We start from the raw sequence: 144,179 nt of genomic DNA, 5'->3' as shown, positions 1-144,179 counted from the left end.
GAATCCGAGAATAGTTCTTAGATTCAAAAGGAAGGTCACTAGAATACCCAATCCCAATGTTGACTCATACAAGAGAAGGTCAAAAGCCATTTGCAAGCAATCGTATAAAATTCTCTTTGGAAGAGTAATGAATGCTAGCATAACCATTAAGACAAACTAAGGAAGAAATTCCTACAAAAGTCATAAATGGAGAGGTACGAGACCTCCAAGGCAATCTGAAAATCATCCTAAGGGAAGACAACAGAATACATCTATCACCCAATTCAATATCGATTGAACAAAGATTGATAAAGACCTTAGATGAGTCACTCAGGTTGTTACAAACAAACTGAGCAGAACATACGGGAATATCCAGTCTAAGAAAGGTTCTTAAGATTTGGTACAAAGAATCTAAGAAAGAGATCTTGAGATTCAAAAGGGCAAAAGGATCAGTCAAGTGAGACAAACATTTGATCAAAGAAAAGCAGTTGCCGAGTACATGATCAAGAGTATTCCTCATTACTGTGAATGTTTCTAAAACAATGGCTAGACCATTTAAAAGGAAACTACCTTTAGCACCTGGAGGACAAAAGGAATGGAATTATGAATTCCGGTTCCGTATCCTTGCTAACAAAGTTAAAAACAAGTATCATAAAATTCCTTCATCAGGTATTTAAGACCAGATGAGCGGCTCAGTGGGAGCTTAAGGGAATTACATACTTGACTAAAAGAAGTAAAGATCCAAGAGGGAGCAGAAGCAGTAATGTTAGGGATGCTGAAAGGGATCAAAGTCTTCTTTTAGACACTGATCTAGCTTAGAACTTAATAGTGATTATTTTGTTCTTCTAGAAACATATGATGTTTTAAATCAGTGGTAAAATTAACTGAAGGTTAACATTGATAATGGCTAAAATCAAGAGATTCAAACTCATTAAAACTTCAGCATTGTCAATTGGGTCTTAAGGACTAATTGACAAAGTCACCCTTTTCAAAAGGCATAGAGACTGGTAATCTATTAGGACTCATACAGTGTTATGCAAACCTATAAGTTTACTTGCAGAAGCTAACGAGAGAAACTTCAAATACGTACTCTGACAACTTCATGAAGTATGGAAACGTACAAATCATAAAGTATAAGTCAGAATGTTTGAAAGGTTCAAACAAAGTACAAACCGAAGTAAAAGAATCATTTTGACAAGAGAGTTTAAGTCATCCGATTAGATTGGAGTGATAAAAACTTGAGTCAAATACTAAATAACCATCAAAGGAGTTGAGAAAACGTTTCCCAACTCGCTCCATGGAACACATCTGAGGGATGGTGGATTCAGTGGGAGTAATCGAACATTGCTATGCATAATTCGATCAAAGATGGGTTTAAGCCAGTCTTCCGAATATTTTGGGACATATTCTATAAACGATTGTTTTCACACTTACCAAAGTCCGTCTAACAGCTAAGCTTGTAAAAGCATTACAAAATTAGCTAAAGTCTGACGCAATTTCTTTAGAAGAAATTTGGGCTTTTTCCACAAGCAATCAAGAGAACAAAGTGTTTGTTGCTCATGATAGTATTCTCCTAATAATTAGCACACCTAGTAGTCTGGGAGAAAAGCACTAATTATTACAAGAATAAGTGGGAGAAAAGTACAAGTCGATTTAATTCGATCATGAGAAAAATCATGAAGAGTCATGAAGAACAATCATGAAAACTTGTACAAGACGATTAAATTCGACCAAGAGCAACAAACTGTGGCTCCTCGGAAAAGGAAAGGTTAAAGATATGATCTTGTAAACCCACCGCACAAAAGCGAATGTCATTCGCAGGAGAACTCTCAAAGCGAGTGAAAGTGTCTCTAAAAGAATATCTCAAAGTAGTTGAGATAACTCCAAGTTGTTGTTCAATAGCCCTAGAAAGGTCAAAATAAAATCTTAAAGACTCAGAAAATAAAGGTTATTTCTGAAGAGATAAAAGACCTGCGCAGAAACGGAAACTGACTCTAGATTTTGGCTAAGAAGCCAAAATCATCGTGGAATCCATATCTCGTCAAGACATGAAGCTTGATAATTTAAGTCAACAGAAGACCTAAATTGGTTTTCCAAAATAGAAAACTGAGAAGGATGGAAACATTCATGTTTCCCGAAACTAGACAAGAAGAATAAGATTCTTCCAATCAAGTTATGTCCATAAGCATGCTTCAGAAATCTGTCGACGGATTAAAAACACGCAAGAGTTAGAATCTTCGATTCAAAAAGGAAATCAAAGAAGTTTGATTCCTGAGGAATGAAGAAAATCTTGAATCACAAGTTTCAAGAAGGTAAGTGGGAGAAACAAACCTTCCGGGTCCGTATGCTGAGTACATACAAAAGATTGAGTACGACATAAGATGTTGTATAACAGTAACGAACTGACTCAATAAAGGACCACACACAAAAGGATAAAATGTCATTTTGGGCATCTGAAGATCTATAAGCATAGATCAAAAGGATGATAGGATTAGAGAGACTCAGTACGCTGAGATGCTTGAGATCCGAAACAGAAAATCTAAGACTCGGAAAGTCTAAAAGATTTCGACCCAAAAATTCATGACAGAGGGCGTTGCAAAACTCGGAGTCTGAAAAGACACCGATGAGCTAGCACGCATGAGAGAGACATTTATGTTCGAAAACATAAAGTCAATCATGTTGGACATGATTAGCATTTAAACATCCGAATTCGGATTTGAAAATCGAAACACTACTTAGAAACATCCTAGAAGGCTAAAGGATGTAGTACAAAAGTTGAACATGTCATCGTAGCAAACTTTCAGACATGGAAGGAAAGTAGGCTAAAAGTGTTTTAAGCCGGGAACTGTTGCAAATACTACATAAAGAATTAAAAGCCTTAACTCTAGTAAAAGTTACTAGAAATTATCAAGGTTGAAGTAAGCAATCTTCAAATTAATTGATAATTAGCAAAGTTTAAAACGGACTACATACGTAGTCAAACTAAACTGTCACCTAAGACATAGTATGAGACTCATACACAGTCTAAGGCATGAGGTAAATTTGGAATAAACCTCGACGAGTAAAACTGAGTGGGTAAAAAGAGTTTTACGGAAGAGGCTCAGATTTACAACTCTCGTTATCAGAAATAATAGAATTATTTCACAAGTCGTCTAAATTTGGTTTAGTATTTAAACGACAGTCCATCGATAATAAAACGTTCCGAATAGGTTTGTCAGATACGTGATCTGATGAATGAAACCCTATTAAGTGAACTTGGAATATTTATTATCAAAAACCCTGGTCCAGGTCATTTCATGGACAACAATGACTCACGAAGACTAGCACGGGAGTCGATGGGATAGCGCAGTTTCATGGGCTATAGGAATAGTATATTCTACTCGACTACGTGGGTGTGTAAAAGGTTTATACACTGGATAACCCTCAAATGAGAAGTACATCACTCGTGATGAACGTCAATACTTCTCATAAAGACAATTGGAGAGATTCCTCAAAACATGAGTGCTCCACTCATCTTATGTAAGGAATGCCCGACTTTGGTTCCGTTAAACGCCGCGCCGTAAAAGGAGGTTATAAAGACGGATACTAGGAAGGACAGGATAGACATGAAGTTAAGTGGGAGCGCAATAATATAATGTGAGTTGTCATTAACATTAACTACTTCCATGTGAATGATATTATAGTCCGAATAAATCACCTTAAGGTTAATACTGTGTTTCCAATAAATGGCTAATCCTCCTCCTTTTCTAATAAGTTCTACAAAATGATTATTGTAATGTTTTGAAAGTTTAATGTATTTGTTTATATTTATTGATTTAGTTTTAGCCTCGGCTAGGAAAACGATATCTGGGTTCAATTTGGTAATCATATGCATTAAATGTTTCCGGGTACTTAAGGAGGATATACCCCTCACGTTCCAACTAAGAATGGATGGACTATTATTCTCCAAAGCCATTTAAAAGAGGAGAGGAAGAGGGTGTCTAAAGCACTTACAGGAATTAGCCACCTATAAAGGTAAGGGCCCTACGGCAAGGGGAAAATCTAAAGTCCAAGAAAACCTCTAAGGTGCCTCTAAAACAAAGCTATTGGTAAGCTTCTAAAGGCGACCTCCCTTAACCTAAAGCAGTCCTCTAACCTATCCTAGGTGCCAGAACCCTCTATTGAGACTACAGGCACCTCAAGAAAAGCTCGCTCCTTTCACCTTAGAGGAGAACAGAGAGGGAGGCCAGAGAAGATGAAGAGTAGGATATGAAGACAGAAAGTATATACCACCAACAAAGTCACTATTAATAAAAATTAAATAAGCTATAAGATTAGAATAGTGAGAATTAAAACCTGAAATAAACTTAAGAGTCCATTAAGCTAAGTACTTATCATAACCAAATTACTACTAATTAATAACAAAACATCAAGATTACTTATATCTAATAAACAGCTAATCAAAACACCACATTAAACAGTACCAAAAGACTATAGGATCATCATATAATCTAGACTAACAACCATGCAACTTATAATAACAAGATCTTGATTGAACCGAGAACAGGCTACCCATTGCTTCCTTCAACTTTCTCCTCTGATTGTAAGCCAGGAGATTCAAGGAGTGAATCAGCAAATAGATGTCTACGTCGCTCCTCCAAACTTTCAATCGATTCAGGGGGAGGCGTATACCAGCTCGAAGGACCGTAATGAAGGAGTTGAAGGAGATGTCCTTCGACCAAGATGGCAATGCGAACAATATGTCGGATAGGATAATTGATGTGGAAGATCATCAAGTCCGATTGATTTAGGGATCGTAGAGTTGTAGCTAGAGACCAACTACGATCGTCGAATTACGAAGTAATTCGCGGCTAACTTCGATCGGATCCTACAACGGGTTACACATAAGAGTGTCAAATTGATCTAGGATATGACTAGTGGGAGTGAGATATAATCATGGGAGTGTCCCATAAACATATCTCATAGGCCTAAAAAGGAATTAGGCAAAGATAGTACAAAAAGGCCAAAAACAGGGTTTTTGGGCCTTAGCCGATTCGGGCACTTTTAGGGCTCGGATTGGGCTCATTTTTGGGGGGACGTTTCCTTATGTTATGAACATTAAATCTGCCAATTTTGGCTGGGTTTGGACGTCATATCCTTAGGCAATTGAGAAAATACCAATAGTTGCTATTTTCGACTATTTCCCTAAATCTTATTCTAAAGGGTGTTTTGGGAAACCTAAAAGGAGGTGGATTCTTATTAGGGTTCTATATAAACACTCTTAGGGCAGAGAATAAGGTGTGGAATTTCTCTCTAAGCTTTCTTACTCTACCACATCAAGTAGAGAGGAGAAAGTGAGCTAATTCCCATTAACTATCAATCTAGTCAAAGAAGAAGGTGTTCTTATATCCAACCACCATTGGTGTGCTAGCTATACAACAAGGTGGGAGATCAAATTGATTGCTCGTGTCCCAAGTAGAGGAGCTACACTTGAAGCTCTTGGTCTTCTTCAATCAATTCAACTAGTTCGAGGGAAAAGCGATTAAGGTAATTTACTATCTCCGTTAGTTTAATTACTAGTTTTGCATGTGATCCTGGGATTACTAGTGTAGACATTAGATGTCTTATTTCCGCTATAAACACTAGTAGAAGGGTGTAAATCCCTACACGTAACCTGTGATGGAAGAGGACCTCGAAGAACTACCAGAGAAACCACAGTGGTGACTACCCAAGAAAGGAGAAATATGGCCCATCCTATGGTCCTTCGACCTCTTGCTCATCATTTGATTTTGATAGTCTTCTTCAATCTTAACCTTAACTAACATTTCCAAATCTTTCCTTTTACCTTTCTGTTGGAATAACTCATGAGGAGGGATAGTATGAGAATGAGCTTTAGAGGGAGGGACCACAGTAAGGGCCCAATTGTCAGCAGGGCCATGAGCCACAAAGTTAACCTCCATGGGAACACTATCTAGGTGGGGATGAACTTGCATGCAGGGAGTGATGGGGTGCTCAACAATTCTACATTTGTGACAGATAGCTTTAGGGAATTTAAAGTAGCTAAAATTAACAGGTTTCCCACCATCTGTAAATATAGAATGAAGAGTAGCTAAGAGTGGAGTGCGAACATCATACATGAATTGGACCCGAATATTAGAATTGGTCACCATACTAAAATTTTTGGGTTGGATCTGAATGATGAAGCCCATGCATGAGAAGATGATTTTTAGGTCGTGACGATTTTGAATCGAAGAGGGTAAACTTGAAAAGCTACACCACATAGGTTCCTGCATGAGAGCAGGAACCTCTCCATGCAATGGGAGGTCAACCTCTTGCAAGACCACTAAAAACCCTCTTATGATCCAAGGACGGCCAAGATTAATCTCATTCATGGCAATTAAATTTCTAGGCTTGATCAGGAAATGGTTAGGGCCAGTGGCAGAAGGAGTAATACGACTCTCTCTAAAAAACCTAGACTGGGCTGAGAGATGCTTGTGAATAAAACCTATGTCGTAGTCGTAATGACAACAGAGACGACCTAAGTAACCTGAAGAGATTACCTGCATCTCTTTGTTCTCAGAAGGCTTAGGGTAGTTGATAGTGAGCTTGCCGTAATCTGACATTGTTAACTGGATCGACATGAGTTGAGCTAGTTCTTCAATGTTGTCTTTAGGGTTGGTCGACATGGGAGAAGGAGGAGAGTGAAGGAAGGAGAAGATCACAGAAAGAACCCTAATAATGATACCCTTATATATACTGGTTAGCAGAGACTTAAACTTGACTAGGCACAGAGGGAAGTCCCTCCTCCCCTCCATGAAAACTAATCTAGCCTATCACCACGTGGGAATCAAAAATCCTCGGTTATCTAGAATTCTCTAGGGACTACCTCTGTCATTATCCAAGTGTAAAAAACCAAAACCAGCTGATAGTGGGGGAAGCCGAGCGTCACTAAATCCATAGAATCCGGCGCATGCGTGAAGGGGAATGAGTAGCCTCTCTCGGTTCTCAACTTATTTTCGCCACATGTTCAATAAACTAAAGAAATCAAAACAGATGTAATTAATTAGATGAGGGTCAAGATTACCTAACCTGATTTTGCTCTCTTTCTATCCTCTTGATCTTCCCGAGATCCTCTCTCTGATCTTGTTATGCCTGCTTGCCTTTCCAAAGACGAAAAGCAACGATTTGTCTTTATTCTTCTTTATTGTTGTTAAATCATCCCCAAAAGATCAACTAAGCAACCAATCTAGTTTCTCCTTGCAGATTCGTATCCGTTTTTCTCTTTGCATGCGTAGTTTAAGACTGTAGTTATGATGGGGGTGTTAGTTGGTAGAGCTCCTTAGGGTTTCTGAGTGGAAAGGGGAGGGAAGATGAATCGCCCTGCTGACGTCAGGCGACTCCTTCTCTCTCCTCAAAAAACTCCAAGTCTAGTCCCCCTCTCGACCATGCTTTGAAGAGTGTTGTTCGTGTATTTTTCTTCATTGATATATTGGTTGGCTTTTATAATGTCTTAGTAGCTAAAAATTTGGAAACAATTAAAAACAATAGGAAAACATTGAATTTAGGAAACATGTCTAATTCCGGAAACAACACCACTGCCTATGCAATTCATGCTGACGTCATGCTGACGTCATCGTCACTTTTAATTTAATTCTCACGTGGCCAGCAATGCCATTTCTACTTAATTCAAATTTCAGTTCCTCGAAATCCAGAATTGGCCCCTATAATCTGACTGACTGCAAAATCCCCCTATTCAACTTTGAACTATTCCTTCAATCTTCCATACAATCCAAGACACAATTATATATTCTTGCCAACTTCGTCCAATTAATAGCTTCCTTGTATTTTTGAGAATTCCTGCAAGAACCATGTAACTTTAAATATTTACCAAAATTTATACGTAAAGACTATAAAATAAAACCCCAAAAATAGAGTACTTTACATACTCATCACTAATTACTATAAGAATACTATCACGAGCAACAAACATTTTGTTCTCTTGATTGCTTGTGGAAAAAGCCAAAATTTCTTTTAAAGAAATTGCGTCAAATTTCAGTTAATTTTTGTATCCTCGTAAAACGCTTTTACACAAGGTTTAGCCTTTAGACGGATTTTTGGTAAGTGTGAAAAACAATCGTTTCTAGAATATATCCCAAAGTATTCGGAAGACTGACTTAAACCCATCATTGATCGAATCATGCATAGTAGTGTTCGATTACTCCCACTGAATCCACCATCCCTCAGATGTGTTCTATGGAGCGAGTTGGGAAATGGTTTCTCAACTCCTTTGATGGTTATCAAGTGTTTGACTCAAATTTTCACCACCCCAATCGGATGGCTTAAACTCTCTTGTCAAAGTGATTCTTTTCTTCGGTTTGTACTTTGTTTGAACTTTTCAAACATTCCAACTTACACTTTATGATTTGTATGTTTCCATACTTCATGAAGTTGTCAGATTACGTATTGAAGTTTCTCTCATTAGCTTCTGCAAGTAAACTTATAGCAGGTCTGCATAACACCGTATGAGTCCTAATAGATTACTAGTCTCTATGTCCATTTGTCAATTAGTCCTTAAGACCCAATTGACAATGCTGAAGTTAATGAGTTTGAATCTCTTGATATCAACCGTTATCAAAGTTAACCTTCAGTTAATTTTACCACTGGTTTCTAGAAGAACAAAATAACTATTATTAAGTTCTAAGCTAGATTAGTGTTTAAAAGAAGACTTCGATCCCTTTCAGCATCCCTAGCATTACTGCTTCTGCTCCCTCTTGGATGTTTACTTCTTTTAGTCAAGTATGTGATTCCCTTGAGCTTTACCGAGTCGCACATCTGGTCTCAAATACCTGATGAAGGGATTCTACGATACTTGTTTAACTTTGTTAACAAGGATACGGAACCGGAATTCATAATTCCATTCCTTTTGTCCTCCAGGTGCTAAAGGTAGTTTCCTTTTAAATGGTCTAGCCATTGTTTGGAAACATTTACAGTATTGAGGACTACTATTGATCATGTACTCGGCAATTGCTTGTTTTTTCTTTGATCAAATGTTTTTCTCACTTGACTGACCCTTTGCCCCTTTGAATATCAAGAAACACTTTCTTAGATTCGATATTCCCGTGTGTACTGCTCAATTGTTTGTAACAATCTGAGTGACTCATCTAAGGTCTTATCTATCTTTGTTCAATCGACATTGAATTGGGTGATAGATGAATTATGTCGTCTTCCATTAGGATGACTTTCAGATTGCCTTGGAGGTCTCGTACCTCTCCATTTATGACTTCTGTAGGAACCTCTTCCTCAGTTTGTCTTGATGGTTTAGCTAGCATCCATTACTTTCTCAAAGAGAATGTTATATGATTGCTTGCAAAAGGCTTTTGACCTTCTCCGGTATAAGTCTACATTGGGATTGGGTATTCTAGTACGCTTTCCTTTTGAATATGAGAATTATTCTCGGATTCATTCTTCCATTCTAGGAAGTTGATCAGCACCTCCCTTAGGTGTGATTCAATGTTGAACTCATTTTGTGCCATCTAAAACTACATAAAGAATAGCAAAGTTTTAAAACTCGTTATCGTTTTTGAAAAACATTAGTTTTCCCACATTATTCAATAAAATTGTCCCCGATTGAATAAGTGATTCCAAGATCCCAGTTCTTCGGAGTAAAGCAAACGAAGGCCCTACCCTTTTCCTCCGTCGTTCCGGGTGAGCGAACTACTTCACTGATCATACCTTATGACTTTTGGTTGATAGCTTTCATTGATGAATGACTAATCTATCCTTTTGCCTCGAGTATCCAAGAGTCTCTTGCTGATCTCGTTGAGTAGAACCATTTAGACATGTAGGCCTCTTCTATAGGCCTACCCACATTGTCCCAAGGTAGAGGAGGTACTCTGCGAAGGTCGACCCACCTTCCTCGAACAAGGGCGCAACGAGTGTCTTAATCTAGATAGGCAATTACTCAAGATTACGTTTGGGGACTTTTACGCTAGTCTGGCGTTTGTTATAGTGAATTATTTAGCCTAACTAACATCCACGACATAAAGCCTAAATAAGTAAGTAAATGCGCGCGAGAAAGTAAATCAAGAAGACATGGATCCTAGTATGGCCCCTAACCTAGAAGATCTAATCTCCTTTGGTTTTCTTCTTGTTTCGCCTTTTGGTTCGTCTTAGATCGCCATCTTTGCACCTCCATTGATTTCTCTCACTCGCCTTTGGACTCCTTCCATGAGCTTCTTCAATGGACTTATAGACCCAAAACTCTAATTGCAAGACTCTAACGATTCGCAGATCGTATGAACTTGAAATTAAAATTAATTACAAAGCATGCACCCATCCGTGCTTAAAACAAGAATAAGAAATAAATCTATGGCCATACTAAGTTTCCCGCATTCACATCACATGCATTCATATAATATATCAAGGCTAAGAATTATATATGCATGATGATCTTGGGAGATACTTTTGTCGACATCCCATGTCACATTACGAACCTTAAGTCTAAGTTCGAAGAATTGGACTAATGGTGCGTTCTAGTTTTATCTTTTATGATCGTAGAATCAATTTTAAGAAAAACTCCGTTTTGGGTTTTGAAAGCCCGGGTCAAGTTCGGAAAAAACTTTGGTTTGATTCTTAATGATTTCATAAATCAATTTTAAGAGAAAAACCCATCTTGGCATTTCGGATGGCCCGGGTTTATTTTGGAAATATTTGGTTGGAATCGGAAGAAATTGGATAAAACTCCCACTCGAATGATGGTCCCTTTTGATGGTCCGAAAAGCCTTGAAAAAGCCCGGGACAAGTCCAAGACAAGTCCCGGCCCAAGCCCACAAAAGGCTCGGACAAAGGCCCGGACATGACACGGCCCAAAGGGCCGGCATGTCCTGGCCGGAGCCAAGACGTTAGTCCATGCTCCAGACGCGTCCTAGACGCGGCTGGTGCTGGACCGGACCAGCATGTGGTGTCTCGGACCTAGTCCGAGACACCCAGAACCTCAGACGCGTCTCCAAGAGGTGCCTTGTGGATAGCTACTGGACGCGTCTGGTCGCGTCTCAAGGAAGACGCGTCCACCTTTAGCTGGGATGCGTCTGGTCAGACGCTCCACAGCTGCTACTGGTCCGGCCAGGAATCTTCCTGGCTAGATTTCATGAGTTTCTAAAAAACTCATGTTTCCAAAAAAAATAATTTCTTTTGCAACTCTAAGTTGCTATTTTCCAATTTTAAAACACTTCTAAAATTCTTCCAAATCCTTTTAGAACACTTCTAAAATTCCAAATTTTTGTTTTTCAAAAGTTTCCAAAACTTAAAAACAACTCTTAACCAAACAAATTTTAGATCAAAATCTAGGTTTTTGAAACACTTTCAAGAACAAATTTTGAAAACAATTTGACTAATTATTGAATCCTATTCTAAATCAATCAAAATTTTATGTTTAAAATACTTTTAAACACTACTATCAATCTAAACAAACATAGATTGGATCAAAATCTAGGTTTTTGAAACACTTTCAATCATAAATTTTGATTTTCAATTTGAAAACTCATTGAATCCTATTCATTGTAATCAAATTGTGAGTTTAAAATACTTTTAAAACACTTTCAAAGCACTTTAAAAAACTCAATTAATCAAACTATCAAGCATATCAAATATGAACTAGTTCGATTCTTAGCAAAAACTTGTTAATTGCAAGAGGCTCTAATGCCACTGCTGGGTTATGGCGGTGTCTACTAATGTCGTATAAGCGGAATCTCAGACATCTAATGTCTTGACATTAGTATTTGTCCCATGATCATCATGCATAACTAGCAATTAAACTAATGGAGATAGTAGATTACCTTGACCTCTATTTCCCTCGAACTAGTAGAATAGATTAAAGAAGACCAAGATCTCCAATCGTCGCTTCTCTACTTGGGACACCGAATAGTTTATTTAATCTCCCTCCTTGAAAGTTTTCTAGCACTCCAATGGTGGTTTGATAATAAGAAGACCTTCTTCTTGCTTGACTAGAAGATAGCTTGGGAATTAGCTCACTTTCTCCTCTCTACCTGATGTGGTAGAGTAAGAAAGCTTAAGGAGAAATTCCACACCTTATTCTCTTCCCTAAGAGTGTTCACATAGAACCTTAATAAGAATCCACCTCCTTTTAGGTTTCCTAAAACACCCTTTAGAATAAGATTTAGGGAAATTATCGAAAATAGCAACTAGTTGATATTTTCTCAATTGCCTAAGGATATGACGTCCAAACCCAGCCAAAATTTGCAGATTTAATGTTCATAATATAAGGAAACGTCCCTCCAAAATTCAGCCCAATCCGAGCCCTAAAAGTGCCCGAATTGGTTTAGGCCCAAAACCCCGTTTTTGGGCTTTTTGTACTATCTTTGCCCAAATTCTATTTAAGCCTGTGAGATATGTTTATGGGACATTCCCGATGTTATATCACACTCTCACTAGTCATATCATCCGATTAAATACCCATTCTTTTGTGTAACCCGATGTAGGATCCGATCGAAGTTAGCCGCGAATTACTTTGTAATTCGACGATCGTAGTTGGTTCCTAGCATAAACTCTACGACCCCTAAATCAATCGGACTTGATGATCTTCTTCATCAATTGTCCTAGCTGACAAATTGCTCGCATTGCAATCTTGGTCGAAGGACATCTCCTTCAACTCCTTCACTTTGTCCTTAAGATAATTACACCATGTATATTAGTATCAACAGTAATGGTGTATGTCTCCCAAGATAAAACTGATTACCTTTTAAGTTAAAGATGGTATCTCTTAAGTTTAAGAATCTGTCGAACTTCGTAACAAATACGAACTTCTGAACAATGATTTTTAAACTTAAGTGCTTGAAATGAATACTCAGAAAATGCTACCAATTGATGTAAAATGTTTGTTGAATTCCCATGGTATTTATACGGGTATTGGAAACACTTCATACAGGTGCATATAGAATGTCCCAACAGTCACACTTGGTTGTTGAGGTTTCTGGGTGTAATCTTAACCGTCATATCTCAACGGATCTATCTAGATCCAACGCCTCGAACGCCTACGGTTAGATCCTTAACTGATCTATCCTAGGAGGCGCCCATCATCTTATATTTGGATCGCCCATATCCATTGGTTATATCAACACCATCGGATTAGATCTCTAATGTCAAACAACGAATGACTTTTATCGCTTCGCGACAATACGTACGTGCAAAGTGTGAAGTGTGTGAGTGCCTCTATAGCGTCTTAAATGCCCATGCGGCCAAGGCCACGCGCGCATACGCGATTTGCGCGGTGCAGACCACATAAAGTACTTTATCGTTTCAAGGAATCTAATATTAGTATATCAAAAGGTCTATAAAAGGAAGTAAAATATTTCCTTTTTCAATGTGGTACTAACAATAAAACTACACTTGGTAGTTATACTTTCATTATGCCCCAAGATCAATGATAACTTATTCATACGAAATCGGGCCTTCACAAACTTTATGTATATTTTTAAGAGCTCGACGAGACGAACACAATGGCCCATCTAGCTCCTGATTTGGACCACATTTACTTGTCCAAATTGATCAAACACATACCCAGTTTCAACACTATACAGGTTATTTGACAAGGTACCAAAATGATGATTCTTAAGATAAAGATTCCACCCCGTAATACCAAGAATACTCTTTTCGGAAACCAACTAGATCGCCAAATTCACTTTAAATCCTTTTTATAAAAGGGAAGAACTACCCATCCTTCAATCCACTTGTGCACGATTTATTTCTTGGAGTAAGATTCCGGAACATAAGCATTTACTCCCTACTATTCACTTTGATACTCTCACATAGCGGAATAACGGTCTTGGATAACATAAACAAAATCAATACTATTATAGAGGCGGGCGTCTCCTCTGCAGACATTTAAAAGAAATAATTGACCACCTTTACCCCAGAGCCATACCCATATTTGTCGATCAACAAATTCGACTTGAATCTAAAGTACAGAGCATGGTTACTTGATTCATCACTTCTTTTCTCAAGGCAGACCATGATCCCTATGAGCTTTAAAGATACATATGTTTAATGTTGAACATCTAAAAGGAACGGAGCCAGGTTTAATTTCAAAACTTGTCATTCTTAGTGGAGACTATCATTGTTTGCACCATGGCGAGTTTTTCGGCAATCATTTCTACGAGTCTATCATATCTACACCGCTTTCACCATGGATCTGAATTTCCACTTGGAGCCTCCCACCTAATGGCTATATCAAAATAAATTTTAATTGTGCTTGCATTTTGATAAAGGGTTCATGTGCGGTTGTAGCACGAGGTACACGACCTTTCTCAGTTGTTGACTTGCCCAAAGCTTCAATCTTTAAAGGTCTTGTTAAAACAGCGGTAAGGAGTCTACAAGGTCCAAGACATGCAGGGGCCAGCCCAAGTAGTTTGGAGGCCTAAAGCGAAGTAAAATTTGGGGGCATTTAGACAAAAGTTATGAAACAATTAAATTTTTTGCAGTAAAAATTTAAATGAGTAAGAAAAGCATAACTAAAGAACATAAACATGAACTATATAGTTTATAAGAAGTGCATCCAATTTACATATAGGAATTAGCTAAATATTCTTCACGCCTTTTCAGGGGCAAAATTACTAATTAAGTGTTCATAGTCCAATTCTTCTGGCATATCATGTTCAATTGATAACATTGCTCCTACGACATGGTGGAGCGAAGGTAAGACTTGATCAACTATAGCTTAGAAAACTTTGGTCGACAGAGGCTATAGTAACTGGTATAGCTAATATAATCTTGTAAAAGATCCAAATATTTCGAACATTTGATTCTCTAGAATTTGAACTAATAAATCCACCACTTCAATCATTTTCTTATTTCACTTAGTGAACTCATTTTTAAAACTTTGAGTTTCACAAACAGGTGAACTCCATCAATATCAGACTGCATGTCGTGCTTATATATCATATAGATACAAAAATTATAGCGTAACAGTGAAAATGATTATTCTACATATGTGTCGCATAAAAAAGTAACATTCAAATATCTAAATAAGATGTATATACCTTGGAGGCTACAGCTATAGAGGTAATTATATAATATAGTCAATAGATGGTACAGTGTACAAACATGTTTTAATAATAAATAAAACTTTAGATTAACTCCCACAAAAGAGAATTCAATAGGACAAAGAAACTAAAAAGTGGGATTGAAGGAAAGAATAAGACAAAAGGATTGAACCTCAAAGAGAAGAAACAAACATGATGCGAGAGAAATAGAGAATTCACCCAAATGGATAAATTAGTCTTCAACAAAAAAAAAAAAAGTAGTGAAATTTGATGAAATAAAAAACTATGTTTTAGCTTTTTTTGTTGAACAAAAGAGAGAGAATTTGGCTTTATAAGTTTTAGATGGAATAAAATAAAAAACTAAATCCCTAGGTTGTAGGTCAGTAGCTAGGTTTCTATTTATTTGATGAAATTGTAGGTAGGTTTTTTTCTTATAGAAACAGTAGGTAGTTTAGTAAGGTTAGTAGACGAGTTTCTCTTTATTAAGTGATCACGTGAAGGGCATTCTCTTTATTAAGTGATCCTTGGTAAAATTTTCTTAACTAGGTCAATATAAACAAATATAGATTTGGGGTCCTTCTCCAAATGGGGCCCAAAACAGCTGCTTTGGCTGCTTTGGGCCTGGGCCCCCTCTGAAGACTTCTCATTCTAATATCACGTAGTTGAGCATGAGAATTTTGATTAACTGAGACAGATAGATGATGTAATGTTTTCTTATTCTTCTCAACCGTATAATGAGGTTGCACATGAGCTAGCCCAGTTTAACATTGCAAATGATGTAACTTGATTTTGGTTTATGTCAAAACCTGCGCGATTGTATTGCATCATATTTATGGTTTAATCTATAAGTAATTTTTTTTTTAGAAAAAAAAAACACATTTCGCATTTACATTCCAACCAACTAATCTTGCATTAACGTTTGTTTCACTCAAGGTGATATCTGTCTTAATCTTGATAAGGGTAAAGAAACAAAATATTATAAGTGAAGTAAGAGACTCTTCCATAACAAGGTGATAGGTTATAAATTTCATTCCAAATCTACCATGGGAGTAAAAAATACAATGTATTTCCCCGTAATCCTTCAAATCATTTAAAATTATATTTATTTTTTCACTCAGAGACATGAAAATTTAGTTTAGTATGTAATAACCTCTCTCATTTTAGCAATCTACGTTTTTTTTAAACGAAAAAGTAGTTTTCTAAAAGAACATAAATTCGTATGACGTTGAGTTAAATTTCGCTCTTTACTATGAGGAGGCATGCTACCAATCTACTAAGCGAATTTCAATGTTGCCGTCAGTCTTTACATATTTTAGGTGGCCAATCACATTTTTCCACTAACTTTTCTTCTTCAATCTTCTTGTCAATTAACTTTGGAAAATGTCATGTATTTGTATTAAGTTGGAACTAGAAATTTCACTTAATTGATTACCACATGTCCAAATAATTGAGATCTATCATGTACAATTGTACCATAAACAATGAGATATAAATAACTAGATACTCTAGTACCCTAAGTAAGATTTTCGAGATACACATAGTATCTTTCCTTTAGTACTACTATGAATTACAATTTCGAACTACTATTGGCTCTTTGAGCATAGGTATAACTAAAATATAAGTAATTTCCATGTCGGATGAACATTGTTTCTATGACAGAAATCAAGTAATCCAAGAAAAGCAATAGAAAATAAAGAACAATCACATAGAACATAGGAGATTTACGTAGTTCGGTTGGTGAGACCTACTCCACGGCAACAACTGCGCGATGAGAACTCAACACAGATATTCGTGAGAACTCAACACAAGAGATTCGTGAGAACTCAACACAGATATCTCCTGGAGTTTTAGTTTATATAGCCACTAAAACCCTAAACCCACCGCCTCACCGACTATCTCTTTCTAAATCCGAAATACACATGGACATGTTAACACTAATAACCGCCATAAGCTCTGCTCCGCATTCTAACTCGGCTTCGGAGATCAGTTCTGCCTCAGACTGATAGGCCTAAAATAGGTCTATTCCCGCAAGTATACGGGGTCAAGTTATAGTAAGTTAGTAAATTCGTGAATCGTCCCAAGGAATAGGTAGGTAACTTCGGATATTGAATGCGAGTTTAACCCAATAATCAAGATGTCAATAGCTAACTTAGACTAAAACACACACGCACCCCCACTCATAAATTTGATAAGTGATTTGCAAGAAATAAAAAAACAAATAAAACTAACTAAACTATCTAAGTGAGAGGTAAGAGGATATCTAAGGTTATAAAATCACCCGCATAATTTCACTTTATAAAACAAGCACTTGATTACTTAAATCTCTTTTGTATATACTCTGGATCCAATATAATAAACTATTTGGATTCCGGATGATGTTCTAGATAAAAAAATTTTATAATTACTAATTCTAATTGTCTTTCTTGTAGAGATTCGGGTCGCTTAACTATTATCCATCATCTAAAAAGCATACTCCATCTAACAACTTAACGAAAGTATGAAATATCTAATTATGAGGCATGAGTAATGGAAAGAAAATCCAATCCATATAGATAAACAATCAATAGACATTAAAGCACATCAAGGGATTTAATTAATCAAGAACAAGTATTACAAAGATCCAAAATGGGTTCATCTAAAAACCTTAGATGGCTAAGTTAACTATACATGGAATCTAGAGTAACATACATTGGTATTGTAAAATAAATGAAAATACTAAGAAATTAATGGAAAGAAATCACCAAGGATCTTCAAAATCCATATACTCATGTATCTCTATTTTGTCCAAGATTTGCTCCATTTGTCCTCAAGAATTTTACTCCAAGAATTCCAAGTAATAGCTATTTTATTGCCACCCAAATAAGAAAAAGAAATTAGATGTAGAAAGAAATTGGAAAAAAGAGATGAAGGGGGGTAGAGATGATAGATGAATATGGAAGGAAGAAGGAGAAGACTATTAATGGAAGAAAGAATAGTGGTAGAGAAGAAGTAGTAGTAGTATTAGTAAGAAGAGGAAGGAGTAGTAAGAAAAAGACTAGCTACTACTACTAATACTAATGAGAAGGAAGAAGAAGGTATGGGAAAGACATAGAAAAGAGTAGAGAAAGATAGATGGTATGGGATTAGAAATGAGAAGGTTGTTGGAGAAAGAAATAGGTAAGAGGGGATTGAGAGGGTTTTCAAGTCTACCAAATAATGTGAGGAAGAGGTTTATTTATATTGGTGGTGGCTAGGGTTTTAGATGATAAGGTTGAAAAGGGTAAAAATGGAAAGGTTTGGTTACTTTATCTCCAAGAAATAGATAAGCATTGGTTAAGGAATCAACTAGTACAATTGGGGGCAAATATGGAATTTCTGGTGAGAGTTATGGTGAAAAGATGGCCACTTGTCAATTAGTTATAAGCTGAAATTTGAGTGGGACAAAAAGAAGGGGCTAAATGGTAAATTTGGAGGGCTTAAAAGTAGAAAACCCTAAATGGTTACTCAGCAACCGTCAGATCTTCATAACGCGGCAGGGAACGGATGAGATTAAAACGTGGGATCTGGGTGCACGGAGTTAAGACGCGTCCGAAACACGGAATCATGCTCTAAGGGTCCATTTCGATGGATACGCCGGCATCCACAGCGCGCCACGTGTCTTCTTGTATACAGCGCGCCAGAACCATGCCCGAAGGTGTCCCACCAGTCAACATTGTTGACTCCATCTTTGACTTTGCCTAGTTTGTTCATCCGGACTTCGAATTGACTTCCGTTTTCTCCTACGGGCTCGTCTCGGACTCTACCTTTTACCCATGCACTGATATTGGTCAAATTTACCAGAATACCCTTGTGTCCAAAAGACCAAAATGCCCTTCAAGTAACTTCCTCCCGTTTTTAATCGATTTTCACACATAACTCTACAAAAGACACCTAATCAAGAAAACCAACCATTTTATTATAATAAAGACTCGAAACGGACTAACTCGGCTAAATTAAACGACTCCGACGGGACATTTTCAGGACCCATCACAGACCCTGCTTCGCATACCAGGCTTGTCTTAGTAATCAACTCCGTTAACGGGTCCAAAATTCCTGTCGAAACCTGTCGGGTTGGCGGGTCGAAACCGGGTTAGATATTAAACCCATATTCAAGACACTTTCAACAAGTACTTAGTTTTGGCTTTTGAGTATGATCGGTTATGTAGCCTTCTTGCAGTTAAGGTGTTAGAAGCAATGTATGATTCAAATTTCCTAGATTAGTTTTTTTCTTGAAATATATAATCACTTCATCTCAGTTTGTATTTGGAAACATCGGTTTGTCTTCGCGACTATTTTTATTTTGAAATCCAGGATGTGGAATTGCTTCTCCTAACGAGAGCTATTGTGAAAATTTGAACTCCAGGATTAGTACCAAAATTAAATAAGCGGATATTGGTCTTTCAGAAGAGCTTGATGTAAGTGTTCAAAGAAACCCAATTGTTCGACTTTTTTAATGTGATATTAGCATGAAATAATCCAGTTGAGTCTTTTGAAAACTTGGGAAAATGCAAATACCAAATCGAGCTTAGGTATGATTGAATGTTTTTACACACACACACATTCCTCTCTCTCTCTCTCTCTCTCTCTCTCTCTCTCTCTCTCTCTCTCTCTCCCCCCCCTCTCGCTCGCTCGCGCTCTATCTTTGTTGTTCGAATTGCATCATTGTTGTTATTGGCAATTGATAAGTTTTGCTGCTTATGAGTTTCACAAATCAGTTATATATGATAATGCTAAGTCTTTCCATTTCTTCAGGTTCCCAAGGTTGCTTCCACCAGTCTTCGTTTTCTAAATCCATTGTTTGATTTCCTGCCATCAATTATCCTTTTCACTGCAATTAATTTGATTGCAAATAACTAATTTATAAGGAGTGAATTTTAAATTATATTGTTAGTCCTTGATTTCTTATTGTTAAGACCCATGTATTAAACCACACTTTTGTAATTTTTGAAGACTTTACTTCTAATAACAACACCACTGTGGCAACAGATAACATGATGCCAACTATCCTACCAAACATAATTCAGGCATTGGTTTAATGTTATTCATCGCTAGAGCTAAGTTATACCTTTTAATGGTTTAATGTTACTCATCGCTAGAGTTAAGTTATACCTTTTAATGATTTGGTTTATGATATGTTGTATGTACTCATTATTATATCACAAACTCAAGTTGTTGTTTTTGTTAATTTACAGTTTCTTCCAACTTCGGACGATCTTCATTATTATATCACAAACTCAAGTTATACCTTTTAATGTTTTGGCTTAGTATTATTGCAGATAATAGTGTTTCAGGCGTCTGAAGAGTATTTTATTTTGTCCTAGATCCAAAATCTTTTGTGTCTATAGTTTTTAAGTTGGGTTTGCTTCCTAGGTAATCAATTTGATTTCAAATCGAATTTATAACTCTACTTCTTCTTTGGTTTTGAAGGGTAATCTTGATGTCAAACTGTTTCTCTAGTTATCATCTTTATAATTATGTATTTGTATGCACGAAAGTGACTTTGTTGTATTTCTTTTGTTTTTATCTCTCTAACTGTTTCTATTTTTCATAATTTTTTCAGATGTAAGATCGTAGTTGAAGCTCATAACAGTTTTTCAAGGAATAAATTATTTCTTTATTTTTGTTTCAATTTTGTTTTTGATTGGGAAACCCCGAACATCTTTCTATCAAAATCAATGTGTGTATGCTCTCTGTCTTCTTCAATCTCTTTATCTTTCTCCCTCTTCTAACTATGAAGCTAAAGGTTCATCTTCATCTAACACTTTCTGCATTTTTAAAGTTCCTTAACTTTATAGTTCTTCTAATCTTTGTTTGGTTTCTTATGTTTGCATGTGTGTTCATTTATCTTTCTTTTATTTTTCGTTTTTCCCTTCTTCTGTAAATTCATCTCTGTTAGCTCAATATGTTTATAACTTCAAGAAACACCACTCTTGCTAAATATATGTTTATAACTTCTGTAAATTCATCTTTTGTTTGACATAGATCTTTCAGTTGGCCTTTACTGTTGTGAGCATTACTACAGTTTTCGTTGTAGTTGGCAATAACAATAATTGCTTACTGTTATTAACTGCAAATGTCCAGGTGTTGTCTGACTAAACCTATTTTAGTGTACGGTTATTTCCCAAATAGCCCCTAACTTTGTGACCAGCTTCCTGCCTAGCACCTAACTTTATCAAAAATTCTCAGATGGCCCCTTTTTTCAGTTACCGTTAGAGCACCGTTAACCAGTCATCAACTCTCTCCTACATCTCATCACCTCTCTCTGACACCTCATCTTCTCGCCACCTCATTGTCTTCTCCGGCGAAGGTCGCCGGCCGGCCAATTTTCCGGCCGACGACCTTCAAATAATAAAAATATATATATATATATTTTTTCTCTCTCCTCTCTCTCTCTCTCTAAATACTCCGGTGAAGGGGTTTCCCTTCGCCGGAGCTAGGTGTGTCGCTGAACAGACCTTGCAAGGTCTGTTCGTGAGCAAAACAGACCTAGCTCCGGCGAAGGAAAACCCCTTTGTCGGAGTATTTAGAGAGGGGAGATAAAATATATTATTTTTTTTAGAGAGAGAGAGAGGAGAGAGAAAATAAAATAATAACTTATTTTTTTTAATATTTGAAGGTCGTCGGCCGCAAAATTGATTTGTTGGCGACCTTCGCTGGAGAAGACGATGAGGTGGCGACAAGATGAGGTGGCAGAGAGAGGTGATGAGATGTAGGAGAGAGAGTTGATGACTGGTTAACAGTGCTCTAACAGTAACTGAAAAAAGGGATCATCTGGGAATTTTGGATAAGGCAGGAAGCTGGTCACAAAGTTAGGCGTTATTTGGGAAATAACCCTTTAGTGTATAGGTTTGGTCGACTGTCAGTCAAGTCTGGTTGAAGATTTTTGTACGACCAAGTTGATTAAAACTGTATGAAATTTGGAACTAATTTTGAACCAACCAAACAATGTTAATTTTAAAGAATAACCCAAAAATATGTTATTGTTTAGTGATGTCACTCTTTTTAACTTTAAGTTGTTTTGCTATGTTACATGTCACTCTTTTTTTTGTTACTCCAAGATGCTTTTTGTTTCTACTTGAAGTTTAGAGATAACTGACCAGAAAGCAAAGACTCCGTTTGATTACACAATTAAACCAAGGAGAAAAAGTATATGCCTCAGTTTATTAGTCTAACTCACTTAACACTCTGTATCTTTACAAAAATCCAATAACTTCACCAATACTAAAATTCCCTTTCAACCAAAAAAAGACTGCCAAAATTTCTATAATAAACTCACAAATCTTCACAACAATCCACTAGGCAACTCCCAAAATTTCCATAACAAACTGGCAAGTCTTCAAAATACTCTTGCCCATGTTGGAATTTTGTGACCCACACTTCTATTATGTAACTTTGTCCTTAGATCTATAGTTTACTCAAAATCATAACGGGCTCGAGTCAAATTTTAAAAGGCCACGGTTTTGGAGCATAAAGAAAAATCTCCGGGGAATAAAGAATTTGGTCAACTATATTTGACTTTGGGGGCATATTTATTTTCAGCCCAAAAAATGAGTTTTTCGATTTTTGCCCCGTAATCTTCATCTCTCTCTCTCCTCAACCTCTCTCTCTCTCTCTCTCTCTTGCTGATTCTAATACCCATGTTTGATTCTTCTCCGAAATAATAAAACCAGCGGTGTTTGATTTTTTGTCGGAAGTATCAGTGATTTCGGATCTTCTTCTATAACACCTATAATTGGAATTTGTCGAGTTCGATAAAAGAAGAAAACTAAGACCCTGTAAGGCTATAACAAATTAAAAACCTAATGATTGAAGATCATGACTTTCATTGCCACTTGCTTAATGGACGTTGGGTTTATTTTAGGATTGAAAATGCATAATTGAAGATAGAAAATTGTTCCCACACGGCCATACCAAAACAAGTGGGTTATAAAGAGAACTAGGGTTTGAGGATGCTGGTGCCATTAAATTTTGTTGATTTAAGATGATTTAAATTTTGTTGTGGAGGTGTTAGTAGGGTTGAGATTATGAAACTTATCAGAGTAAGTTAATGGAAGAATGATGTTTTTTTTATGATGATGATGTTTTCCTTTTTCTACATCCACCATCAATATTTATTAGGGTTCTGCCAATGCCTACATGATTTGTAGAAATACCTAGGTTGACAAATAGTGAAAGAGAGAGACTGAGAAATGGAAATAATTAAAGACCGAGGAAGAGAAAGAGAGAAACAACTAGAGAGAAAGAGGGAGAGAGAGTCAGGAAGATGTTAATAGGTTCTACCTTCTAGTAATCACCGTAGATATGTTCATATGGTTTTTAATAACTTCAGTACTGATTAGGATTTTTGGGTTGTCATTGATGAGTAACCTTAACAAAAATTATCGGAAGAGGTGACAATGATGGTCGAAATGGTGGTGATAGGAAGTTGTGGTGGTGAATGTGATAAAGAAGATGAAGATTAAGGGTCAATGTTTAATCAAGTGAATTTTTGGACTAAAATAAAATATTCTCCGAGAATGTAAAAAATAACATAGATTCCCTAGAGAATGTATTTCCCGGAAATTAATTTTTATTCCCCAAAACCGCGGCCTTTTAAAAATAAGTTTTATGTTTCTGGATCTAGTGTCTGACTTAGACTAATTTAAATCAATAGGAGTCAAAAGATTCAAATTCTAATAAACCACATCCACAAAATGAATTAATAAAGCCGAACCAGGTTGATATTTTTTGTAATCTTCATTCTCACTTAGCAGCTCAATCAATTGATGGCTAAATATATTGTCCCACCAAAATTTCTCAAATATTATATGGGGCCAGAATCTTTGAGATATTCCTGACTGGATCAATGGATCATTCGACATGTCTCGTCAAAAACATTTATTATTATAGACATTTTCACTATGGTCACTGTTTTGGGAAACAAAAAAAATTTTGGAGTACAAAATTTCGGGTGAAAGATGTTTCACCGATAATTTTTTATTTTCTCCAAGACTCCACTGACATTTTTCCTCCATGTAAGCGAAGGTAGGCAAAGTGACCTTTATTATCGGTGATTGGTAAGGGGAGATAAGTATTTTTTGTTAGGGACCTACAGTGGTTGGGGACCCATAAAAAAATTTTGGAGTACAAACAATCATTGTAAGTGACCTTTATTATCGGTGATTGGTAAGGGGAGATAAGTATTTTTGTTAGGAACCTACAGTGGTTGGGGACCCATAAACATTAGAAAAGAGATAAAACTTTTGATTTATTAATTAACTAGGCATGACCCGTGCCTCCGGCACTTACTATTTCATATATAAGTCGTAGAGGAAGAGAATAATTTATGATTTTGACATGTTAACTTTATAATTTATTGTTATTCTAAAGAGGCTCATAACCATTACAAAATATTTGTTAGCCCAAAAGATAACTTAAACACCTAATTGCTGTTACTGTTCGCATGGTTAGATGTTGAATTACCTTAGTTGTTGTTGTCTGATAATTTCATTTTTAAGTAAATGGGACGAAACATAAAATAAAAAATGCATCAGACTGTAATTAGAAATAATTTTACCTTTGTTAGACTGGGTCGATTAGTTCAAAATATTACCATCAATTTTCTTATAATATCGTCCACCACAAATGTAAATATACAACTTTCTCTACGACGTTACTTACATTTGTTTGAATGAATTTCAAGCTGAAAACCCCAATGCTAGAATGACATTGTCGAAAGATGGGTTTACAAAAAGTGAAAAAAATCAAACTCAATAATATTTACAACAAAAATAGAAACTGATCACCAATAAAACTAACTTATTGGTGTAGAAACGACCTCGGGTTTTCAGAATACACTCTTACTCGGACCTTCAGAATCTGGAAGGTCCTTTGTAACTGGAAAATTTTCTCTGCAGCTGTTGTTGATAGTATTATTGGAAGTTGTCACCCACGAAATTTGCAAATTGTGGCCCTGGCCGCATTTACCATTTAAAAACGCCCTCTCAGCTGATCGACGAGTTGTAAAAGCAATACGAGCAGAATGGTTTTCAGATGGCTCTGAACTACTTGTACCGGTAGTAGCATCTGCATCTTCTAGCTCAACAGTAGAGAGATCACCGAATGACAAAAAATGATTCTTCAACACAACCTAGATACACCAGCATCCATGTTTTTACACATTGATCAAAAGATTTTTAAATATATATGTATCTAATGTTTTCGTATTTCCTCCTACTATAGCAGCAACCAGGAGTAGTTCGATAATATCTATGTCTAAATATAAAAAAGAAAAAAAAGAAGAGAAATTACATTTGCAAGATGAGTAGGTAACGGAGGAAGAATCTGAAATGTAGTAGGACGATTGTCCAACTTGAACCTATTCATTAAAAACGGTGTTCCAACTGATGCTAACTGATAACCTGATGGAATTAAACTCCTCCGTGCAATTGATTTAGTTTTAGGAGATGAAAGATTTTCCACAGGGGTGCTCTTATCCTGCTTCTTCTCAGTTACTGGATTAGCTGTATTTTTTACAGGACTGATGGGCTTGGGCGTCACAGATGTTGCACCATCTGTTACCTTCTCTACTTTCTGTTTCTTAACAACTTGTGTGGCACTTACTTCACCCTTCACAATGACAACGTGGATAAAGTGTAAAGTTTTAGGATTGTCAACCAAAACTACGCAGAAATTTTTATGTTATAATGACTTAACTTATTGCATAACAATTCCTTACGAGCTTCGATTGAGTGATGTGTGGTATTTAATAATTATAAGAAACTTATATGCATCAATGACTCTGTAGACTCTATATCTCCATATGGGAACTTAAATTTCCGGCGAAAGAAATTAAGGTTTTACAAGTAACTAATAAATAACGAAATTTAAGCAAAATGTCGAAGAAATAAAACGTGGATAAAAGGTACTACCTTTTCTCAAGCACATCCAATTGACAATGGAAGTCATTCCGTTTCTGTTCTAGCATTTGCTGCTTTAAACGAATTTCTTCCTTCAAAAGCTCCAAATTATCCAACTTCTTTTGCGAAGGTGGTTCTTTGGGAACATTTGTCACCAGATGCCTTACGTTGACCGCTCCAGGGATAGAAGTGTCCGGATCAGGGATTTCACTATTCTTTGGTGCTAAAGAAGGAAGATTTCCTGTTCCATTTTTATACCATTTGAGGGAATACTATCTCGGTTAGCCCACCATAGCTTAATGAAACGGTTACCCATTACAACATCCGGTGAATTTAAGGCAGATTGTGCTTCTTCTTGTGTGGAAAACTGGACAAAGGTTCGCTCACTGTTAAGTGGTACATAAATATCAATTACCTTCCCAAATTTCTTGTAATGTGAAAGAAGAGCCTCCTTCCGGTTACTTTGTGTGGGAATACCATTGACGAAAAGAGTATATTGCGCTTTCTGAGATGTGCGTCTTGAATCATTTTGTGGTCCCGAGGTATCAACGGATATTTTAGTCTTTGGACCCACAATCCTTTCTCTGTATCAGATTTCAACCTTTGGAGTAGAAACGAACAAAGGACCTACAAAGTCCATATATGAACTATCCCATGTGATGTTGTTGAGCAACCTTTTGGTGCTTGTTTTCACGAGACATTTGAAACCATTCATCAAATGTTTAAGCAGAACTAAATATCTCTAGAAGAAGAAAATTAAGGAGCGACCAGAGATCACGTAGATTGTTCTGCACAAATATGATATCAACTACATTGGGTTCCAATAGAAAAATTTCTGACAAATTGATGTAAACCATCACAAAACTATTGTTAGTTTATAACCACTTAAAGAAACCTAAAAACTCGTCTCGCATAAAAAAACCAACGGTTCCACACCTAAAATCAGAGAAGGATTATATTCTTACTTGAACCAAGAAGGCACAGACAGGAGGGAAGAAGACATTGTCGAAAGGAAAGAAGGTTTTATATGATTTAAACTAAGGTCAGACTTTCATGAAAATCCGAAAGGGGAAATGGAGAAACAAATTGCTTTTTCTTAAAAGAGTACAGTACCAACATGTACTGACATAGGACGATTGTCTTCCGAATAATCAGAATTTTGCGTCTTTTGCATATGTCCACCATGACCTAAACAATCACGCGCTATTGCCGACACGGGTTATGCATTTAAGTAACAAATATTTTGAAGTATAAACCGTATCGTGTAGTTTTTAAAGAGATTTACATGAAGATATAGTAGGAAAGGTTTTACAACATAAAATATACAAGAACAAACTTTATAGAAAGTTACATAACCGTAGAAGCTATTGCTCAACTTTTCCATAACTTAGTCTAGACTACTGCTAGACTTTGCCATAAATTAGACTTTACAGAAAAACTATGCAATTTTCAGTATAATCTCAATAAACTAAACCATCAGCTAATTATAATCCTTTAAGGATGTAGCCATAGGAAGAATCCTCATTCAATTTCTTTCTGCAAAAGACTTTCTTTGAGGACTTTATGTTGGGATTGAATAAGCAACTATCCTAGATTGTCACCTTCGGGGTCAACTATAATAATTTGAGAATATACACCACACATTTAACTTTTAAGATATAGATTCTTTGTATTTTTCTTTATGAAGTTGAATAACACATAACAAATTAGTGTATGAATGTTAAATAATGATGCTACAAATTTATACAGAGAGAGAGAGGGAGAATGTACATTACCCTTCAAGAGGAGGATGAAAGATGTAACTGATCCCAATTTGAAAGAGAAAGATGAAATTAACAAAGAAACGGGCATACCCTAATTATGGAGATTATTCTTATAATGGTATTTTTAGGGAAAAATGTAATGATCAGTTGATTTCCAAACTCTGAAAAAGAACATAAATTAAGTCACCAACAGGAACGCATGATAGGGTTTCCACATCTCATAAAGCTAGACGGGCTTGAGAAAGGAAGAGTTGAAGCGAAGTTTTGAAGAGACAGGGGCAGAGAGATTACTTGATTGAACTGATCAACTGAAATTGATGATGTTGTATCAGTCTATCAGATGTTGGATACACAAGTGAGTTTCTGAGATAGAGAAGTAGAAGAAAAAGAAATGGTTGTGGGAGATCAACTGATCGTGAATGAAAAGAAGAATCGAGTGGGGAAGAAGAAGAGTTTTGGGTGTCTCATTAATTTTGAAATAAAATCCAGATTAAAAGAAGACGGTTGTCAAAGAGGTTGCCCAAGTCACCGTCCAACTCAGCAATAAGACCATTAATTTTGTCCCAGTCAGCTTGTCCTAGTCACAACTTTTCTGTTTTGTTATATAGATATGCTTTAAGTATAGTAATTTTTAAATTTGAAACTCAAGATGTTGAAGGAGTTTAAGTATAGTAATTTTACCCCCTTTTTCTCTCTCTAGAAAAAACTTCAGATCTGTGAATTCTCCCGTGTAAATCATTGATTTTTCCCCGGTGAAAGGATCCTTTCGCCGGAATCCCTCTTTCCCTCTTAGTAATAGTTAGTTGTTACAGGAAAAAGATGAGATCAAAAGAAGGTATACTAGGAAAAACCAAAAAGAAAAGATGTAAACGAAGAAGAAGAAGCAGAAAAAGTACCAGAGAAAGAAAAGATGAAAAGAAAGAAGAAGAAGAAGAATCAGAATCAGAGTAAGAAGATATAAAGGAAGAAGAAGTAGAAGAAGAAGAAAAACCAGAGAAAGAAAAGATGAAAAGGACAAAAGAAGAAGAAGAATCAGAGAAAGAAGATTAAAAGGAAGAAGAAGAAGATGAACATGACGAACAAGAAGAAGAATCAGAGAAGGAATTATTTTTGGTTTTTATTATTTTATTTTTGTCGGATCTTTAGGATCCTTTTGTCAGATCTTTAGGGTCTATTTTCTCGGATCTTTAGGATCCCAATAGTGTCTGTGTCTAGTCCAATTTCTCCCTCTTTAGGAGGCATTTGCATTTACAGATTTGTAAATAGCATGACGCATCCGACAGAGAGAAATAATTATTATTATCCTTGTATCATTGTGATTTTATCACTATTAATGGATATGTTTCCCTTGGATTCAAAAAAAAAAAAAAAAAAAAAAAAAAAAAAGTGCAATAAATCAAACTAAACAAAAATAAGAAAAAGAAAATGTCTCTTCTGCATTCGGTTTCTTCCCACATCTCCCCTACTCAATCTCCTTCATTAACTAACACATTTTGACGATCATTTGTATGGAGCATTTTCTTCATCAATGAAGAAGACATCAAAAAACATAATTGACAAGAAATCCGATATTGAAGTAGTTGTGAAGTCTAGCTTAATTATAATATATACAATCTTGTTGATCTGTATAGCTAGGAGTTTTATTAATAAGATGAACTATATCACTCTTTTCCCTAATTCTGAATGGAAAATATTGTGGGAAATTTTTAAACGACAATGAAAGTTTTTGCTTCTTTTTGACGAAATTTTGTAAGTTGAAGAGAGAAAGAGAAACAAAATTTGACCTAAGATATTTGTCTTGGAAATTCCATACATCTTGAGAGAAATCGTCATCTGTAATTTCACTCTTTGATCGAATTAGTCGTTGTTGGTTCGATCGAAAATATCTTCTTCCTCTATTAAAACAACATCATAAATATCTTGAGGCATAATAAATGTATTGAATAAGTATCCCATAGAAGAAGATAATGGGAATAAATTAACTTTTTTGTTATTTATTGGTAATGGTTATTGTGGAACTTAATTGTGCACAAGGAAAGAGAAGTATTATTGCTAGAATGTCCTTTCTAATCCTTCTATAAATCATTATTTAATTTCAAATCAAAAAAAAATAGTTCCTAATATCAGTTTGGTATAGGGAACCATAGTACAAAAAACTGATTTTGTACTATGAGTCTCCAACAACAATACTCAAACTCCTCATACAAATCTTTCAACAAAAAAAAACTCCTCTTACAAAGGCCTTAATATTTTTTCTTCGGATATTTTTCACTCCCCCCTCTGACCACCACCATATATCATCTCTTTATCTCCTCCCTTTCTTCTTTTTCTCTCTTTTCCGCCCTTACCGTCCCATTCCGTTGCCCTCTTGAGGGTCTTCTTCGTCGGAACACCGATCTGATTTTAGGAGATTGTCCACCTCCTAAACCGGTTTGGTTACTAGATTTGAGGGGAAATCTCCCCAAACCAGTAGTCGGAATTTCGGAGAAACTTTTTCCTATGCCAGAACAAATAGAGAGAGTGAGAGAGAAACGATGGTGGTGGCTGAAATTGGTGGTCGAGATGGGGAGAGACTATGAAGAAAATGAAATTTTGTTGAGAAATTGTCATAGCATACTATTTCTCTTTAAAAATTTTGTATCTTGAAAATTTTCTTGTTTCCCAAAAGCGGGGTCTTTCACTATATTTGTACACTAACCAACCAAAACTCAAATGTTACATGATAGCTTTTGAGAAATTGCTTGTTCTGATTGGTAATAAAAAACGGACAGACTTTGTGTGAGCATGGATATATATACTGTATACATATATATATAGTTGTCAAACTACATATTCTTCCAGCTAAAAAAAATTAACCACTTACAATAATTTTAGATTTTTCACTAGATCTTTTTTCCATTACCGTCAAGCCATGACTTTTTCGAGTTTTTTTAGCACACGTTAGTTTATAAATGTGAGTTTTTTTTTGTAATTATAAATGTGGTTAACAACTCCTTGGTCATGCACCTACTGCGAAATGGTCTTTCACTCCTGTATATGATGGTCTTAAGTATCTTTCTATAGTATATAGGACCCAAGATGTCTTCAATGATGGTAGTTATCAGGTTCATTCAGTTCAAGCATTTATTCATGATGTATTTATACCATATTGAGCGGCCGCAACTTTAGGGAATAAAGGAAAATCTCTAAGGAATAAAGACTTAGTCAATCATGATTGACTTAGCGGACATATTTATTTTTTGGCCCAAAAATTAACTAATTTGTCTCTTGCCCCCAAATATTCATCTTCCTCAAACCTCATCCCACCACAAATTCCGGTCACCAACCATTTTGGTCACCACAGATTCCGGCCACCACCTTCATCTCTTATTTCTTGAAGAAGATGATGAAGGGAAAACCCCTTCATCTCTTATTTCTAGTTCCAAAGTTGTTTGAAGATGAAGAAAATGAAGAGTAACAATATGACGATGATGGTAATAGAGATGGTAAACCTCCTCCATGATGATTTGATTTGGGGATTTATCTTTCTCCATTAAAAAGACAATAAATTTCTTCCTATAAACCCTCCAATCAGACGTTCAGATACAAAACCCTAGATAATCGAATAGATCAAAACTCATTGGAAATGCACACACCTTGAATAAAACACCAAATTCGCAAACATTTGGAGAATCAACAAAGATCCGAACTCTTCCCGCGTACAAATTTTTTGAAAGGTAAGCAGAATTGATTTAGGACGAGTGTCAAACCCTTGATACATTCCCAGTTTCTCTCTCTAGAAAAATATTTCAGAGAGAAGATTTAAAGCAAGAGAATGAAGCTTCTCTGAGTTGTCCAAGGAAGAATAATGTTGTTGTGAGGCTCAGGATAACATCAACAATCTACTCTTAGAGATTAGTTACACAAATGTCGAGACTCTTCATTGGTGAATATCAAGTAGAATATATGATCCTTACGTGAATTCTTTTAGGCCCTGACTCTGGGGAATACAAAAATCTTATTCAGGAAATAAGAGAGAGAAAGAAAGGGAAAGGATGAGAGAGAGAGACAGAGACAGAGAGGAGGTGAGAGATGGAATTGGTGGCCAGAATTGTTGGTGGCATGAGGTTTGAGGAAGATGAAGATTAGGAGGCAAGAGACAAGTTAATTAATTTTTGGGCCAAAAAATAACTATGCCTCCCCCAAAACAAGAAAAGAAGTAAATGCGAAAATGTTGATTTAGCCATATGACTTCAAGGGACTTTGGTCCCTTTTTTTTTTTTTTTTGTCTCCCTCAAATTTATATGAGGTATCTTACTCTTTTTTTCTTGTTGAACTATATGAGGTATCTTACTCAAGATGTACAAACTCCCTCCAATTACATTTCAAACCATCCTTGTTTTAGGACATTCTGAATATTCTCCCAAGCATGAATATTTTGGTTAACTAAAATTGTTTTGTGTCCTGAAACAACTTGTTTGTTTTCATCCATTATCTTCAACTTCACCTTTGACTTTGGAGGTGGGGATTTTTGAGGTAGGGTGGTGGTTGTTGTCGGAAATGAGGGTGTAGATGAAGATTACAGATACAAAAGCTATTTAATTTTTAGACCCAACACAAGACTACTCCCCTAAATCCCCTAAATCATTTCAGATTGATTGAAATCTTTTTGAAAATATTTTAGATGCCCAGAGCAGTTGCCTTTCAAAATACTTTTTTGTTTTACATCAACAAAGAAAATGAAAAGAATGTCTAGACCAACCTCAGGTAACTACTTTACTCAGGGGGTATTGTTAAAGTAACCCGATCTGATATAAGCGAGCGGCCTACTGGCTTTAAGTAAGGGCAATTAATATTGATCCAAACACTTGACAATCAACAAGAATTCTTCCCGACCAATTTCAAGTTACGGAAAAGTCTCTAATGAAGTTTTTAAAATTGCCTAAGACATCATTTTATGTCTGAATGTGTCATTTACAAAAATCAAGTAATGCTTCCTATTTCAACAAAAAAAAAAGTAATGCTTCTTAGAAAAATTGAATATTTACAGATTTTGTTTTAAATAGCCGATGCTAATAGAGCCGATGCTAATAGAGCCGCCGGCTAACAGAAAAAAAAAGGTCCCAGTATCTATAGTGGCACCCTTACTCCTGCTAAAACAGAACAGACTATCAGACTATCAAATAAGACATGATCAAAATCTAACAAGAATCAGACAAGTCACTCTAAACATGAAAAAATGATAACAAAATTGCAGACTTATAAAGAAATGTGTAATCATAATAAAAGCACAGTTAATATTTCAGTGAGAATCAAATCAGTTCGAGAAAGAATAAAATAAAAGTTACAACTTCTGCTCCAACTCCTTACGGTCTCTACGCCCCAAAATACAAGTTCTCTGAAAAATTAGGTTAAAAACTGGTATGTTCATAAGATACTTGAAAGCAACTAATCCAATAGGAGGGGTTGATGAATTAAAAATCCTAATCAATTAAACACAGGAATTGTATATTTCTTTTTCTTTCTCTGGGTGTTTTTCTAAAATCCCAAATGGATTCAAAATTTTGAGTTAAGAGAAGAACCTCATGACTTTCTAGGCCTCCCCCTCTTTCCACCAGTAGCTTTGCCACGTTGCGAGGTTTTCTTCTCTTCGGCAGGAGGTCGACCTCGCCCTCTTCCCGTCCCTTTCTTGCCTCGCCCTCTACTAGACTCCTTCTTCTTTTCTTCTACATGACCATTTTCCTCGTCTGATTCTTCTTCATCATCATTATCACTCTCGTTCTCATTCTCTTCCTCTTCAGACTCTGATGAATCTTTCGAGTTCTTCCTTTTCTTGGAATTGGAAGAACCTTTGACAGAAGCCTTTCTTGTGGGTCTTTTAGCAGATGTTGTTTTAGACTTGGGTTCCACAGTTCCTGTGGCAAGAGAATTAAACTCCATGAAAAACTAAGACAGTCTCAATCATTATCTTAGATTATTGGAAATTTCTGACTAAGCCCAGAAATATTGAGGCTTTACTGGATGGTGGTTACCTTCCTCAGATGCTTTGCCGTCGTAAACATCGAGCTGCCATGATAAACATCAAGGTGCAAATCAGTAAATAATGCCTTCATTCAGAACAAAAAAGAAACTATTTCCCAATCACTTTCATATCTCAATAATATGCCTGTGTGCAGAATTAGAAACGAAGAAATGAAACGGAAGCTAAAGATTATGCAAGTTTATATATTATTAACAAATAATACATTTTTATAAGAGATGGTGTATTCAGGACGGATTAAATTTTAAGATAAATATTAATGTTGAATATGCTTACTTGATCCAGCTTGTCACCAGCTTTTGTTCTATCAACAACAACCATGGAATATGCCGAACCACAAGCAACACTGTAAAAGGAATTAAATGTGTGAATTCAGCCTTAATAAACTGAAAGGAAGCACAGAGAGATTCAAAAGTCAACACCTTACCTCATTACATGCATTCCTTCAAGGATATCGACTTTCTTGGGATTTGCAGAAGATCTGTGGTGCGACAAGCACAAAGTAAATTATGTAGAACCAGAAAATCAGAAAACTATAATTTATAGCTGTGCAGATAGATCATATAGATTTGGATACATAACACAGCATCACGTACTTTGGACCTGTTGGGCCGTAACCAAGCTCTCCAAATTGAGAATGACCCCAACTTATACATGATTCATCGGCACCGCAGAAATGGTGCATAGAACCTGAATCCATGCAGCGTATATTCCAGCCACTAAAACAAAAAGTCAAAAGATTCAAATAATTCATCTAAAAGAAAAAAGAATTTGAACAATAATGCTAGTAGGGATGCAAACGTGGGCTGGGCTAGGTCTGCCTCTCCCATCCCCACTATTCGGTTTGGTTGAAGTATGGCAGGAAATACATAGCTCATACACGTTATAGTTTACATTTACTTATTTTATTTATATTAGTGATGTACAAGATAGTGTGACCATTAATGCAGAAAGGAATGATAGTTGTGGGACCACGAAGCTATGAGAGGCATCCTAATATTCTAAAAACTAATTGCCTTATCGATCACAGTTTTTTGTTATTTTTCTATTTCTTTATAAGGTTTTACAATCTTAAAAACAAATTAAATACAGCAAAAATATTTAACGGAATTCATGGCAACACGAGCAATCCTTATTCTTACGCTTTGGAAAAATTTTAATTTTATTCAGGTTGGCCAATTTTTATCCAAATCTGAAGTCTCTAATTGGGCATTGGAAATCCTAGTCAGTGTTTGAAAGGAGCCATTACGACATCTCTCATAGCCCACAGGGTCCCACTTGCAATTTGCGTTTTTGACCTTTTCCACTTCCTACCAAATACCTCTTTGTGTCATTGTTACATAGTTCAAAGTATAGCACGCTGAAGCTTCAATCTCAGATGTTATGCTCAACGAAACCCCTCACTCAAAGACAGTATGTGTCAAAGGTATACCACAAAAAAATAAAAACAATAGGAATACAGACAGACAAGCAAACGCACAAAACATATGAGAAGCTTGAAAAATTAAACCAAATTATTAAAAAGAAAATAAACGCATAACACAACTATAATTAGTCCTCAAAACTACACGCAATTTAATAGAGCAATTTATGCTACTCCTAAGGAGGAAAGACAAAGCATAGGACAAACCTTAAATCCATAAGAGGCTTGGGATACATCCAATCATCACCTGTGCTCTTTATTTTACCCCACATGTATAATTGCCCTCCACCTAAAAAATGTATTGCCCATTAAACAAGTCTATCATGAAAAATTATGTATACCATCTTCATGTAAATCAACGCATAGTTACCAGAAACGGGATACGCTCCGGTACGAAAACGGGGTACGGATACGGGGTACGCTAATTAGACGTTTTCGATTCGCTAGGGGGTATAATTATTCGCAAAATTAAACGTTTAACCCATGAAATATAGATCTCAATCTCTAATAACTCAAACAATAACTAAATTATCTTTCCTGAACAACGATTTTCTTAAATTAAATAATGTTTCCTAGATCCACTATCCCCAAATTCAGTAACAACTGCAGAACCTAAAGTTAAAGCAATATTCACACTTAGTAAACCCTAAATATCATGTTTTCATCTTTTTTTCTTCTTGCAAATGGGTTCGCCAAATTTAGCGATCTGATTCGCGTACCCACCCTAAAAGGGTACGATCGAACCAGATCGGAGTTCGCTCTCCAAATGACCGTTTCCGGTAACTATGAATCAACGCCATAACTAAGTGAAGAAAACATATGAACTAATCAGAAGCATTTCTCAGCAAAAATGTACACCAGGAAAATTATCCAACATTTCTTGATTTTGTTTCATTGAGCTGACACACTCTAAAAGGGATCCCAAGTATCTCTATTTTATGCCATTAGAATATCCATAAATGTTTTCATTAACGCTGTCATCCCAACCTTGTGAGATTCTTGAGAATGGTATATGAAGACTCAGCTGCGACAAAGTCCGACAATTCTCCCATCAGCCTTCAGCACAAGACACAGGAACAAGGACTCTCAGTTAGAACAAGAAAGGTTCTTAACCAATCGGAGTTGCTCATATGTTCAATAATCTACATAGTATCGCAATAAGAAACACCATCCAGGAGTTTCGGACTCAAAGACTGGATAGAGAATTTGAGACCATAAGGACGAATCCTTAAACTAGAAAAAGATCTGGAAACTAGTGATTCATAGCTGACACATAATAATATAAACATAAAAAAAATATTTCTAGATAAAGCTCAACAGTAATTTGCAAATAAAATAAAATGATTAGTATATCCAGAGACATTTTGTGCTAAAAATAACTTATAACAATCCAATACCAGCGGTGCATGCAGAGTTAACAGAACCAGCCGAGACGATAGCATTAGGAGGTAGAACATTCTGTCTTCGGAAGACTTCAACCATACGGGGAGTCCATTCATCTTTCTGTTCTCTATGTCCAAGCCTGAAATCACCAATTCAAACATTATATGGAACAAAATCACAAAAACTAGATGCTAGAAAGAGATCCATCTTTCATACATCACTGTAAGTGAAATATCTAACGATGTCGTTATGTAGATTTCATTCAAATTCTAACCTTCCATAGCCACCATAACCCCACCTGAATAAATAGCAGGAATATAATGAGAAACATGAAACTCAGAATAAAATACAGAAGCTGCATGCCTAATCCAAAACCAAATGAAATGAAGTAATACTTACGTATAGACAAAACCATCTGAATCTACGGCAACTGGAAGCACAAAAAAATAAATCAGTGAGACTACTGGAAGTTGAAAAACTTTATGAAGGGTTGTGTACTTGCATGCAAGTAGAAAAGAAAACCTGTATGGTTTGTTCCACATGCAACTTTCACGACAGTTTTCTCCGCAAAAGCAGCGATTGCTTTTGGACGAGGCTGGCCTTCATAAGCAAGTTTAACGGAACTATCTTTAGTATTGTACTGCATGGAAAGCAAACATTCTCTCATTAATTTCAGAAGAAAGAAAAGATAGGGTCGTATAATGAAGTGACAAAATGTTTCTTGGCCTTGCCTCATTGTCCGTCCCATGGCCAAGTTGACCGTATTGTGGAAGACCTGCCGTACTGGAAAAGTGAAAACAATTATGCAATTTAGCCACAGAGAGGAAAAGATGTGATACATCTTTATGTCAAGAATGGCAGAAAGCGTCTAAATAGTAATTGTGGCTGTTCCAGAAGACCAAAACAAGGTAAATACAATGAAACCTACATTATAGATGATCCTTCCACAGATGATAGCCACACAGTAAAATCACCCCCACAAACAGCATTTGTTGCTTCCGAAACTTGACAGATGACTGGAGATAGCTCGAACTCTACCGAAATTGGAAGAGGATTCTGTTAGTTGAACATCTAAACTGTTTTCTGGAGATCTCGAAGGAATAGATAACAACTTTTGACCTACATATGGTTCTATACAATACTTATGTAGAACCACCAGGGGGTAGTCAACTAAAACTTTGGAACCAAATACAAGAAAGCCCAAGCTAGCACAATAACATGCACTTAAGCTTTTATCATGCCTTTTGACGAATATTCACCAATAATAAGAAGTTATATCCATTATAATCCTGTTGATGATACACTAGTGGTTATAAGTACAACAACCACTAGTCACATGAAGGTCTAATCACCATTAAACTCGTAGAACGATAGTACGCAAGGGACATGAGCAATCATCTTAGAAACAGTATATGTAATTTCCCATAAACTCCCACCATAATTTCTGTCACCATTTTCTGAAAAAATAAGAACCTATAGAACTAAGCTTCACCACAGCTCCAGTGATACTGCAAGAACTGGTGTTTTTACCATGTTTAGTATGCAGTAACTAGGTGTATACGTCTCTAGCTCGAACCTTAGGTCAGGTACATTCTAGACTATTTTCTAGACAATATGTAGTTCCTATGATGCATATACAGAGAACACTTGCTTCAAACATTCAAATAGTCAATACCCATATTCTTATCTCATTAACTAAAAAACTTGTAGTTTACTAATCAACTAGTTAATCCTATAAATATTTAAGAACAAAATTAATGGATTGTTCAAGGCTGCAGATTTAGGTACCCCAAATATAGAGTTTTTTACCATGACTACGAAGAATACATAGGAAATCATTTTCAACACAATTAGGAAATCACTGATATTGATTTCCAACACAGTTAGGAAATCACTTTACAAAATTAGCCGCCCAAGAATACATTATCACATAGCAGCTCAATATGAATTGTATCTATCAAATCTAGAATCAAAATTTGAACTTACCATTCCTCATAGAACCTGACCCTAGCTGTCCATGCTTGTTCCAGCCAAAGGCAAAAGATTTTCCATCCTCAGTTACCACCACTGTGTGGCTTCTCCCCGCTGCTGCTTTGATGATTTTGTGTCTGAAACCACCATAACGTTGATTTAGGTTATGCCAAAACAAGGAGTAGAAGTGTCGGTTAATTCCCTAGTCAATTGTGATGTCAAAAAAGTGCAATTAAGCGTTCTCCAACATTTTCTTACTTCCTTCTCTAAAACGCACCAGATATGTTTAACAAAATGTGAAGATCAAATAGACCCAAGTACAAACAAAAAATCTAACATATATAAGCCAAGGCACATTAACGTGGTTTGATATCTCAAAACTCACCAAATAGGTATTCACAACTTAATTACCAATGCTTTATCACAATAATAGACAAATAAAAGAACTCGTAAGATGCATAGGATTTGTAATGGTGGTCACTGCATCTATTTTGCTCGTTATTGTGGCAAGGTGTGCAAATTGGACTTTTACTAGGTAAAATCTGAAGATGCTACACTTTACAATGGCCAAATCATACATAAGCATATATAAACAGCTGCCAGTCTATATGTACCAAATGTAAAAGGCCAAATCATTATAAGCATCTCCGTAAAATACAAAACTAGGTAGCAGTCTACTCTTATATACTTCAAGATGCTACACTTTGCAATGGCACGTCAACTTCTGAGCACCAAAATATTCACATGCATTAACTTACAACCAAAGTCATGTACTTCCCTATTACCGCAGGCACCACTCAAGCCCATAATTCATACCGTACTTCCAACTCAGCTTGTAAATACACCCAAATCAAATATTTACTTCAAAGTTCTCATATTACACTATAACCAACAAATTCGATACCATCATTCCAAATTCGACACAGAAAATTGAAACACGGGAAAGTAGCATCGACTATGATTTACAACACAAGGGCTTACTTCGATAGCCCAGAAACAACTGTTGGTCTATCACGCTGAATCGTATCTCCATGTCCCAATTGCCCCTTCTACACAACCAAAACCCATGAGTAAATAACAAAAGCAATAAGTATGAAAAACAAAATTACAAGCTTTTAACTTCAAATTGCGTACATCATTACGCCCCCAAGTATAGCAGCGACCTTCAGCATCCAAAGCAACACAGTGGCTAGATACTACATGAACATTACAATGCTCATCAAATTAATCCCAATGGTAAATACAAATAAGCAACTTAGCGACTAATCGGTTAAAAAACACTTGTTTTCAGCAGAAAAAACACTAAAAATTTATCAAAATCAAACAAGTTTAGTAAAATAATTGTGTTAGAAGCAAAAAAGAAACTTCTTTTTCTAGTTTGGTGAAAGAAAAAAAACTTACCACAACCAGAAGCAACGGACCGAACATCTACACCAATAAGAGGTCGTAACCTAGTAGGAGAAATCAAATTTCCATCAGTTGGACAACCTTTCCGGCCAAGGGTATCCCAATTTGTTCCACCACAAAACAGTAACTCCCCACTTCTCTCAACCGTCTCTTCCACCTTCTTCTCTACTTCGGCGACCGACATTTTCCCAATAAAAACACTCGGAACTAAAACCCTAGAATGGATGAGAAAAAAGCAGAGGAAAGGGGAGAGTAACGGCTAGTAAAACGGAGTTCGATTGGTATTCGGACGATCAAAAAAGGCGGGAAAATGGATTTTAACGGCTAGTAGGATGAAAACGAGAGGAAATGGTCTTCCAACCTAGATCTGGTGAAGAAGAAATAAGAACCCTAAAACAACAAATAAAGATAAAAAGAAGAAGAAAGCGTGAGATTTGGGGTTTGGGTCTTTGCTTTTTTTCTTTAATGTGGGAATGTTTTTTAGTGAGAGAAAATGGATTATTTATAGAGGCAGATAGATTGTATTGCTTTTCCGTTTCTTTTTCTTTTCATTTTCTTTTCTTAAGATTTTGATTTCCCGCTGTGGGATTTTAATCTACTCAAAGTACTAAATTGTGGCTTAATGCCAGAAGGACTCAAAAAGAGAACCCCACACGGGCTCAAAAAGAACCTCATGGGTAACTCGGGGAAACAAGAATTTTGGCGAATGGTAAGGGGAGCTAAGGATTGTTGTTGGGGAACTATTATGGTTGGGGAGCTGCCAAGATTAGTAAAGGGAGATGCAAGTTTTGAGTTATTATTTTAAAGACCTTCTAAGATTCACAATTTAAGGGACTCAAGTGTAATACATGGAAATATACCAGAATTAAAGAAAAGAAAAAAAACGATGCCTTCTTCTTCCACTCGATCTCTCTTCAAATTGTCTCTCCTAATCTCTGTCCGACTTCTCTTCAATCTTTTCCGGTCATCAACTACGAAATTCCGGCTAATTCTACCCTAGTATTTTCTCTAATGAAGAAGACATCAACTAAAATCTTGTGAGTTTTTCTCCCCCTTTTAATTTCTAGGGTTTTTCTAAGTTTTATATCTAGGGTTTTAGTGAGTTTTACATCTAGGGTTTTGCTGAGAATTTGTCATAAGTTGCTTATTTGTTTTTCCCCTTTTGTTATACTTAAGATTGTTGTGTTAGCTTCAAAACTTGTTATTACAATATGTTCTTTGATTTAGCTCTGGTACTTAGGCGTTTGGTAAGCTAAATCTTTTATCAACTACTGTAAACAAATGTAGACTACTACAACATGTTATGCACTTAGAATATTAATGTTTGTTTTTGCAGAACAAGCGAATTGATAAAGTTTTAGATAATAGGAAAGCTTGTGGTGGCGAAGACACAAACAAACCGATAAGTCCGAAATCGAGGAAGAAAATGCAAGACACCCTCGAAAGCATATATTAAGATTCTGCTGAAAAGGGAAATCAAGTCTCAGACGAAAAAGATGAGGGTGATTCAATCGATGGCGGCGATTCAAACGATGGGGATAAACATTACGAGTAAAATTAGCAATAGTATAATTTGATGAATCTCTTTGTGACTATTTTGTAAAGAGAATTGATATGTTATATCTCTAATATAATCATACTATTCACCAAATTTCAGAAATGGGAAGAAACTTTAGTAATGTACCTAGTTTTTTTTTCATTTTTTGAGGTTCTGTTATTACAATGACGAAATCATGGATATGTGGTTCCCTAGGCTATTTTCACCTTTTTTGTCTAATTTCCCTCAACTGGGGGGGAAATTTGTTAAAGAAAATATCATGAATTTGTGGTTCCCTAGGGAAAACTTATTGTTTTCACCTTTGTTTGCCTAATTTCCCTTAGCTGGGGGGAAATGTTTCAAAAATTTCCCCAGGAAAATATCTAAACGAACCGAATGGTTCTGCCTCTTTTTGGGAAATTTTTTAAAATTGAAGGAAGAAAGAAAAATAAAATTTAACCGAAAATATTTGTCTTGGAAGTTTCTTACATCTTGAGATAGATCTTCATCTATAATAACATTGTTTGATTGAGTTGGTGGTTGTTGGCTCAATTGAAAAATATGTTCTTCCTCCATTAAAGAAGCAACATCATAGATATTGTGAGACATAATAAACGTTAGTATCCAATAGAGAAGAGAGTGGACTAGTTGCTTATCAGTAATGGTTCTTGTATAACTTGATTGTGGAGAAGAAAGAGAGTTATATTGTTATTGAAATATTTAGGGTTTAAGGAAGAATAGAAAAGAAAAATTACTATCAAAATTTTTAAAATTTTAAATTATATAGTTTTTTCTAATCCATCTATATTTCATTATTTAGTTTCAGATCCAAAAAAATAGCTCCTAATACCAAATTGGTATAGGGAGCTGTAGTACAAAAAATTGATTTTGTACTACAGCTCCCCAACAATAATGTCCAGCTCCCCTTACCAATCGCCAGGATTTTCCGAGAAAATTATTTAGATCACAAAATCTTGTTGTTCTTCAAAAGTCTTCTCTTTGCGTCGGTTAACAACATTTTTCTTCAAATCTTCTTTTCTTCCTCTACGCCTCTCACCACCACCACTGGTTGCCACCACTACCACCTACGAGAGATAGAGAAAGTGTGAGAGAGAGGGAGAGTGGTGGGTGGAGGGAACGATCAATTGTCCCCCAGCCAATCAAGAGAGCAAAATAATGACACACCTCTAATCATTCTCCTCCATTTTCAACCCACTTTTCCACATACTATCATTTTTATGCATGATACATATCTTAAGTGCTATTTGTTGTACATTCTTTTAAGTTGACTGGAAAGAGATTTTCTAATGTATTGTCATTATATCACCTTAAGCTTAGATAGTCAAGTACAGTTTTAAACTCAAGATCCATTTTCTTACAAAATTTATCTAATATGTACACATTGGTTTGCAAAATCGCATGATATAAAATAAGAGTAGTATACTTCGCTTAATATTGTATATCCTACGGTAATTATGCTTATAAATCTAGAAAATTTACTAAGTAGGATCTTCGTACCATTGAGTCGAAAACTGAATTATGTGTTACATTCTAATCCACAACTTAATTTTCCACAACACTATAGGAAGTTTGAGGATAAGTAACTCAACAATCAGATTGAGCAACCTGAAGTTGAAGTTGCACCATTAAAGCAAGGATCCAAAAGTACACAAGAGTCACAGGGAAACTATGAAGGTTCTGAGGAAGAGTTGTTCACTTCAAGCCCACCCAGTCAACCTCTCCCAACTACTCGAAACCTAGGGTTTTATTATTCATGTAAGTTAGTAGCTTAGTACAATACTACAATTAATGTTATCTTGATTCAACTACCCTGAAAGAAAGATATAATATAGGAAATCTGATTATACAAATGAAGAATTGAAGATGATCGAGAAATTTAAATTGCAATAAGAAAATGCAAAAAGAAAAAAAAAACAAAAATGTCAGAAGTGGGATTTGAACCCACGCCCTCTCACGAAGACCAGAACTTGAGTCTGGCGCCTTAGACCACTCGGCCATCCTGACATTGTTGTCAACAAAAGTTCATAAAAATTGGTTCTTTGATAGAACATTCACGTTGTTTAACCCTTCCATCGTTTTAGAAACAGTTTTTTTTTTTAAGGTGGTCAACATATAGACAATCAACTACCTTAATATCTTACATGGCCACTAATTTTCGGGTTCCATGTAAGTAAATTATGACTTAGATTAATAGGGGGACAAAACTATAAAGCCTTAACTATAAATTGTTTTTTTTTTTTTGTTAAGGATAAATATATTAAGAACTAAGCCCTTCGAGCCCATTTAGCGAGTTTGTCCGCATGAGAATTTGCATTTCTATTTGTGTGACTAAATTTAACCTGTTGGATATCACGCTTGATGTTTCTTATACTGCGAATATGCGCCAAAGATTCCCTTAACTACAAATTGTTAACTCTTTGGTTCTCAAAAGTAGAAAACACATGAAAACTTAAACTCTGAAAGCAAATCTTTCCCCATGCTAGCTAATCTTCCTTGGGTTTCCGCATAAGCTTTCCTCACTACCCAATCCTCATTACAAAAACACAGAATTAAACAGGGAATCAAATTCACTAAAACATTATGATTTGAAGCTCCACCACCACCAAAAATACTGCTAATTAAGTTTAACAATGAGAGCGTCACCTTAAAACCATCATTTTTCAATACCTTCATCAATCTCGGCAAAATTCTCTCTAACTGATTCAATTCTAGATAAGGAGAAACATCAATTGTTGAAGCAAGACAAAGAGATAAACTTGATTGTGAATTTTGATCTTGTTCGGAAAATAAGGATTTTAAGAAAACTGAAAAAAGAGGGTTTCAAGATCTGGGAAGCTATTATAGTAATGGAATCAATACAAGGTGGTTATGAAACGGTAGGAACGATTCGTGACTCAGATTTCAAGCGATTACTTATAATTGAGCGGGCGGCGATTGTGAAACTAACTCGGTCTAAGAGTTGGTTCAAACAAGTTATGATCGTTGTTTTAGATCCCCAATTAACTCGGCTTGACTCGGTGAAGATCATTTTTGGAAACACATTGATGACGATGCTACCTGAGAAGGATAGTTGATTGTGGAAGAGAGTAAGAAGAACGATTTGCATCAAAAGTGGCGGCGAAACTAGTTAGTTCAGTGACATCACTGCCTTGTTGCGGTGGTTTTGTCGGACACCTCTACAAGAGTAACTTTAGGAGTCTTGTAGAGTTGGGTCGTGCCATGATCAACCTTCTCTCCACAAGTTATCTCTCTACAAATTTAGTTGTTGATGAAGAAGAAGAAGGTGCCTAGGGTTGGTGAAGAAGAAGAAGGTGACTAGGGTTTATGGAAGAAAAAAAGGTGTATGACTTAAAATAAAAACTCTAATTTAGAGAGCATAAGTGAAATATGTTTCTTCATCAAAAAAAAAAAAAGTGAAATATGTTAGAGTAATGTCCCCCTAAAAATAGTTGTCTATATAAAATTTCTATTTTTTTTCATTTGTCCACGTAAAATTGTTGTCCATATAAGATATTTGATTGTCCATATATCTTATTCCCCCCACAAATCAACCCAACTTTTTTTTGTTGAAAGGAAATATCAATTAATAGCGAAGAGTACGAATACAATACAACTTCGAAAGAAAATTAGGAATGTATTCCTAGAACCTATTGCCCTGCTTCTTCACGACCAATTTTGCTACATTTTTTCTGATGTGTTATTTTGTGATCTATTGATGTAAGAGAACTTGATTTTATTGAACTACGAAATGACATTTTTGACTTGTTGAATATGATTGTCGACTGTCGTCGTATCATTTTTTTGGGATTAGTGCAAGTGGTGGATCAGACTTTGATTATCACTTTCTATAAAAATATGTTTTTAGTCATTTGACGCCGCCTATCAGACGCAGAATAAATAGCTTTTGTTTCACCTTCTTCACTACTTGGAGCTCCGAGTATTGTTGTTTTGGCTTCTATGGATTGAGTTTGATGGTTACAGATGATAAAACTAATCCCAATACAACTCTTAATGTCAATGAATGATGCATCTGTATTTATTTTAAGATATGGATAGTTAGGTGGTGTCCATTTGGTCACCCGTAACTGTTTGGTTATCATACTGAGGCTATCTGGAATGTGTGGGAAAGCAAATATCTGGTTAATCACCTATGAAGGAAGATTAGTGTTTTGAAAGCAATGATCACATCGAGCTTTCCAGATGAACCATAAGATAGTAACAAAATGTATATCATTAGTAGTGCATGAGATATTATCTAAATACTTTCTATGAAGTAATCCATTCTGATATAGAGATAATATTAGTAAAAACAACATTAAAATAAATTAAACAATACAACGCTGGCAAAGTGACAATGAAGCAGCGCACGCCCAGGAGTTTCAGCGGCATCACAACTTGGGCAATTACTCTGATTACCTATGTATTTTCTAATACGCTGGCGTACAGGGAGAGTTCCTGTGTAAAATTCATAAGAAAAGATAAATACGAGGATTGCTTTAATACTCCAATTCAATTTCCATTCAATTTTGTTCTAAGGATGGAGAGGTTGTGTTGAAACTAAATGATGATACATTGACCCAGTAGTAAATTTACCTGATTGATTAAGATTCCATCTAATTTCATCTTGCCTTTCCAACTACAGATAAGTCTAACTTACTGCTTAGAACACTTTCAACCATTGAAAAATCCTCAACTGATTTTAACCAATAACTCAAATCAAAACCACAATAATCACCCAATTTGTTTTGTTTGAATGAGTTTGGAGAAAAAAAAGATAGGATACAAATATCATTCAAGTTCAAAAACTTTAAATTATCGCATAGATAATCAAATAAGAAAGAAATACGGTTTGAGATTGTATGTTTTAGACAACAGAAAAATGAAAAAGAAATTGGTTCTGCTAAAAAAAACTAAAAGTCAACTTTTAGCTTATTTCAAGCGCTTATTGGCAACTTTACGCGTTTGGTTAAAAAAAGTTGCGGCTTATTTAGGAAAGTCCATTTTTTCCAAAAAGCAAGCCACAAAATTAGCTGATTTTCAAAAGCTAGTTATGAAAATAAAATAAATATTTATCTTTTTTGTCACCATCAATAAACATCCACCATCACAACCACTTCAACACCTCCGCCACCACAATCACTCCACCACCTCCGACCATCACCCCACCACCTCTGACCATCACCCCACCACCTCTGACCATCACCCCACCACCTCTGCCACCTTTCTACCACCATCACCATCATTTCACCACTTCCATACCACCTCCAACGCAACTCCATCACCACCACTTAACCACTTCGCCGCAACTCCCCCACCACCATAACTATTCTACAACAATAAATTTTTTTATAACCACTCCACCACCTTCGCCACCACTCTACCACCAACAGTTCACCACCTCCCCCGCAACTTCACCTTCGGTGTAACCCCATCACCACCACTCCAGTTTCGCCCAACCACCACCACCAGAACCACTTCACCACCTAGGCCGGTCCTGACATTTTGGGGGCTCGAAGCGAGATCCGAAAATGAGGCCCCTATACTATACGCAAATCATAATTATAAAAACAAATACACAAGTACTTCAAAATTTTCATTATATCTATATTTCAAAAGGATAATAATGATTATATTCATTGAAGTTCTGTTCTTCGTACATTTTGAAGGATACGATGCCTAAAGTCTGAAGGAATGGTATCCTTCCGAAGGAGTGTCCATCGACCAAGGATGCAATGCGTGCAATTTGGCTATTAGGATCTTAATGACCTTATTCGGAAGATCATTAGTCCGGTCCAATTAGGGGTCGTAATGCTTAGCTAGAAGCCAACTACGATCGTCGAATCAAGAGTTGATTCGAGGCTAACATAGACCGGATCCTACAAGGGTTACACAACAGAATAATGATTTGAACGGAGAGAATTGACTAGATGGGTAATGGCAAATAAGTGGATTGGATCCGTTATTGGTAAGTCCAGAAAGATTCGGAGAAGTCCGAAAGAGATAAACATGTCCGGGCCCAAAAGGGAGGTCCGGAATGGCTTTAGGGAAGCCGGCCATGTGATGGCCGGCCAAGGCAATAGGGCCGGCCATGTGATGGCCGGCTAGGCCCTAAGTGGGCCGGCCAAGGAAGCCCATAAAGGGCTATGTTGGCCGGCCACACTAAAGAGACCCAATGGAGGGTATTTTGGGTGTTGCCTAATAATTAGGTTTATGGAATCCTAGTTTGGGTCTAAAACCTCTTCTAGGGATTTCTATATATACCTAATTATACAACCTAAAGAGAGAGATTGAATTCTCAACAACTGAGAGGGTTAACTGAAAGAGTTTCAGAATATACATCTCAGAGAGAGAGAAAAGGAGTTTTCTCAAGTATCTAGTCAAGAAGGAGTTCTTCATCTCAACCTTCAAGAAGGTCCTAGCTGACTGAAAGGAGGGAGTTCAAGTCATTATTCGGTGTCTCAAGTAGAGGAGCTACACTTGGAGCTCTTATCTTCCGAATACTGATCGGAATTTAGTTCGTGGGAAAGCGATTAAGAGGTAATCTTCTTTCCAATCTAGTTCATTGGTATGTTCATGTATAGATCCTGGATATAGTGTTTAAACATATGATGTTTGAGATTCCGCTACCAACACTATTCAATTAGGTGTATGAGATACACTAGGTTATTCCCCTACAGTGGCATCACGAGCCGTTTGCATGAACTATCTTTGACTAGATGAATTAGATTCATACTTGAACAACTAGATATTAGTGTTTTAATGTTTGAATAGAGATTTAAACATAAGTTTGATGAGATCAAATTAGGGTTTTGGATGAGATTCATGACCTAGAAACACTAGAAACAAAGTTTTATGAAAAGAGTTTTCATAAACAAGTGTTAGGGTTTTGGAATTTTGATAAAAATCATCAAAACCATGAAGATTGGTTGATGAATTGATCAAAAACAGTACCTAACAGCAGCTGGAACAAAGAAAAAGAAAAGAAAAATTAGTTGGAACGGCAGGATTTCCAAAAAGTTTGGAAACCCTAATGGCCGGACCGGCCAGGACGCGTCCGGGCCGGACCAGCACGTCTCGGACAGACAGTCCGAGACAGACAGGGACACGGACTGGAAATCCCAGTCCGTGAAGGACCGGGAATCCTAGTCCGAGCTGGACTAGGAGTCCGAGACTCTCGGGTCTCGGACATCCCAGAGCGTCTCGGACGCGTCTGGGAATCCCAGTCCAACACGGACTAGGAGTCCGAGACTCTCGGGTCTTGGACGTCCCAGCGCGTGGGACGCGTCTGGGACATCCCAGTCCGAGACGGAATAGGATTCTGAGACAGGAGCGTCTCGGATATCCCTGACGCGTCTGGGACACGCTCGAGGGAACCTATTTAGCGTCTCGGTCTAGGACCGAGACACTGGACGGGCGTCCGGATGCATCCAGGATGCGTCTGGAGCAACCAGAAGCATCTCGGATGCGACTGGAAGCTTCCGGACGCAACTCGGATGCGACCGGAGCATCCAGAAGCGTCTAGGACGCGTCTGGACGCGTCCAGAAGGCATCCCAGATAGGATGGCCTCTCCGTCTGTGCACAGAAGCGTCTGGGACGCGACTGTGAAGCACGGGTGCATCTCGGACCGAACATCCGAGATGGCACATGTGCTGTCCCGAGACCAGACACGTCTGGGACGCGTCTGGGAGTTCCAACAGCTCTCGGATTGAGCATCCGAGAGGCATATAAAGCGACCGGATGGTCTGGACACGTCTGGGACGCGACCAGGACGCATCCTAGACATCTCACCCGAGATGTCTATGGTCTGTCCTAGGACAGAAGCGTCTAGCTGGGCTAGGACGCGTCTGCCCGAGAGACATAGCACGGCAGGAAGGTGCTGTCCCGAGGACCGGACCTTGACCAGGCTGAGTCAAGAGTTGATCAGAGACCAGTCAAGGGACTTTGACCAGGGTTGACTCAGATCTTTTTGAGTGAGACTCAAGGGCTTTTTGGGCCATGATCTGAAAGGGAGTTTTTCAGACTTTTCTCCCGGTTCCGAGCATAATTATTTTCGGACTTAGACCCGGGTTAGAGGAGTACCCGAACGGAGTTTTTCCTTATTTTGATTTTGGAAACAATTAAGGAAGAAACACAATGTTCTAGTTTGAGTATTGAGAATACGAAACTTTAGAAACATTAGACATAGAGATGTCACAAATTCCCACGAATAACTATGCGATAGCAAAACCTAGAAACGAATCTAGGATACATACTTTATTTATTATGATTGTCATATTTTTGTATGTATGGATATATGTGATTGCGTAGAATAGTATACCTTTAGATAGGATTATCGTTTCTTGTTCTAAGCGCAAGGAGTTGTGCCCGAATAATACTTAGAGTATAGGGTCTTAGAATCTATTGACGAACTGAATGATGAGATCATGGTTCAAGTGGGAGTAGTCAATAGAGGTTCTTGGATAAGAATCCAATCGAACCATAGGCGAACAAGAAATAAACTTAAAAGATGGGATCTTTTAAGGGGTGATACTAAGATTTAACAAATCATTACGCAAACCCACATAAACTTTTACGTAATAAATCATGAATGGTTATGCGAGAGTTCACAGTAACGCAACTTGATAAATTACGTAATAAGTCCCAAAAAGAATTTTGAGTAAAGCCTACCCAGATTAAGACACCTGTTGAGCCCTTGTTCATCGATGGTGGGTCATGCCAAAGCAAGGTGCCATCTTTTACCTCGGGACAATACGGGTAGATCTATGAAGAGGTCTACATGTCTAAATGGTTATTCTCAAACGAGTCAGCAAAAGGGTTTTGGACTTCGAGGCTAAAGGACGATTTAATGTTTAAATCGTTAACCAAGAGTCATATGAGATATGATCAGTTAGGAGTTACTCACCCAGGAGGGTGAAGTTAAGGGCAGTGCCAAAGTACGCTTAGCTTCACAGGAATGGGATCTTGGAATTATATTATTCTAAGGGGACGACAAAAGTAGAATAATATAGGCAAATTAAGAAAATTGCCAGGATAACAAGTTTAATCACTTTCGCATTTCTTACATGTAGTTTAATTATGACAACAAACATCTTCAACCTCTACACCATACTTGAGAAATTGAACGATACCAACTTCGTTCAATGGGAGAGGAACCTGAGAAAGGTTCTAGGAAAAAGCGCAGAAATATTGGACATTCCGATCCCCGTGCTTTCAGAAACTTTTTCTGATGAAGAACCTAAGCAAGTAGATGATATTCGAAGGAAGTCGGCGCCAGTAACCGGTTTAATGCTAATGGCCATGGAAAGAAAATATATAGATATGTTCATTGAGATGGAGGCATACACCATTATTCGACGGCTAAGAGAAGTGTTTGGAACACAATGTCGAATAGAAAGATTTAGAATCACAATGGTGATACTGGGAATGCGACTGGAGAAAGGGAAACCCGTTCGTTATCATGTTTTGGAGATGATTGATCACTTCAAAGACATGGAATGGATGGGGTCTCCTATGCCAGTCGAACTGGCGGTTGACATCATCCTGAATTCATTGGATGAAAGGTTTAAGGATGTAGTAGCAAACTTTGAAGATAAGTTTGGACGGGTATCCTTCGAAAGTCTACTGGCGATTCTGGAAGTTGCTGAAAGTAGTTTCAGCACCCCTGAAACTCTAGAAGAGATTCTAGGAATTCAGGAGACTGTAAATACGGGAACGGAAGACGTTAGGAGAAGGAAGCCGTCTGGCAGGAGAATGGGCAAGAAAGCACCAAGACCCAGAACTATCCTTCCTAACAAAAGATGTCTTGTGTGCGGTAGTACATCTCATATTCGATTAAGAGATTGCCCGCGATTCTTGGAAGAACAAAACGACGGAGCTGGGAGTTCCGGTCAAGGTAAAAATTATTAAAAGTTATTCAATTAAATACACATTCCTCAAGGTATGCGATACCTAAAAGACTCTTATCATTGTGAATGACAGGAGCAAGAGGGAACTGAGTATTTATTGAAGAGGAGATGAACCTGTCGAAAGCTGAGAAGGCAAGAGTTGCTGGAAAAGCTCAAGAAGGATCATAGACTCGATAGGCGATACTTTAAAGTAGTTTTAGTATTTCTTTTTCTTTTTAGAACATTGACTCTGTAATGAGATTATGGGAGTGAATAAAATATGAGATATTTTATGATGTTCTCAAAAGAGCCTATCTAACTTTTAAGTAATTTTAACGAACGATCCGACTTAGTCATTCTAAATCTTGTAAGAGTACAAGAGTTCAGTTAATCGTAGAAAACAATGTTGGACATGAAAGTCTGCGATTAGTGTGATTAGAATGGACGTAAGACTTGATTGTGGAGAAGTTTTAGAAACAAATCCAGAATCGAGAAGTGGGTCTGGATGACTAAAGAATATGATGAGATCATGAGTTCGATAGTCATCGGTCTTCCAAAACACAAAGTCTAATACGTATCTGCCAAACCACTAAAAACCTAAAAGCTATAGTGAATAATTGAGTCCATCTGGATATGGATATTATTTTAGAAGGAGTTCTAAAATTATCAATTATTCTAATGTCTAAAGCGTGTTAGACATAAGTTCTTCAAGAAGAAGAACGGGGTTTTCTCGCCAAACATCGGAACACAATGGGATTGTTGCTCTCGATGGTGTCTTCATTAAAAGGAGGGTCCTTCTAAGAAGACAAGTGGGAGGAAAAATCGAATGGGATTCGATAAAGAGCAACAAGAGGAAGTAAGGAGTTACTTGCCTTAAAACAAAAGAGAGTAAGAGTTACTCGGCTTTAAAACGAAAGAGAGTAAGAGTTACTCGGCTTACGTGGAAAAAGGGATGTCGACTTGAATGGTTCAAAGAGACGATCGCCTGGAAACTTCTTAAGGAGTTAAGAAGGTTGCTCAAAAACCCCAAAGAATCTTTAGAAGATTCAAAAGAACTATAGCAGAAACCACTCTGAAATTGGATCGGAAATCCAAAGAGATAAGAGTAAGAATGGTTAAATCTTGTGAGACAAGAAGGTAAGTGGGAGTGAAACAAGAGTTGTTTCAGGTCCTGTATGTAGGAGACATACAAGAAAGGACAAGAAGACGAGGGTGAATTAACCATGGGAATCAAAAGTCTATGGAGATAGACCGGAGGATGATAAAGACTCGTTCAAAAGGAGTTTTGAAGATATCTGAACAAGAAGTTCTCTTGGAGAGAAATTCTACCCAACTCCCGTGATAAACACAGGAGAGACACTTATGTTAGAAAACATAAGAACGATCATGAGATGATTGTTGTTTACCCGTACATCTAAAAAGTACTTGGAGTACGAAAAGATGTCGTCGCCCATACAAGTCAGAAGATTGAAGAAAGTCATAAAAGTAATCTTCCGAAAATAAAAATAGGAATCTTTTAGGAAGGGCTAACAGATGGGAAAGAGTTTTCCATGCTGGGAGTCGTTGCTTAACTCTACTAGATAAGAAAGTAAAATTAGAACTTGGGAAGCGCTAATTTCAGTGGGAGAAAACTGATATTATCATAACAGCTTACGAAGAGTTCGAAAGCAAGATAATAACAAAGCGAAGTGAAAAGGAAACTAAACTGTCACCTTAGAACGATCATGAGATGCTCGGGTCTAAGGAATTAGGATCCGGGAGAAGAATCCTAAGAAGACTTGTAAAATTGAGAACGTGAAGGAGTTCACGCGGGTGCTCAAGTTTTGCAAACTCTTGTTATCCGAAATAAACTGGGTTTAATTCGTCATCTAAATTGTGGTTTAGAATTTAGACGACAGTCCAAAAGGATGGAGTGTTCCAGGTAGGTTTATTAGATACGTGATCTAATGAAAGAAACCCTACTAAGTGAACATGGAAGCACATCATCCTACTATCCCTAGTCCAGGTCATTAGTTGGACAATAATGACTTATGAAGACTAGCATGAGTGATTGACAAGATAGCGCTGTTTCTTGGGCTATGGGAATAGGAGTATTCAAAGGTCAACTTCATGGGTGTATAGTTGATACACTGGAAACCCGCCGAATGAGAGTACTTCAAGAGTTGAAGTTATAAGATGTCATAACTCTCATTTAAGCAAATTGGAGAGATTCCTCAAAACATGAGTACTCACTCAGTTTATGGAAGGAATGTCGAACTTTGGTACCGTCAAACGCCATCCGTAAAAAGTGGTTATAAAAGCGGCATACTGGGGGAGACAGGATAGACATGAAATTGAGTGGGAGTACAAGAATGGATTATGTTTTCCTGAGTAAAATCAGGATAAAGTATCTCCGGGCCACTTGATGAGAAACAACTGAAAAATGCATGGCCGTGCTCAAACGGATTAAGAGTTAATCGTTTGGATTGGAAGTTGTTCTCGGGATCAAGAGAGTCTGATAAATATGACATATCAGATGAGATACGAAAAAACATGGGAATCGAGCATTGCACTTGTTCTAAGTACAAGTGGGAGACTGAAGGATACAATGCCTAAAGTCTGAAGGAATGGTATCCTTCCGAAGGAGTGTCCTTCGACCAAGGATGCAATGCGTGCAATTTGGCTATTAGGATCTTAATGACCTTATTCGGAAGATCATTAGTCCGGTCCAATTAGGGGTCGTAATGCTTAGCTAGAAGCCAACTACGATCGTCGAATCAAGAGTTGATTCGAGGCTAACATAGACCGGATCCTACAAGGGTTACACAACAGAATAATGATTTGAACGAAGAGAATTGACTAGATGGGTAATGGCAAATAAGTGGATTGGATCCGTTATTGGTAAGTCCAGAAAGATTCGGAGAAGTCCGAAAGAGATAAACATGTCCGGGCCCAAAAGGGAGGTCCGGAATGGCTTTAGGGAAGCCGGCCATGTGATGGCCGGCCAAGGCAATAGGGCCGGCCATGTGATGGCCGGCTAGGCCCTAAGTGGGCCGGCCAAGGAAGCCCATAAAGGGCTATGTTGGCCGGCCACACTAAAGAGACCCAATGGAGGGTATTTTGGGTGTTGCCTAATAATTAGGTTTATGGAATCCTAGTTTGGGTCTAAAACCTCTTCTAGGGATTTCTATATATACCTAATTATACAACCTAAAGAGAGAGATTGAATTCTCAACAACTGAGAGGGTTAACTGAAAGAGTTTCAGAATATACATCTCAGAGAGAGAGAAAAGGAGTTTTCTCAAGTATCTAGTCAAGAAGAAGGAGTTCTTCATCTCAACCTTCAAGAAGGTCCTAGCTGACTGAAAGGAGGGAGTTCAAGTCATTATTCGGTGTCTCAAGTAGAGGAGCTACACTTAGAGCTCTTATCTTCCGAATACTGATCGGAATTTAGTTCGTGGGAAAGCGATTAAGAGGTAATCTTCTTTCCAATCTAGTTCATTGGTATGTTCATGTATAGATCCTGGATATAGTGTTTAAACATATGATGTTTGAGATTCCGCTACCAACACTATTCAATTAGGTGTATGAGATACACTAGGTTATTCCCCTACACATTTTTAGATGCAAAATCACTAATAATTGTCGAGTAGTCAAGATTTTCAGTCATTTCTTTCTCAATCGACAAGATAGCTAACCTATTTAAACTTTCTTGTGACATAGTAGATCGAATATAAGACTTGATCAACTTCAACTTTGAGAAACTTCTTTCGGCAGATGCAACGGTGACAGGTATAGCTAACAAAATTCTGTATGTGATCCACGCATTTGGATAGAATCCTTCTATTTCTTTCAAAAAATTTAACGCTTCAATTGGTGGTTTGACCTCTCTTGGTACAAGATGTTTCAACACTTTCAACTCTGAGAACAAATCAAGTCCGTCTATATCATATGACTCGTTAAACTTTAGAAAAGTTTCAAGGGAGGCACATGAATCTCTTAAACCATCATCATCTATAGAGTTTAACTTATTCAAATCGAACAAAAAACCAAATATTCTTTTGTACTCTTGAAATTGTTCAAATCGACTCTTAAATGAAGAAATGGCATGATCCAATATGTATAGGAAGTAATTTATTCTAAAGGATTCTTCAGCTGATAGTGATGTATCTTCATTTACATTCCCGTCGAACTGTTTTCTTCTACGAACGATAAGTCTTTCTCGAAATATAGCTTCGAACCCCATTGTAGTTGCAATCTCTTTAGCTTCAATCATGCCTTCTTCAAATCCCACTTCTCTATAACTTTGAAGATAACGAATGAGTCCTTCCAATTTATCTAATGCAACATTAATATCTATATCTTCGGTTTGAAGTGCTTTGCTAACAGAATTTACCACAAACAAAATATTATACCAAATAACCATGCTAAGCAAGAACTCAAAATTCCCAAAATCTTGCGTTATTATATTTTCAGCATCATGAACCGTTTTTGAATCATCATTTGTTTCCACCAATTTATGCAAAGCTTCTCGTATTTGTGGAGCTTGATATATACCGTATTGCTTTAACACTTTCAACTCGACTTTCCCATTGAGTTTGTGAAAGAGATTTTAGTGTGATACCATCAAAACCATGTACTTTCTCTTTCAAGATTTGCCAACGCTTTGGTGAAGATGAAAATAATACATAAATACTTTGCACCGCTCCAAAGAAAGAAATCCCTCTAGGACACGAGTTAGCCATATCACAAAGTAAAAGATTAAGACTATGACAACCACAAGGCGTGTAGAATGCTCTTGGATTTATGTCAAGCAATCTTTTTTGCACACCTTTCATATTAGATCCGTTATCATATCCTTGTCCTCTAACATTATTGATATTCAAATGGAGATTATCTAATTCATTCTTAAGGACATTAAAAAGACCTTGTCCGGATGTATCTTCCACTTTTAAGAACCCAAGAAAAAATTCTTCCACTTTTATGGGAGTTGTTGCAACATTGACACATCTTATTACTAACGACATTTGTTCCTCATGAATTGCATCAGGAGTGCAATCAAGTATAACTGAGTAGTACTTAGCATCCTGAATTCTCTTAACAATCATGTTCTTAGTCTCAGAAGCTAACATCAATATCAATTCATTTTGGATCTTATGACTAAGATAATGATAATGAATTTCTTCACTTTTAATGCGTTGAAGGTGCAATTTTAATACTTCATCAAACTCCGCAACCCATTCAATAATGCCCAAAAAGTTCCCGTTATTTTCTTCACCAATCTTCTCACTAGTCCCACGAAAGGCTAAACCTCTCCTAGCAAGAGTTCTCACAAGACCAACTATCCTCTTCAAAACTTTTTTCCAATGTTCCTTCTCTTTGTTAAGTTGTTCTTGAATATGTTTGTCAATAGTTTCGGCTCTTCGCAATCTAACGTCTAATTCATGCCATTTAGTCGAAGCTTCATAATGATCTTTACTACATTCATGACTTTTAAGTCTTCTCGTAAGATTTCTCCAATCTTGAAATCCTTCAAATGCTAGTTGACTAGTATTTCCACAAGCGAACAACTTACAACAAAAACAATATACTTTATTTTTCGAAATTGAATATACAAGCCACATCCTATCATACTTATCACCATTTATAGTAGTACGAGTATAATATGTCGGAGAGAAACGTCTACCATGTTCATCCATAGGAAAATCAAAATTAGTAATTCTTGTCGGACCTTTTTGTACCAAAAAGTCCCTTAAAGTTTGATCAATGATGTCCCAATTTCCCGGATCAAAGATATTTTTAGGTCTGTGTTCTTCATTGATGAGTTCTTCGTTAATGAGATCTTCATTTGTATTGTCACATAAGGGTTGACTTGTATTCTCTCTCTCAATATCATCTACAATGTCCTAATTCATGTTATTATCATTTGTTGTAACGTCTCCCGCACTTTCAATGTTAATGTCTCTATTGTGTCTAATAAATCGATCAAGGGCACCAACTTGGAATTGAATTAGGTCTTCTTCTCTTTTCTTTTTTTTTTTCCTTTTTTCGGACCCGGATACATACTTTCGTACTCTATTTGGAAGCATAGCTAAATCTTCAAAAGTCAATGAGAAAAACTATATCACATGATAATAACAAAAATAATAACTTAATAGGAACAATAATTAGCTAGGTTTTGTCAAATATTAAATTAACTAGTGACAATTGAAACATCTAATAATATATAGACTACGAGGGTGTAACCCGTGCTCGTGGGGCACAGACAGTTCTATAATTGCATTAAAGAGCGAAATTTACAATCTCAAATATTTATGGACATAAGCATGAGCTAAACATTCAAAACCAATTTAAGGAATCAAGCGCCAAAAAATAGTCAAAATCAATTCATTAGCCTTCTTATTGCAAGGCACATTGGACCCTCTTGGAACCAACATGCATATCTTCATCCTCTTCATATACCTATTCAGCCCGAGTTTGAGCTTGAGCTTGGTACAAAAGGACCATTTGTTCCTTGTCGTTCATCACACATTATTGTTTCCTTTCATTGGCCCAACTCCTGTTTGTCATTTGAATAATTGTCTTAGCCGGAACACAGTCTCTGGTGCCTAGCACTGCTCCGGAGATAAAGTGTCGGGAAACTCCACAGTGAAATGCTTGTATATCTTTCCTCTCACGAATGGCCTTTGGTAGATAGGCATTCCTCATCATTTATCGCCTCCAATGAATCTGCACGTTCATATTGTTACTAATTTTAATAGTACAACCACAAAATATCTTGATCGAAGTAAATTTGAAGTAACTATTTGGTGCTTCATTTTTTGAATATGGCCATAACCATGAGCTATAGGATGAACCATGAGTTATAGGATGAAAATTGGAAGTGTCTAAAATTTGCTCTATCATATGTTACATATGAGGTCCATTTTCCATTATCTCAATATCATTAAAAGCATAAAAGAAACTTAGCCTTCAATAGAAACTAATGTAAAAAAAAATTAATAAGCCTACCATATAAATAACAACATCAGGAAAGTATGCATGAACACTGCAAGCAACATAACAAAATGGCAAACTGAATAAGCCAAATAAGATCAAATTTGACATCATTTCATAAAATCAAATTAAAACCATCCCATAATACATAGAGAAACATAAATGTAAAAAAAAGGACTATTCATTAGTTGAATGTGTAGCATAGCAGCAAATCGAAATATATAGAAAGCATAGCAAACAGGTGCTCTATGATGCGTCTAAACTACTTGTCCATGTAAGCAGTGAACTTGTCGAGATAACCCGACTCAGCTTGAGTTATGTTTTCTTTGTAGTATGATGTAAGCTACAATAGATTCACGTCCATTTCAATCACAACTTCTTTTTACTTTCTTAAAAGAAAACCTACATAGTATAGATTGTAACAGTGTAAAATAAAGAATCAATAGTTACAACACTCCTTTAGTCCTTCTAATCACAAATTAAACTAATGCGATGGAATACTCATGAAAATGTTGTGTTTCCACCGTGGAGATTGAATGAGATAATGCTAGAAATAAAACCATCAACATTAAAATTCTAACAATGTAGCGTACCAAATATCTCAGCAAATATTTTTGGAAACATAAAAAGTAATACCGGACACCAATATATTTTTGTATTCGGATTGCACAACAGGAAGGACGTTAACTGAATGAAGGTGGACCTTATTTACCGAAGAAGTTATGTGTGAAGACGTTAGATTTTCAGAAATTGTCATTTCAGAACTCTGTGCAAAGTTAAGAACCCTAAATCAAGTTTAAACCAAGTAGACTTACAATCATTTTCACATTTGCACATGTTAACCTTCTCTACCGGCAAGAAAGCTCCGCTAGAGTTTGTAATACGGAAGAATATTCTCGAACATGGTCATTGGTTCATCAGAGCTTTATTTGCCTACAATAGAAAGTGCATTAACCATCTAGTTCATGTGTTGCATAATGATTCAAAGATGCAATTGTTCACAATTATAAACACATGATACCCTCAATAACATTGTCATCATGTGAATGAGATTTAGCTCACAAAATAAGAATAAGAGGCAACCATGATTTTGAGAGGATCTATAATTTCAATAGGTATTTTCAACAATAAGAATAAGAGGCAAGCATGATTTAGAGAGAGTAATATGCCCAACATATATGCAACAAAACTGGCTCATCATTTTTTAGTATAGTAGGTGTCTAACTAATAAAGCTAAAGGGAGAGTCTTTAGAAAATGAAATCATTGGAAAACATATTTTTAAGTTACATAATGTGAGTGAGTTCAAGTTCCTAGTCCCATTTCTTAAAGCGACAAAGATTTTTCGACGACATAGACGTGAATAAGTTACAATATATGTGATACTTCAAACATGGCTCTGTACACATTAATACTAAAAATAAGTTACAAAATCGAAAATGATAAAAGTAAAAGTGAGAATAGTAACCTTTTATTCAAACCTCTAATCGGAAGCCTAAACCAATTTGTTACAAAATGAGTTAGGGAAAGAAGCGTACCTGCCAGCAACGGTTTGGTTTTGGAGTCCTAAATGGATAAGTTATTCTAACATTGTGAAATACCTGAAAAATGAACTAATTACACAATGAAACAAAACAAAAAACTTATTAGTACCTCTTTGATATAAACCCTATTTAAAAAATCAGATCACCCAAAATGAGTTTGAACAATGTGGGTACTGATGTTACAAATCAAACCCTAAATTTCAGTAAAAATAAATTAAGTATGCTTAGTACAAATCAAAACCCTAAGCACTATATTTGGGTACTGTTGTTACAAATCCATGTAATGAGAGAGAAGGAAAATAAGCACACCCGGGAAAAAATTACTTTGTACAAATAAAAACCCTAAGCCCTAAATTTGGGTATTGCTGTTACAAATCCATGGGAAACCCCATATCAAAACCCTTATCAATTTCAGTTGAGGAGGAAACAATCAATCAAACAAATTAATCAAAGCCCTAACTTCATTTCAGTTGTGTGACTTTGCAGAGAGAGAGAGAGGGAGTGAGAGAGAGAGAGTGAGACAGAGAAAAAGAGAGAAAGAGATCGAGACAAGAAGAGGTACCTGCTTGAAAAGGAGAGTGAGAGCTGGAGAGGGAGAGAGACAGCAAAGGTCGGAGTGAGATGGGGAGGGAGAGGTAACTTGAAAGAAGTATATTCTAAAAGATGCATTTTCTCTTAATCTAAACGGTTTGGATAGTTGTTCTTCAAATCCCAACCTTTAAATTTTGAGATAATAAATCTCAACCGTCTTTTATATGGGCATGAGGATAAATCTGGACCATTAGGAGGAGGGGAAAAGATACGTTCCTCCCTTATTATATAGATAAACAACACATTAGTTACACATATTTCATATTTAGTAAGATGAGAGACTAGAAAGAGAGTGAAAGAGGAAACTCAAAACCTAGGTCTTGAACAAATCAAATTATAATAATAGTTGAACAATATCATTATATAATAGTAGATTACTAAGAGGTGTATTAGAGAAAGTGAACAAAAATTACCTCTTAGTGATGATTTGTGTTGACTTGATGTTGTGATAGTGGAGTGGAAAAAATAATGGTAGCCTTGAATGGAGAACTCGGTTCAGGTGGGTTTGACATTTCACGTTTGGCAATTGGGAATTGGGGGTTTCTAAAGTGTGGGAAGGAAGGATAATGGGAAGGAAAAAAGTAAAGGGGGAAGCATTTATAGGGTTACTTTATTGAGTTGGTGGGCCCACAGAAATGTAAAACAATTGACTGGGTAATAAAAATGTGGCCCAATCTTTAAGTTATTAATTGAGGGCCTTTAAAATTCATAATAAAAATAGATTTATATTGAAAATTTGTGGAGTTTGGGGGACCCTAAAATGTGGGGGCCCAAAGCAAGGCTTTGCCTGCTTTGGGCCCAGGGCCGGGCCTGTCACCACCATCACCACAAATCGACCACTCCACCACCACACTATACCACCTTCACCAACACCATATCACCACCGTCGTTGCAACTTTACCCCCTAACCACCAACACCCCCTTCATTCTACCACCAACATCACCACCACAACTCCGCCACCATTATGCACCACCACAACCGCCACAACACGTTCACCACCATTATGCACCACCACAACTGCTACAACACGTTCACCACCATTAAGCACCGCCACTACCTCCTCATTACCAACACAACGTAATTCTTAAATATATTACTATCACCATCATACTAAAACCGGCATCACCATTACATAAGGTTCAAATTTCTCAGATTTTGATATTTATGTGTTTATGAAAATTTAAAAAATTTATAGTATTATTTTATTACAGTGTTTAATATTTATATATATATATTTTTTATTGATATAATTATATAAGTATATTATTTTAATAATTTCAATATGAAGATTATATTTTTTAACCAAATGTCAGAGCATCTCCAATGCAAGACTCAATCTTAACATCTTAAGTGCCACACTGCCACCTAGGAGTTTAGAGTTTTTCTTTTAAAAAAACCTCTCAAATGCAAAACTCTATTGAGATCTTAAGATGATGTGGCAACTTAAGTTTTAAGAAAACCAAATAATTTTTTTTTTTTAAAGATTTCTTTTGAGACATCTCTATTGTCCACCTAAGCATTTTAAAAAAAAAACTTGTTTTCCGAGTAAATACCAAACTCCCATTTTTTCTCTTTATTTAAAAACCTAACTGACCGACTTCTTCATCCTCCCTTCAACTCCTCCCATTTTTTCTTCAACAACCATCTTCATCTCTTCCCTTTTCTCTTTCATTACTACAGAAGACATTTTGATCATTTCTACCTTTTCTCTTTCATTAAAAATTTATTCTTTCATAAAAAGGTATTATTTCTATTCTCTTCAACTGACATCTTCAACTCTTCTCTTGTTTCTTTCATTATAAATTTACAATACACATCTTCATTAATCTCTTCTCTTTTTTAGTTCGTTAAAAATTTAATTTTTCATAAAATGTATGAATTCTATTTATGTGAATCAATTTTCTAACTTCACATGTGCTGGTGGGTTTTCTAACTTTAGCTTTTGGACTTTATAACATGCATTACTTTATTGAATATTCAGAGAGGTATGCCAAAACTATCTTGTAACTTGTATACGCTTGATTCATGTTCATATTTTGCCAAGATCATATTGAAGGATTTATCCGTTCGGTCTGAAGGAGATGTCCTTCCGAAGGAGTGTCCTTCGACCAAGGTGGCAATGCGATCAATTTGTCAGTTAGGATAACGATGACCACACGTAAAGATCATCCAGTCCGGTCCAATTAGGGGTCGTAATGCTTTGCTAGAAGCCAACTACGATCGTCGGATCAAGGAGTTGATTCGCAGCTAACATAGACCGGATCCTACAACGGGTTACACATAAGAGTGGTAACTTGATCGGAGAGATTTGACTAGACGGGAACTGGCTAAAGTTGGATGGGATTCAACCGGAAAGGCCGAAAGGGTCCGAATGGAGATTCGGGACAAGATAGAAGGAAGGCTCTTTGGGCCGGCCATGAGATGGCCGACCAGAGTAAGTGGGCCGGCCATATAAGGCCCATGGTGGGCTGCCCTGGCCGGCCACACTTAAGGGGATTATCAAAATACCCCAAAAAGGGTATTTTGGTAATTATCTTTTCTGTGACCCAGAAAATAGAAAACCTAATCTGAATGAGATTCTAATTGGGGTTTGTCTATATATTGGGTCAGTTGAGAACAGAAAAGGTGTGGATTTTTCTCTAAGGAAAAATATACAACTCTCTCTATCTGAATATACAGCTGTTGGAGATAGAGGAATATAGAGAAAAAGTTCTCATTCTATCAATCTAGTCAAGAAGAAGAGTTCTTCTCAACCTTCTAGTAAGTCCTAGCAGTCTGAAAGGAAGGGAGATCAAGTCTATTCACTCGGTGTCTCAAGTAGAGGAGCTACAGTTGGAGCTCTCGATCTTTGCATGCGATTGGAATGGTTCGAGGGAAAAACGCGTTAAGGTATTTATCCCTCTCTAGTTCATTGATTAGTTTATGCATGTCGATCCTGGGCAATCTAGTGTTAAACATGAGATGTTTGAGATTCCGCTTACAACACTAGTTAGTGTATAGGATACACAAAACCCTACAGTGGCATCACGAGCCGGTTGCATGAAACTATCTCTGACTAGTCGAATTAGATTCGAGCTTGATTGATTAGATGATTTTATGTTTAAATAGGGATTTAGACATGAAATTGATTAGTTTAAATTAGATTTAGACTTAATCGGATAGAAAATTGAAAGAGTTTCAATGGGAAGACTTTAAAATTTGGTGTTTTTGAAAAGAGTTTTCAAAATAAAATTTTAAAGATGATGGTTTTTTTAAAAGAGTTTTCAAATTGCTGGTTTTTGGATGAAGATTCATCAAAAACAGCAGCAAAAAGATGGAAGAAATCGAAAATTAGATGGGAAGATGGTGCTGTCCAGGAGCCGGACTGACCAGGACGCGTCCCAGGACGCGTCTGGCCAGTCGCGGACGCTCAGGACGCGTCCCAGTCCTTCCCGGACTGGGAATCCGAGAGCGTCTCGGATTAGGACGCGTCCGAGCTATTCTCGGACAGGAAGACGCGTCCGAGAGCGTCTCGGACAGGGATCCCGGGAGATCCGCGTCTGGCACCTGAGGTCGCGTCTTCCAGACGCGACCACAGAGAGAAGTCCGGACGCGTCTCGGATTGAGAATCCGGACGCGACCAGGACTAGACCTTCCAGAACGCGTCTGGGACGCGTCTGGTGAGACCAAAAGCTGTCTCGGACTGGGAGTCCGAGAAGCACAAGCTTGGGCAGAGCGTCTAGGACGCGTCTGCGGGTCTGGGAAGCGTCTGGCCTAGGGCCAGGACGCGTCCACCCGAGGGATTTGGCACGGTCTGGAACGTGCCAATCCGGGTCCGACCTTGGTTCGGACCTTGACCGAGACTTGACTGGGTCTAGTCAAAGGGTCCCTTGACCAAGTTTGACTTAAGTCTTTGGAGTTAGACTCGGGTCTTTTGGGCCTTGACTTAAGTGGGAGGTTTCTATTTTTCTTCTTCCAACTTTGACCATAATTTTTTCCGAAAGCGACCCAGGCCAACCAAAGCCTGAATCGGAGTTTTTCCAAAACGATTTCAATATCTTTAGGATAAAACCAGAATGAGCCATTAGTCAGAATTATGAGATAATTAGACTTAAGGCACGTTAGACATAGAGATGTCGGTAGTATCTCCCGAATAGCTATCTAGAACATAGCAAACCTAGATTCGACCTAAGTAAGCGAATCTCATACATACTTGGGTGTTTTATGAATGTCATATTATTATGTATGTATGGATGTGAATGCGGGTTCTAGTATGGCCATAGAATTGTTCTATCTTGTTTTTAAGCACGGATGGGTGCCCGATGTAATTAATTTAATTTCAAGTTTTATACGATCTGCGAATCGTTGAGTCTTGTAATTAGAGTTAAGGGTACAATTGAGTCCATTGAAGAGCCAAAGGATGAGATCGTGGTTCGAGTGGGAGAATTCAATGGATGTTCGAGGATGGAGATCCAGGCGAACGGAGGCTAAACAAGCAAAGAACCTAAGAAGATTAGATCTTTTAGGTTAGGGGCCATACTAGGATCATGTCTGCTTGATTTATTTTCTCGCGCGCATTTACTTATTTACGTTTTGTGTGGTGTATGATTATGTTAGAGTTCACAGTAATGCATGCAAACAAAAACGTAAGAGTCCCCAAAAAGAATTTTGAGTAATGCCTACCCAGATTAAGACACCTGTTGCGCCCTTGTTCATCGATGGTGGGTCATGCCAAAGCAGGGTGCCATCTTTTACCTCGGGACAATACGGGTAGACCTATGAAGAGGTCTACATGTCTAAATGGTTATTCTCAACGAGTCAGCAAAAGAGTTTTGGATTTCGAGGCAAAAGGATGAATTGAACACATAAGTGTTGTTCATCAACCAAGAGTCATATGAGATATGATCAGTAATGAGTTACTCACCCAGGAGGGTGAAGTTAAGGGCAGTGCCAAAGTATGCTTAACTTCACAGGAATGGGATCTTGGAATCATATTATTCAAAGGGGGACGGTTTTCACTGAATGATATGGCAAAAAGTGTTTTTGCAATGATAATAAGTTTTAGGATTTTGTTTTATTTTCTTTTAAAAGTAGAGAATATATGACTGTTAGAAAATAGTTTTCCAACCTTCGTTCATTCCTTTAGAAGGAATTAAACGAAAATTACTTTCATGATTGGAAAGGAATCCGAGAAGCGTTCTCGAATTCGAAACAAAGAAAACGTCCGAGAATATATCATTCCTAATGTTCATTGTTTCTCCGGACGACTGAGGATATGATTATCCAAAGTCTTTTGTGAACATCCATAAAATTCTTCTCTAACGTAGGGATTAATGATATGGATGCGTGCACAACCATTCGACAACTAAAGGAAGAGTTCCACTAGAAGTCGTGAATGGAGAGGATGGTGCCTCTAAGAAAGTCGTCTTGATAAGAACATTGAGGAAGATTGAATCTAAGAAGCTAGTTCTTAAGATTCAGTTACCGAAAGAATAAGAAGAGTTCTTATGATTCAAAAGGTTAAAGGGTCGTTGTAAAAGTTTGGCTAGGCCATTCAAGGAAACTACCCTGAGTACCTGGAAGAGAAAAGAAAAGGAATTATGAATTCCGATTCTTGTATCTTTGTTGACTAAGTTAATCTAGCAAGTTTTGTAGATTTCCTTCGTGGAAATAACATACTTGACTAAAAGAAGTGAGGATCCAAGAGGGAGCAGAAGCAAGAGTTGCTAAGGATGCTGAAAGGGATCAAAGTCTTCTTTTAGACACTAATCTAGGTAGAACTTAATAAGAGTTATTATGTTCTTCTAGAAACATCAGATGTTTTAAAATAGTACTAAATTAACGAAAGGTTCTTAGAGAACCAAGAACATTAACAATGATACGATAGACTATAATCAAAGGATTCGGAGAGGTCAACTCATGTTTTGTCATTGGTCAAATTGACATAAAACACATGAAGAAGATCCAATGGTATGGATTTCTAAGTCTAATGATTTTGAATCATACGACACATGTGAATTTTGTTCAATATGGCTATTTGACAAAGTCACCTTTTAGAAAGGGAGAAATGGCTAGTAAATTAATAGTCTTTGTACATACAGATGTACGTAAAACTATTAATATACTAACTAGAGTTAACTTGAATCCACTTGACGAAAATATAAGTCATTCGATTGGATCGAGATGATGAATATTTGAATCAGAAATTTGATGACCATCAAAAGAAGTTGAGAAATAGTTTCTCACCTTGCTCCACAAACACATCATATGGATGATGAGTCTAGTGGGAGTAATCGAACATGTGAGACATGGGTCGATATGTGATGGGTTAAGGCCAATCTTCCGAACACTTTCTAGGATATATTCTCAAACACGGTCGTTCTTCCTAGCTAACCATATTCCGTCAAAAGCTGAAAAGACGCCATAAGAGTATGGGTTTGGAAGGGTTCCAAAAGTGGTCTTTTCTGAAGGTCTATAGATATAAAACGTAAATGGTTTCTGAGAACCAAGTTTGCATATCAAGAAAGAATATTTATTTATGGGATAAATAAATATTGGGGATTCTTCCACAAGCAATCAGAGAACAAGGTGGTTGTTGCTCGTGGTGGTGTCTTCCTTGAAATAAGAGTTATTTCAAGAAGACAAGTGGGAGAAATATTAGATATCGAAGAAATTCGATCTGAGCAACAAACTGACACCGTTGTACCGATGTCAGAAGTCGCGATTCCTAACTATTCTGAGCCGATAGAAAAGGAAAGAGAGGAGGAGATGGTAGATCTCGGAGATCCTCCCGCGCAGGGCGAATGTGATTCGCAGGAGAACCCTCAAGGAGTTGAGAGTGTCTCAAAGTTGCTCACACCCCTTATAGACCTTGAAAGCTCATAAATCTGTCTCAGAGGATGGAGATCCGGCTGAAGAAGAAAATGAGCTAGCTACACAGAAGCTGTGACGGAATCACTCCGAAACATGGCTTGGAGCCATATGATCAAAATGGTATCCATGTCTGAAATCAAGTTTGGAACTTGGTCTATTTTTCTTAAAGGAAGGGTTCCTGTTAAGATCAAATAGGTTTTTCAAAGTGAAAAACAGACAAGGAGGGAAACATTGGTGTTTCCCAGAGCATGACTAAAGATCTAGGAGTTGAAATCTTCGATTCAGCAGAGAATACAAGAGTTGTTTTCTTTGGGAATGAAGAGAAACCTTGAATTTAAGAAGTTCAAGAAGGTTAGTGGGAGTGACCCAGTTTTCTTTGGTCCGGTATGTAGACGACATACTAGAGATTGAGAACAACATTCTGATGTTGAAAACAGCTTAGAACTGACTCAATAAAAGGACCACATAAAGGTGAAATGCTTTTGGGCACCAAAGATCTATGGAGATAGATCGAGAAGGTGATAAGACTTGTTCAAGAAAAGGTCTTGAAAAGTCCAATGTGAAACACTCAAACGGAGTATTTCTACCCAAGTCTCATGGCACACAGCTTAGCAAGATTTAGAATCTAAAGGATTCTGATGAGCAAGCACGCATGAGAAAGATGGTTATGCAAAAGGCATAAGATCGGTCATGTGGGACATGATTAGCATTCGCCTCGACGTCACAAAATACTTGGAGTATTTATGGTCGTCACCAATCAAATCCAGATAAGCTGATCTGGATCACACAATGTACTTGAGAAGAACTTGTGTGATCTCGGTATGAAAATAAAAGGTTGAAAAGTCATATGTTGCAAACTTCCAGAATAAGATGACAATCTTGACTTGGAAGAACAGTAAGTTGGAAGGGTTCCAGGCAGAGTCTGTTGCAAACTTTACAAATAAAAGAAAGTAGTTAAAACTTGGGAAGTTTTAATTCGGTATGGCGATACTGAAGATTATCATCGGATGATAACAAGCAAAATCCATATAGATTTGATCTATTAACTAAACTGTCACCTTGACTAAGTATGGTGGTAATACTAAGGTCATAGGCATTAAGCTTTCCTGAAAAGCTTAGACTAGTAAACTTGGGGGTGTAAGGAGTTACACGGGAAGGCTCAAGATTTACAAACTCTTATTATCAGAAATAAGTTAATTATTTCTTCGTTAAATCATGGTTTAGTATTTAATTGACGGTCCAAAATAATGAGGAATTCCAGGTAGGTTTATCAGATACGTGATCTGGTAAATGGAACCCTACTAAGTGGACGTGGAATAGATTCATTATAGAGTCCCTAGTCCAGGTCATTGCATGGACAACAATGACTTAAGAAGACTAGCAAGGGAATTGACTGATAGCGCAGTTCCATGGGCTATAGGAATATGGTATTTAAGTCAATTACATGGATGTAGATTGGGGAATCTACATTGGATTAACCCAAAGATGAGAGTTTTTTCAAGGAGTTGAAAAAGGCGTCACAAACTCTCATAGGCAAGATTGGAGAGATTCCGCAAACATGAGTGCTCCACTCATCTTATGTAAGGAATGTTGAACTTTGGTACTGTCAAACGCCGCGCCGTAAAAGGAGGTTATAAAGGCAGCATACTGGGGGAGACATGATAGACATGAAGTTAAGTGGGAGTACAAGACTGGATGATGTCCTCCTATTAAGTTAGGAATAAGTATCTCCGGGCCACTTGAGGAGAAGCAACTGGAAAATGTGTGGCCACACTCAAATGGATTAAAAGTTAATCATTTGAATTGACAGTTGTTCTCCGGATCAAGAAAGTCTGAACGGTGTGACGTATCAGATGAGATACTAAGCGACATGGGAATCGAGCATTGCACTTGTTCTAAGTACAAGTGGGAGACTGAAGGATTTATCCGTTCGGTCTGAAGGAGATGTCCTTCCGAAGGAGTGTCCTTCGACCAAGGTGGCAATGCGATCAATTTGTCAGTTAGGATAACGATGACCACACGTAAAGATCATCCAGTCCGGTCCAATTAGGGGTCGTAATGCTTTGCTAGAAGCCAACTACGATCGTCGGATCAAGGAGTTGATTCGCAGCTAACATAGACCGAATCCTACAACGGGTTACACATAAGAGTGGTAACTTGATCGGAGAGATTTGACTAGACGGGAACTGGCTAAAGTTGGATGGGATTCAACCGGAAAGGCCGAAAGGGTCCGAATGGAGATTCGGGACATGATAGAAGGAAGGCTCTTTGGGCCGGCCATAAGATGGCCGACCAGAGTAAGTGGGCCGGCCATATAAGGCCCATGGTGGGCTGCCCTGGCCGGCCACACTTAAGGGGATTATCAAAATACCCCAAAAAGGGTATTTTGGTAATTATCTTTTTTGTTACCCAGAAAATAGAAAACCTAATCTGAATGAGATTCTAATTAGGGTTTGTCTATATATTGGGTCAGTTGAGAACAGAAAAGGTGTGGATTTTTCTCTAAGGAAAAATATACAGCTCTCTCTCTCTCTCTGAATATACAGCTGTTGGAGAGAGAGGAATATAGAGAAAAAGTTCCCATTCTATCAATCTAGTCAAGAAGAAGAGTTCTTCTCAACCTTCTAGTAAGTCCTAGCAGTCTGAAAGGAAGGGAGATCAAGTCTATTCACTCGGTGTCTCAAGTAGAGGAGCTACAGTTGGAGCTCTCGATCTTTGCATGCGATTGAAATGGTTCGAGGGAAAAAAGCGTTAAGGTATTTATCCCTCTCTAGTTCATTGATTAGTTTATGCATGTCGATCCTAGGCAATCTAGTGTTAAACATGAGATGTTTGAGATTCCGCTTACAACACTAGTTAGTGTATAGGATACACAAAACCCTACACATACGTTATTATACATCCTTCATTTGTACATAGAGATAGAATACATTATAATTTTCACTTATTAAATTTGTCGAATATGTATGCTACAAACAACCTTAACTGTGTGGGTTAAGAGTAATTTTCTCAACCCACAACATTTACGAATGAATGTACCAAGTTAAAGGATGACGACACTAAGTAGCGATTTAGAAGCCCATTTAGACAAATCAGAGAAGATATCAATTATGAATGTGTAGTTTTTTAGTGACAGGTCTAGATAGTAACTCGTAGAATAGTTTTACCAACTCGTTGGAAGATAATATTATTTGGATGTGGAAACTACATACTTGTCAAGTTGGAGTCTCTTCTCCATTGCACGTAGCTTAATTAGAAAAGCATTGACAGTTCAAAAAGACCATAGGAGACAATCACTAGTCATATTTCTAAGTTGCAGGTTCCTTGTGTATTCATCTTCGAAGTTGTGCTCTTTGTGTTTTCTTGATATGAGAAAATAAGTTACTTATCTCATTTTTTGTTTTGTATAATTTGCAGTGTATCTAATGTCGACATCCAGTTCAACATCGACGTGGGATAGTTCGAGCAGCAGTAGTGATGATTCTTTTTCTTCCACACATGGGTCATTAGATGAGATATCAAGTGAAATATCAAAATCTAATGAAATGACATAGAGTTTGATAGAGACAATTAGAATTTGTATTCAACCTATTGTGGTCGTTGCGTTGATGAAAACTAAACGCCCGCACGGTGGATCACTTTATGAAAGACGTTACATTCACTGTGATAGAAAGCGTCTCCATGATATAATTACTAATGACTACTTCCAAGGTGAGGATTCGAAGTATACGCCTGAGCTTTTCCGTCGTCGTTTCTGAATGGATATTAACCTTTTTAATCGAATTCTACGTACAATCAGCGAGAAAAATGAGTATTTTACTCAAAAATTTGATGCAATCGGAAAGGCAGGATTGAGTCCGTTACAAAAAATAATTGCGCCAGTTCGATTGCTAGCATATGGGTGTTCAACTGGTATTCTCGATGAACAATTCAAATAGGTGAAAGCACTGTAATGGAAAGCCTTACAGAATTTTGCAATTCTGTGATTGAGATTTTCAAAAAATAATATTTTTGAAAGCCTAATAAGGATGACATCAAAATGTTATTAGAACAAGGAGAAAAACGAAGATTTCCGGGTATGCTTGGTAGTCTTGATTGCATGCATTGACATTGAAAAAATTGCCCTACAACATGGCATGGTACACCAACAAATGGTTTTAAAAGGGTTCCTACTCTGATTTTGGAGGTTCTTGCATCACAAAAATTATAGATTTGGCATGCATTCTTTGGTATGACGGGTACGCATAATGACATTAATGTTCTTGATAGGTCTCCATTATTTGATGATCTAGTACAAGGGAATAGCTCCGACATATAATTTCGAATTACAAGGACATAATTACAATATGGGATACTTCTTAACTAACGGGATTTATCCAGAATATGCTACTCTCATTCAAACAATTTCTCAACCATCTAGCATGAAAGAGAAACTATTTGCTAAACAACAAGAAGCTGTAAGAAAAGATGTAGAATGGACATTTGGAGTGTTGCAAAGCAGGTGACATATTATTAAGGGCCCATCACGTATATGGAAGGTTGAAGATCTTGGGAAGATTATGAAAACTTGCATCATATTGCACAATATGATCATTGAGAGTGAACATAATCAAAGAATGGATCCTGAACGGTGGGAGCAACCTACAAATGAAAATGTTAACCATGTTGAGGTGGAGCGTGATTATGTCTTTCTTGCATCAAATATCATTAGTCGAATGAATCAAATTCGAGACAAAGCTGTTCACAAAGAATTAAAAAACGATCTCATTGATCACTTGTGAGAAATGTATGGAGATGGAGCAATATAGTCAAAAAATTCGCTTAATTTTGTATCTGGTTTACTTTTGATTTGATTTCATTGTTAACTTAGTTGATCGAGAAATTTAACTCAAGTTACAAATTAAAATTTTCTATGTGATTTGTTCATTTTCTATGTTAGATGAGCAGGACTGCAGGAGCAATGTTGCACTTTTTGTTCATTTGACTCAAATTACTTTTAATTTGTATCCATCTATTTTTTACTTAGGGTGCTATTCAATTATGATTCTCTTTTGAACTGTCTCAAAGAAAAACTAAATGGGCATCGATGAATTAAGTACATAAAAAGAGGAAACTAGATGTTGGTTGTCCTCTTTTTGAGTTCGAGTCACTGATGTTGCCGAGTTACAGTGAGTATTCAGTTACTCCAAAATCAGGCTCGACGACGATCTCATGTTCATCGTGTTCCTTAGCATTAAGTCAACTGCACATAGTTTAATTAGAAAAATAACCACCTAACACCTGTCTAATCTTGGTAGGTAGTCAGAGGAATATGTAATAATGTGTATCAAGTAGTAGTAATAGTGGAATGACATCAGGAAAACTTAATTTCTCCGACTCATATACCCTACATTGTTCCTTTTGTGTATTTAAGTAGTAGTAATAGTGGAATGACACCATGACACCTAATAATGTGTATCAAGTAGCAGTAATAGTTTAATTGTATTTATTTGACTTACCTTGCAATTTTTGGAGTAGCATTCGAGTTGAAAAGCCTCTCAAACACTCTTCCTTCTCCACATATGAAGCCTGCCATTTTCTTGGCATATCATCTTCTTGGCTTGGATTATGATCATCATCTGTTACAATTGGCATAACAAAATTGACATAACAAACAATGCATCACTAAAAATTGTAATATAGATTTTGAACAGAAACCATTGAGTTGTCATGACAAAATTCTTAACATCGAAAATAAAAATATTTAGTCGAACTCATAGAAACAAACATATGAGGCCTGCCATTTTCTTGGCATAACATCTTCTTGGCCTGGATCATTATCATCATCTGTTACAATTGGCATACCAAAATTGACATAACAAAAATGCATCACTAGAAAATGTGATATAGATTTTGAACCGAAACAACTAAGATGCGATGAAAAAATTCTTAACATCAAAAGTAAAGATATTTAGTCGAACTCATTGAAACAAACATTTAGGTTACTAAAAGTTTTAAACTACACAGTAGTGAAATACTTAACTACATAAAGTTTTAAATCAACATCTAGTCTGTTGTATGGGCTCATCTCCGAATAGGCCTTCCTCTTCCGATTCCTTTTGTATTTGAGTTTGCATTTTCTTATAACAAACTTGCAATGTAGGTTGGAGGCTGCTAAGATCAGTACTCATAATACGTTCTTGCTCTTTTCTCTTTTCTGTGATCTCTTTCCATTTTTTTGCTTGCTCCTTTAGTCTTAAAGCTTGCTCCTTTAGCTTTTGATCTTGCTTCTTCAACCTTTGGTCTTCCTCCTTCGACTGTTGATATCTTTCTTTAAGTTCCATATCTTTTTTAAGTAGCATTTCATTAGACTCCCAATTTTGTTGATTAATCAAAAACTGTTTTTCTATAGTAGATTGCAGGTTGGTCAATGCATTAATCACTTCACTTTGTTCAACTATCTTCGTTTTTTCTCTTTACTGCTTTTCGGCCAAGAGGTCGAGTAATTTCTTCCACATCATTGATTTCAGTAACAGGCATATCCGAGTTGATATGATTATCTTCAGTGAAGGGATTTGTATCTGGTGTTAATTGAGGTGAAATAACTAGGTTATCAATAGCCGTCTTTGTTTTCTTCGCATTATCGGTCCTCGAGAGTTGTTTTAAACACCATTTAGGGCTATCTTTCATTATCTCCCAGCAATGAGTAAATTTGAATGACAACTTATCCCCCATTTCTGCATATATATCCAAAGCATTTTTAATCTACAAAACAAAATATTTTATATTCATTAACAGTTGTACTATAAAATCAAAAGACAGTCTGAAGTGAAAAAAACTCTTACCATATCTGGCATTGTCGTTCCACTTTGGGGAGCTCTCTCAAGCAATTCGTATATCCCGTTGAATTTGTTGACGAATGCATGTATGGTTCCCCAACGACATTGTAAACCTTTGGCATTTATAGTCTTATCGTACGTTCCCATTCTATCCTTCCAAGTCTTGAAAATACGTTCCCGTAACAAATTACTAGTTTGATCTTTTCCTACAACAGCATCAGTGGTGACATATAAATAAGACTTTACAAGCATAGTGTCCTCATGTACGATCCAACGACATTTCGACAATGTATTTGTCCTTTTGGGCTTTTTGGAAGCAGAAGAAGACGGGGGATTAGGAGCATTCAAAAGAGTTTGAAAAGAGCCTCCATTACTAAATAGTTGGTCATTCAAATGAGGATATGAAGTCACTTGACTAAAACCAAAAGCAAGTTGAAATTGATGGTGTGACATGTTTAGTTGGTTTGAATTGAAAAGTTGTTTGAAATAGGCAAATTGTGATTGTAGCTGCTCATTTGTATAGTCAATCCGACTCTCCGTACGGAGAGAATCACTAACCATGACACTCTCACTTTGCTTGTGAAGTTGTTGACACTCAATGAGACGTAATCTTTTGAATTCCATAGTACATGCAAACAAAATTCGAAAATAAAGTGTCATTTATTATCACATATAGTTCAGATAACTAAACCATTACTCGTGAATTTTGCGTATTTTACATAAGAAGAGAACTTCATAACACTAAAAGGCAACTCATATGGTTCTCTGATTCTAGGTTTTGCTTCCGGCTTGGTCATTCAAGTCGGCTGAACTTGGTGAGTTCTTAGTATAACGCAACATTGGGGACGGACCCCTTCTTGAAGATTCCTACTATTGTCTATTGGTTGCAACAGGGGATATATACTTTCTCTCGATTGAATTAACCTACAAAGTCGTGAAGTGTCTCGTTTCTCCTCTATTGGACTCATCAGATAACTTTTCACACATATGAAGCCTGCCATTAGCATAAGACTCTCTATGCTTCAAACAATGACGGTGCTGTAATGGTTTAATGAAACAATTTAAAATTTTGAACACCATGGTATTGTAATAAGACAAAATTCCTATTAGGTATTTCATCGAACAACTTATGGGCGTCAATGAAACAACCAAATACTTGTGAAAGATAATTGGGTAAATATATAAAGAGTCTACCCATTTGATTAAGAACAAATTTGTCCATAAAATAATGGAATATAAAAAAGATAAAGTCTAAATGACATATATACCTAGAGTGCTTCTTCCTTCAGATTTTGGTGAGAATCAATTGCTAAAGGTGTAGAATAGTGAGAACCCTAGCTCCTTTGTGAGGGAAATAAAAATGGAGGGAGAGAATTGGTTAAAGAAAGAATGGAGGGAAAGTGATTTTCACGGGAGGGAGGGAGAATCGGATTTTGGCGGGACAGTTTTTGATTATTCTAATTTTATAAATCTAATAATAAATTCCACCTCATCAATTACAGTTTTTTTAGAGTGTTGCATTGGAGAAGACTTTTAATTAAAGATACTCAATTAGGCCACATAAGAGAGAGAATCTCAAGTGGGACTTGACATATAAGTCAAATAGAGTTTTTATTGAGTTTTGCATTAGAGATGCTCTCACATCTAGCTTTTTATGATATACAAACACTTTTTATAATTTTTATTTATTTATTTAGTGGGGGTTATTCGTTCGGAGCTTTCGTGAGATCTTAAATCTTTGAAGTTTGGTGTTATTGATTTAGACCTTTTTTTTAAGATCTTTGGAGATCGGTGTTATTGGTTCAAGTCTTTTTTTAAGAACTTTGAAGTTTAGCGTTATTGGTTCAGACCTTATTTTGTCAAATCCAAAGTTTCACCAGTTTAGGTGGATCTTTGAAATTCGTTCTACTTGGGTGTACATGTAAATATTGGGTTAAAATAGACAAAAATAAAAAAACTTCTTTCTAATAATTTATATAAATAACGAATAGACCATGTGAAACCCTACTTTTTCTTCTCCTACAGTTGTATCTCCACCACTTTTTCCTTCTTGTTTCTCTCCTTGCTAATCTCAAGGTAAGAATTTATTGCTAGAAACTTTTACTATTGAGCAACCTTAACTAGTTGTACGTTGATTTAAAAACAGAGCAATATTCAATGTTATTATGTACCTGTCAAAGCAAAGCAAAGAAGAATGATTAGGGTTTATAGGCAAAGACGAATGATTAGGGTTATAGGGTTTATAGGGAATTGATTTGACTAGTAACATCATAAGGATACTATTGAGCAAAGATGAATCATGTACCTGATGATGTCATCAGCTTCCAACTATGGTTTCATGGATTTTTTTATAAGACTGTGGTTGTAGGGTTAGAAAAACAACTAGCAGTACATTAATTTAATGTTATTAGGCTTGTAAGGCTAGAAAATTATGATGGTTATCTTTAATGTAGTAAGTCTCTTCACTGCATGTACTTTCTTCATGCATTAATATAGCTATTAGGGTTTATAGGTCATCATTGCATACTTAGTCAATTAATTAATCTTTTTTTTGTTAAAGAGATTCAACTGATCAGGTTGGTAACTATTAGGCTTCCTCAACAAAAAAACTATTAGGCTAGGTTTTTGTGCCAAAACAAAACTACTAGACTAGCATAGTTAAATAAATCAGAACCCAAGAAAAAAAGTAAGATTTAGAAATTCTCAATGCAATTTAATCATGGAAACTTTAAGTATAGATCATTCCTGAGATTTGGTTGAAAAAATAAGTTAAAAAAATATGTAAATCATTATTTAAATTGTAGTATTAGAGCATCTCCAATGCAAGACTCAATCTTAAAATCTTAAGTGCCACCTAGGACTTTAGAGTTTTTTTTGAGAAAAAACCTCTCCAATGCAAAACTCAATTGAGATCTTAAGTTGATGTGGAAGCATTAAGTTTTAAGATGTCTCAACTAGAAACTCTATTTTTGAGATCTCTTTTGAGAGTCTTAAGTGTCCTAGTCATCAAATTTAATTTTTGAACCAATAGAAAGCTTTTCTTTCTCAACCACTTTTTCCTATTAAATGTATGTATGACATGTGTATCTATTAGAGTTTTTTAGAGTGTTGTATTGGAGAATGACTTGAATTAGAGACACTTAAGTTAGCCACATAGGAAAGAGAATCTTAATTGAGACTCAACACATAAGCCAAATAGAGTTTTTTTTAAGTTTTGCATTGGAGATGCTCTTATCTAGTATTTCGTTGAGTAAGATAATTTAATTTAAATTATTATTTATTTTTGTTAGATGAGTTCACAAACAACAAAAAAGTATATGAAATGGACTCCAACTGAAAATGAAGTGTTACTTCAACTTATTGTTGAAACCATGAATAACGGTAAATACGGAAAAGATGGTGCACTTTCAAAGACGTACTATGACCAAATAATTATTCCAGCTCTAAATCAAAAGTGTAACGGTAATAAAACATCAAAACATGTAAGTAGTAAAATTAAGAAGTGGAGAGGTAAGTATAAACAAATTAAGGAGTTAATGGCTTCATGCTCTGGATTTGGTTGGGATGCAACCACCTGTAAGATCACCGCTCCACAAGAAGTTTGGGAAGAATATTTTAAGGTAATTAAACATAAAATTTAATTTAAGTAACTGTAATAAAATTCTTAGTAAAATATTTGATCCAAGTAGTTTATTGCAGAAATACTCTAATGCTAAGGATTACCGTAGTGACAGATATCCAGAATACGAGGATTGGTGCACAATATTTGGAGGGTCTTTAGCTGTTGGAGATAATGCTTGTGAAGCATCAGTCGAGGGGTTATAAGGGATTGATGTCGACAACTTCGATGTCGACTTAGACCCTTTTCCTAACAGTATTAATTGTGACCAACGTTATGCGCCTCCAAACACTGAGGATAATACTTATAGATCAAACCAACCAAGTAGGAGCAAACTACCTGTCCAACAAAAACAAGCAAGGACACACTATGAAGAAGTTAGTGAAAGAATGGCTCTGAGTTTTGAAGAACTTGTTCAGACTACAAAGAGTCCAAACGATTGGTGTAAAGCACTTTATGAGATTCCTGATTTGGACTACACAATGAAAATGGAAGGAGCAAAACTTCTAAAATCTCCGGAGCAGAAAATGATGTTTTCCATGATGAATCTGGATGAGCGAAAAATTTGGATACTATTGGAGCTTGATAAATGATACTTTGGAGTTAAGGGTTTAAGATTTATTTTAGTTTGTTTTGTTTATGCTTCAAATACTCTATTTTATGCTTTATTTATGTTAGTGGAACGACAATATCGTTTAAAGATATTATTTACTTTATATGTTTTTTTTATATTGAGCAATCTTAGAAAGGTTATGTTATAATGTTTTTGACGTATTTTATTTCATTGTTTATTTGTTAGGATTTATCAAATGGATTAAGATAATGTTGAAGGTGAGGAACATGTTGAAAAAATAAATAGTAACAATGACATTATTATTCGTGCAATCGCATTTACTTGCAATTTTTGTCTACATGCACCTAATGCTCAAAGAAAGTCAGTCTCTAGTAAATGATTCATTTATATCCAACAAAAATTAAGAGATTCCCCTGATGAGTTTCGTGAGATTTATACGATGTATCCAGATACATTCCTCAAGTTATGTCGAATTTTAAAAGAGAAGTTTCTTTTAGGGTTATTTCCTAGATGGCCCCCAACTTTGTGACCAGCTTCCTGCCTGGCCCCCTAGATTAGCAAAAATACCCATATGACCCCTTTTTCCGTTATCTTTAACTTTCCGTTACTCTCTCTCCTCCATCTCATTTTCTCTCTCTGCCACATCATTTGACCACGCCACATCATCATCTTCTTCGGCAGGGGTCGCCGGCCGGCCAAATTTCCGAGTGGCGATCTTCATTTTTTTTTTATTCTCTTTCTCTTTAAAAACTAATTTTTTTTAAAACTCTCTCTCTCTCTACAGATCTAGAGAGAGAGCAGATCCATCGAAGGTCTGCGAATAGACCTTCAATGGATCTGTTCGCAGACCCATTGGAGGTCTGCGAACATACCTTCAAAGGGTCTGTTTGCAGACCTCCAATGGGTCTGCGAATATACCCTTTGAAGATCTGTGAACATACTCTCTCTAGATCTGTAGAGAGAGTTAAAAAAAATATTTTTTTTTTAGTTTTTAGAGAGAAAGAGAGAAGAGAGAGAATAAAAAAAATTGAAGGTCGTCGGCCGGAAATTTGGCCGGCCGGCGACCCCTGCCGAAGAAGATGATGATGTGGCGTGGTCAAATGATGTGGCAGAGAGAGAAAATGAGATGGAGGAGAGAGATTAACGGAAAGTTAAAGATAACGGAAAAAGGGGGCCATATGGGTATTTTTGCTAATTTAGGGGGCCAGGCAGGAAGCTGATCACAAAGTTGGGGGCCATTTGGGAAATAACCCTTTCTTTTAATGGGTACTCGTTATGTTAGTGTGGAAGAGATGCTTGGGATGTTTCTTTTAACGGTTGGTCAGCATAATAGTTATTCAGTAACTCGAGAAAGACTTGATAGATCTAAATTTTGTACAAGCATAAACTTCAATAAAGTGTTGAAAGCGTTGACCTTATTAGCTCCGGAATTAATGGTGAAAACTCCAACGACCACCTCAATGAAGATCCTGACAGATGATCGCTTCAATCGTTACTTTCTGGTAATCAAATAAATTTCTTTTGGATTAAAGTTAATTTAATTTTATATTTTACTCTTAAGTTAACTTTATCAATCATGTTATGTTTGAAACATAGGACTGTGTTGGAGCGATTGATGGTACACATATTCTGGTCATGGTACCAATAAAAAATTCGGTTGCATATCGTAATAGAAAAGGAATTATATCACAAAGTGTTTTGGCGGCGTGCACCTTTGATTTGCAATTCATATATGGTCGTAGTGGATGGGAAGGATCAGCAAATGATGCAAGAGTACTAAAAGATGCTTTAGAGGGAAGTGGTGGATTTAAAGTGCCGCGTGGTAAGATAATTTTTATTTTTACCGAAATTCATTTTAATATATTTTGATTTGATGATATATGAATATATATATTTTTCATTTAAATATTTTTGTTGTAGGTAAATATTATTTGGCAGATGCCGGATATCCTAATCGTCCTCAATTTTTGACACCATATCGAGGAGTTCGATACCATTTAAGGGAGTTTGGGAGTACTTGACGTCCAGAAACTAAAGAGGAATTATTTAATCATCGTCATTCTTCTTTAAGAACCGCGATAGAAAGAATATTCAGTGTATTTAAAGCGAGATTCAAAATTTTCAAAACTGCTCCATCTTTTCCGTTTAAATCACAAGCACAATTAGTTTTATCATGTGCAGGATTGCATAACTTTATTCGAAGAGAATGCAGTTCAGACGAATTTGCTCCAGATGAAGAAGAAACCGATGAGTGTATCCCGGATGAAGATTATGATGAAGAGATTCAAACTCAAGAACAACAAAGACAACAAGCTGGTGATTGGAGAGATAGTATTGCTGAAAGAATGTGGAATGACAGAGTCATATAGTTATATGCCAAACATTTGACCTTTTTTTTTATCGTCGAATTTTAATAGTTATTATCACGTTTTACGGACAAAAAAACTCAGAATATTTCATTTTTTTCTATTACATTTCATTTTGCGTAACAATAATGAGAAAGAAATAAGTATATAGAATAATATCTTTTGTTTTAATCTTAACCATTTGTTGGAAAGACTTAGATTTAAAATTGATCCTCCAAAATTCTAACAAAATAGGTCTTAGAACTTAAAGTTCTAATAAAAATGTTCCAGAACTTAATGATCCAGGAATTTTAATGTCCCAGATAAAAATGTTTCAAAAATTTTTCACAACTTAAAAGTTCCTGGACCTTCAAAATTTTGATAAATTTTTGTCCCGAAACTTCTGAGATCTTCGAAGATCCGGACTTTAAGTTTCTAGTAAAAAGATATTAACGAATAACAAACCCTTATGGACTAATAGAAAAGCTCATAATATAAGCTATATGTATACCCAAACGAGATCTAAGGGGAATGTATTTCTCGGTCCTTTAAAATCGGAAGGATTGAACTAATTGTGTGAATAAAATAGGTCCAGATCCATCAATTTCGGGCCAAACACAAAGGTGAGAGTACTTGTTTTGAGAGAGGGGTGATGTCTCGGTGGAGGGAGGGGGGGGGGGGGGGAGGTTTTCTATTGTTGAAGTCTTCTGCTGAAGTTCGCCAGTCGACCACCGGCCTGCGAGCTTTACCCGACAAAGATGCTGGTCGGAGTCGGAGTGCTAGTGATTTTTCCACTGGGTCAGATTAACTTGACCAAGTAATGTGAGACTGTTTTTCAACAAAAAAAAAAAAGTAATGTGAGACAGTAAATGGGTAAAAGGGGTGAGTGTAGATAAAATTTTCCTTTTTATAACTTCCCACGGCCTTTTACTCAAACTCTGGGCTTACAGAAATTAAGGCCATGAAACCACACAGATGCAAAACCCTAATTCCGTCCTTGGACAGAACCTTATAAAGTTAAAGCTTTGGAGATCATTTTATTGCAAACCAAAACCCTAGTTATTGTTCTTAGCTAGGAACAGTTAGCTACCTTTCTGTTTGTTCATAAGGAAAGATGGATATAAATTTCAATCCTTCAGGTAGTATTATGCTTCGTCTTCGTCTAGTTTATAAACCTTAGAAATAACACCTAGGGTTTCTTAAATCATACTAAAACCCTAAATTTTAGATCTGATCCTTCTTTTATATATGATTTTTATCCTCTGGTAATCTAAGAAAGAGAGGCAAATGATGAGTTATTTCAAACTGATTACTCAATCAAAGAATTGCTGTATTTTTGATGTTTTATTGAATAGGAAGAGCTGATGCCCTCTATCTATATATCTATATATGTTTATATATGTGAATGATGAGAAGTTGAAATCAATCAGTTATCCCTGTCTGATATTTCTATGCTGAGATTTCTATACTCTGACACTACCTCTTATCTTTCTCTCTCTATCTAGATCTTTACTTTCTCTCACAAGAATAAAAATTGGGATTTACAAAATAATGAAATGGCCAGTGATGATCATGTATTGGTTGACTGAAATGCAAAACTATGTATTTGCATTTATGTTGAATAAACTCATGAACTAGGACGGTCTGAGGCTAATAATTTATTTTATCTGAGAAACACCCAGTTTTTTTTTTCTTTTGAAATTTGGGTATTGTTTGTACAAGTCAAAATATAATTTGGGTGTTTACCCTAATTCACCAATGAGTTTACTTTTGTGTTTCCTATTTCAAGATTTTGTTTATGGGGTTTAATGAGGTTTTAGCAGCTGATTTGATTAGGGTTTTGATGGTGAATTTATTGTATGGTGTTGTGGATGATGAGAATTCAAAATTAACAGTTATCCCTGTCTGATATTGCTGCTGATTATTTGAAATCTGACACTTCCAATGTTGTAGATTTTTATTCAAACATTGAATTCAAAGTGGGTGATTTGGGACACTATTGTCATCCAAGAATTGTTTGAGAAAATTTTAATTACCAAGCTTTGGATTGTTATAGCTGCCACAACCATTTCCTTGTATTTGACAAGAACAAGATGTCCGTTACATTGTTGTTACATTGTTGTCCAAGTGGTTGATTGTGTTGACTTAAATTCTATGTTGTAGGTCATTTTAATTGTTGATTTAACTTGAGATTTATTTTGTTTATCACATTTTGATGATGTATAAACATCTAGCAACTAGGCAGGAACACTTTCAACAAAAAAAATAAAAATAGGCAGGAACAATTATGTCCCATTATTATGTATATGGGGTTAGTGGTTAAATTAATAATTCTTTCGTAACAAAGAGTGCATTTTGTAGAATTTGTTAGAAGTGAGAACTGACATTTCAGAAATGCTAGAGAAAATGTGTGAATTGGCAGTCTGAGACAAAGTTAATTTTTAATGTAAGAAGATGAAAGAAAAAAGAAAAGAAGAGAGGAAGATGGATCCACATATTTGGAGGTGGACTATAATTTCTACCATCACTTGATGAAAAGATTAATGGAATATGTTTGTATCTATTAATCATTGTTCAGTTATGTATTGTTGTAATCATGTCATGTTAATGATGGTAGGTCTTAATAAAATTTGAACGATGTGCATCAGTTAATATACTACACTTTTTCAATCTCCTTGATTGCAATATGAAATAATCCTTTTACTATGGACCAAATCACCAATATGAAATAATAAAGATATTTCTTTACTTAGAACATTTTCAATGGGACACTCTAAAAATCTAGCTGTCAAGTGTCAAATAAAGGTTCTCTTTTCATAGAGACACTCTACATTTGTTTGGTCTCTAATGTGGATCTCTAAAATCAGTCTCAAGGAGACATTCTCATTTTAGAGTTTCTCTCTCTAGACACTATAATAAATGTGTCTAACTTATAATAGAGTGTGTTCTATGTAAAGATCTGATCCCTCAAAGTAACACTTAGAGATGATTTTTTAACAAAACTCTAGTGTTAGAGATTCCCACTGGAGATGCTCTTAGTAAAGATCTGATCCCTCATCTCTAAAACTTAGAGGGAGTACTATAGAGGTAGGATGGGAAAGAATAAGAAAGAAGTATAGAATAGAGCTAGAAGAGTTGGCACACGGAAAAGTGTGCCATCCTCTCCCTCCAGTCTCCACTCCCCACTCCAGTTCAAGTCTCTATATTTTACTTTGGAATAAACCTAAATCCCACTCGCCACTCCAGTTCATCTCTACTACCAGGTTGCTACCAAAGAAATGGTATTATCTAACATCTTTGGAAGAATATAAGGTATAAGTCCTCTCCACTCATTGCTAATTAATTTTGAGTTTGATGGACAAATCATTACAATTCATAATTTAAACGTTTCTGCTAAGATGATTGGACAAGCCTCAAAGTTCAATCATTGGTTTCTCATTATAATACTCCTTGTCTTAATATGAACTCACCAATGTAACTGGCTAAGACCAAGTTCCACCAAATATTTTTACCTGAATAATATTCTGTATATTACAGGAATGACTATTTCATCATCATGTCTTCATTTGTGGCATAAGTTTCTATCCACTAATCTGATAATTGTAATTGGTCCGGCTTGATCCGAAGATCTTTTATCCAGTGGACTGGTGACAATTACATCTTGTTCCTTACCACGACAACTTCTAATTGTGTCTAGCATGTCCCTAATAATCTTCCAGTCATACTGCTGCAACTTAAGACACAATGTGACTAAAAGGGGACGTCAATAATGTGGATATCTTAATGTGAGAACTTAATCCACTCGGCAATTAGAGGAACCCAACGTCACCTAGATATTGGATCACAATGAACCTCACTAATTGGTAACTTCGAAGTGCTTGCACAAACCAATGAGGTGTATGCAATTCTTAGAATATGAATAACACTATAAATGCAGACCTGTGGGACTTAGTCGTCATCCACTGAACATTTAGACAACTAAGATCGCGACAGACCTGCTCAATGTGTTAAAAACACATTAGACACACGAACTAGGAGTCAAACTTCAAAGACAAAGACTCGTCTTGTCACCAGGCAATCGTCATTCTGTGTCACGATCTCATATTGACGCCAGTAAATATCACGCTCCACAACAGAATCAAGTGATGTCTCTTTGTGTAACTCCAATACAACATCCCATGACTCTTCATTTGTTAACAATAAGTAATTACGAAGGAAAAACTAAGCAAACTCTTGTATATCACAAACTAGGATGGCCTCCTATAGAATGAGGTGGTCCAAATAGAGTGACAGGTCATGCCAAAAACCTGTCAAGACTCTACCCGGAAGTAAAATTTGACATGGCTTTTAATCAAGGTAGCTGTGTTGCATCTAATCTGATATAAGAGTGTTATGAAAATTTCTCAAAACCATCTTATCCCCATTCTATTCCCTTCTCTCTACTTTGTAAGTCGTTCAACAGAAAACCACAAAATCATGAATCAATTCACTACCAGCCACTTTCATTACATTCCAAAAGATCCATTACCGCATCTCGTGACAAAAAGACCAAAATCTGCAGCAGGGAAGACGCATCACCTACTATCAGCGGACTACTATATTTTGCGTCATATCAACTGGGGTTACTGCACCAGGATAGCTATTTGATAGTAAGGTAACGAATAGGGGCGGCCATACTTGAGTCGTTGAAGTTCACTTGGGTAGGGCCAAGATTCCATCCGGGCTGTGTCTCGACATCGTGAGCTTCTGTGCAGTGATCAAACGGATTAGCAACAGTCACCGGCCTGCGCCTGTTCAAGTTGCTACCTGCTTTCTCACTCTTCCTCGGCTTCAATTGATTGTTGGGTGGAAACTCCTTTTTTCGCCTAACCATTCGGGATTTGGGAGTTTCTGACATCTCCCTTGAAGTACATGGAGCTTCAGTCATGAAGGTAGATCGTTCCATGGGCGGGAGATGGTGCTTGCTCTGACGGGGAATTCCACATTTCGGTGTCGGAGTGGGTATATTATATCCATTCACACTATAGTTCTGTTGATAATTGAGTGCTTTGACAGTGCTGTCACGATCAACTAATGCTTTATCCCTCTCAGATATGGCAATGTCTCGTTGAAGAAACACCATATCTCGCTCAGCCAAGGCTGCTCTTTTCTCGGCGATTGCCGTATTCATTTCTTGAATTGCAGATTCTCTTTCAGCTAAAATGTTCATAAACTCCATTGATAAAGCATGGTGATCCTTCATCAAATCCAGAGGAATCATCCACTGCAATAATCAAATGGTAAGGAGATATTATGAGCAAAAGTATTAATTGGAAAAGTAATGCTTTGACAGACAAGTATCATGGTTAATACTTTATTTCATACCTGATTGTCAATTGGTCGATACTGATCCTGTTTGTATCTCCCACTTTCACAGTGTTCATTGTCATCCATTTTAAGAGATAAATTCGGTAACCCAGATGGTAGCAGACAAGTTTCCAGCACCAATTACGAGCTCCAAATACTTGATTCAGCCTAAGACCAGATAGTATGTTGAGTCTCAAGAATCCTTTTGGACTCGGAGAGCGATATTTTGAAGTGCTAGCTAAAACTGCAGTAGAATTGGTTTAGAGAGTCAAATTAGCGAAAATTATGAAGTATGAGAACCAAATAATGCTAGTCTAAACCTCCAGTATGTGCAAACGCAACTACTGGAATATAAGCAACCAGCCACAAGCAAATCTTATCCGAGCAAATGATATTCGTTATAAGAACTAGGATGGTCAATATGTAGAAGTTTTCAAAGATTCATACGTCTAACAAAAGAAACAACCACCACCCATGACAAACAACAACTTCATAACGGGTCTAGTTCTCATTCATTCTATAACCTAATATTCTCAAACTAGTTTGGTATGCTAAGTTGCTAACTTAAATCATAAGCAGCCTAAAGATACTTGAAGAAAACCCTATAACCTGCAAGCACAATTAGTCATAAGACTTATAATTTCTCACATTAATTCAAGAAGTAAAAGGCTAAAAACATTAGAACGAATTGATTAAAATGCCTAATATGTAACAACCACCATCCAAGACCAATAAATAGTTTATTTCCCATTATAAAACTAAATCATTTTGAACTAGTTATCAATGCAAACTGAAATAGAATTACAACCTAAGTTACTCAAGGTTAAGCGACTAATCCGAAAAACGAGTACATATTTTTCTGAAAGAAATCAGAGCTTAGAATTAGTACTCAATAATACAATCACAAGAATGAAAGAACACAAAAGGAAAACCTAAACAAAAAGAGAATGAGATAGAACTTCCAAGCCTTGAAATAGAATGTGATTATGAAAGTCAACAGTTTTAGTTGCTAAAGGCAAATATCAAGATGAATAACCACAAAAATGATCAAGAATTTTCGTTTTATAGTAGTAATTGTTTTCTCTTTCTCTCAATGGTTGAATATGAACAGTCTGACTCAAAACACCCCAAATCAGCCCAACCTACCAGTTTGACGAGTCAGACTTTGCCAGTCAGACCAAAACTAACGTTCTCAAATTTCAGATCTGACTTAAAAATAACACACTAACTAGAATGAGATCCTAATGAACAAGTTAAGAAAACCCACATCTCCAAACAGAAGCTTACTCTATATTCTCAAAGTTAGGGATTATGAAACATCAATATTTGATCAAATCAAAATCTTACAGTAGTTAAAGTCAACAAGGATGAAGTAAATCTCTTCCCATTTTCTTAAAAGACCCAAACATTCAAACAAATTCAGAAGATGAGAAAAAAGATACTGAAAAACTCCATTAAAGAAGGGATGAAACAAGGAGAAGAAATAGAAGCTCACTTTAGGAAAAAAGACCCAAACATTCAAACAAGTTCTTCATCTTCTTCTTTATATGAAATGGGTTCGCCTGAGAAATCTGTAGAGGAGGAAACTCCTGGGGGGGTTTTTGAGAAATGAAACAACTTTTTAGGTCTCTCTTGTTTCTCTTATTTCTCTTATTTCTTCCCTCTTTTTTTTGGCAGTATAAATAGAACTCAACAATTTCCCAAAAGGTATTGGTTTTTTCTCCTTTAAATATATCGGAGTTAAAAAAACGGGATAAGGTCCGATTTTATTGTTTTAACAGCAACTGCGGAGATTTCTTGAAAGTGAATCAATCCGACGGTGCTGAGAGTTAAAATAGTTTGGTATCAGTTTACCATTAATCTAAACCGTTGATTTCAAACACTTGTTGTAATAACTAATGGGATTAATGATAAGTATTATGTGGATGCACGTTGTTAATCTTAGTTGACCAAAATTATTGTGACTTGAAAAGTCCAAGTCCAAATGAGTTTTTAGTCTAGGAGTTTGCATTTAACCCTAGGGTTTAAATGTCAATAATGACAGTAGTAGCCCAAGTGGTTCTTGACGTAAACTCTAGAAAGCCTTGGAGGTCCCAGGTTCGAATCCCAGAGAAGGTGGAATCTTTGGTTATTTGAATTGGGATTATTAGGGTATAAATAATGTTGTTGGACTTCAGGTCATTGTTATTATTGGGCTATAGGTCCGATCTTATTAGTGTTTGAGTAGGCAGTTATCGAGCTTATCACATCTATGATGTATCAAATGCCAGTTATCACGACTTACGTCGATTGTAGTCGTCTTCCAAAAATAAAATAAAATAATAACAGTGTATGTTCAGGTCTTATTCTCCAACCCCACCGTTCAAATGCGTGATATAATCAATGTCCTATAATAAGATGTAGTAGCAATCCTAACATGACCAATACTCAAAAGGGTTCCATCCAAATCCCATTATGAGTCACATTTTTATTTCCCGTTTGCCCTTCTCTCTTCCTATTCCTCTCATCATTTTATTTCCATATATTTCTCCCTCTCCTCTACTTCATCCTCTTCTTAGAATGAGCCTTTTTTTGACCTCCACAATAACAAAAAAATCAAAACAAGGAGCCGAAGGAGAAGAAAAACTCAATTAAATCAACATAAAAATCTGAAAGTATGAATTATGGGGATAATGTTTAGATCGAACACAATCAACCCTAGTTGCCAGTCCTATTACAGTAAGACTTCAAATTCGAAAAGGAAAAAAAAGAAGCATTTTTGTAATTATTTATCCGTAAATGACTCAAATAATGAATATGACAATGTTCTCAGTCTTGATCTGATGTGTTGTAGAAGCAAACACCCTGAATGTTCTACCCTTAAATTATAACCCTATGATCTTCAAAATAAGTAAAAAAAACATCGACTCTATATGTAAAACTAATCTCTTAACTGCAGTTATAAAATGACACGAAAAATGAGATCTTACGCAGACGAATGATTTTAAATTTCTAGTTATTTTGATTACGATGATGATGCAACTTCAATCGCACTGCCTAGAGGCCAAGCAGCTTCAACCAATGAATTTCCATATTTCACCTTCTTCACTAATGTGATTTCTTGCCATGGATCTAGACCTGATGAACAAAAAAATAGAATATCATATATATTAAGCAAATATTATAATGGATTTTCATGAGAATGTTGCGATGCAATTAGTACTAGTTGCAGCCAATTAAATCAAATTATCGTAGAACAGAACCGCTACCGTCCGTGACCGTTACTATCATAACACAAAAAACAGATGTTATAATAGTTTCTCTTTTGTAACAGGCCTCTGTCTAAAAACATTTGTAATGGCAAAAAAATGAGGGTCGTTATAGAGGTTTTAGTTATATAAAGGCCAAATAACAAACTGAGAGCATCTCCAACACTCAAACTCTACACTTAGAGAGCCCCATAGGATATTTTAGAGTTTTTCTTTAAAAACCATCTCCGAAGCTAAACTCAACATGAATCTCTAACCTTATCAACGCGGAGACGGTTACCTACAAAAGGAAGTTAATCGTGGTAGTGTCTTTTTTAGCTAAGTCAGACCTGAAATCTGACGTGAGGTTTGTATTGACTTGAGGCAGATTTCATAATGACTGTTTTTATCTGACTCGTCTAAATGGCTGATTTTAGATCCATTTGGGTCAGAAAATTCAGATTCAGACGAGTTAGGTTCAGACAATGAGAAGAAAAGAAGCACCGCCGTTGTAACTTCCTTTGTTTCTACTATAATGATCATGTTGAAGACACTAGTTGTTACTCATAATGGTTGTAGAGAACTAGAGTTATGGAGTTATTAACATACCAAATCCATCGACGAGCAATGTGAATTGATAAACAAGATCCATGCATAAATAAGGCAGGTTATCTTCCTCAACATGCGGGTAGATAGACTTAGCATTTCCCAAGTTTGTTTCGCAAGCCTTCTTAGCAGCCTCCTCAAAATCCACAGGACGAACCGTGGCAGTTGGCAGGTTAGGATCCGCAAAGCCAGCCTGTTTGCATATAAAAATAATCTAAATAAATTTCTGAATGATAAGATAAAAAACTAGAATATTATTCTGCATTTTTTACATGAAGTGTCGTTGTTTATTCTGATGGTTTTACCTCAGCAGCACGGTCAAAGAAAAATGACGCCACAAATAGGTTTTTCTGTCCGTCACCACCACCACCATTCCAAATCCCACCGAAGGAACATTTCATGTGTGTACATGTTGATTCGTTAACTTTGAGTGCCTCGAAGGCTACTCTTCTGCACTTGTTCATATTCGACCCAGAAGGAGAAGCCAAAGCATCATATACAGATCCACCATATTTGTAAGATCCTATGGAAAAATGAAATACCAAAATTTTCAGATTATAATCAAACGTAAGGAAGTTAAGAACTTATGAGATGCTGCTTTCCCTGAGTGCCAAGTCATGATGACTAGACATTGGCTTAGTACGTCGGATTTATCAAAATGTTTCAGTTTCTGTAAGTGTATCTAAAGATATGGAGTTAAGAATGAAGAAGAAAAAGCTCAGAGATAAGTTTTGTCTTCCTAGTTTCAAGTGGATATTAATATATTATTATTATTATTATTATTATTATTATTATTATTATTATTATTATTTTTTTTTTTTGAAAATTTGAATTAATATTAAACGAAACGGGGAACTGTACAAACGGGGAGGCGACTAATGGATCTCTCGCGACATCCAAGCCTCCCAATTACAAACTAAATCAAGGAAAGACAGACTAAGATACTTGGGTAGGCCTTTAACCCATCCAAATATTACAGCTTTAATATCATCCGCATCTAAATTCGTATTGGCATTAGTCTCCTTAAAGATCTTGTTATTTCGGTCCTTCCAAATGCTCCACACTATCGCTGCCGGAATCAGGTCCCAAATATCTTTTCTATTCTTAGGCTTCGAAATGCCCTCCCATTGCTCGAACACTTGAGAAACCGATCCAGGCATGCACCACTTGAAGTTAAGGGAGTTTAAAAAGTAGGCCCAAATGTTGGACGCGACCTTGCAGTGTATGAAAATATGGTCAATAGTCTCTTCCTCAGCTTTACAAAGAATACACCTGTTTGGAATCTGGACTCCTCTACGCCTCAACAAATCCACTGTCGGAATCCTCTCTAGGATAGTGGCCCAAAGCATAAATCCAACTCTTGGAGGGATTGCCTTCCTCCTAACTGATTTAATGAGAGTTGGATTCATGATTTGGTCACCTAAATCCATAAGCTGGTAACAATATCTGACCGACAGCTTCTCTTTCGCATCTACTTTCCACACTCTTCTATCATTACTGCGACCCACGGGAACTACCTGAATCAGAGCCAACAAGTCCATATAGTGTTGCAACTCCCAGTCGTTCAGAGATCTTCTAGTTTGGATGACCCAAGAATTCGACTGCTCGTCTCTCATTTGTTTGACTGTGGCCTCCTTATCTTGCGCAATAGCAAAAATCTGGGGAAATAGGTCCTTGAGAGGAGTGGTACCTACCCAGACATCGGACCAAAAGTGGATCCTTTCCCCGTTACCCAACTCCCACTTAGTTAAGGTTTGGTACTTGCTCAATAGTCCTTGGATGCCTTTCCAAACTCCACACCCGTACGGTGCATTTCTCACCTTACGAGCCCAAGTTTCTGGTTTGTTCCCATACTTATCCCCGATTATCTCTCTCCATAGCTTGTCGTCCTCTTGGTCGAATCTCCAAAGCCACTTAGTCAAGAGGGCTTGATTCATTATCTTCAACTTCTTGACCCCAAGACCACCCTTCTCCCTAGGAGAACTAACATACTTCCAAGCAACCCAATGAAGACGTTTATGATCCGACTTGCCATTCCACAGGAAGTTACACATCTTCCTATCTATTTCCTTCAGCACGCACATAGGGATAGCAAACAGAGACAAATAATATGTTGGGAGAGCTTGAACCACTGATTTCAAGAGGGTTAGCTTACCTCCCCTGGATAGAACATGACCCTTCCAAGCCGCAAGTTTCTTATTGACTCTCTCCACAACCGGGTCCCAAAGAGCCTTTGCTTTGTATCTCTGCCCCAATGGCAGTCCCAAGTAAGTCGTTGGGAGGCTACCCACCGGGCATCCGAAGCTTTTCAAAAGCTCATGATTTCTATTGTCTGCCCCCACCTTAGTCGCCTCATAAGTATATGATTTATTAAGATTCACTTTCAGGCCCGAGCACAACTCATACCAAATAAGAATATCTCGAAGTTTGTTAACCTGCTCCCCATTCTCATCAAGGAAGAAAAGAGTGTCGTCCGCAAATTGGAGATGGTTTATTCGCCTGCTCGTCGAAGCCACTTGAAAGCCTTTGATCCACTCCTTTGCTTCTGCTGCTTGCATACAGTGACTAAGCACTTCTCCGACAAGCAGGAATAAGAGAGGGGAGATCGGATCTCCTTGCCGAATTCCTCTCGAACTCTGGAAGACGACAGAAGGTCTACCATTTATCAAGACCGAGAAGGTAGCTGAAGAAACACACGCGTAGATCCAGGAGCGCCATTTATATCGAAAGCCCATTCTATCTAAAATATGATAAAGGAAGTCCCAATTAATCCGGTCATACGCTTTCTCTAGGTCCGCTTTGATCATGAGCCCCTTCCTATCTTCTTTTCGCCTTGAATCGATCAGCTCATTAGCTATCATGACGCCGTCCAATATCTGCCTGCCTCCAACAAAAGCCCCTTGGAACGGGGAAATAAGCTTATCCAAGACAGAAGCAAGGCGCGAAGCTAACATCTTCGAAATGATTTTGTACATTCCACCCACTAAACTTATTGGCCTAAAGTCAGCAAACGAAGAACTATTCTGTTTCTTAGGGATTAGAACAATAAAAGTCTGGTTTAACCTCCAATCGAACGAGGCCGTCTCCGAGAATTCCTTCACCACTTCCATAAGAGCGCCCTTAATGATCTCCCAGCACCTGCTATAGAATGAAATTGGAAATCCATCCGGCCCTGGGGCCTTATCCTTCGCCAGCTCCGCAATAGCCTTTCGAACCTCTGCTTCATTAAAATCACCCTCGATGAGGCCAGCTTGCTCCTGGTCTAAGCGGGGGAGGGCCATGTCTTCAATGCCCGGCCTCCAAAACTTCGGCTCACAATACAAGTTACTAAAGTAATCAACCGCTTCCTTCATAATTTCCTCCTCCGACGAAATCGACCCATTCTCTTGAATGATAATACTAATTCTGTTTTGCCTTGCTCTACATTTGACAATCCTGTGGAAATAAGCCGTGTTTTTATCACCCTCCTTAAGCCAGGTAGCCCTCGATTTCTGCCTAAGACTAACTTCCTCGAGCCCCATTAACTTCTCCAACTTAGCCTTCATTTCTTTCCGAGCCACATACTCCTCTTCAGACAAAATGTTGATCTCTTCCTTTGTGTCTAACTTATGGATATCTACTTGCAGCTGAGAGAACTCCCTTTGGAATTTACTAAACTTCTCCCTAGACCAGACCTTGAGCTTGTCTTTGACAAAATGCAGCTTCCTCCAGAAAGAGTTACTGGGTGAACTCCCAAGGGGGGCCTCACTCCACCACCTCTCCACATTACCCAAGAACTCCGGGTCGCGCATCCAACGTTCTTCCAAACGAAAGGGTGGGGGGTTCGTAACATCAAAATCCGTTCGCAAAAGGATTGGAGCATGATCAGAAACCGGTCTTGGTAGAATAATTTGCTCGACTTTAGAGTACTTACATTCCCAACCACCATTAACAAGGAACCTGTCCAATACATTTAGAACCGGATTGACTTGGTTATTGGACCAAGAGAATTCCATACCCTGTTTCGGAAGGTCCATAAGGCTGTGCCGATCCACCCATTCCCCAAACTCTTTCATGCTCGAAGTAATCTTCTTACCATTCTTCTTCTCATGAAGAAAGCGTATGACATTGAAGTCGCCGCCAATGCACCAAGGACGCAGCCACTTCGATGCCACCGCATCCAATTCCTTCCAAAACTCATTTCTCTGATTCTTTTTGCAAGGGCCATAGACACCAGTGAAGACCCATTCAAAATTATCAACCTTGTTCTTGAATAAAACCGAAAGACAGAAACTAGTTTTATATACTTCCATAGCTTCCAAAATATTAGAGTCCCAGACACACAAAATACCCCCAGAAGACCCTAAAGCTGGGATGGCATCCCATCCACAGACCCCATTCCCCCAAACACTTCTAACTATAGCTTCCGTACAATCCATACATTTAGACTCTTGGACACACAAAACAGACACTTTAAACTCTTTAACCACTTTCCTAACAGCTAACCTTTTAGCTGGGGTTCCTAGGCCCCTAATGTTCCAGCTTAGAAGGTTTAATGACATTTAGAAGACGACTCCCCCATATCTGGTGCCGACCGAGACTTCTTCAAAGATGAAGGTGGATCAGACAAGCCCCACACCAAGTTCTTCAGTTCTCTGCTGATCCTATCTTCATTAGCCTTCTTGCTAGACGCTGTAACCCCTTCTTCCTCTTCCTGGATTGCTATAGCCATACCCACTTTACCTGACGAACCAGAAAAATGCTCTCTGCTACCACCCGACTGCTGCTTCTTGCTTCCATCTGGCCTCATGATGGCAAGAGGAGTTGTATTCAGGACCTCTTCTTCATCTCCATCCTTCTTCTGTTTCTTGTACTTAGGGCCTACTCCTTCCGCCTTCATAATCTCAACCACCTTCTCATAATCATCCGAACCTGAGAAGCCTAGTTCTCTCCCTGTCTTCATGAATTGTGCCATCCTCTCGTCCTCATCTACACCTGCCTTGCTATTGCCCCCCACTGGTCCTTGATCCACATTCTCCTCAATGGGCTCCTTGGAACTAGGCCTAGAAGAGCTGGGCTTTCTGTAACTTTTAGAGATAGTCTTCTTGACTACCGGGATCCTGCCCAAGGCCCACAACTTCTTTTTAGAAAAGTCATGGTGTCTGCTGGCCCGCTTGTAAGAAATTGACTTGGCCCATTTGTTAGTATCGTTCACCATCTTAGTCAACGCCTTCACCATCTCTGGCCTGATCTCAATACCTCTCATCTCTGGCATAGTATTCAACTTTATGGTAACCTCCTCAGGCCTAATCTCCTGACCTGCCTTCCCTTTTCCTTTACTTTTCCTTTGGTCCGTACCTGGTGTCACATCAGCCATGCCTTGGGTAGCCTGTTCCTCCATTACCTCATCAGTAGGCAGGTCTGCCCCGTACTTGCTAGCATTACTGTGTCCAGCCTGTCCCTCGGGATACGCACCACCGGACTGAGACTTCTTCTTCTCCGGTTGACTTGACTGGATATCCGGCGATTGAAGGATCTGAACACTTTGTCTTCTTTCCGCGATGACCTCCGTAGTGATCCAAATGTGATAACATTCTCCATCAACCATCAGAGTTTTCCTTTCCGTAATAGATCCATTCGGCTTCACGTCCACTGAGACACATGCATACCTCAGGTTTAAGAGATGCGTTGTGTCGTAGCTTATCTCCACTATCTCCCCCAAATCCTCCACCAGGCTGGCAAAGGTCTTATCATTCCATAAATGAAACGGAATCCCGAACATCTTAACTTCCATTAACATGGGGGTGATGATCACAGAGTTGCAGTGAGGATTCCATTTTCTAATGTAAACCTTCTTACCCGTGACATCTTCTTCGAGGAACTCCAGTGCTCTCAGGCTATCCGTCGGCTCCTGCGTCTTGACCAAGGCTGCTCCATTCTTATAAGGGAGAACTTCCACTGCGTCTGAACCCATGATCCTCTTGACTGCTGCTTCCACCAGATGCCAATGGTCTGAAGAAGAGTTTCTCTCTAGAATAATCGCTGATGACCAGTCCATGTTGTAGATGTCCGCCATAGCCGCGCTAGGGTCAGAAGAGGAAGGGAAGGACGGAGAAGAAGAGAGTTTACTGGGTTGAGGGTGAAGCAAATGTTTGGTCTTCTCTACAGACTTAGGGTTTTTATAGCTAAAAAGGGAAGGTTTTCCAACTTTAATATTCTTTCCATTCATTGGGTCCTTAAACGGTAGTGGGTGGGAATTAAAAGCTTTATGCCCAGCGTGGGAAATACCATCCCATGGATGATTCTGAGATCTAGAACCCTTATCCCAAGAAAAGCTATCCAAATTTTTAACCTTATCTGGCTTCCCACTCGGCTTTACCTCCCTAGCTTTGTCTAGGATCTGAAATCTATTGGATGTAGAAATTCCTAAGCTCTGAAGAGGTTTTGGATGAAGGGTCCTGCTACTATTCACGAGAAGAGACTCTTTCAAGGCTTTGGCCATGGCTAACCACCCCTCTGCCTTGAAACCCATGGGGATACAGACTGACCTCTTCCTGTTATCTCCCTCCCCCATCCGATGTGCCCAAACATACTCACCTCTGCCATTGACCATTGTTTCCCATAACCACAGACTACCCCCATCTATGAACCTGCTTATCTTTTTGGATATGCCGGACTTGATGCTATCCGCCGCCCTATCCCTAAGGAAGTTACTCAGATGCTCCACTCCTTGATCCGGCAGGTTAATGCTCCACTCCCTAAAATAGCCTATTTCCGTTACGTTGATCCTTCCCCCCCTCAATCTCGAGATCGAAAGTCTCTTATTCTCAATTTTAACATTAAGGTTAAACATATCTACCTAGCTAACCCTGCCGGTAGCCTTGGCGAGATTCCGGTGGTCAGAAAACCTTCCCCTTCAACCGCCTGAAAGTTACCAACCGGCGCTATACCGGAAAACCAATTCCGTGCAATGGCAGTAGCGAGGGGCGGGTAACTTGGGGTTTGAGGGAATGTTTTGAGTTTGCCGGAAAGTCGTCGGAAGCCAACCGGTGTCAGAGCTTCTCTCTCCTTCTGGACGCTGATCTTTTCCTTGTCATTACTTATTATTATTATTATTATTATTATTATTATTATTATTATGTATGATTAAATTGATTTATGTGCCATTTTTTAATAAATTGTGGCAATTTCCCATAAAAATAGAAGTGCTACTAAATCATTTTGCAAGGTACCATGATAGCCACTCAAGATGCAGGGGTTGCCAGAGCTCTCTCCTGTCTTCAGAATCTCTGCTCGGGCTGCTAATAAGCCGTAACGCAAGTAACTGCAACATTAGATGTGGAGAATTGACTCTGTTAAAACAAAAGTTAATGGGAAGAAAATAATCGCTTGCTACTAAAAAATTTTATGATTATCGAACTCCAAAATAAGGTAAGAGGCAAAAGTTTGAAAATTTTCTGCGCAACCATTTATTAAACCTATCTATATTTCACATAACTGATAGAGACAAATGCATGTGGAAGCTTAGAAATGCATGTGGAAGCTTAGAAATGAATATGTTTGTCAAAAATGTAAATGCAAAGTAGAAATGCATATAAGAAGCGGACTAACTAGTTGATATGAAATAATGATGGATGAATTGATCATTTGATGGTTCTAGTTGGGCTAAATATTTATTTTTCTACTAACAAATCGTAGAAATCATAAAACAACAATTAAGGAGAAACCTGTGAACGTAAAGGTAGTATTTGTGTCCCTTAAGGAACAGTTCCTTCACATATGTATCTTCCCCATCTGATAATTTGGGAGCTTTTGCAGCAGCCTTTTCTGAGATAGCATATGCCATTTGAACAGATCCGCCCCCAAGATCAACTACTCCAACAGTATTTGGGTATTTCTTTCCCAAAGTCCCCAATAGATAGTTTATAGTGACCTGTGAAATTGGGACGGTTACAGCTTATAATTGTAGAAGATAAAGTTTTGTTTAGAAATTCAGAAGGGAAAAGAGCAGTTCAGTAATCCAAAAATAAGTAAACTATAGATACTTCAAGTGCAGTTAAGTAATCAAAAATATTAGTGGATCAAAAGGGAGAGTCAAGGAGCAGAAATGCGTATCAAATCAATACAGCGAATATGGAGCATACCTAATAGATATAAGACACCAGACAAAATATGAGCTGTACGACAATTTGGTTTGGGCAAAAGAAATAAAAGTGTTCATGCCATATAAAAGAGCAATGGTCCTGTAGTGGTGATTGTTAGAGAGTATGTGAGCGACCTTAGATGAATAGTCCGACATAGGATAAGTTAATATTAGTATTCTCTTATATAGCCTATATAAAGGGCTCAAGATGTACTAGCTAGACATCTGAATCAATACTCTTCTTCCTCCTACATTACTTCTGTCATTGTATCAAGAGCATTTTTACTCTAACGAGTTCGATCCTAGGGTTTCCGACTAACCGGCGGCGGTAGCTCCGTCAATGGCTACCGTCAGCCGGAATATCATCGGTTTAGTTATCTAGTTTACTTTTTCTATCCAAATAAATTAGGTTTTTGATTTAGTAGTCAAGTTTTAGTTTCAAAGATTTTTGATTCTTTATGTTAGTCTTCAACAATTTATGGTTTTCACCCTTTAAAGTTTGAAGGTTTGAAGATCAATTTCTCACTCTTAGATCTATCTATCCCTACTTGTTAATAGTAGGAGATGAAGATCTAAAAGAGTAAAGCAAACAACTATTTGCATTCAACTTAGATGGTGGTCTCCTTTTCCAAACTCAAATACTAACCCTCTCTCTCTGTTGTAGTTCAACAAGTCATCTTCTCACTCCAATGAGCTTAAGAAATGATTCATGGCTCCATTATCTCATTTTCTACTGTTTTTCATCAACCTTTCGTTTCTTGTAAGTCTCTGTTTTGTTGGAGTCCTTTTGTTTATGAGAGCAATGTGTTGGTTTATCCTCTTAAAAAAACAGCCATCTTTCATTGAGCTCTCAGAATTTTCAGTGGGAGTTTCTTTCATTTTGTCAATTCAACAATGGAGTCTTCTTCATTAACTTCCACTCTCACTTCCTCTTCTTTCTCTCTCAAGCATATCTCATCTTCCTCTTCTTTCATTTTTTTCCCTTCACTAGTATCTTTAATTCCAAAAACCCTCCTGTTCTAAAATCTCTCTATCTCTAACAACAACACAAATAGAAGTGGTTCCAGATTTCTCTCTCCTTAGTATCATCTCTTTCTTAACTTTTCATCTCTCTCTCTCCAAATAGGTGAAGAAGAAGAGAATAAAGAGAGAAGGATTCTTTCCTGTTAAAAATTTATTGCAGATTTATCTTTACTTTGGCAATTTAAGCTTTTATTCAACTACTATTCTTTCTTTTAGTTCTCTAAAGATGAGATATTGCTTGTTTCTAATGGCTGCTGGAAGCTTATCTTCACTTCTTCATGGATTCGGTGCTTGGTTCCGTCCAGATTTAGAGGCTTCCATTTCGGATTAGAATTCATTAGGAGATGAAGTGATGGATTTACCTTATAGAGATGAAGGGATAGGATCAAGCCTCTTATAGACATTTGGGTTCCATTATTTAGTAACAGAGAAAGAAAAGTGCAAATGCGATCTAGGGTTTCAACTCTCAAAGTTCCATTACTTTATTACGTGGGTGCTGTTAAAGTTTTCGAATGACCAAGTTTAAAGTAGTTGGGCCTTCTTCCATTGGTTTGCTCTTAAGTTCATGGAATCTATTGTGCCTATAAATTGCTATGATGTTGTGTGGTGGTGTGTTCAACTTATGGTCATACAAAAGGATGGTTTCTCTTTGCCTAAACTCTCCTTTTTCTTTCAAGCCCAAGTGGGCTAAGCTGTTAAGCTTTTCTCTTTCAATTCTTTTCTATCTCAAGCCCAAGTGGGTCAAGCTCTTACGCTTTTCTCTTTTAAGCCCAAGTGGGCCAAGCTATTAAGCTTTTCTTTTTTTCAACTCTTTCTGTTTCAAGCCCAAGTGGGCCAAGCTACTAAGCTTTTCTTTTTCTATTTTTTTCTCTCAAGCCCAAGTGGGTCGAGCTATTAAGCTTTTCTCTTTCAAGCCCAAGCTTTTCTCTTTCACATCTTTCTTTCTCATTCTCAAGTGGCATAACTATCACTGCTTCAAGCCCAAGTGGGCAAAACTTCTAATATTCTACATCATGTTTCTTTCTCAAGCACCACAACAAACACACATCAAAGCGACACTAACATTAACAATGAAAGTAATTGAAACATCATCAAGGCGGTATCTACTCAAACTCATGGTCTTCCACACTTACAAGCACCATTTGTTTGAGGGGGAGTATTATGGAGGAAGCCAAATCAGCAATGAAGTACAAGAGAAGAAAAAAAAGTTGTTTTGCCTCTAAGTTAGTTTTTAGATGTTATTGTAATATGTAAGGATTTATTGTAGCAAACCATTGTACTTATCAATGGTTTGAGGGGGAGTGTTAGAGACATATGAGATATCTTAAATGAATAGTCCCACATTAGATAGGCTAATATTAGTATTCTCTTATAGTGCCTATATAAAAGCCTCAAGTGTAATAGCTAAGACATCAATCTCAATCAACACTATTCTTCCTCCTACATTACTTCTATCATGATAGAAGTAATGTAGTGATTGAGATTGATGTCTTAGCTATTACACTTGAGGCCTTTATATAGGCACTATAAGAGAACACTAATATTAACTTATCTTATGTGGGACTATTCAACTAAGATCGCTCACATACTCTTTAACATTCCCCCTCAAACCAATGTACTTATCAAGATATTGGTAAGTACAATGGTTTGCTACAATAAATACCTTATTACAATAATATCTAAAAACTAAATTAAAAATGCAAAACAACTTTTGTTCATCTCTTGTACTTCACTGGGTCAATGGTGTGATTTGACTTCCTCCATAATACTCCCCCTCAAACTAATGGTACTTGCAAGAATGGAAGACCATTTGTTTGAGTAGATACCGCCTTGATGATGTTTCAACTTTTTTCATTATTAATGTTGGTGTTGCTTTGATGTGTGTTTATTGTGGTGCTCGAGAAAGAAATGTGATGTAGAATAGTGGTAGCTTTGTCCACTTGGGTATTAAAAAGAAAGAAGAAGCATTGATAGCTAGGCCCACTTGAGTATAAGAAAGAAAGATGAAAAAACATTGATTGCTTGGTCCACTTGGGATTGAGAAAGTAATACTAAGCTTAATAGCTTGTCCTACTTGGGGTTGAAAGAGAAAAGCTTAATAGCTTGACCCACTTGGGGTTGAAAGAGAAAGAATTGAAAAAGAAAAGCTTAATAGCATGGCCCACTTGGGGTTGAAAGAGAAAAGCTTAATAGCTTGGCCCACTTGGACTTTAGAAGAAAAAAGATTTATAGCTTGGCCCACTTGGGTTTGAGAGAGAGAGAGATAAAAACTTGATTGCTTGGCCCACTTGGACTTGAGAAATAAATACTAAGCTTAATAGTTTGGCCCACTTGGGCTTGAGGAAAAAAGTACTAAGCTTAATAGCTTGGCCCACTTGGGCATGAAAGAAAAAGGAGAGTTGTGGCAAAGAGAAGCCATCTTTTTGTATGATCATAAGTTTTTTTTTTTTTTGAAGAACACACGACAACACAACATCATATAAGCACCCTAGAGTTCTCATGAAAATTTTGAGAACACCAAGAGGTTAAGAGATTACCAATCTTGAGGGCACACCAACGGAGAAGGCCCAGCCCAACAACTTTGAACTTGTCATCCAAAATCTTAAGGGCATCCGTGTACTAAAGAAATAGTACTTGAAAGTTAAAAAAAACCCTTGATCCATTTTCACTTTCTTTCTATTCGCAAAATAATGGAACCCAAATCTCGGTAAAGCCATAATACTTCCTGAGATTCTTCTATTAAAACTATTTAAACCCAAATCAAGCTTCAAAAGTTCAGTAAGACTTCCTATTAAAGCTGGGAAAAACCCTTAAAATCCATTAATACTAAGATCAAGAACTTTAAGATTCTTTAACCATCCCATCTTCACCTTTTTGGGCTTGATAAAATAACAGAATCATCTGAACTTAAAGGTGATTCTTGTTTAACTTCAATTTTTGGTTCACCAGGTTTGGTAGATTTGGTTGGTTGTGTAATAGTTATTGGCTTAAATCGAACCTTTCTAGTAGGGGCGGTGGGTTCTGGCTCCATTCTAATCTTTCCATCTCTTCTTTCAAGATTGAATCACTCTATTAAGAGATATGAAAAATGGGTAGAGAGAGATTCAGTTGGGGTTTCAAGATATGAGTCAGAGAGAATGAATTGGGGGTTTTGAACAAAGACTCTGAAAGAAGACCACCATGTTGAACAAAAATAGTTGTTTGCTTTTACTCTTTGGATCTTCATCTTCTCTTATTGATAAGTAGAGATAGATCAAAAAATGAGAAATTGATCTTTAAACCCTCAAACCTTTAACGGTGAAAACCTTTAATAATTGGTTGAAGTCTTACATAAAGAATCAAAAACCTAGAAACTAAAATTTGACTGAAAAAATTAACAAATCTAATTTATTTGGATAGAAAAAGAAAACTAGATAACTAAACCGATGATATTCCAGTGGGCGGTAGCCATTGACAGAGCTACAACCGCTGGTTAATCGGAAACCCTTAGGATCAGACTCTTTAGAGTAAAAATGCTCTTGATACCATGATAGAAGTAATGTAGGAGGAAGAAGAGTATTGATTGAGATGTCTAGCTATTACATCTTGAGCCCCTTACATAGGCTCTATAAGGGAATACTAATATTAACTTATCCTATGTGGGACTATTCATCTAAGATCGCTCACATACTCTCTAACAGTGATAACTAACCACTATGGGATGTCATCGAAACGTTAATTAATATTAGAAACCATCATCGAGTTCCAAGTGATACAATCTTTGTAACTGTGTCCCAAGTTTAGGGATCTACACTAATTGAGGATAATCCCAAGTATGAATGCAAAACCTCACTCAACTAAATGCCGGATCATTTCCATATTACCAATAGATGCACTAAGTATGCTATAGGTGAATTAAATTGGTTTGCTCTAAATATTTAAAATGCTTCCTCAATACTCAATAGTTTCTACTTGGAGAGTTTGAATGCCTTTTAACAGAAATATGCGCCAAGGCATGTGATTCCGAATTAGACACCTCTCTTTGTGGTGTAAACTATCTACATGAATGAGAGACAAAAACAATTGCTTTCAATGTCTTGTGAAGAAGAAAAAAAATGAGGGATGTGAAAATGTACATACCCACTGAAACGCACCTTCTTGGGTTCCATCCAAGACACTAACCCAATCAGGTTTTGACTTGAACGAGCTTTTTTCTTTAAGAAAATCCCTCACCTATTGAACCAAAGACAGTTTATGTTAAAGTTTCCCAATAACTCCGTTCTTTATGTAATGAGTTATAAGCCCAAAAAGAATCAAACTAAGAGTTGCATGTAACAAACTGATTGTAAAATCCTATCAGAAGCATCCCCTTCCAATTGCCTCAAACCTGCTGTTGCCTATACACATATTGCAATACAAGTATCAACTGATGTCGAAGCAATCCATCTAAAATTCTACAATTAAGAATAAGTAATTGAAATTACCCCAACTCTGACTGGTGTTTTGCTCCGAAGCTCTTTAGGAACAACATTTTCCGCTTCGTCAAGAAGCGACTGAAGTGAACCTGCAGCCTCAAGGGGATCGCTAGCATAGGCACTCAAACCTGGTTTTTTCTGCAAGATTATCAAATCACCAATTTCAATAGAATAACCTAACAATGTAGAGTGATTTTGGTCCAAATTTCTATAATATGAAGTAAGCTTGGCAAAACTGAGCCCAAATATAGATAGAAATACTTCAAAATTTGGCAGATCTGCTACAGTAATAGAATAACCTAACAATGTCGAGTGAAATCAAATGGAAGAAGACTTAAAATTTCAATTTAAGTAAGGTTTACCTGTACGAAGAGCTCGAGATCTTTCCCAATCGGAACCAAATTTAAACTATCATCAAAACAGTAAACATGAACTCTACTGCCAGAACTTCCGGCATCAAATATGACAGCATAACTTTTAGATCCAGTACTACGATGATGCGGTGAAGTACGACGATTTTGAATGAAATCATCAGGAGATGAATTAGACATGAAGAAGAGAACGAAAGAGATAAGAAGAAGAGGTATAGATATAATTAAAATAATGCCTCTAAACCTATAGATCTTATCAGGTAATGATTCTTGTCTAGTTTTCTTCAACATTTTCTCCATTTGATTATCTAGATCTACTTGATCTTGATCTTGATCAAAGTGATTTTGACTTTCTAGTTCTGCAAATGAAGGTGTTCTATATCTGATCCGTCCGTTACCGGGTTGAGATTTCCCGGACTGAGGTGTTGTTTCCTGTGAAGACTCCAGCTCTTCTTCTTCTTCTTCTTCTCTCTCTAACTTTCTCTCTCTAGAATCTGAATGAATTCATGAAACCAGTAAAGATAGAAAGACAAGACTGAGAAATGAGAATTTCCGCAGCGGAGCGAACAGAAGAGGTAAGTGAAGAGATCTTTCTGTAATTTATAGTTAGTGCTTAATAGAGGAGATATAGTTCTTCCCGCAAGTGTTAGTGATTCAGTGCATCGCAACTATATGTTACAGAATCACAACTTGCTTTTAACACTCCACGTGGCGGACCATAATGAAATCTGCTAGTTTGTTTCGTAATCGGACGATTGAGAAGTAGTAATTGAGGTTATCAAATGCTGAGTTGGAAAAAGGTCCCGCAAAGTGTGTTACGTGGCATACAAGTGGACATTTTCAGCCTACGACCGTAGATGTAGGATCTCATAATCCCCTTTACTTCTATATTGTTTTTCTTGGGTTTGAAGGGTAAAGATTATTTTACTAAGTTGTTCCCTTTAAGAAATGCTTTCTCAAATTTGGCCCAATGCCAATTTCTTTTTATATTTAGTTGAACCAACCACTAAAATATTCTTTTCCAACACAAACACACACACACACACAAAAAAGCCTAAATGCTCAAATACTCTTAAACTGGAAATCCAAGAGCTCACCCCCTAAATTTAGAAGGACGATTATACGTATTTTTAAATTTCGTCAATCCTCAACTTTAGACAAATATTTTGGCACGAATCTCTTCATCAGTGCCAACAAGAAGCAAGCTTTCTCTTATCTTCTCGTACAAATCCAAAATAAATTGTCCAAGTTGCAAACCAACCTTCTATCCTAAGCTGGTCGCTCTGTTGTTATCTCCATAATAGCAGCGATCGTTCCCCGATATCAAATGTAGTGCTTTACCCTCCCTAAAGGTATAAGTAACCGCATTGAGACCATTCAAAGGTCCTTCTGGTGGGGAAAATCCAAAACCATCCTCACCATCAACTGGTCTTCTATTTGCCTCCCTCGCAAACTAGGAGGGCTTGGATTTCGCCTTCCTCATCTTGATAACCAAGCTTTCCTCACCAAACTGGCTTGGCGCATGCTAAAAAATCTTCAAGCTCTCTAGGCGCAATTACTCAAAGCCAAGTACTTTTCGAAAACCTTCAAACCTACTTTTTCCAAACCTAATCACTCATGGCATTGGAAATCTATCCTAAAGCACTTTGACCAGGTTACCGACTTAATCTTCTGGGATGTTAATAAGGGCACTCAGATTGAAATATGACATGATTACTGGATCCCAGACCATCCTCCTCCCATCTCAAACCCTAGGAGCATTAACCTGACTTGGGTGGCCCAACTCATAAACAACAACGAGTGGAATATGAATTTAATAAACAATTATTTTACTAATGATATCAGTAATGCTATTCTAAGTTTTCAACTGCAGGAAAATAAAGAGGATATGATCAGGTGGCATTTGAAAAAATTTATATGCTAAAATGTTGTGGTTTATATGGAAGGTGAGATGTGAGAAATGCTTCACTCTGCAGATACAAACCCCTATATATGTTATAAACAAAATCAAAGCTACGCCAACTAAGTAACTAAAAATCAGCTTCAAAGTAGACAAGAAAAATCAGCCACGTGGAGCCCCCTAACAACACCATATCTTAAAATCAACGTTGATGCCTCTTTTAAAAGTCTGACAGAATTAGCAGGCATTGGTTGCATTATGTATGATGACCATGCAAACTTCGTAACAACTTTATTAGATACAACCAGAGGACAAAATCCAGAAGAATGTGAATGCTTAGCGATTCGATGTGCAATCGACTTACAAATCCAACATCTCCACATTGAAAGTGATAATCTCAACGTGATCGTGCATCTCCACGATCCTAACAAATGCATACAATGGCAATCAGACAAACACACTGAAGCAATTCTGAATCTCAAAGAGCAGTTTACCAGCATCATTTTCTCTTACACTTCAAGACAGAATAACAAGCAAGTAGTCTCTCTTGCTAAATGGGGAAGGAAGCACCATCAGAAGCGCACATATGGCACCCCCCCAGATTTTATTTCTAGCTCGAAGTAGCTATGACTGTGTTGTATCTCTTACTCTCTCAACAAAAAGAAAAATTGAAAATCCAATAACGTCTTTTTTTGTTCTTTTTGAAAGAAAATTATAATATTAATAAATAAGAGTCTGATTATAGTACAATTGAGAAATAAAATACAAAATATTAGACCAAGTTGTTTCTTCTGCTTGCGTTCTTGCCCATTTGGCTAACTTGTGAGCTGGCTTGTTCTACTCCTTGCTTATGTAAGAAAGGTGATGTCGTGAAATTGTGGGAGAACCTCTTTAATCTTCTGGACGTGCTCAATTGATTGTCATTGAATACGCTGCTTGTTGCTTTGGAGATGTTGTATAAGTGTTTTGATTATCACTTTCAATATTATGAAATTATGATGATTTTGCAATGCGCCTATCGGATCCCCATCAGTAGAGCTTCGCTTTACTCAATGTTTCGAGCTTTAGTAGAAGTTGTATTCGCTGCGATCATGTGAGACATGTGATTAAGACAAATAATGCTTATCCCAGTGGGATCCTAACAGAAGCAAAATAAGCATCAATGTTAATTTTAATACATGGGTGAGTGGGAAGATTCCATTTCTTAGAGTCGGGTTTGTTCTTTTTTTTACTTATTTGGATTCGATACATAATTTGGAAATTAAGAATATGATTAATGACTTGAGATGGAAGAGATACCGTAAGTTCAAAGCACCTATCACATCTAACTTTCCATATAAACTATATAATGGTCGAGAAGTGAATATTATTACTCGTACATTGAACATCATGTGTCTTTCCAAGTAAGAATCCAGTCCATAAGAGATGTGACATTATCAGTGATAATGTAAAGTAAAACTAAATATTCTTAGCAAAAGTACAATGAAGTAAAGCATGATCAATAGTTTTTGTGGGTACGCAAGATGTGCATTGAAATTGGTTATCAATATATTTTCCAATTCGGGACCTTACTGGGGGGGTGCCAGTGCAAAATTTCCAAAGGAATAATTTGATGCGTAGAATAATGTTAATCTTCCAAACAAAATGTCAGCTGACTTCTTGGTGAAAGTTGGCAATCTGAGTTGTGGACAAAGGATTATACATGGATTTAATTGTGAAGTTACCAGAGGGAATAAGTGAGCATATAATCTTATCATGACCGTCTTCTCTAATGGTAATGGTATAAGTGAGATTGCTAGTATTGAGGTCACAAGTGTTGTTAATGAGACGGGTGTTCCAAGGGTTCTTAAGCATAAGTTGAGAAACACTGGTGAGTTGAGAGTTGTTAATGTTTGGTATGGTGAGGGGGGGGGGGGGGGGGTGGGGGGGGATGATTTGGAATCCAGTAATCATTCCAAATATTGATTTGTGACCCTGCTCCCACTTCCCAAAAGGTAAGCGCGACCAAAGGGCCAGTGTGTTTGCGAATGGATTTCGAGATCCAGGATTGGCCTTGTTTGGTTGGACCAGGAGTGGGAGTTTTGTTGAAATATTTGGCTTTCATTAGTTGAGACCAAATAAAGTGAGTCTCAGCTTTGAGACGCCAGACCATTCACTAAGTAATGCATGGTTATCATTAATGGGATTATGGATGCCAAAACCACCCATCTTCTTTGGGAGGCATATGTAGGTCCACGATTTGGTGTAGATACCTTTAGACTTTACCTACCAAAAGGACTTCTGCGAAGTCGCGATGCTATGGCAGATGCTTTAGGTAAAGCAAAGCATTGAATCTAGTATCGAGGAACGACTTCAACTATGACAGAGATAATGTTGGATTTTGGTGTCACCTAGTGTTGTAAGCGGAATCTCAAACATCTAATGTTTAACACTAGCTACCAGGATCACATGCAAGAACTAAAGATGAACTAGAAACTGAAAGAAGAATACCTCGATTCGCTTTCCCTCGAACTAGATTGCAATGCCCTTTTCCCGAAGATGAGAGCTTCAATTGTAGCTCTTCTACTTGAGACACCCGAGCAAGTTGACTTGATCTCCCTTATTTAATGTCAGTTAGGACCTTATTGAAGGGTGAGAATAAGAACCATTCTTCTTTTTACTAGATAGATAGGTTAGGAGTCTTTTCTCTAAAATCCATCCGTCTCCACTTAGCTGTCTGAGAGAAAGAGTTGGTTTTCTCTATGAGAAAATTCCACACTTTTTTTGTTCTATAATGGTCCTTATATAGAGAAACCCTAATGGGAATCCTATTAATATTAGGATTTGATCCGGACCACAGAAAACATAAGTCGGAACTCTTTCTGACTGGGAATCCTAGATGGGAGGGATTCCCATCTAGGGGTTCCCTCGCATATGGCCGACCCCTTTTTAGCCTTTCCGGACTTCCTTTCGAGCCGGTTCTTTCTATTTTTTTGGGATATCAAACTGGATCATATCCATCTATAGGCAGAGTCCCACTAGTCAACTCTCTTCGATCAAGTCACCACTCTTTGGTGTAACCCGTTGTAGGATCCGGTCTATGTTAGCTGCGAATCACCGAAATGACCTGAGGATCGTAAGCGACTTCTAACTAAGCATTACGACCCCTAATTCGACCGGACTAGATGATCTTCTGGATAAGGTCATTGTTATCCTAACTGACAAATTGAGCGCATTTTCATCTTGGTCGAAGGACACTCCTTCGGAAGGATATCTCCTTCAGACCAAAAGGATATATCCTTCAGATAACCACAATACGACCAGCTTGGGGCAAAAAATATTTTGCCATCGAGAAAGTTTGGATTGGATCTGGGGTAAGATGGGTTGAAACACCTTGGTTTTATTACTAATGATGAATAGTTGAAATGCTCTTGAAGTCCTATGTAGATTTTAAAGTGTTATTCCAATATGCAAACACAAGCCAATGTAACATTTTGCAAACTTAATGCAAATCATATCAAATCCATTACGAATCATTGCAAGCCTCGATAAATTTACATGCATTTTTTAAATTGACTATTATATTCCAAATGTAATGAAATTTTGTGCAAACTTACTGCAAATTACCAAATTGCAAATTTTGTTGGAAAAAATGGGCGAGTCAGCGTAGCGGAAATATAAGTTTTCCCCCTTTGTGTTAGTTATGAGAAAAATATAGATAATAGTGGTAGAAATAAACGAAGAACTGAAAATAAATAAGACAATGATTTTTAACGTGGAAAACCTCCTCAAAATGAGAAGTAAAAACCACGAGATAGTTGTCCAACCAAATCAACTATAATAAGCAACTGAGTTACAGACTACGCCCTCCTTGTTCAAAGGAACAAAACCCGAGATTCAGACTCCAAAAGGAATCAATCTCAAACACGAAGAAGCCCTCACAAGAAAGAACAAAACAACCCAGAAATATGCAGTCCAAAACGACCCCAAAGTCACTAAGATTCTGGGCAACAAATATCAATCACACTGTACAAATACTAGATGAACAAGTCAGGAATACCTCTACAAAATTTTAGTTTAATCAGAGCAGATCTTACCGTCGGATTTTCCGAACAACGAAGACTGCACGTGTTGAAAATACTCAGCCGCTTCTTCTCGACAACCTCTTTCTCTCTCCTCTCATCTCTTGTGCGTTTCTAATTGTATTAGTGCTCGTCGCACAATTCTAAATTAGGTTAAGATAGTATTTATAGATTCCTCCTTAATCCTAATTCCATCGACCCGTAGAAAACCAACTTCGGTCTGGATTTTGTTTACTAGACCAAACCCAACTAGGTTTCCCCGCTAGAAGGACAACCCAACAAATTCATTATAACAAATTGAGTGTCGAAATTTCTCTGTAGCTATCCCCGTCTCATGTCAACTTTACAATAAGAGGAAGGGATCAATCAAAGGTTACATGATTACTTTACTTCTGATATTTCAGAAATCACTTTTCGGCATCATCTAACATCTAAAGAAGGAATTTGATAACCTCCTAAAATCCTTTAGTAAAAATTATTTATAGAGTGAAACATTTTCAAGAACCCAAGAGCTTCATGAATACTAACTAAAAATAAAACTAAAACAATAATTTTAATCATTTGAACAATAAAAATCTATTATTTCTTTAGGTCCTCTTGGATTCATCGAGAGAATGAACATAATGTTATCTTTTGTTTCCACATACTACTTACTGATCAAACACTTCCAAAGTTTCCATCTAAATCGTATCGCCCACATAGAGGTTGTCCTTTTTATTGGCGAGCAAAAACGAGATTGGAAGTATTTACTTGATCAAGACATTGACTCAACTATTTGCCTTTTTAAATTCAGTTCGAAGTTCTCATGTGGGTCGCCATCTTTTTTCCAGAACCACCTAAGTCAATGTGGTTGCGGTTTAATATTGATATACTACATGAAGGCAATACTTTTCCATCTAAAATTAATTTGATTGACTAATATATAAGGACATATTTCTAAGAGATCTAATATGAGTTTCATCGTCAACCCTAGATAGTGATTAGAAATCCATGATTACAATAATTGTGGTGAAAGAATTAGCAAAAAAGAATAATATATCAACGATTGACTTGATATTTTGAGTTTCCATTGTTATTTCGACTTGCCGCAAACATCACGACCGAACAATTGATCAAATTCCAAGCCTTAAATTCTTGCCTCGCTTCACAAAAATGGTATACTTGGGTCCTTAAAATAACATATTCTTTTTTAATACTTAAAATAACAAAGTTAGGTACCATTTGACTAAGCTTAAAAGTAGCAAAAAGTCGCTTTTAACTTAAATTTAATTACTTTTTTTTCGCGAAATTGACTACGGTCTACGTTAGTCATTACAATGACATTGATACATCAAAGATGTAATAAGCACGATAACTGCCGAATACAAACTCTTACAAAGAACGACCCTATAGCCCAACTAAACTATGGCCTCAAGCTGAACGATATTATTTATACCTTAATAACTCAAGTTCAATAAACCATGGAAACCACCTTCTCCGGGAATCGGACCTGGGACTTACAGGATTTTAGAGTTTATATCAACACAGTGGACCACTTGGGCAACCAATTTTTGACTTAAATTTAAATACTTACTTATTGTATCAGGGCACCATTTGGCAAAATTAAGTGGGTGCTTATTTTAAGTCGTATTGGGCTTTTTGTACGGATAAAGGTGCAACTGTTATCTTCTCCAATTGAAAAACCCAATTTGAACAAAATTGATCCAAAGTCATTTAGTAGAATGTACCCATGTGGAAGACTAATTTTAATTTTTTTTTTGCAAGAGACCAACTTTAATTGGACTCGAGCGGGTAATATGTTCCAAATCAACCAATATTAGGTTTAACACCTAAGAGCAAATCCAGTCCCAGCCTGTCTTAGGCCAAAAAAGACAACTTTTTGCTCAAAATTTTCAGCCTTAACTCAGCCTAAAAAATTCAACTCCAGCCTCAGCCTCTCTTGAGGCCGAAAATTAGAAAATGAAATTTCCCAATTTACTTAATAAAGTTCAATTAAAAAAACATTGATTACAACTAATAATTGATTAAAACTTTAAAACTACTTAAATACGACTAAACAACAATAGAAAAATTAAAGATAACTAGAAGGGGTTTCTTGTGTCTCGTGATTGACTGTTGAACCAAGCTTCTCGCGCTGCTATAAGCATTCGTGCACCATGTTCGTCGAGAGACTTAACATCAATACTTAATAAGTCTATCCCGTATTGTCGGTTCTTGTGTTCCTTATCTGCTTGTAGATACTCTTGTTGAACCCGTAGGGTCTCTTGTTGAACCCGTAAGGTCTCTTGTTGACCCGTACAACTTCCGTCAAAGTTGTTACTCTCTGTTGGGATTCTTCATATCTTTTTTCCCAATATCCTTCATTCTGAGTTTTTGAAGCAGTAGAATGTGTGGATTGTTGGGTTATGGTGGTGTCTACTAATGTCGTATAAGCGGAATCTCAGACATCTAATGTCTTGACATTAGTATTGGTCCCATGATCATCATGCATAAATGATGGCTCATGAAAATGCCCCATCTGAGTCGTTTAGTTTAGCCGAGTTAGTTCTTTTCGAGTCTTTATTATAATAAAATGGCTGGTTTTCTTGATTAGGTGTCTTTTGCAGAGTTAGGTGTCAAAAACGGTTAAAAACGAGGAAAAGTTGCATGAAGGGTATTTTGGTCATTTGGAGTCAAGTACATTCTGATAATTTGGCCAAGGTCAGTGCGTGGTTGAAAAGTAGAGGTCGAGACGAGTCCGTAGGAGAAAACGGAAGTCGAATCGGAGTCCGGACGAAGGAATAAATCAAGGTCAAAGTTAAGTCAAAAGATGTTGACTGGTGGGACACCTTCGGGCACGGTTCTGGCATGCGGTATTTCTCTAGACATGTGGCGCAATATGGAGGTCGGCGTATCTAATTCCCGCGTTTCCGCTGAGCAGCGAAATAGACCCTATAGGCATGATCTGGTGTAGCGCGTTGCAACTTGTCTCCATGGTCCCGCTCCCACGTTCTAATCTTGGCCGTTCCCCTCCGAGCTTACGAGATCGTGCGGCTGCTGACCGTCCTGTCATTAATTTGTTTCCGTGTTACCCGAAGCTGCGTATTAGGGTACTCCCGACGACGTGTCCAGCTCCTATCACCACTCAGATCCCGGCTTTTCTTTATCCAACGGTGAAAACATGATGCTGCACTTCAAATCAGCAGCCGAGATGCATAGAATCTTCCGAAATTTTCCTTACTCCCCTCCCAGCCGCCACATGTCCTCTTCCCTTTCACTTTTGTTAAATCCAGCCAACCCTTCTTGCACAAATGAGTACAAAAACCCTAATTTCACCTAAACCATCTTTCCCATTTTATTCCTTTTCTACCAAAAACCCTAACCCTATATAATACCTTTTTCCTCCTTCATTTGAGCCTAGACTTGAAAACCCTCTCAATCCCCTCTTACCTATTTCTTTCTCCTACCTTCTTCTTCCCTCTCATTTAGTATTAGTAGTAGTAGCTAGTCTTCTTCTTACTAGTTCTTCTTACCACTACTACTACTACTACTTCTTCTCTACCACTATTATTAATAGTCATCTCCTTCTTTCTTCCATATTCTTCTACCATCTTTATCCCCTTTCATATTCCAACTTCTTTCTACATCTAATTTCTTCCTTCTCTTTCTTTTTCTTATTTGGGTGGCAATAAAATAGCTATCACTTGGATTTCTTGGAGTAAAATTCTTGAGCACAAATGGAGCAAATCTTGGATAAAATGGAGATACATGGGAATATGGATTTTGAACATTCTTGGTGATTTCTTTCCATTAATTTCTTAGTATTTTCATTTATTTTTACAATGTCAATGAATGTTACTCTAGATTTCATGTATAGTTAACTTAGCAATCTAAGGTTGTGAATGAAACCCATTTTGGATCTTTATAATACTTGTTCTTGATTAATTAAATCCTTTGATGTGCTTTAATGTCTATTGATTGTTTATCTATATGGATTGGATTTTCTTTCCATTACTCATGCCTCATAATTAGATATTTCATACTTTCGTTAAGTTGTTAGATGGAGTATGTTTTTTAGATGATGAATAATAGTTAAGCAATCCGAATCTCTTTAAGGTACACAATTAGAATTAGTAATTATAAAATTGTTTTATCTAGAACATCATCCGGAATCCAAATAGTTCATTATATTGGATCCCGAGTAAATACAAAAGAGATTTAAGTAATTAAGTACTTGTTTTATAAAGTGAAATTATGCGGTGGATTTTATAACCTTAGATATCCTCTCACCTCTCTCTTAGATAGTTTATTTAGATTTATTCATTTTCTTATTTCTTACAAATCAATCACCAAATTTATGAAGTGGGGTGTATGTGTGTTTTTTCTAAGTTCGTTATTGACATTTTGATTATTGGGCTAAACTCGCCGTCAATATCCGAAGTGCCTACCTATCCCTTGGGACGATTCACGAATTTACTAAAATACTATAACTTGACCCCTACACTTGGGGAATAGACCTTTTTTAGACCTATCAATAAACTAGCAATTAAACTAATGGAGATAGTAGATTACCTTAATCGCTATTTCCCTCGAACTAGTAGAATAAATTAAAGAAGACCAAGAGCTCCAATCGTCGCTCCTCTACATGGGACACCGAACGGTCTATTTAATCTCCCTCCTTGAAAGCTTTCTAGCACTCCAATGGTGGTTTGATAATAAGAAGACCTTCTTCTTGCTTGACTAGAAAATAGCTTGGGAATTAGCTCACTTTCTCCTCTCTACTTGATGTGGTAGAACAAGAAAGCTTAAGCGGAAATTCCACACCTTATTCTCTGCCCTAAGAGTGTTTATATAAAAACCTAATGAGAATACACCTCCTTAAAGGTTTCCTAAAACACCCTTTAGAATAAGATTTAGGGAAATTATCGAAAATAGCAACTAGTTGATATTTTCTGAATTACCTAAGGATATGACGTCTAAACCCAGCCAAAATTGGCATATATAATGTTCATAACATAAGGAAACGTCCCTCCAAAAATCAGCCCAATCCGAGCCCTAAAAGTGCCCGAATCGGTTTATGCCCAAAACCCTTATTTCGGGCCTTTTTGCTATCTTTTGCCCAAATTCTATTTAGGCATGTGAGATATGTTTATGGGACATTCCCAATGTTATATCACACTCCCCCTAGTCATATCATCCGATTAAATATCCATTCTTATGTGTAACCCGATGTAGCATCCGATCGAAGTTAGCCGCGAATTACTTCGTAATTCGACGATCGTAGTTGGTTCCTAGCATAAACTCTATGACTCTTAAATCAATCTGACTTGATGATCTTCTTCATCAATTGTCCTAGCTGACAAATTGCTCGCATTGCAATCTTGGTCGAAGGACATCTCCTTCAACTCCTTCAGACTCCCACTTGGGCTTAGAACAAGTGCAATGCTCGATTTCCTTGTCAATTTAGTATCCCATCTGATACGTCACGTCATTCAGACTTTCTTGATCTTTGAGTACAACTGTAAAAGACAAACGATTAATTTCTAATCCGTTTGAGCGAGGCCACGCATTTTCAGTTGTCACTCATCAAGTGGCCCTGAGACACTTTTGACCTAATGTGATTAGGATAACACAATCCATTCTTGCGCTCCCACTTAACTTCATGTCTATCCTGTCCTTTCCAGTATCTGTTTTTATAACCTCCTTTTACGGCGCGGCGTTTGACAGAACTAAAGTCGGACATTCCTTACATAAAATGAGTGGAGCACTCATGTTTTGAGGAATCTCTCCAATCTTGTCTTTTGAGAAATATTTGACGTTAATCAAGAGTGATGTACTTCTCATTAGAGGGTTATCCAGTGTATAAACCTTTTACACATCCACGTAGTCGAATCGAATATACTATTACTATAACCCATGAAACTGCGCTATCCCATCGACTCCCGTGCTAGTCTTCGTGAGTCATTGTTGTCCATACAATGACCTGGACCAGGGATTTGATAATAAATATTCCAAGTTCACTTAATAGGGTTTCATTCATCAGATCACGTATCTGACAAACCTTCGGAATGTTTCATTATCTATGGACTGTCGTTTAAATACTAAACCAATTTTAGACGACTGTGAAATAACTCTATTATTTCCGATAACGAGAGTTGTAAATCTGAGCCTCTTCCGTAAAACTCTTTTTACACACTCAGTTCTACTCGTCGAGGTTTATTCCAAATTTACCTCATGCCTTAGACTGTGTATGAGTCTCATACTATGTCTTAGGTGACAGTTTAGTTTGACTACGTATGTAGTCCGTTTTAAACTTTGCTAATTATCAATTAATTCGTAGATTGTTATCTTCGACCTTGATAATTTCTAGTAACTTTTACTAGAGTTAAGGCTTTTAATTATTATGTTGAATTCGCAACAGCTCTCGACTTAAACATTTTAGCCTACTTTCCTTCCATGTCTGGAAGTTTGCTATGATGACTTGTTTCAACCTTTGTACTACTTCATCCTTTAGCCTTCTAGGATGTTTAAGTAGCGTTTCGGTTTTCCAATTCGAACTTGGATGTTTAAATGCTAATCATGTTCAACATGACTTGACTTTATGTTTTCGAACATAATGTCCCTCTCATGTGTGCTTGCTAGTCGGTGTCTTTTCCGAGTCTTAGATTTTCTGAGTCTTAGATTTAGACTTTTCCGAGTCTTAGATTTTCTTGTAGACTTTTCCGACCCATGAGTTTTTGGGTCGAAATTCTTTTAGACTTTTCCGAGTCTTTGATTTTTCGACCCATGAGTTTTCGGGTCGAAATTCTTTTAGACTTTTCCGAGTCTTAGATGTTTAGTTTCGGATTTCAAGCGTCTCAGCGTACTGAGTCTCTCTAATCCTATCATCCTTTTGATCTATGCTCATAGACCTTTAGATGCCCAAAATGACATTTTATCCTTGTGTGTGGTCCTTTAATTGAGTCAGTACGTTACTGTTATACAACATCTTATGTCATACTCAATCTTTTGTATGTACTCTGCATACGGACCAGGAAGGTTTGTTATTCCTCTCACCTTCTTGAAATTTCGTGATTCAAGAATTTCTTCATTCATCAAGAATCAAAATTACTTTGATTACTTCTATGAATCGAAGATTCTAACTCTTGCGTGCTTTAATCCGTCGATGAGTTCTTTGAGTATGCTTAAGGACATAATTGGATTGGAAGAATTTTATTCTTCTTTTCTTGTTTCGGGAAACTTGAGTGTTTCCATCCTTTTCAGTTTTCTACTTTGGAAAACTAATTTAGGTCTTCCGTTGACTTAAATTATCAAACTACATGTCTTGATGAGATATGGATTCCATGATGATTTTGGCTCCTAACCAAAATCTAGAGTCAGTTTCCGTCTCTGCGCAGGTCTTTTATCTCTTCAGAAATAACCTTTATTTTCTGAGTCTTTGAGATTACTTTTGACCTTAAGGGCTTTTGAACAACAATTTGGAGTACTCTCAGTTTTGTTGCTCTTGGTCGAATTCAATCGTCCTGTACAAGTTTCATGATTGTTCTTCATGACTCTTCATGATTTTTCTCATGATCGAATTAATTCGACTTGTACTTTTCTCCCACTTATTCTTGTAAGCATTAATACTTTTCTCCGAGAAATGCTAATTACTATAAGAATACTATCATGAGCAACAAAAACTTTGTTCTCTTGATTGTATATGGTGGAAGAAACCCAAATTTCTTCTAAAGAAATTGCGTCAGATATTAACTAAGTTTTGTAACGCTGTTACAAGTTTAAGCCTTAGAAGGAGTGGGTTAAGTGTGAAAACAATCGTGTCTAGAATATATCCCAAGGTATTCGAAAGACTGGCTTAAACCCATCATTGATCGAATCATGCATAGCAATGTTCGATTACTCCCACTGAATCCACCATCCGTCGGATGTGTTCCATGGAGCAGAGTTGGGAAACTGTTTCTCAACTCCTTTGATGGTTATCAAGTGTTTGACTCAAGTTTTCACTATCTTGTCAAAGTGATTCTTTACTTCGGTTTGAATCTCTTGATATCAGCCATTATCAATGTTAACCTTTAGTTAATTTACCACTGGTTTAAAACATCAGATGTTTTTAGAAGAACAAAATGATTATTATTAAGTTCTAAGCTAGATCAGTGTCTAAGAGAAGACTTCGATCCCTTTCAACATCCTTAGCATTACTACTTCTGCTCCCTCTTGGATTATTACTTCTTTTAGTCTAGTATGCGATTCCCTTGAGCTTTACCGAGCCGCTCATCCGGTCTTAAAATTACCTGATGAAGGAATTTTACGATACTTGTTTAACTTTGTTAACAAGGATATGGAACCGGAAGTCATAATTCCATTCCTTTTACCCTCCAGATGCTAAGGGTAGTTTCTTTTTAAATGGTCTAGCGATTATTTGGAAACATTGACAGTAATGAGGAATACTCTTGATCATGTACTCGGCAACTGCTTTTCTTTGATCAAATGTTTGTCTCACTTGACTGACCCTTTGCCCTTTTGAATCTCAAGAGCTCTTTTTTAGATTATTTGTACCAAATCTCAAGAACCTTTCTTAGATTGGATATTCCCATATGTTCTGCTCAGTTTGTTCGTAACAACCTGAGTGACTCATTTAAGGTCTTATCTATCTTTGTTCAATCGATATTGAAATTAGGTGATAGATGTATTCTGTTCTCTTCCCTTAGGATGACTTTCAGATTGCCTTGGAGGTCTCGTACCTCCCCATTTATGACTTCTGTTGGAATTTCTTCCTCAGTTTGTCTTAATGGTCATGCTAGCATCCATTGCTCTTTCAAAGAGAAAATGTTAAACGATTGCTTGCAAAAGGCTTTTGACCTTCTCTTGTATGAGTCAACATTGGGATTGGGTATTTTAGTGACCTTCCTTTTGAATCTGAGAACTATTCTCGGATTCATTTTTCCATTCTAGGAAGTGGATCAACACCTCCCTTAGGTGTGGTTTAAAGTTGAAATCGTTTCCTAGTGTCATCTTTAAAACTACATAAAGAAATGGCAAAATTTTAAAACTCGTTATCGTTTTTAAAAAACACTAGTTTTCCCACATTATTCAATAAAATCGCCCTTGATTGAATAAGTGATTCCAAGACCCCAGTTCTTCGGAGTAAAGCGGACGAAGGCCCTACCCTTTGACTCCGTCGTTCCGGGTGAGCGAAATACTTCACTGATCATATTTTATGACTCTTGGTTGATAGATTTCATTGATGAATGACTAATCTATCCTTTTGCCTCGAGTATCCAAGACTCTTTTGCTGATCTCGTTGAGTAGAACCATTTAGACATGTAGGCCTCTTCTATAGGCCTACCCGCATTGTCCCAAGGTAGAGGAGGTACTCCGCGAAGGACGACCCACTTTCCTCGAACAAGGGCGCAAAGGGTGTCTTAATCTGGATAGGCGATTACTCAAGATTACGTTTGAGGACTTTTACGCTAGTCTGACGTTTGTTATATTGAACTATTTAGCCAAACGAACATCCACGACAAAAAGCGTAAATAAGTAAGTAAATGCGCGCGAGAAAGTAAATCAAGCAGACATGGATCCTAGTATGACCCCTAACCTAGAAGATCTAATCTCCTTTGGTTTTCTTCTTGTTTCGCCTTTTGGTTCATCCTAGATCGCTGATGTGGCGTTAAAACGCCACATTTGGATCACTTAACTTCGATGAGTTAGTTCGTTTCGGGTTTTATTTCTAACTATTTATGTGTTTCTCTTGGTAGGTACCTTATTTGGAGTTTGACGCTTCATTCGGAATAAAACGAAACATTTATCACATTTTCGTTTCATGTGGAAGAGACCGGAAGGAAATAGCACCAGGGGTATTTTGGTAATTTTGTGAAACTCAGAGGTTAAATGACAAGTGGAATCAATGACGAGTCAGACGGCGAAGACAGAAGTCAAATCGGAGTTCGGATGGAGAAGTTGTGAAGGAACGAAGTCGTGGGACATTTTAGTCTTTTCTGGAGATTAGATGTGTACATGGACATGGTGAAGGCACCCCCTTGTCAAAGCCCAAAATTCAAGCCCAAGCTCAAACTCCAAAAGGCCAAGAAGAGGAAAAAAAGTGAGAAAATTATAGGCACCCCCTTTCATGGGCAAGTAAGAAGTGGGCTAAGTCTTTGGGCCATTAAGAAAAGGTGGGGGTCTTTAGAAAGAAGAAAAGAAAATCAGACTTGGGGAGTTTTAGGATCAAAAAGCTAGGGTTTTAGGGTTTCTTCTCCATGAGCAAAGAGGCTGAGGGGAGAGAGAGAGAAGCCGGCCAGCAGCTCGGCCGGCACGGCAGAGAGAGCAGACACCAGCAGCAGCCACGGGGAGAGCTCGGGAACAGCAGCAGCACAAGAAGGGGAGGAACGAAGCAGCTCGAGTCAGAGACTAGCAGCTCAAGCTCAGATTGAAACTAGGACGGGACAGAGGTCGCGGGATTCTATTGCAGCAGCTCGGTTGCATCAAATCGAGGCCAAGAACAACCGAACAGCAGCAGCAACAGCTCTGGTACGATCCTTGACGGAAGAACAGCAGCTGTTAGGGTCTTGGCCGGCTCGAGTTTCTTCACGCGAAGGCAGGGGCTGTATTCCCGTAGGCCTACAGCAGCTCGGGACTTACATATTTAGCCGGAATCTTCACCTTTGTTTGGTCGGAGTTTGAAGCTTTCTTTGTGCCGGATTTTGGAGCAATTTTTGTGATTGATTCTTCTTATTATCTTGCTAGGATCCTTGGGTTATATTTGGTTGTGATTTCCTTATGCATTGGTGGTGAAAATCTAGAAAGAGAAAGCTTCCTTTGAGCTTTCATGGTGGTTTGGTTTGAGAGGAAGAAGATGACACTCTGTTAAGGGGAGGTCAAGTTCTGCTGAGAGGACACCTATTGTATTCTGTTAAAGGGACTCCTGCATTCTTTTATAGGGAGATCGGCAGCACTTCAAGACATATATTTCCCGTCGATCTTAGTCTCGCGCCTCATCGGAATAGGGAGATTCTCACCTTAACTCGTGTCTTTCTTTGTTTTATTCTCGTTTATTATTTGTATCGCCATGTCTAGCTAGCTTTGTAGTCGGATACTCGTGAAACATGTTTTGATGTGACAAAGAGTTTTATTGCTTTTAATTATAAAATCTTCCGGGTTTTTAGACCGTTCATGGACTGGAATCTGAGTTAAACCAAGAGTTCGTTGATCAATCCAAGTAAATTGGTGAAGTTAACTAACTTTTCATTCTTATAGATCATTAGTACTAGTCACTATCGATTTTGTGGATCGAAGTATCCTCCTCACTTTATTCTTGCTCGACTTTTTTTTTCCGAATCTTCCTCGTCTCTCCTTATATAGTTTAGTTTACTTTTCGTTGTTTCTTATAAATCAATCCAAAAAAAAACCAAATTATCACCTTTTATTTTAGTCTGAGATAGTGAGTGACACCTAGACCGGTGGCTAGACTCTCTCGATATCCGAATTACCTCTCTATCCTTGAGGATCGATCCCGGTCTTACCGGGTTGTTACTTGACGCCCGTATACTTGCGGGTGGAGACCTTTTAGGGTAACCTTTTAGGCCCATCAAGTTTTTGGCGCCGCTGCCGGGGATAGGTTTAGTAGTTTGGATATTGTTTGTTTGTTTTGCTCATTAGTTTAGTGTTATTTGTTAACTTTGACATTTTTAGTTTCTTATCTTTTCTTGTTTCTCAGGTACCAATTAAAAGAAAAAAGCCAAAAAAAGAAGAAGAAGAACATAGGAGCGAAGGAAAAGAAAGAAATCGGAAGGAAAAACGAAACGAGAGGAGCATCCGCTAGTATCGTATTCTATCTCTTTCTTTCTTACTTGTGTGTGATTGGTTGGATAAGTTTTGATTTGCATTGATAGCTTGTTTGTTAGTTCCTTGAGCATTGTAAGATCATGGCACGTTATTCTAGCGGTTGGCCATTCCATGTTGATGATGATGATGACCTTGATCTGAGGAGTTCCATCACTACCCGACATGGTATGACCTTCGGGGAATACCAACAGATGAGTAGAAACGAGCCTGACCGACTGGTATGACATTTGGGGATTATCAACGAATGTCTAGAAACGGTCAGATTAGTGAGTGGAGTAGACCAGAACCTGATCGATCTCGTATGACATTAGGAGAATACCGACAAATGTATAGAGATGGTCAAATTAGTGATGGATATGGTCTGACACCGAATATGTATGAGAGACCTTATAGTCCACACTATTTTGAGACCAATGATTTTAGAGACAGGTATGATCCTAACATGTAAACTAAACTACATAAGGAGAGACGAGGAAGATTCGGGAAAAAAAAGTCGAGCAAGAATAAAGTGAGGAGGATACTTCGATCCACAAAATCGATAGTGACTAGTACTAATGATCTATAAGAATGAAAAGTTAGTTAACTTCACCAATTTACTTGGATTGATCAACGAACTCTTGGTTTAACTCAGATTCCAGTCCATGAACGGTCTAAAAACCCGAAAGATTTTATCATTAAAAGCAATAAAACTCTTTGTCACATCAAAACATGTTTCACGAGTATCCGACCACAAAGCTAGCTAGACATGGCGATACAAATAATAAACGAGAATAAAACAAAGAAAGACACGAGTTAAGGTGAGAATCTCCCTATTACGATGAGGCGCGAGACTAAGATCGACGGGAAATATATGTCTTGAAGTGCTGCCGATCTCCCTGTAAAAGAATGCAGGAGTCCCTTTAACAGAATACAATAGGTGTCCTCTCAGCAGAACTTGACCTCCCCTTAACAGAGTGTCATCTTCTTCCTCTCAAACCAAACCACCATGAAAGCTCAAAGGAAGCTTTCTCTTTCTAGATTTTCACCACCAATGCATAAGGAAATCACAACCAAATACAACCCAAGAATCCTAGCAAGATAATAAGAAGAATCAATCACAAAAATTGCTCCAAAATCCGGCACAAGGAAAGCTTCAAACTCCGACCAAACAAAGGTGAAGATTCCGGCTAAATATGTAAGTCCCGAGCTGCTGTAGGCCTACGGGAATACAGCCCCTGCCTTCGCGTGAAGAAACTCGAGCCGGCCAAGACCCTAACAGCTGCTGTTCTTCCGTCAAGGATCGTACCAGAGCTGTTGCTGCTGCTGTTCGGTTGTTCTTGGCCTCGATTTGATGCAACCGAGCTGCTGCAATAGAATCCCGCGACCTCTGTCCCGTCCTAGTTTCAATCTGAGCTTGAGCTGCTAGTCTCTGACTCGAGCTGCTTCGTTCCTCCCCTTCTTGTGCTGCTGCTGTTCCCGAGCTCTCCCCGTGGCTGCTGCTGGTGTCTGCTCTCTCTGCCGTGCCGGCCGAGCTGCTGGCCGGCTTCTCTCTCTCTCCCCTCAGCCTCTTTGCTCATGGAGAAGAAACCCTAAAACCCTAGCTTTTTGATCCTAAAACTCCCCAAGTCTGATTTTCTTTTCTTCTTTCTAAAGACCCCCACCTTTTCTTAATGGCCCAAAGACTTAGCCCACTTCTTACTTGCCCATGAAAGGGGGTGCCTATAATTTTCTCACTTTTTTTCCTCTTCTTGGCCTTTTGGAGTTTGAGCTTGGGCTTGAATTTTGGGCTTTGACAAGGGGGTGCCTTCACCATGTCCATGTACACATCTAATCTCCAGAAAAGACTAAAATGTCTCACGACTTCGTTCATTCACAACTTCTCCATCCGAACTCTGATTTGACTTCCGTCTTCGCCGTCTGACTCGTCATTGATTCCACTTGTCATTTAACCTCTGAGTTTTACAAAATTACCAAAATACCCCTGGTGCTATTTCCTTCCGGTCTCTTCCACATGAAACGAAAAATGTGATAAATGTTTCGTTTTATTCCGAATGAAGCGTCAAACTCCAAATAAGGTACCTACCAAGAGAAACACATAAATAGTTAGAAATAAAACCCGAAACGAACTAACTCATCGAAGTTAAGTGATCCAAATGTGGCGTTTTAACGCCACATCAGCGATCTAGGATGAACCAAAAGGCGAAACAAGAAGAAAACCAAAGGAGATTAGATCTTCTAGGTTAGGGGTCATACTAGGATCCATGTCTGCTTGATTTACTTTCTCGCGCGCATTTACTTACTTATTTACGCTTTTTGTCGTGGATGTTCGTTTGGCTAAATAGTTCAATATAACAAACGTCAGACTAGCGTAAAAGTCCTCAAACGTAATCTTGAGTAATCGCCTATCCAGATTAAGACACCCTTTGCGCCCTTGTTCGAGGAAGGTGGGTCGGCCTTCGCGGAGTACCTCCTCTACCTTGGGACAATGCGGGTAGGCCTATAGAAGAGGCCTACATGTCTAAATGGTTCTACTCAACGAGATCAGCAAAAGAGTCTTGGATACTCGAGGCAAAAGGATAGATTAGTCATTCATCAATGAAATCTATCAACCAAGAGTCATAAAATATGATCAGTGAAGTATTTCGCTCACCCGGAACGACGGAGTCAAAGGGTAGGGCCTTCGTCCGCTTTACTCCGAAGAACTGGGGTCTTGGAATCGCTTATTCAATCAAGGACGATTTTATCGAATAATGTGGGAAAACTAGTGTTTTTTAAAAACGATAACGAGTTTTAAAATTTTGCCATTTCTTTATGTAGTTTTAAAGATGACACTAGGAAACGATTTCAACTTTAAACCACACCTAAGGGAGGTGTTGATCCACTTCCTAGAATGGAAAAATGAATCCGAGAATAGTTCTCAGATTCAAAAGGAAGGTCACTAAAATACCCAATCCCAATGTTGACTCATACAAGAGAAGGTCAAAAGCCTTTTGCAAGCAATCGTATAACATTCTCTTTGAAAGAGCAATGGATGCTAGCATGACCATTAAGACAAACTGAGGAAGAAATTCCAACAGAAGTCATAAATGGGGAGGTACGAGACCTCCAAGGCAATCTGAAAGTCATCCTAAGGGAAGATAACAGAATACATCTATCACCTAATTTCAATATCGATTGAACAAAGATAGATAAGACCTTAAATGAGTCACTCAGGTTGTTACGAACAAACTGAGCAGAACATATGGGAATATCCAATCTAAGAAAGGTTCTAGAGATTTGGTACAAATAATCTAAAAAAGAGCTCTTGAGATTCAAAAGGGCAAAGGGCCAGTCAAGTGAGACAAACATTTGATCAAAGAAAAGCAGTTGCCGAGTACATGATCAAGAGTATTCCTCATTACTGTCAATGTTTCCAAATAATCGCTAGACCATTTAAAAAGAAACTACCCTTAGCATCTGGAGGATAAAAGGAATGGAATTATGACTTCCGGTTCCATCAAACATCCCCAAACTTAGAATTTGCTAGCCCTCGAGCAAACAAACTTAAAGTAAAATCCTAACTCACTTTCGGAGGAATCCCGATTGCATTTAGCGTATGCAATAAGCCGTTAAACCCCTAGGTTACCCCTAGTGGACGAGTGTCGTCTCGTGAGTGTTTCCAGAGAATATACCCACAAAATTCAAGATTTCAAAGACATAAAAGAGTTCAACATCGATGTAAATAAGATAATGACAACTAATGACACACTCAAGCATGCTAAACAAGCGAATCAAAATCGATAAACGCATATAAATGTTAAAAGTCTCCTCACTAGTAATCTCATCCTAAAATGTAAGCTTCCAATCATAATGAGCATCATCTAAGTCTAAAGTTGCAAAACCTCGATTCCTATCTTAGTACATTTCGCCTCGACTTTAGCCTCGCGGTCATACACTCTTAAGCATGAAATCACTCAAAAATAGATAATACGGTTCACTCTAATGTGTGAGCATGGAATAGAGAGAAACTCAACACATACAAAACAAATGAGGATAACAAGTTTTAGAACGAAATGATCTCTAAAGAATGGAAATAACCACTAAAATGAAGTGGGGAAGTTCACTCACCCTTCTCACCCACTATACCCTCTAACAATGCTTCCTAAAGGTCAACGGATACAAGTAATGAGATGAAAGTAGTGAAATCCCGAGAATGTCGACGTCTTCAATAAAAAGAACACTCAAACAACTACTAAATTTAGCTTTTGCTTTGAACACTTTATTATTCACAACACAAACAAAATAACAAGTAAACTCAATCTTTTTTTTTTTCACTTTTTTTTTTCATTTTTTTTTTCATATTTTTATTTTTTTATTTTTTTCATAACAAAACAAGAACACTAGTATTCTCAACAAACAAGTTTTTCTTCATTCTCACTTTGTTTCACATTCTTTTTCTATACTTTCCAAGTCTTCATTCTCGGGAGTAGTATGTCAATGGGTGGTGGAGTATCCGTTTCCCTAAAGTTGACACTATTGTCGGGTTTCATGGACTACAAGGGTAAGGTCCCTATCCTGATGTCACTCCTAGTGGCTAAGAAAGTTGAGCTCATGAGATCGTCTAAGCTCTTTGAAAAGTTACGAGGTTGAGTAGCTCTTCATTCTACTCAGAGTTAGCGCAGAAGAGTACACTCGAAAACAATATAAAGGCTCAGATATCTCACATGGGTTTAAGTCTCCACTAATGACTAGTATAGGTCCCTCAGAAATGTTTCTTCTTCCTTAGGATGCTACTCATATGATCAGAAAACAAACACTAAAGGACTTAACATTCATGAAAAAGACTAAGAACATGCATAACATTCACCAAAACTGAAACACATGCATCAACATACCACTAAAGTCACATCAAATCTACCCAAAAAAATTTCAAATTTGGTCGAATTTATCGAACCCTCTTGTCTTTTGAAACCCCATGGTCATGGCTAAAAGTCATACCCCATCCCCAAACCTAAAATTAACATTGTCTTCAATGTTTCAACCATATACTCACCAAAAGATGAGACATATTAATTTAAAGAGAAGAATGTAAAGATATTACCATAGCCGGAGGAGATAAGAGATACTACTACCGAGACTCGTGTATGAACAGGTTCCAAGTTGATGTCGAGCTCGTCGCCATCCCCAAACTTGGAACAAACCATGCCTCAGAAGCAAAACAAGTAAGAAATGCTCCTATGATCAACAAGCAATATTAGAATGAAACACATAAGATCATGACCATAAAAATGACCACTAACGCGGGTAAACACGATTGCATTGAGCTATGCAATTAGCCGTTGATTCTCTTGCTTTCGCAAGAGCACGAGTTCTGTCTCGTGGAGGGTTTCCAGAGATGATACCCACAAACATCGAGACCCATCTCACTCAGTCAAAGATCATACAATAAGGGACGGAAATTTTGGGGGTCAACCCAAAGAAAGCTATATGCAGGTGCTAATCGTCTCACAAAAAGATAAAGAATATGAAGTGCACATGAGACGATAAAAGAAAACAAGCCATCCCCAAACTTAGTGGGTGCACAGTCCACTAAGTAGGCATAAGTAGAAGGAACGACAACAAAGAAATCATCAAAAAGATCGACATACATGTGAAGAGTCAAAATATCAGTCGAAGGCAAAAAATCATCTGGAAGCTTAGTGGACAGAATATCCACTACGTCCATAGACGCCTTTGGAAAGACGTCTGAAATGTCCCAAAAGGGATCAACAACCGAGTTTGAGATCATGTGGAAGGTCGAACTAGACTCTAAGGGTAAGGCAATAGGCTCGGGGACCAAGTCAAGGTCCATGGGTTCCTTAGGTAAATAGTCTGACAAACTATCCAACATGTCTCTTACTACTAAGTCATCAAGATCCTCAGAGGCATCTGGATCCTCGCAGTCAGTTATAATATCAGGCCTTCCTAGAATTGCATCTAACAGTGACTCCTTACAAGTGTCAAAAATCGGATAGTTCATAATCATGTCATCCTCAAACTTGCTCGTAAAGCCATCACCCTGAACATCAACGTCTAATGTAGTCCTATCATGGTGAGACGACACTGGTGGAGGAAACAAGACAACAAGGTCATCAGACCATTCAGGCTCTAAGGTACTATCAGTAAATTCATCGACATTTAACTTAGTACTACGGTTAGACGTATTACCCTCGTCATCGTACCTAGTACCCTCTTGAGTTTGGGGTGGTGAAACCCCTTCCTCGTCGACGAATAACTGTGACTTAAGCATCTTTACCTGTTGAGTCAATGACTCAATCTCCTGCGTCGTTTGAGTCGCAAATTGTGACATCATCTCTCTAAGACGACTCGTGGACTCTTCAAGAGTCTCCTCATAATAAGGCTCACTAGTGTAATTCAATGAAGACTCTTGATCATAACTCCCGTCGTACATGTTAGGATCATACCTGTCTCTAAAATCATTGGTCTCAAAATAGTGTGGACTATAAGGTCTTTCATACATATTCGGTGTCAGACCATATCCATCACTAATTTGACCATCTCTATACATTTGTCGGTATTCTCCTAATGTCATACGAGATCGATCAGGTTCTGGTCTACTCCACTCACTAATCTGACCGTTTCTAGACATTCGTTGATAATCCCCAAATGTCATACCAGGTCGGTCAGGCTCGTTTCTACTCATCTGTTGGTATTCCCCGAAGGTCATACCATGTCGGGTAGTGATGGAACTCCTCAGATCAAGGTCATCATCATCATCAACATGGAATGGCCAACCGTTAGAATAACGTGCCATGATCTTACAATGCTCAAGGAACTAACAAACAAGCTATTAATGCAAATCAAAACTTATCCAACCAATCACACACAAGTAAGAAAGAAAGAGATAGAATACGATACTAGCGGATGCTCCTCTCGTTTCGTTTTTCCTTCCGATTTCTTTCTTTTCCTTCGCTCCTATGTTCTTCTTCTTTTTTTGGCTTTTTTCTTTTAATTGGTACCTGAGAAACAAGAAAAGATAAGAAACTAAAAATGTTTAAGTTAACAAATAACACTAAACTAATGAGCAAAACAAACAAACAATATCCAAACTACTAAACCTATCCCCGGTAGCGGCGCCAAAAACTTGATGGGCCTAAAAGGTTACCCTAAAAGGTCTCCACCCGCAAGTATACGGGCGTCAAGTAATAACCCGGTAAGACCGGTTCGTTCCTCAGAGACTAAGTTAAACTAAATTCTAACCTTAAAACTATTGAGATTTAAGATTGGTTTGATGGTGGTAAAATATAAATAAAATATAAAACTCAAAAATAAATAAAGAAATAAGTCGGTATTCAGAAAAAGAGAACCTAGGGTTTTCGAATCCGTCTTCCTAATAATTATAACGACAATTTAATTTTGATCTAATTTGAGAGTTCTTTAGATAACTCAGGTTTTAGTCTATGAACGGTCTAAAAACCCGGAAGATTTTATCGTTAAATTGGTAAAAACTTTAATAAATTATCGGGAAAATAATTATTATGACTTCATCTAAAACCCTAGATATAAAAGACTTAGCTACTCATGCTAGAAACGATAAATATTTGAAGTAATATAAGAAAAAGAAGAAAGAAAATTACTTTTCTGTGATTTTCCCACCAAACAGAGCCTAAGGAATTGATTTCCTTCTATTTTTCTCGGAAATTTGCCAAACGCACCCTCTGGGAAAACGATTTTCTCGTCTTCCCGGAAATGGTTTCCCTCTGGGAAATTTATTTTCTCATCTTCTTCAACCTTCTTTCTCTCTCTAAACTTTCTGTTTCTTTCTCACTCTTTCTGTAATCTCTCTCTCTCTCTCTCTCTTTAATCTCCCTCTCTCTCTCACTAAGAAGTAGAAAATAACAAGAGAAATCAAAAAATCAAGAAAATCAAACTAAGTTCTTAAAACCGAGTTTCTGTCTCTCTACAATATCTCTCTGTCTCTCTCTCTAACTTTCTCTCTTTCTCTATAATCTCTCTCTCTTTCTCACTAAGAAGCTAAGATTAACAAAGAGAAATAAAAAAAATCAAGAAAAACTAAATTGATGAAGCTCTCGGTTTCTGTCTTTCTCTCTCCTGTTCTTCTCTCCAAAATTCGTCCCTCTCTAATTCTCTCTCTTCCTTTTATCAAACTCTCTGTCTCTCTCTCACTAAGAAGCAGAGGAATCAAAAAGGAAAATCAAAAAATCAAGAAAATCGAATTCCTTAGCTTCGGTTCTGTCTCTCTTTCTCTACTGTTCTTCTTTTCCCAAAACCGATTCCCCCAACTCTGTTCTTTTCCTGCTCCTTTATAGACCCATAAAACAAAGATCCAATCCTCCTCCAAATCCGTATCCCAATTCAGTTTCATGCTTTCTCTCGATCCGATTCTCTCTCGGGTCTTTATCTCCAATGCTGTTTTGATTTGAGATGGGAGAAGATAGCAGATTTCACGTACTGGTGAGGAGGGAGCAAGTGATCCAGTAGTTCGTGGGCTATCGAGAAATCCATGGAGGACCGTCCGATCTTCACGGGAACCGCAACCTTCGTCGGATATGCAAGGGGACTACAGAAGCTTGGATGCATGCCATGTACCGTATCATGTTTCACAGAAAATCCCAAATGCCGTCCTTCCGTACCCAAATGTAGCCCGCGTCTCTTCTGGTTCATGCGATTGTTTCCTGGATGCATGCCATGTGTCCATCTTGTCATTTAGTCAACTAAGTTTGACCCGAACTTTGACCTTCTCTATTTTATTGATCCGGACTCCGATTTGACTTCCGTTTTCGCCTACGGGCTCGTCTTGGACTCTACTTTCCATCCGAACACTAATATTGACCAAGAAATCAGAATCAACAAATGACCAAATGCCCCTAGTCTGTATTCTTTCCGACTTTATCCGTTTTGCACGCGTAACTCTGTAAAAAGGTACCTGAACATAAAAGAGAGTAATTCGTGAGAGTAACTGCTCTAGAGAGACTAACTCGTCTAAATTAAGAGACTCAGATGGGACATTTCCATGTCTCATCAATCGCCATCCTTGAACTTCTATTGTTTTCTCCCACTTGCCTTTGGACTCCTTCCTCGAGCTTCTTCAATGGACTTATTGAGTTTCCTAAAACTCAAAACAACTCTTTTTAGAACACTTTCTAAAATTTCCAAATTTTGTTTTTGGGGTTTCCTAAAACTCAAAACAACTCTTTAATCAACCAATTTTGGATCAAAATCTAGGTTTTTGAAACTTTTCAAGAACAATTTTGAAACTTTTCAAGAACAATTTTGAAACCAATCTGAAAAATTCTTGAATCCAATTCAAAATCAATCAAATTTAATTTTCAATTTGAAAATTCATTGAATCTTATTCAAACATAATCAAATTGTGAGTTTTAAAATACTTTTAAATCACTTTTATAAACTCAATTTATCAAACTATCAAGCATATCAAATATGAATTAGTTCGATTCTTAACAAAAACTAGTTAATTGCAAAAGACTCTGATACCACTGTTGGGTTATGGTGGTGTCTACTAATGTCGTATAAGCAAAATCTCAGATGTCTAATGTCTTGACATTAGTATTGATCCCATGATCATCATGCATAAACTAGCAATTAAACTAATGGAGATAGTAGATTACCTTAATCGCTATTTTCCTCGAACTAGTAGAATAAATTAAAGAAGACCAAAAGCTCCAATCGTCGCTCCTCTACTTGGGACACTGAACTATATATTTAATCTCTCTCCTTGAAAGCTTGCTAGCACTCCAATGGTGGTTTGATAATAAGAAGATCTTCTTCTTGCTTGACTAGAAGATAGCTTGGGCATTAGCTCACTTTCTCCTCTCTACTTGATGTGGTAGAGAAAGAAAGCTTAAGGAGAAATTTCACACCTTATTCTCTGCCCTACGAGTGTTTATATAGAACCCTAATGAGAATACACCTCCTTAAAGGTTTCCTAAAACACCCTTTAAAATAAGATTTAGGGAAATTATCGAAAATAGCAACTAGTAAATATTTTCTAATTCTCTTAGGAGATGACGTCCAAACCCAGCCGAAATTGGCAGATTTAATGTTCATAACATAAGGAAACGTCCCTCCAAAAATCAGCCCAATCCGAGCCCTAAAGGTGCCCGAATCGGTTTATACCCAAACCCCTTATTTTCGGGCCTTTTTGCTATCTTTTGTCCAAATTCTATTTAGGCATGTGAGATATGTTTATGGGACATTCTCAATGTTATATCACACTCCCACTAGTCATATCATCCGATTAAATACCCATTCTTATGTGTAACCCGATGTAGGATCCGATCGAACTTAGCCGCGAATTACTTTGTAATTCGACGATCGTAGTTGGTTCCTAGCATAAACTCTACGACCCCTAAATCAATCTGACTTGATGATCTTCTTCATCAATTGTCCTAGAAGAAAAATTGCTCGCATTGCAATCTTGGTCGAAGGACATCTTCTTCAACTCCTTCATTTTGAGTTTTTGAAGCAGTAGAATGTGTGGATGGTTCTCCAACTCTTGCATTTGCTTTGGCTTGTTTACGGCCAATTGGTCTTTCCTCCGACGGGTTGGTAGTAACATCTCTTTTGCCGGATGTTGACTCTCTTCGCATATCTGCCATCCACTTGGTGTGTGTCATCAAAATTTTGTAAACATGTTGGAACCTAATAAACCTTTTCCTTGGTGATTTTTTTTTTATACATGTCAAGTGCTCTTTGTAACTGAAATAAACAAAATATATTTTAAGTATATATTATGAAGTGAAAAGATAGAAACAAAAATTAAATTTTTTGAAACAATTACCCGGTCATAATCGTTTTCCCCGCTTTTTGAAACTTTATTTATTAGCCTCAAAGTAGATATAAAACTTTGACATTCCGAGCTTATCTCACTGAAACGAGATTTACAACTTCTAAGTGTGCGTTGGAACTTTGCACTCGCATTGTATTCATCCAATATTTTTTGCCAAAATACTTTATATTTTTGACAATTTCCGACAACCGCATCAAATGTGATTTTAAAATAACAATTAGCAAGTAAAATATCTTCATCATGCTTATACGGTTCCCGTTTAGCTATTTTTGTTGAAGTCGTCCCTTCGTGCACAGAGTAATCTTCAAATACTTCATAATCATCAACCTCTAATTGAACCGACGGATAAGTAGAATTAGGGGACAACTTTTCCATATAACTTTGGCCGTCGAATTCGTTAGTATTTAGTGGATCCATAGGAGAACAGATGAAAAGATGGAAAAAATTTGAAAGAGATTAAGGATAGAAAGAAATGGAAAGATAGAAATAGAGTAGAGAGATAGAAATGGAGAGAAATAAGTGGGAGATGAAGTAAGAATGGGGTTCAACCCCTATAAATTTATAGGGGTTGAACCCATTTTCAGCCGTTGGAGCAAATCCAACGGCTGGGAGGGGTCCTCAACAGTCATGCTGGAACTGCTTCAGTCGCTTCTAATGTTAGGGTCGACTGAAGCAGTCGGTTGGGGCGGAGCAAGGGCTGAGGCCAAAATTTTGAAATTTTGGCCTCAGCCCGACCCACGCTGGAGTTTCTCTAACATGTGGACCCACCGTTTCTCTTTCTCCATATTTCCTCAAATTATTTTTGGTGGGATGCACCACTTGCATCACACATCCCAGAAATATGACTTGGGATGGGAGAGAGATAAATTTGTACGAGAATCTAAAGCCATTATTTTCTTATAGCCAGCTCTGAGAAAAATTACAGATTTGAACAAAACAATACCACACACTAATATAATATATAGATATATCAGAATTCTCAAGACTGATTTTGATAAATTCAAATGAAGAGAATGGTGATTTAAATGATTAGACAGAAAGATTAAGAATCTAGAATTCAAACCTAGGGTTTTAACTTGAGAGGTTCAAATGAAGAAATCAAAACAAGAGATTCAAACCAGGATAAGTTTGTTTTGGTTTATTCTTGTCTGCATCGATCTTCACGAAGGAGAGGAAGACTTCTCGTAGATTACAATCACTTGCTCTGGTACCAAATTGAATTCTTATTTCTATATATGTTAATTCATCCTATACATCTCTTTATATAGTCTAGATACAAATCAAATAATAAAAATTCAAATCAAATAATATATATGATCCTAATGTGTTATCCTAATCTTAATCTAACAATGGGACTAAATATTAAAGGATAAAAATCATATATTTCCTAATTCCAACAGAAACTTCATCAACCTAATTCATTCTCGTTTCTCACTCTCACTACCAATTGGTCTGTAGATTTAGGTCTCTGATCTTCTACCATAAATAAGTGAAGGAGATGTCCTTCGACCAAAGATGCAATGCGAGCAATTTGTCGGATAGGATAATTGATGAAGAAGATCATCAAGTCCGGTTGATTTATGGGTCGTAGTGTTTAGCTAGAAACGAACTACGATGGTCGAGTTCCGAAGTAATTCGCGCCTAACTTCGACCGGATCCTACAACGGGTTACACATAAGAATGGATATTTAATCGGATGATATGACTCGTGGGAGTGAGATATATTATCATGGAAGAGCCCCATAAATATGTTTCATAGGCCTAAAATAAGTTTAGGCAAAGATAGCACAAAAGGCCCAAAAGAGGGGTTTTGGGCCTAGGGCCAAAAAGGGACTTTTTGGGCTCAGATTGGGCTGAAAATTGGAGGGTCAGTTCCCCAAATAGGGAATGTTATATTTGCTAATTTTGGCCTGGTTTACACGTCCCTTCATCAAGAAATTGAGAAAAATAGCAACTAGTTTCTATTTTCGACTATTTCCTGAATCTTATTCAAAATGGTCTTTTAGAAAACCAAATTTGAGTGAGACTATTATTAGGTTTCTATATAATGACCCTTAGGGTAGTGAATAAGGTGTGAAATTTCTCTAAGAGCTTTCTTACTCTACAACATCAAGTAGAGAGGAGAAAATGAGCTAATTCCCAAAAGCTATCAACTAGTCAAATTAAGAAGACATAGTTCTTCTTATTATCAAAGTACCGTTGGAGTTTTAGCTAGCTTACAAGGTGGGAGATTAATTAGAGCATTCGGTCTCCCAAGTAGAGGAGCTACAATTGGAACTCTTGGTCTTCTCAAGCGATTGGAAATGTTCGAGGGAAAACTAGCGATTAAGGTAATCTCTAACTCTTAGTTGATTATTAGTTTATGCATGTGATCCTGGGATACTAATGTTAGACATGTGATGTCTGAGATTCCGCTAACAACATTAGTAGATACCACCAATACCCAACAGTGGCGTCATAGCCTCTTGCAAATAACTAATTTTTGCTAAGTTTCGGACTAATCTTGATTGATTAGCTTGATAGTCTTGTCTAATAGTGTTTTAGACATTCAATTTGAATGTTTTGAATGTGATTTAAAAACTTTCAAATTGATTTCAAGATTGATGATTGAAAAGTGGTTTCAAAAGATTCGATTTTGATTGATTTCGGTATTGAAAAGTGTTTTCAAAACTTTGATTTTCATTGATTTTGATTAATTGTATGATATTTAAAAGTGTGGGATTTTAGTAGTTTCTAAAAGTTGGGATTTGATGCTTGAGAAGCAAAAGAAAAAAAAACTTGGAAGTTTCTAAAAATTGGAGCTCCATGGGTGCTGCTGGCCCTACGCGTCTCGGTCTGCTGACCGAGACCGACTCGGATTGCATATCCGAGCCGGTCGCGTCTGGGACGCGCCCCAGGCATCCGATAGTGTCTCGGACTTGGTCCGAGACACACAGAAGTGCACCAGACGCGTCCGAGATGCTTTTGGAAGCTCAGACAGACCGAGCACGTCTCAGACTTCATCCGAGACGTACAAAAGCTTCCTCCAGATGCATGAGGATGCGTCCGGAGTGCTCTGGGCATCTCGGACTAGGTTCGAGATGGGCAGCAGATGCGGCCAAGGCCAGAAGCATCTCAGATGCGTCTGGGGCGGCCTATGGGCCTCAGACTTAGTCCGAGACAAACCCTAAGGCCCGACCTTAGGCCAGACGCGTCTAGGATGCGTTTGGGCCTTGACTGACGTCCTGGCCTAGTGCCATGACGTGTCCTATTCCTGGGTCGAGAGCAAGGATGCGTCTGGCCCGGGCCAAGACGCACTTAGTCTCGGCCCAAACCGTGCTAGGCACGACCCGAGCACTTAGCCTTGGGCTGTATGGTGCATGGGCCGGACCACCTTGTCGGGCCTTGACCTTAGGGTCTTAGGCCTTAACCAAGGATTGTCCGGGGCCTTTCCGATTTTGACGTAGGTCCACGGGCAGAAATTTTATGGGTCTTGACCCGAGTGGGAGTTTTCCCGACGAAAGGCAAAATTTTCTCCCGATTCCACACAAATTTTACCGAAATAATCTTGGGCCACCTCAAGGCCCGAAACGGGTTTTTCTTAAAATTGATTTGGGAAATCATTAAGAATCAAACCAATTTTTTCCGAAATTGACCCGGGCTTTCAGAAACCGAAAACGGAGTTTTTCTTAAAATTGATTTTAATAATCATAAAATAAAATCGGAACGCACCATTAGTCGAGTTCTTTGAATTTAGACTTAAGGTCCAAAATGCGACATGAGATGTCGACAAAAGTATCTCCCGGATATCATGCATATATAATTCTTAGCCTTTATATATTATATGCATGTGATGTGAATGCAGGAAACTAGTATGGCCATAGAAATTGTTTCTTTTATTCTTGTTTTAAGCACGGATGGGTGCAAATTTGTAATTAATTTTAGTTTCAATTTTATACGATCTGCGTATCGTTAGAGTCTTGTAATTAGAGTTTAGAGTCTATGAGTCCATTGAAGAAGCTCGAGGATGAGATCCAAAGACGAGTGGGAGAAATCAATGGAGGTTCAAAGATGGCGATCTAAGGCGAACGAAAGATGAAACAAGAAGAAACCAAGGAGATTAGATCTTCTAGGTTAGGGGACCATGTCTGCTTAATTTACTTTCTCGCGCACATTTACTTACTTATTTACGTTTTATGTCGTGGATGTTACTTAGGCTAAATAGTTCACTATAACACATGCCAAACTAGCGTCAAAGTCCCTAAAAGTAATTTTGAGTGAAGTGCCTATCCAGATTAAGACACTCGTTGCGCCCTTGTTCGTGATGGTGGGTCGGCCTTCGCTGAGTACCATCTCTACCTCGGGACAATGTGGGTAGGCCTATGGCAGAGGCCTACATGTCTAAATGGTTCCACTCAACAAGATCAGTAAAAGAGTTCTGGATACTCGAGGCAAAAGGATAGATTAGTCATTCGTCAAAGAGTCATAAGGGTATGATCAGTGAAGTAGTTCGCTCACCCGGAACGACGGAGTCGAGGGCAGGGCCCTAGTCCGCTTTACTCCAAAGATTTGGGATCTTGGAATCACGTTATTCAATCGGGGACGGTTTTATATTGAATAATGTGGAAAAACTGAATTTTTCCAAAAACGATAACGAGTTTAAAACTTTGCAATTCTTTTATATAGTTTTAAGATGACGAAAGAGAACTTCAACTTTCGCTTACTTCTCGACAAGGAGAAGCTGAATGAGCACAACTTCCTCGAATGGGAGAGGAACCTGGAAATAGTTTTCAGGATGGAAGGCAAGCTGAATGTGCTAGAAACTCCAATTCCAATATTGGATGCTACTTCGACTCATGAAGAAAAGGAGCATGAAAAGAATGTTCGAAAGAGGATAAAGCCAGTTACGTGTTTGAAGTTGCAACCATGGAACCTACTCTTCAAGAGCAGTTCATAGACATGGATGCTTACTCCATGATTCGACAACTTCGGAAAATGTTCCAAAAATAATCGAGATTGGAGAGGTTTGAAACCTCTAGAGCACTTCTGGACATGCACCTCAAGAAAGGAAAACCAGTTGGCCTCATGTTAGTCAGATGATCAGGCTCATTGGAAAACTGGTTAAACTGGGCTTTCCTTATAGCCAACAAGCGACAACCTGACACTATCCTTCACTCCCTTCATAGTGGTTTCAATCAGTTTAAGATGAACTACAACATGAATGGATGGGATAAAATGTTGGAGGAACTTCATGCGATGCTTCAGACAACCGAACAAGACTTAGCAATAGTGGAACATAAGAAGGATGTTCTAATGGTACAAAAGGACTAAGGGTTTAAGAAAGGTGGAAAGCAGAGGAATAAACCTGCGTCAAAAGGAAAAGGCAACCGGGCTGCCAAACCCAAAGACAAAGGGACTCCTCCTGACACCAAGTGTTTCTACTGTGATGGCAAGGGCCACTAGAAGAGAAACTGCCCTAAGTTCTTGGAGGACAAACAAAACGGAATAGTAGTTTCTGGTTCAGGTATTAACAGTTAATTTATCAAATACTGAAAATTCTCAAATTTTGGTATAAGATACTTAAAATGCCCTATCATTGTGAATGTATAGGAGCAGCTGGGAACTGAGTATTTAGCTAAAGAAGATAAGATCTAAGAGGGAGAAGAAGCCTAGACTGCTAAGGACGCTGAAAGGGATCGGAGTCTTCTTTAGGCACTAATCTAGATTAAGTATTTTTCTAGTTTAACATCATCTCTGTACTAAGTACTATGGAGAATCAATAAAGAAATTTATTTCTATATTGAGATGTTATAAAAGTGCTAAATTAACAAATTATACCGAAAGATTCTAAAACTTGGTTAAATCTGCAAAAGATCAGACATGAGACTCTCATAACAGACTCATACCAATGGAAAAGGGATGTCCAATATAACCAAGAATGCTTAAGAAAGCGTTGAATCGAGTGACGAGAAAGAAGGTCTTGAGTCAGAAACAGCGGTTGATCGTCGTCATACTTCTAACCTATCCAATTTGGAGTGTCCAAAAGGATAAAAATGAAAAATACGAGTCAAACCCTGTCCTCCAAAATGCACTAAGTCTAGACACAACTTCCCACATATTACCAAAAATCCGTCTAAAAGCTAATCATGTGTAAAACATTTTACAAGGATACAAAAAATTAGCTAAAAGTCTGACGCAATTTCTTTAGAAATTTGGGCTTTTTCCGCAACCGATCAGAGAACAAAGTGTTTGTTGCTCATGATGGTATTCTTGTAGTAGTTAGCATAACGAGGTACTAATTATTATAAGAATAAGTGGGAGAAAAGTACAAGTCGATTTAATTCGACCATGAGAAAAGTCATAAGGAACAATCATGCAAATTGTACAGGCCGAATAAGTTCGACCAAGAGCAACAAAACTGTTAAAAAACAGTAAACCACGATTCCTCACAAAAGGAAACAAAAGGTAAAGATGGAATCTAAAACCTACCCGCACATTGCGAATGTGATTCGCAGGAGAACTCTCAAGTAGTTGAAAGTAGCTCAAATTGAGAATATCTCAAGTAGTTGAGAGTAATCCAAATTGTTGCTCAAAAGCCCTTAAGATCAAAACTTCATCTAAAAAACTCAGAAGATTAAGTTCTTTCTGAAGAGATAAAAGACCTACGCAGAGACGGAAACCGAATCTAGCTTTTGGCCAGAAGCCGAAAAATATGGAATCCATATCTCATCAAGCCATGAAGCTTGATAATTTAGTCAACGGAAGACTTAAATTAGTTTTCCATGATAAGAAAACTGAGAAGGATGGAAACCTTAGAGTTTCCCAAAACTAGACAAGACGAATAAAGATTCTTCTAAGTCCAGTTATGTCCGCACACATGCTTCAGGAATCCATCAACGGATTGAAGCATGCAAGAGTTGGAATTTTCGATTCATAGAAGTAATCAAAGTAGTTTGATTCATGAGGAATGAAGAAAATCTTGAATCACGAAATTTTAAGAAGGTAAGTGGGAGTAAGAAAGCTTCCAGGTTTGTATGCAGAGTACATACAAAAGATTGAGTACAACATAGAAATGTTGATGAAACAATCAGGAACTGACTCAATAAAGGACCACACACAAAAGGATAAAATGCCATTTTGGGGATCAAAGGTCTATAAGCATAGATTGATTAGATGATAAAATTAAGAATCCTTGGTACGCCAAAGATTCTTGAAGTCCAAACTCGAAAGGTCCATGACTCAGAAAAGTCTATGAGAACTTCGACCCAAAAACTCATGACAGAGAGCGTTGCAAGACTCGGAGTCTTGAAGACATCGATGAGCAAGCACGCATGAGAGAGACATTTATGTACAAAACATAAAGTCGGTCATGTAAGCCATGATTAAAATTTAGACATCTAGAGCACTGATGTCAACATCCAAATTCAGATTGAAGAATCAGAAACACTACTTAAGAGCATCGTAGAAGGCTGTAGGATGAAGTAGTACTAAAGTTGAACAGTCATCGTAGCAAACTTCCAAACATGGAAGGAAAGTAGGCTAAGAGTGTTTAAAGCCGGGAACTGTTGCTAATTCTACAAAAGAAATAAAGCCTTAATACTAGTAAAGATTACTAAAAATTATCAAGGTTGAAAAGAGCGATCTTCCAATTAATTGATAATTAGCAAAGTTTAAACGGACTACATCCGTAGTCAAACTAAACTGTCACCTAAGAAAAAAGTATGAGACTCATACACAAGCCTAATGCATGAGGTATATTTTGAATAAACCTTGACAAGTAAATTTAGTGGGTAAAAGGAGTTTTACGGAAGAGGCTCAAATTTACAAACTCTCTTTATCGGAAATAAATTAGTTATTTCGCAGTCGTCTAAATTTGGTTTAGTATTTAAACGACAGTCCACGGATAATAAAACATTCCGAGTAGGTTTTGTCAGATACGTGATCTAATGAATGAAACCCTATTAAGTGAACTTGGAATATTTATTATCATCTCCCCTAGTCCAGGTCGTTGCATGGACAACAACGACTAAGGAAGACTAGCACGTGAGGTCAATGAGATAATGCAGTTTCATGGGCTATAGAATAGGAGTATTTGACTCGACCACGTGGGTGTGTAATAGAGATTATACACTGGATAACCCTCAAATGAGAAGTACATCACTCGTGATGAACGTCAAACGCTTCTCATTGACAAAATTAAAGAGATTCCACAAAACATGAGTGCTCGACTCATCTTATGTAAGGAATGTCCGACTTTGGTTCCGTTAAACGCCGCACCGTAAAAGGAGGTTATAAAGGCGGATACTGGGAAGGACATGATAGACATGAAGTTGAGTGGGAGTACAAGAATGGATTGTGTCATCCTAATTCTATTAGGAAAAGTGTCTCAAGGCCGCTTGATGAGTAACAACTGAAAATGAATGGCCGCGCTCAAACGGATTAAAAAGTTAATCGTTTGTCTTTGACAGTTGTGCTCGGTATCAAGAAAGTCTGAATGACGTGACATATCAGATCAGATACAAACTAACACGGGAATCGAGCATTGAACTTGTTCAAAGTACAAGTGGGAGTTTGAAGGCTTTGTCCTTCAACCAAAGATGCAATGTGATCAATTTGTTGAATATGACAATTGGTGAAGAAGATCATCAAGTCCGGTTGATTTAGGGATCGTAGTGTTTAGCTAGAAACCAACTACGATCGTTGAATTACGAAGTAATTCGCGGCGAACTTCGACCGGATCCTACAGCTTGTTACACATAAGAATGACTATTTTATCGGATGATATGACTAGTAAAATTGAGATATATTATCATGGGAGAGCCCCATAAATATGTATCATAGGCCTAAAACAAGTTTAGGCAAAGATAGCACAAAAGGCCCAAAAGAGGGGTTTTGGGCCTAGGGCCAAAAAGGGACTTTTTGGGCTCGGATTGTGCTGAAAATTTGAGGGTCGGTTCCCCTAATAGGGAAGATTGTATCTACCAATTGGACTGTTTTGGACGTCCCCTCATCAAGGAATTGAGAAAATAGCAACTAGTTTCTATTTTCGACTATTTCCTTAATCTTATTCAAAATGGTCTTTTAGGAAACCAAATTTGAGCGGGAATCTTATTAGGGTTCTATATAATAACCCTTAGGGAAGTGAATAACCCTTAGGGCAGTGAATAAGGTGTGAAATTCTTCTAAAAGCTTTCTTACTCTACAACATCAAGTGGAGAGGAGAAAGTGAGCTAATTCCCAAAAGCTATCAACTAGTTAAATTAAGAAGAAGTAGTTCTTTTTATTATCAAACTACCATTGGAGTTCTAGCTAGCTTACAAGGTGGAAGATTAAGTAGACCATTCGGTGTCCCAAGTAGAGGAGCTACAATTGGAGCTCTTGGTCTTCTCAAAGCGATTGGAAAGGTTCGAGGGAAAACTAGCGATTAAGGTAATCTCTAACTCTTAGTTGATTACTAGTTTATGCATGTGATCTTGGGATAATAATGTTAGACATGTGATGTCAGAGATTCTGCTAACAACATTAGTAGACACCACCAATACCCAACAATAAGAACAATCATAAAAAATAAAATTGATTATCTGGTCATAAATAAGAGATTATATCTCGGTTTAGTCATTAGATGTGCCAACAAAATTGAAAACCACAAAAATTGTTTCTTTCCGGCGAAATCATGGTGAATATTTTCTAGGGAGAATTACTGAAACCCCCGACTTTTGATAATGCGTTTACTGAAACCCCCTACTTTTATTAGTAATTACTGAAACCCCTGAATTCCGTTAGATTTAACGGTGTGATGCTGTTAGAGAGAGAGAGGAATGACCAAAAGGCCATTTACTAAAATCGGACCTGTTAGGGATCAGAAAACGTGGGCACCTTAACTACAATACCGGGGCGCTTATATCAAAAGTCTTTCTTCTCCAACAAGTAATGACACAAAAGTTTATAAGCTTTATGTATTGAGAAAAAACAAATAATGAAGTAAAGTGGAGTGGTGGAAAGTGGAGAATGACATTCACTAAAGATCCAAGTTTCCAACTCCAAACTGCCAAATATAATTCTGATATTTCTAATATCTTGGTTTTATGTTACTGCAATGGTGATGAAAAGTAAGAACCTAATTGTTGATAGAGAAAGATATTTAGGGGTGTTTGGAAACATGGATTAGGTTGCATCTTTCATTTCAAAAGTCAGGACTTTCAGTAATCTCAATTAGTAAAGGTTAGAAAAGTCGGGGGTTTCAGTAATCAGATTATCAAAAAGGTGGGGGTTTTAGCAAGAGGGCAAGAAAGTAATATTGAAAATATGAAAGTTAAATCTAACGGAAGTCGGGGGTTTCAGTAATTACTAATAAAAGTCGAAGGTTTTAGTAAACGCATTATCAAAAGTCGGGGTTTCAGTAAGTCTCCCTATTTTCTATTACGGTGTTTCAATCTCCCCCCCTCTTTTCCTTTATCTGAATTGTCCATGTTTGAGTTTTATGATTTGCAAGTCAAGGTTGCCAAACAAACGTCATATCTTATGGATTTTTTCATAAAAAACATTGAAAATGACTATTAAAGATAATGAATTTTTTTTTAATAAATACAGAAATTTCATCAAAATATGACATCGAACAAAATAGTTGTATATATACTAAAGGTTTATTTTGCTTTACTAAAGATAAACTTTTAATTTGTAAATGCAGAAAATTTGTCTCAAAATAGTTTAGGTTTGTGAATTGGAAATTAAAATTCAAATTAAATGTACAAACTCAATTTCTATGGGCTCAAATAGAGATCACCTGACCAGATACAACAGAGCCCATTGTGCAGTGCTTGAGTTGAAATTGGTCCAGCACATTACTGAGATTGCAGCCCATGAACTATCTACAAGATTTGGCTTAAGGAAATTTTTTTTCTCTCATGATATATCTACTAGAATAGAACTAACTAAATTTAGAAAGTTTCATTTTCCTCCTTCATTGATAATTAGAAGTAAGAATCCAAGTAGGTTTAGAAGAGATCTCTAACATATATTATACTAGGTATAGCCCGTGCCTCTGGCACGGAGAAAATCAATCTATATAACAAAATACATTGGTTGTGACTAGGACAAGCTGACAAGGACAAAAAATAGAAAAAAAAAAATGCCAACTGGATTTGGACCTTACATTCAATTTTACATTAGTTTTGATAGATGTTGACCATTCAGTTTATCTAATTCACTCTTAACTACAACATGCAAAAGTGATACAAGCAAACAAAAAAAAACTCTTCTCCTAACGTTCAATTTTTCTAATTCACTCTTAATTGTTCTAATCCACTCTTAACCCTTGCATGAAAAAGTGATGTAGGCAAAAAAAAAAAACTCTTATGCCAAAACTTTTCGTATTCATTCTCTTCAATTTATCTCTCTATAGTTTTTTTCCTTTTTTTTTTGATGAAGGAGTTTTTTTCCTTCTTAGGTACAACAAATTATGAACGATTTTTTTGATGGTTCTCTACAGTTAAAAAAATGATTTTTTCCTTTCCTTTTGCAAACAACGGAATTTAATTTGGATATCTAATTTCTGAAATCGTATTTTGTTTACATTCCTAGATTTTGTCATAGACCTTATTTAAGTTACAACAAGCAGTTTTGTGCAATTAAAAGTTAACATATTGCTTAAGAAACAATACAATTGGTGTTCGGGTTTATCTCGTCTATATTACAAAACAGAAACATTGTAACTAAGACAAAATAAATGCTCATGGACGCTGACTTGGACAACTACATAGACAACCATCCTCTTTTAATCTGGAACCTCCAGATATGTCTTAGGTTAAATCTGGCTATTTATC

The 144,179-nt window shown here is 37.3% G+C and overlaps 5 protein-coding genes, 1 long non-coding RNA gene, 4 other non-coding genes and 3 pseudogenes across 13 annotated transcripts; 6 read left to right on the top strand and 7 right to left on the bottom strand.

Moving 5' to 3' along the window:
* Positions 1-24,858: 24,858 nt before the first annotated feature.
* LOC147538578 (zinc finger CCCH domain-containing protein 41-like) lies at positions 24,859-26,261 on the bottom strand (annotated as a pseudogene).
* A 6,673-nt stretch (positions 26,262-32,934) lies between these two features.
* LOC147538577 (Regulator of chromosome condensation (RCC1) family protein) lies at positions 32,935-40,533 on the bottom strand. The gene is made up of 16 exons (XM_086639717.1): positions 39,891-40,533; positions 39,624-39,685; positions 39,471-39,538; positions 38,505-38,626; positions 37,447-37,552; positions 37,250-37,301; positions 37,041-37,158; positions 36,918-36,948; positions 36,793-36,816; positions 36,533-36,657; positions 35,343-35,424; positions 34,309-34,431; positions 34,140-34,193; positions 33,989-34,058; positions 33,705-33,738; positions 32,935-33,587 (listed from the first exon to the last, which is right to left on the bottom strand). Exons 1-16 carry the CDS (start codon positions 40,078-40,080, stop codon positions 33,256-33,258), a joined length of 1,593 nt encoding a protein of 530 aa, XP_086495843.1. The 5' UTR covers positions 40,081-40,533; the 3' UTR covers positions 32,935-33,255.
* A 2,841-nt stretch (positions 40,534-43,374) lies between these two features.
* On the bottom strand, positions 43,375-43,458 carry TRNAL-CAA (transfer RNA leucine (anticodon CAA)). The gene has a single exon. It is a non-coding gene; the product is annotated as a tRNA-Leu (tRNA).
* An 11,470-nt stretch (positions 43,459-54,928) lies between these two features.
* On the bottom strand, positions 54,929-62,120 carry LOC147538575 (uncharacterized; annotated as a pseudogene).
* An 8,938-nt stretch (positions 62,121-71,058) lies between these two features.
* LOC147538574 (uncharacterized) lies at positions 71,059-72,081 on the top strand (annotated as a pseudogene).
* A 1,417-nt stretch (positions 72,082-73,498) lies between these two features.
* On the bottom strand, positions 73,499-75,534 carry LOC147538573 (uncharacterized). The gene is made up of 3 exons (XM_086638705.1): positions 75,387-75,534; positions 74,125-74,324; positions 73,499-74,044 (listed from the first exon to the last, which is right to left on the bottom strand). The coding sequence occupies exons 2-3, from the start codon at positions 74,263-74,265 to the stop codon at positions 73,733-73,735; spliced, it is 453 nt and encodes a 150-aa protein (XP_086494831.1). The 5' UTR covers positions 74,266-74,324; positions 75,387-75,534; the 3' UTR covers positions 73,499-73,732.
* A 2,120-nt stretch (positions 75,535-77,654) lies between these two features.
* On the top strand, positions 77,655-78,330 carry LOC147538572 (uncharacterized). Its single transcript, XM_086642974.1, has 3 exons — positions 77,655-77,738; positions 77,818-77,936; positions 78,048-78,330. Exons 1-3 carry the CDS (start codon positions 77,655-77,657, stop codon positions 78,328-78,330), a joined length of 486 nt encoding a protein of 161 aa, XP_086499100.1.
* Positions 78,331-81,695: 3,365 nt separating this feature from the next.
* LOC147538568 (uncharacterized) lies at positions 81,696-83,326 on the top strand. The gene is made up of 2 exons (XR_015226289.1): positions 81,696-81,795; positions 81,850-83,326. It is a non-coding gene; the product is annotated as an uncharacterized LOC147538568 (long non-coding RNA).
* LOC147538571 (small nucleolar RNA R38) lies at positions 82,054-82,137 on the top strand. The gene has a single exon (XR_015226833.1). It is a non-coding gene; the product is annotated as a small nucleolar RNA R38 (small nucleolar RNA).
* LOC147538570 (small nucleolar RNA snoR20a) lies at positions 82,216-82,307 on the top strand. Its single transcript, XR_015226787.1, has one exon. It is a non-coding gene; the product is annotated as a small nucleolar RNA snoR20a (small nucleolar RNA).
* Positions 82,520-82,599, top strand: LOC147538569 (small nucleolar RNA R38). Its single transcript, XR_015226832.1, has one exon. It is a non-coding gene; the product is annotated as a small nucleolar RNA R38 (small nucleolar RNA).
* Positions 83,327-85,055: 1,729 nt separating the features above from the next.
* On the bottom strand, positions 85,056-87,706 carry LOC147538567 (uncharacterized). Of its 3 annotated transcripts, none has more exons than XM_086640148.1 (4): positions 87,498-87,706; positions 86,811-86,861; positions 86,021-86,246; positions 85,056-85,919 (listed from the first exon to the last, which is right to left on the bottom strand). In XM_086640148.1, exons 3-4 carry the CDS (start codon positions 86,087-86,089, stop codon positions 85,296-85,298), a joined length of 693 nt encoding a protein of 230 aa, XP_086496274.1. In that variant the 5' UTR covers positions 86,090-86,246; positions 86,811-86,861; positions 87,498-87,706; the 3' UTR covers positions 85,056-85,295. The 3 variants fall into 3 exon arrangements, with proteins under 3 accessions (XP_086496274.1, XP_086496275.1, XP_086496273.1); XM_086640149.1 differs by having other exon boundaries at positions 86,970-87,704; XM_086640147.1 differs by lacking the exon at positions 86,811-86,861 and having other exon boundaries at positions 87,498-87,704.
* A 926-nt stretch (positions 87,707-88,632) lies between these two features.
* Positions 88,633-104,763, bottom strand: LOC147538566 (putative apyrase 1). 2 transcript variants are annotated; one of them, XR_015225148.1, is made up of 9 exons: positions 103,797-104,405; positions 103,444-103,572; positions 103,300-103,356; positions 103,100-103,192; positions 97,542-97,747; positions 97,047-97,138; positions 90,141-90,358; positions 89,592-90,028; positions 88,633-89,415 (listed from the first exon to the last, which is right to left on the bottom strand). XR_015225148.1 is itself a non-coding variant. In XM_086640146.1 (9 exons), the coding sequence occupies exons 1-9, from the start codon at positions 104,103-104,105 to the stop codon at positions 89,007-89,009; spliced, it is 1,407 nt and encodes a 468-aa protein (XP_086496272.1). In that variant the 5' UTR covers positions 104,106-104,763; the 3' UTR covers positions 88,633-89,006. The 2 variants fall into 2 exon arrangements, 1 of the variants encoding a protein (XP_086496272.1); XM_086640146.1 differs by having other exon boundaries at positions 88,633-89,119; positions 89,839-90,028; positions 103,797-104,763.
* Positions 104,764-144,179: the final 39,416 nt, after the last annotated feature.

The sequence above is a fragment of the Eschscholzia californica genome, unplaced genomic scaffold (assembly GCF_041429995.1).
Source record: "Eschscholzia californica isolate CP2 unplaced genomic scaffold, dmEscCali1.0.p SCAF_5, whole genome shotgun sequence".
Classification (NCBI taxonomy): Eukaryota; Viridiplantae; Streptophyta; class Magnoliopsida; order Ranunculales; family Papaveraceae; genus Eschscholzia; species Eschscholzia californica.
The sequence above is the reverse complement of the archived record's forward strand: the minus strand, read 5'-3'. Positions and strand labels throughout refer to the sequence as shown.

Excerpts from the sequence above, each read along its gene's own strand:
- LOC147538577 (XM_086639717.1), bottom strand. The coding sequence starts at position 40,080 with ATGTCGGTCGCCGAAGTAGAGAAGAAGGTGGAAGAGACGGTTGAGAGA. Across the intron at positions 38,627-39,470 it reads GTTGTTTCTGGGCTATCGAA|ACACAAAATCATCAAAGCAG; the intron begins GTAAGCCCTTGT and ends TGGTGGTTTCAG. Across the intron at positions 34,432-35,342 it reads AAGCCTCTTATGGATTTAAG|TGGCTGGAATATACGCTGCA; the intron begins GTTTGTCCTATG and ends TTTTTGTTTTAG.
- LOC147538573 (XM_086638705.1), bottom strand. The coding sequence starts at position 74,265 with ATGGGAACGTACGATAAGACTATAAATGCCAAAGGTTTACAATGTCGT. Across the intron at positions 74,045-74,124 it reads GAACGACAATGCCAGATATG|ATTAAAAATGCTTTGGATAT; the intron begins GTAAGAGTTTTT and ends TTTGTTTTGTAG.
- LOC147538572 (XM_086642974.1), top strand. The coding sequence starts at position 77,655 with ATGGCTTCATGCTCTGGATTTGGTTGGGATGCAACCACCTGTAAGATC. Across the intron at positions 77,739-77,817 it reads TTTGGGAAGAATATTTTAAG|AAATACTCTAATGCTAAGGA; the intron begins GTAATTAAACAT and ends AGTTTATTGCAG. Across the intron at positions 77,937-78,047 it reads TGTGAAGCATCAGTCGAGGG|ATCAAACCAACCAAGTAGGA; the intron begins GTTATAAGGGAT and ends TAATACTTATAG.
- LOC147538567 (XM_086640148.1), bottom strand. The coding sequence starts at position 86,089 with ATGGATGACAATGAACACTGTGAAAGTGGGAGATACAAACAGGATCAG. Across the intron at positions 85,920-86,020 it reads ATCGACCAATTGACAATCAG|TGGATGATTCCTCTGGATTT; the intron begins GTATGAAATAAA and ends TGATTATTGCAG.
- LOC147538566 (XM_086640146.1), bottom strand. The coding sequence starts at position 104,105 with ATGGAGAAAATGTTGAAGAAAACTAGACAAGAATCATTACCTGATAAG. Across the intron at positions 103,193-103,299 it reads CTGATAGGATTTTACAATCA|GTGAGGGATTTTCTTAAAGA; the intron begins GTTTGTTACATG and ends TTGGTTCAATAG. Across the intron at positions 97,748-103,099 it reads AAGAAGGTGCGTTTCAGTGG|GTCACTATAAACTATCTATT; the intron begins GTATGTACATTT and ends CCAATTTCACAG.